The following is a 126,431-nucleotide window of genomic DNA, read 5'->3' as shown; positions in this document are numbered from 1 at the left end:
TTCTCTTACAGTTCTGGAGGCCAGAAGTCTGAAATCAAGGTCTTGGCAAGGCCTTGCTATAAAGGCTCCAGGAAAGAATCTTTCTTTTTCTCTTCTGGCTTCTGGTGGCTCCCAGCAATCCTTGAGGTTCCTTGGGTCATAGCTGCATCTGTCCAATCTTTGCCTGAGTCTTCACATGACTGTCTTCCCCCTCTGTGTCTTTGCCCCTATATCCCCTTAAGGACGATAGTCATCAGACTAGGACCCATCTTCATCCAATATGACATCGTCTTAAAAAATTATATCTCTAAAGACCTTATTTTCAAATAAGGTCACATTCCAAGACTGTGGGTGGGCATGACTTCTGGGGGAACATGAGTCTGCTGAATATAAACTGTCTACAGGAGGCATTGGTGGAGATTCCTGCAAGATGTCCCCAAAGTGGTTAGTAGGTTCAGCTGGGCCACAGGTAATACTGTCTTAACTGGTGGATGCAGGTGGCTGAGAAAGTTTGTCAGCATTCATGGAAATTCAGGGCATGGACCCCAGGGTGCTGTCTCCCAATACATTGAAGGCACATTAGACAGGAGGCCTGAAGTCTGGCTTTGAGGCCTGAATCTCCCACTCACCTCTTCTCCCTGTGACCTTGGGCAGGCCTCTGTCCCTCTCTGGGCCTCAAATTGACTGTTTGGATCACAAGGGTGATGGCTTGGAGGCTGGCCAAGGTGGCTGCCAGCTCCAACTGGACATGAGAAGGTGATGGGCCAAGTCATGCTCATGGGCTGGCTGGGTTCGCCAAGAGGGACATCACTGTGAGTGCTAAGTGGTGAGCCCCCCGCAAGGGGATACTGAATCAGAGAAAAAAGACATCTAATTCTTAAGCTCAAAAGCTTTGGTTAAGATGAAAGCCTGAAAAGGTCTGGAAAGATGTGCAATGTGGCAGAACAAATTCTCCCTCCCCCAACACCATCCCTCAGATTCTTAGGGATCTTGAGAGCTGAGAAGGGAAGAAACTTCAAAAAGGAAGCCAGACCATGAGTGGGGCTCAGAGAGGAGCTCCCTAGGGTACAATTCCTGAGCAGTAAGAAGGGAAGAAGTTAGTAGGGCCTGAGGCTTCCCAAGAAAGTGACAAGGCCCTAGAGTATGCAGCACAGGCCACAGAGGAGGAGATGGTCCCAGGGCACCAGAACCAAGAGGGCCTGGGCGGCCCCCCTCAGTGCAGCAGTGGAGCAAGGGTCCACATGAGCAGAGGGCAGGGTCGGCGCGCTGGCCACAGAGGCTGATGGGAGAATGGGTATTCACTGGGCCCGGTAGGAAGAGTTGACCCCACCTGAGGCCCAGGACCACAGATCTCATACAGAAGGGGCGGGACATGGAGCAGCAAAGTCTAATTTCGCTGAGCTTTAAAAACAGTTACCTAACTTCATTTGAAAAAGCGTCTATAACCACGTGCTGGTTAGTCGGCCTTTGTGACCGGATTCCCTCTCCATGGGCTCGGTCCCCTGGGAGCTGACCTGTATGGGCATCTCCGAGGCCCCTGGCCTCTGGTCAAGTTAGGCCAATACAGACGGCAGCGGAACGGAGGGCCGATAGAAAGAGGTTGGGAATTTGATTCCTCGTGCTGTCTCCCTGCTGGCTGCAGTTTTGGCAGCAGCTTCCTCCTGGTCCTGGCAGCTGAAGGTCCTGTCTGACCTCCTGCCCAGACGGCTTGGGACCTCAGGAGTGGTCCAACTCCCTGCTGTGGCTTTCCCATCCTTTGCGGCCCCCTTTACCCTGCCCTCCCCTCTCTAACTGCCCCTCTGAGTGGGCCATCTCTTTCTTATGGGGACCCTCACTGATAAAGCAGGAACATAAATGTACAAAGGGAGTTGATTGTTTAACGGGCACAAAGTTTCCTTTTTGAGGTGATGGAATGTTTTAGAAGTAGATAGAGGTGTTGGCTACACAAAATGGTGAATGCACACCATGGTGAATGCACAATATGACACAGAATTGTGCACTTTAAAATGGTAACGTTACGTGAATTTTTTCTCAATAAATTTTTTTCTTAAAAGAGTCACAGAGAATTTCAGTGAAAAGTGTCAAGTTTCCTTCCATCCTTCTCCCTCCTTTGCTCACCCATTTCTTCTCCCAGAGCCACCACTGTTAAAACTTGCTTTTGCATCATTCTAGAAGTATTCTAGGGGCTTCATCTGGGGCTCAGAGGTAAAGAATCTGTCTGAAATGCAGGAGACGCGGGTTCAGTCTCTGGGTTGGGAAGATCCCTTGGAGGAGGGCATGGCAACCCACTCCAGTAGTCTTGCCTGGAGAATCCTATAAACAGAGAAGCCTGGCGGGCTGCAGTCCATGGGGTCACAAAGAGTCATGACTGAAGCAACTGAGCACACACCCATGCAGAAGTATTCTCAGTTCAGTTCAGTCGCTCAGTCGTGTCCGACTCTTTGTGACCCCATGAATCGCAGCACACCAGGCCTCCCTGTCCATCACCAACTCCTGGAGTTCACTCAAACTCATGTCCATCGAGTCGGTGATGCCATCCAGCCATCTCATCCTCTGTCGTCCCCTCCTCCTCCTGCCCCCAATCCCTCCCAGCATCAGGGTCTTTCTAGACATACACAAATGGTAACACGGTATGCAGTTTTGTATCTTGTTTCTCACACTTGACAATGTTCTCTGGAGAACCTTTCCTATTGTACTGAGGGCTTCCTAGTGCTTCTGTTGGGATGTACAGCGTTCCATGGATGGTCTGGCAGGGATGCATTTAATCTGTCCTGTGCAATGAACAGGTTGTTTTCAGTCTTTTGCTGAAACAAACAACCTTATTTCTGCACCATGTGCACTCGAGTTGGTGTAGCTCTAAGATAAATCCCTAGAAGTGGAACCGCTGGGACTCGACTTAGTTTAAACTGGAAAATGACATTTTTTGTGTGTGAAATGGATACATTAATTATTTTGTCATAGGAGGAAGGGGGAAGAGATTTTAAAAAATTCATGGAGTTACAGAAAAATAAAGTTTCGATTTTGCCTACATGAGTTTGTTGACTGGGAATATCTGTTCCTTCCATGTGTGTGTGTGTGTGTGTGTGTGAGAGAGAGAGAGAGAGAGAGAGAGAGGCTAAAATGTTTTCTGCATCAGTTGGAGGGCTCTCCTCTTGCTCTGGCTGCGTGGGGGGCAGGGGGATGTGGTTGTTGGCTAGGAACTCTAGGGATCTCTAGGATGCTCTGGGGGCCAAGGGCATTGCATTGCAAGGAGGGCCCAGCCCACTGAGTGCCTTTCAGAGAGACAGCCCAAGGATGGTATGGGTGTTCTTAACTAGACTCTAGGAATCCCCTGAAGTCACAGGCAATGAGAGGTGTGTGTGTGTGTGTGTGCCTTTTTTTGGGGAAAAGGCTCCTAGCTCTTTGTAGACCCTCAGAATCTGTATCTGACAGTGAGGAACCACAGGATGTGGGAAACCCCAAACTTTGCATTTAAACAGATCTGGGTTCAAATTCTTCATCTTCTGCTTATGACCTGCGTGACTTTGGGCTAGGGCCCCACCTCTCTGAGCCTGTGTGCGTGCTAAGTCACTTCAGTCATGTCCAACTCTGTGCCAACCCTACTGCAGCCTGCCAGGCTCTTCAGTCATGTCCAACTCTGTGCCAACCCTACTGCAGCCTGCCAGGCTCCTCTAACCAAGGGATTCTCCAGGCAAAAATATTGGAGTGGGTTGCCATGCCTTTCTCCAGGGGATCTTCCCAACCCAGGGATCAAACCTCTCTGAGCCTGAGCTTTGTCATAGTGATGAGGGTCAGTAATCAATGCTTCTTGGAGTTGTGGGTAAGGAGGACTAGAAGACGGGAGACAGGGTGAGTCGGGGCTTTCTTGAGGCACTGCTGTATCTCTGATGATAATCTGGTGCCTACCTCTCTGCCTCCTTCCTTCTCCTGGGGCCCGGTGAACACCACATTCCCTCCGCTGGTCCACACTAAGGCAGAAACAGAGGTTCCCAGAAACATCTGACCTAGAACATGTTGATGCAAAGGAGTGCACAGAACCAGTTGTTCCTCCCCCTGAGATTAGATAAGAAAAGAGAGGAGGTGGAGTGAGAGTTGAGGGGATACACGGGAAGGGAGAAGCTAGAGGGATTCAGGACAGGGTGTGCTGATGGGGGAGCCCCGACCCCATCAGATGCGGATGACCAGCCTTTGGGTCCTGGGCCCCTGTGAGCCTTCCTGAGCAGTGGGTCTCAGATCACACACCTCCCCCGCCCCAGCCAGGGCTGAGGCCTCAAAGGCCTTGCTCTGACAAGCATACTGCAAGCAGTCTGCAAGCATACTGCACTCTGCCAGAACTGTCTAAGGCTTCTCTTAACAGAACAGAAGCCAAAGTCCTCACGCTGGGCCATGGGGCTCTCTGATCTGGCCCTGACCCCCTCTCTGAGCTCTCCTCCCACAACACCTCCCGCCTGCCTCGCTTCCCTTCCCTGCTGCCCATGTTCTACCTCCTGCCACAGATTTTGGACAGGTTGTTCCCTCAGCCTGGGACACAGTGTCCCCATGTATCATCCAACTCCCTCTTTATCCCTTCAGCATTCACTCAGATAATCACCTTCTCAGTGAGGCCTTCCCCAACCGCTGCAGCTAAACCCATACCCCCACCCAGCACCCCGCTCTCTTTCTGTTTATTTTTTCTCTATGCCTTCACCATCACCTCACTTCAGGATACTCTGTGCGTCAACATCTGTCCACTAGGATGCTGGCTCCTACAAGGTAGCAATTCTGTCTCTTTAGTTCCTTTCTTAAAAACAATGCCTAGTATTACTATCTATAAAATGGACAACATTTTATAATAAGAACCTCCTGCATAGCATGGGGAACTCTACTCAATACTCTCTAATCACCTATATGGGAATAGAATCTAAAAACGAGTGGATAAATGTACCCTGATCCACTTTGCTATGCACAGAAGCTAACGGGGCTTTGTAAATTAGCTATTCTCCAATAAAAATTAACTGAAAAAATAATTATACAACTGCTTAAAACTGCGTTTCTAAAAAGAAGGCCTGTGACGGCATTTTGGAAAATAAAATGTAACCTTTCCACTTCAAAAAAAGAAAACAAAACAGTGCCTGGTAGAGGGTAAGTGCTAAATAAATGTTGGTCAAGTGAATGACTTTTCAAAAAAAGTTCGGAACATAGTTGCTTTGCAATGTTGTGTGAGTTTCTGCTGTACAGCAAAGTGAATCAACTATATGTATATATGAACGTGATAAGTGTTAGTTGCTCAGTCGTGTCTGACTCTTTGCGACCCCATGGACTGTAGCCTGCCAGGGTCCTCTGTCAATTTGCCTCTGTCAAATCCCTAGTCAATTGCCTTATTTGCAAATATTTTCTCCCATACTGAAGGTTGTCTTTTTGTCTTGCTTATGGTTTCTTTTGCTATGCAAAAGGTTGTAAGTTTAATTAGGCCCCATTTATTTATTTTTGTTTTTATTTTCACTATTCTATCAGTGGGCCAAAAAAGATCTTGCTGCAATTTATGTCAAAGAGCATTCTACCTATGTTTTCCTTTAAGGGCTTCCCTGGTGGAGACCTGGGTTCAATACCTGGGTTGGAAAGATCCCCTGCAGAAGGGAACAGCTACCCACTCCAGTATTCTGGCCTGGAGAATTCCATGGAATGTATAGTCCATGGGGTCACAATTAGTCAGACACGACTGAATGACTTTCACTTTTCGAGAGTTTTATAGTGTTCAGCCTATTTAGTTCTTTAATCCATTTTGAGCTTATTTTGTGTATGGTGTTGGTGTTAGGGAGTGTTCTAATTTCATTCTTCTTCTTCTTTTTCTTTGCTCATCTGGGTCTTGGTTGCAGCATGCAGGGTCTAGTTTCCTGACTAGGGAATCTAACCCAGGCCCCCTGCTCTGGGCAGAGTCTTAACCACTGGACCACCAAGGAAGTCCCTCTAATTTTATTCTTTTACCTGTAATTCTCCAGTTTTCCCAGGACCATTTACTAAAAACTGTCTTTTCTCCATTGTATATTCCTGCCTCTTTATCATAGATTAGGTGACGGTAGGTGCATGGGTTTATCTTTGGGCTTTCTACTCTGTTCCGTTGATCTATATGTCTGTTTTTGTGCCAGTAACATACTGTCTTGATTACTGAAGCTTTATAGTATAGTTTGAAGTTTGGGAGCCGAATTCCTCCAGTTCTGTTTTTATTTCTCAAAATTGCTTTGACTGTTCAGGGTCTTTTGGGTTTCCACACATACTGTAAAATTCTTTATCCTAATTCTATGAAGAATGCCATTAGTGATTTGATAGGAATTGCATTAAATCTGTAGATTGTTTTGGGAAGTATAGTTATTTTCACAATATTGATGCTTCTAATCCAAGAAAATGGTATATCTCTCCATCTGTGTAGTCTTTATTTCTTTCATCTGCATCTTATGGTTTTCTGAGTACAGGTCTTTTGTCTTCTTAGGTAAATTTACTCCTGGGCATTTATTCTTTTTGTTAAATGATAAATGGGATTGTCTTCTTAATTTCTCTTTCTGATCTCTTGTTGTTGGTGTATAAGAATGTAAGAGATTTATTTGTATTAATATTGTATTCTGCAACTATTGGTAGCTTTCTGGTGGCATTTTCAGGATTTTTCTATATACAGGATCATGTCATCTGCAAACAGTGGCAGTTCTACTTCTTTTCCAATTTGGATTCCTTTTATTCCCCTTTCTTCTCTGATTGCCATGGCCAGGAATGCCAAAACTCTGTTGAATAATAGTAGTGACAGTGGACTTTCTTCTTTTGTTACTTAGAAGAAATGCTTTCAATTTTTTACCATTGAGAATGATGCTTGTCATATATGACTTTTATTATCCTGAGGTGGGTTCTCTCTATGCCCACTTTCTAGAGTTTTGTCTTTTTTTTTTTATCATAAATCGGTGTAGAATTTTGTCAAAAGCTTTTTCTGCATCTATTGAGATAGTTTTTATTCTCCAATTTGTTAATATGATGTACCACATTGATTTGCACATATTAAAGAATCCTTGTATCTCTGGGATAAATCCCACTTGATCACGGTATATGATCATTTTCATATGTTGTTGGATTCTGTTTGTTAGTATTTTGTGTCTATGTTCATCAGTAATATTGGTCTATAATTTTCTCTTTTTGTGATATCTTTGTCTGGTTTTGGTATTAGGGTAATGGTGGCCTTGTAGAATGAGCTTGGGAATGTTCCTTCGTTCACAATTTTTGCAAGAGTTTGATAAGGATGGATGTTAGTTCTTCTCTAAATGTTTGATAGAATTCATCTGTGAAGCCATCTGGTCCTGGACTTCTGTTTGTTGGAAGACTTTTTAATCACATATCCTGGAGAATGTTTCAACTACATTACTTGTGTTTGGTCTGTTTATATTACTATTTATCCCTCGTTCAGTCTTGGAAGGTTGTACTTTTCTAAGAATTTGTCCATTTATTCCAGGTTGCCTATTTTCTTGGCATATAGTTGCTTGTAGTAATCTCTTAAGATCCTTTGTATTTCTGCAGTGTCAGTTGTAATTTCTCCTTTTTTATTTCTAATTTTATTGATTTGCATCCTCTCCTTTTTTTCTTGATTAGTCTAGCTAAAATTTTATCAATTTTGTTCATCTTCTCAAAGAACCAGCTTCTAGTTTTATTAATCTTTGCTGTTGTTTTCTTTGTTCCTCTTTCATTTACTTCTGCTCTGCTTTTTGTGATTTCTTTCCTTCTACTAACTTTGAGTTTTGTTTGTTCTTATTTAGGGGTAAGGTTAGGTTGTTTATTTGAGATTTTTCCTGTTTTTTTTTTTTTTTTTGAGGTAGAACTGTATTGATGTAAACTTACTTCTTAGAACTGCTTTTGCTGCACCCCATAAGTCTGGGGTCACCATGCTTTCATTGTCATTGGTTTGGATGTATTATTTCCTCTTTGATTTCTTTAGTGATCTCTTGATTATTTACTAGCTTATTGTTTAGTTTCTATGCATTTGTGGGTTTTGTTTTTTTTTTTTTTTACAGTTTTCTTCCTATAATTGATTTCTAACCCCATAGCATTGTGGTCAAAAAAGATGCTTGATACGATTTCAGTTTTCTTAAATCTACTGAGGCTTGATTTGTGACCCAAGATGTGATCTATCCTGGAGAATATTCTATGTGCACTTGAGAAGAAAGTGTGTTCTGCTGCTTTCGGATGGAACTTCCTATACATATCCATTAAGTATACCTGGTCTAATGTGTCATTTAAAGCTCGTGTTTCCTTATTACTTTTCTGACTGGATGATCTGCCTATGGATATGAGTGGGGTTTTAAACTTCCTCGCTATTATTGTGTTACTGTCAATTTCCCCTTTAATGGTCATTAACATTTTCCTTATGGGTTGAGATGCTTCTACGCTGGGTGAATAAATATTTACAATTGTTATATCTTCTTCTTGGAATGATTCCTTGATCATTATGTAGTATCTTTCCTTGTCTCTTCTGACAGTCTTTATTTTAAAGTCTATGCTGTCTGATATGAGCGTTGCTACTCCAGCTTCCTTTTGATCTCCATTTGCATGGAATATCTTTTTCCATCTCCTCACTTTCAGTCTGTATGTGTCCCTAAGTCTGAAGTGGATCTCTTATAGACAACTTATATATGGTCTTATTTTGTATCCATTCAGCCAATCTGTGTCTTTTGGTTGGAGCATTTAATCCATTTACATTCAAGGTAATTATCGATATGTATGTCCCTGTTGGCTCTAGGTCAGTAATCACACCATCGTGATTATCTGGGTCGTGAAGATCTTTTTTGTACAGTTCTTCTGTGTATTCTTGCCACCTCTTCTTAATATCTTCTGCTTCTGTTAGGTCCATACCATTTCTGTCCTTTATTGAGCCCATCTTTGCATGAAATTTTCCCTTGGTATCTCTAGTTTTCTTGAAGAGATCTCTACTCTTTCCCATTCTGTTGTTTTCCTCTATTTCTTTGCACTGATCACTGAGGAAGGCTTTCTTATCTCTCCTTGCTATTCTTTGGAACTCTGCATTCAAATGGGTATATCTTTCCTTTTCTCCTTTGCTTTTCGCTTCTCTTCTATTCACAGCTATTTGTAAGGCCTCCTCAGACAGCCATTTAGTGTTTTTGCATTTCTTTTTCTTGGGGATGGTCTTGATCACTGCCTCCTGTACAATGTCATGAACTTCTGTCCATAGTTCATCAGGCACTCTGTCTATCAGATCTAGTCCCTTAAATCTATTTCTCACTTCCACTGTATAATCGTAAGGGATTTGATTTAGGCCATACCTGAATGGTCTAGTGGTTTTCCCCACTTTCTTCAATTTGTCTGAATTTGGCAATAAGGAGTTCATGATTTGAGCCACAGTCAGCTCCTGGTCTTGTTTTTGCTGACTGTATAGAGCTTCTCCATCTTTGGCTGCAAAGAATATAATCAGTCTGATTTCAGTGTTGACCATCTGGTGATGTCCATGTGTAGAGTCTTCTCTTGTGTTGTTGGAAGAGGGTGTTGCTATGACCAGTGCGTTTTCTTGGCAAAACTCTATTAGCCTTTGCCCTGCTTCATTTTGTACTCCAAGGCCAAATTTGCCTGTTACCCCAGGTGTTTCTTGACTTCCGACTTTTGCATTCCAGTCCCCTATAGTGAAAAGGTCATCTTTTTGGGGTGTTAGTTCTAAAAGGTCTTGTAGGTCTTCATAGAACCATTCAACTTCAGCTTCTTCAGCATTACTGGTCAGGGCATAGACTTGGATTATCATGATATTGAATGGTTTGCCTTGGAAATGAACAGAGATCATTCTGTCGTTTTTGAGATTGCATCCAAGTACTGCATTTTGGACTCTTGTTGACTATGAGGGCTACTCCATTTCTTCTAAGGGATTCTTGACCACTGTAGTAGATATAATGGTCATCTGAGTTAAATTTACCCATTCCAGTCCATTTTACTTCGCTGTTTCCTAAAATGTCGATGTTCACTCTTGTCATCTCCTGTTTGACCACTTCCAATTTGCCCTGATTCATGGACCTAACATTCCAGGTTCCTCTACAATATTGCTCTTTACAGTATCGGACCTTGTTTCCATCACCAGTCACATCCACAACTGGGTGTTGTTTTTGCTTCGGCTCCACCTCTTCACTCTTTGTGGAGTTATTTCTCCACTGATCTCCAGTAGCATATTGGGCACCTACCGACCTGGGGAGTTCATCTTTCAGTGTCCTAACTTTTTGCCTTTTCATACTGTTCATGGGGTTCTCAAGGCAAGAATACTGAAGTGGTTTGCCATTCCCTTCTCCAGTGGACCATGTTTTGTCAGACCTCTCCACCATGACCTGCCAGTCTTGGGTGGCCCCACACAGCATGGCTTACAGTTTTATGTGATTAGATTGGTTAGTTTTTTGTGATTGTCTGTCTGCCCTCTGATGGAGAGGGATAAGAGGCTTATGGAAGCTTCCTGATGGGAGAGACTGACTGAGGGGGAAACTGGGTCTGTCTTGTTCTGATGGGTGGGGCCATGCTCAGTAAATCTTTAATCCAATTTTCTGTTGATGGGTGGAGCTGTGTTCCCTTCCTGCTATTTACCTGGGGCGAAACTATGGTGGAGGTAATGAAGATAATGGCGACCTCCTTCAAAACATCCCATGCATGTACTGCTACACTCAGTGCCCCCAACCCTGCCGCAGGCCACCACCAATCCACGCCTCCGCCAGAGACTCCTGGACACTCATGGGCAAGTCTGGGTCAGTCTCTTGTGGGGTCACTGCTCCTTTTTCCTGGGTCCTGGTGCACACAAGGTTTCTTTGTGCCCTCCCAGAGTCTATTTCCCATTCCTGTGTAAGTTCTGGCAGCTCTACGGTGGGGTTAATGGCGACCTCCTCCAAGAGAACGTATGCCATACCCAAGTCTGCTGCACCCAGAGCCCCTGTCCCTGCGACAGTCCACTGCTGAGCCGTACCTCAATAGAAGATGCTCAGACACTGTTCTGTCTCAGTCTCTGTGGGGTCCCTGGATCCTGGTGTGCACAAGGTTTGTTTGAGCCCTCTTAGTGTCTCGGGCAGGAATGGGGTTTGTGTCTAAACACAAATTCGCCCCTCCTACTGTCTTGCTGGGACTTCTCCTTTGCCCTTGGATGTGGAGTATCTCCTCTCGGCCACTCCAGTGCTGCGCAGATGCCGCTCTCCACTCCAGTGCCACGCAGGATGTGAAAAATCCTGGAATGTGAAGTCAAGCGGGCCTTAGGAAGTGTCACTACGAACAGAGCTAGTGGAGGTGATGGACTTCCAGTTGACCTATTTCAAATCCTAAAAGATGATGCTGTGAAAGTACCTCACTCAATATGCCAGCAAATTTGGAAAACTCAGCAGTGGCCACAGGACTGGAAAAGGTCAGTTTTTATTCCAATCCCTAAGAAAGACAATGCCAAAGAATGCTCAAACTGCCGCACAATTGCACTCATCTCACACGCTAGTAAAGTAATGCTCAAAATGCTCCAAATTCTCCAAGCCAGGCTTCTATGTGAACCATGAACTACCGGATGCTCCAGCTGGTTTTAGAAAAGTCAGAAGAACCAGAGATCAAATTACCAACATCCACTGGATCATCGAAAAAGCAAGAGAGTTCCCGAAAACATCTATTTCTGCTTTATTGACTATGCCAAAGCCTTTGACTGTGTGGATCACAATTAACTGTGGAAAATTCTGAAAGAGATGGGAATACCAGACCACCTGACCTGCCTCTTGAGAAACCTGTATGCAGGTCAGGAAGGAACAGTTAGAACTGGACATGGAACAACAGACTGGTTCCAAATAGGAAAAGGAGTACGTCAGGGCTGTATATTGTCACCCTGCTTATTTAACTTATATGCAGAGTACATCATGAGAAACCCTGGGCTGGATGAAGCACAAGCTGGAATCAAGACTGCCAGGAGAAATATCAATAACCTCAGATATGCAGACGACACCACCCTTACGGCAGAAAGTGAAGAACTGAAGAGCCTCTTGATGAAAGTGAAAGAGGAGAGTGAAAAAGTTGGCTTAAACCTCAACATTCAGAAAACTAAGATCATGGCATCAGGTCCCATCACTTCATGGCAGATAGATGGGGAAACAGTGAGTGGAAACAGTGGCAGACTTTATTTTGGGGGGCTCCAAAATCACTGCAGATGGCGATTGCAGCCATGAAATTAAAAGACGCTTACTCCTTGGAAGGAAAGTTATGACCAACCTAGATAGCATATTAAAAAGCAGAGACATTACTTTGCCAACAAAGGTCCGTCTGGTCAGGGGTATGATTTTTCCAGTGGTCATGTATGGATGTGAGAGTTGAACTATAAAGACAGCTGAGTGCCAAAGAATTGATGCTTTTGAACTGTGGTGTTGGAGAAGACTCTAGAGAGTCCCTTGGATTTCAAGGAGATCCAACCAGTCCATCATAAGGGAGATCAGTCCTGAGTGTTCATTGGAAGAACTGATGTTGAAGCTGAAACTCCAATATTTTGGCCACCTGATGCGAAGAACTGACTCATTTGAAAAGACCCTGATGCTGGGAAAGACTGAAGGCGGGAGGAGAAGGGGATGACAGAGGATGAGATGGTTGGATGGCATCACCAGCTCAATGGATATGAGTTTGGGTAAACTCTGGGATGTGGTGATGGACAGGGAGGCCTGGTGTGCTGCAGTCCATGGGTTGCAAAGAGTCAGATACGACTGAACAACTGAACTGAACTGATGTCCCTGTTACCATTTTCCTGATTGTTTTGGGTTTGTTTTTGTAGGTCTTTTTTCTTCTCTTGTGTTTCCTGCCTAGAGAAATTCCTTTATTATTTATTGTAAAGCTGGATTGGTGGTGCTGAATTCTGTTCAATTTTGCTTGTCTATAAAGCTTTTGATTTTTCCACTGAATCGGAATGAGATCCTCGCTGGGTAGAGTAATTTTGGTTTTAGGATTTTCCCTTTTATCACTTTAAATGTATCCTGCTACTCCCTTCTGGACTACAGAGTTTCTGCTGAAAAGTCAGCTCATAACCTTATGGGATTCCATTATATGTTATTTGTTGCTTTCCCTTGCTGCTTTTAATATTTTTTCTTTATATTTAATTTTTATTAATTTCCTTAATATGTGCCTGGTATGTTTCTTCTTGGGTTTATTTTATATGAGACTCTGCACTTCATCGACTTGGGTGGCTATTTCCTTTCCCATGTTTGGGAAGTTTTCAATTATAATCTCTTCAAATATTTTCTCAGATTCTTTCTCTTTCTTCTTCTAGGACCCCTATCATTTGAATGTTGGTACATTTAATGTTGTCTCAGAGGTTTCTGAGACTGTCTTCATTTTTTTTTTTTTCATTCTTTTTCCTTTATGCTGTTCCACATTTCTACCATTCGATCTTCCAGCGCACTTACCCACTCTGTCTCAGTTTTTCTGCTGTTAATTCCTTCTAGTATATATTTTTTATTTTAGTTATGGTGTTGTTCATCACTATTTGTTTGTTCTTTACTTCTTCTAGGTCCCTGTTAAACACTGTTTTCTCAGCCCATACTCTTCATTCTATTTCTAAGATTTTGGATCATCTTTACTTTTATTTCTCTGAATTCTTTTTCAGGTAGGTTGCTTATTTCCTCTTCGTTTACTTGGCCTAGTAAGTTTTTACTTTACTTCTTCATCTGTGACATATTTTTCTGTTGTTTCATTTTTTGCGGATGGATGGGGCTGTTTTCCTGTCTTGCTGATTGCTAGGTCTGAGGTGTCCAGCACTGGATCCTGTAGGCAGCTGGGTGGAACCTGGTCTTGGTGCTGAGATGAGGACCTTCAGGAGAGCTCACACTGATTACTATTCCTTGGGGTCTGAAGTTCTCTGGTGGTCCAGTGGCTTGGACTTGGCACTATCATGGGGACTCAGGCCTGACCCCTGCCCTGGGAACCAAGACCCTCCAAGTCATGGGTTTTTGCACTGTGGCAAAAAAACAAACAAAACCGCCCAAAACAAATGATAAAAATAAAACAGAACAAAAAATAAAAACAGACACACAAACAAAAAAGAAAGCAAACAGACAAATACAATCCTAGACAAATAGCAAAAGCAAATCCAAGCAACCAAAAAACAAACCAACAAGCAAAAAAAAGGAAAGCAAAAACAAGTAACCCAAAGAAACATGAGCTCCCAAATCAAAACCAGTAACTAACCTAAACAGAAAATAAAAGTTAAAAAACTGAAAGAAAAGCTAAGAGGACAAAAGAAAAAAAAAAAAAAAAGACATGAAAATGACAAGAACAAAAATAAAAAATAAATAAAAGCAAGATTAAACAACACAAAAATATCAAATGGACAGATAACAACAAAAAACAAAAACAGACAACACACAGAAAAGAGCAGAATAACAGAATAAAAGATAAAATAAAATTAGAAAAATAAAAATAGAAAAAAGGAAACATCAAAGCAAAACACAACAGCAAAAAAAAAAAAATACAAGAAAACAAAAGAAAATTAAAAATAAGATTTTGTATATATAAGAAAATTCAAAGTTCCCTGATGCCTCCGCTCTTGGTGTCCTTATCCCCATGGAGGGCTGCATCTAACCCCTGCCTCCCTAGGAGGCCCTCCAAGACCCTGAGGTAGGTGCCTGGACCCACTGTGTCTGCTCCACCTCTGCAAGTGTTCCATCCTGAAGCACACATGCCCACACGGGCCAGCTGGGGCACAGGCTTCTACAAGCTGGAGGAGGCTTGTGGCAGGGGGTGTGGGGGTGGCAGATCAACTGAATGACTTCTGACCTGTGAGTATAGATATGGACTCTAACCTCTGCAACATAATCAACAGTTCTTGGGTGATTAACAGTTCTCCAGGTAAAAGGGCCCCTCCATGTAACCAGTGGGATGACTGAGACAATGATTAAACCTGAAGATGTGCTGTTTGATTGAAACAAAAAAAAAGAAGAAGGGTGATTAGGGACACCAAGAGAAACAACTTGCAGAAATGAATGGTGGTGCAACAACGAAAGTGAAACACTTGGAAACAATTAAGTGGAAGAAGACAGAGTTGATACGTGGGTTGGGCTGCATCCTGCAGGTCTGCAAGACGGGTAGTTGCTCAGCCTTGAGACTGAAGAAAGCCTGAAGACTGGGGCAGAGACATCGATGGTCTATTAGGCAAGGGATCCTATGTGTCTCAAAGAGTCCTGGGACAACTTCACTCTGTGGGCGGCACCTGGCAAGCAGGAAGTGGCAGCCATCTTTGTTACACTGGGGAGAAGAGGCTACCATTTATAGGGGGAACAGACATCAGCTGGGCTCATTAGTTACCAGGGACTAAGTAAGGCCTATAATTAGAGGATTGAATAGTCACGTGAATGAAGCAGAGACGAGTCTAGCAGGGGATGTACAGAGAGCTAGAGAACAGCCATCTTGAATGGCCTGAGCATACAGTGTTCTCAGTGCTGGCAGGTTGCTTTTTGAGAAACCTAGGCTCTGGGACACCCGATTACAGACGGAAACATCATTGCAGTTTGCTGCTGGGCTCAGCAGAGGAGGAGTACTGTCATAGCAAAGCAATTGCTGTGCTTGCTATTAATAGTTTTTGAATTTGAGAATTAAAACCAGTTTTCCAATCAATCTCTTAGCCCTTTCATGATTTTTCCTACATCTGCATGCCTTGGGTGTTTACCATCATTTAATATTTTTCTTCGCCTTAACTCAGTTTTAACATTTAGGAATTGACTCTAGCTTCATCCTAAGCAATTAGATTTGTGAAAACACATACTGAAGGACTCATTATATACATGCATACATAATACATATTAAAATAAATATAAAACCATTTTGTACAGTATTTGTCTGTGTACCACCGTGCTCACAATGCAGGGAGCACAGGTTCGATTATTTATACTATTTGATATATAGGATATATATATAATATTATATATACATATATAATATTTGATCATAGGATACTTTTGGGAACTGCTATAGAAAAAGCTTGGAAATTTGAATTTTGTTTTCATTAAAGAATGTAAATGTTATTTATCTGAACAAAGTCAGAGTTAAGGGCCAGTTGACAGAAGTCATAGGATAGATGGGAGTAGGGTTCTCTCAGACTTTCATCTTACACTGAGGGTTTTGAGATACTGTGCCAAGTGGATGGAACAAGAGATAGATAAGATGCTGTTTAGAGCTACAGAAATGAATAGTAGAACCAGAAATTGGAGTAAGTGATCAAGCACTGGAAGGAAATGTGGAGGGGAGCTAAGTATATGAGCGCAATCATTGTTCACAGGTGTCCTTTGCGGTAACAAATCACACTCTAGAGAGAGAAGCACATGCTTGAAACCAGTAGAGCCCTCGAAAGAGATAGGTTATAGATAAACATAGAAATGAGGTTATAGATAAACATAGAAGTGAGTGAGTGAGTGTCACTGTCAGGTCCAGCTTTTTGCGACACCATGGACTGTAGTCTGCCAGGTTCCTCTGTCCATGGAATTCTCCAGGCAAGAATACTGGAGTGAGTTCCCATTCCCTTCTCCAGGGGATCTTTCCAACCCAGGGATCAAACTCAGGTCTTCTGCATTGCAAGCTGATTCTTTACCATCCGAACCACCAGGAAGCCCTAAACCTAGAAATCTTTATAGGTAAGCAACAAGGATTTACTGTATAGTACAGGGTTATTTCGGAGAAGGCGATGGCACCCCACTCCGGTACTCTTGCCTGGAAAATCCCATGGATGGAGGAGCCTGGTAGGCTGCGGTCCATGGGGTCGAGAAGAGTCGGACACAACTGAGCGACTTCACTTTCACTTTTCACTTTCATGCATTGGAGAAGGAAATGGCAACCCACTCCAGTGTTCTTGCCTGGAGAATTCCAGGGACGGCAGAGCCTGGTGGGCTGCTGTCTGTATTTTGTATTTATAGCTATATTTAATAACTTGTAATAACATATAATGGAAAAGAATCTGAAAAAGAATTTTATATAACTGAATCATTATGCCATATACCTCAAAGAACTAACACAACATTGTAAATCAACTACAATTCAACTTTTTAAAAAGCTTAAAAAAAATTTAAAGAAACAGCTAAAAAAAAAGAATAAAAACAGTTTTAAAAAACCCCAAATGGTTTGTCTCTGCTAATCCCATGCCTCTAACTTGTTTCTCCTCACTCCCAATCTCCTTTGGCAAACATAAATTTGTTTGTGAGTCTGTTACCATTTTGTGTACGTATTCATTTGTATTATTTTTTAGATTCCACATATGAGAGATATCATACAGTATCTGCTGCTGCTGCTAAGTCGCTTCAGTCATGTCCGACTCTGTGCGACCCCATAGACGGCAGCCCACCAGGCTCCCCCGTCCCTGGGATTCTCCAGGCAAGAACACTGGAGTGGGTTGCCATTTCCTTCTCCAGTGCATGAAAGTGAAAAGTGAAAGTGAAGTCGCTCAAGTCCTGCCCAACCCTCAGCGACCCCATGGACTGCAGCCTACCAGGCTCCTCCATCCACAGGATTTTCCAGGCACGAGTACTGGAGTGGGGTGCCATTGCCTTAATCAACATACTTCAATAAAAATAAATGAATGAATTCCCTGGTGGCTCAGACGGTAAAGTGTCTGCCTACAATGTGGGAGAATCGGGTTTGATCCCGGGGTGGGGATGATCCTCTGGAGAAGGAAATGGCACCCCACTCCAGTACTCTTGCCTGGGAAATTCCACTGGAGGAGCCTGGTAAGGCTACAGTCCACGGGGTCGCAAAGAGCCCAACACGACTGATCGACTGATCGACTTGACTTCACTTCACTTCAATACAAAACAAACACCTCCCACACCCACCCTGCCAGGTGCCTCTGGGCTTGGGCAGGGGGAGCATGCTGTATATTTTCTGTATCAGTTCCTCTGGGCTACTTTTTTGTTACCATGTATATGTGTCACATCGGAGAAGGCAATGGCACCCCACTCCAGTACTCTTGCCTGGAAAATCCCATGGATGGAGGAGCCTGGTAGGCTGCGGTCCATGGGGTCGAGAAGAGTCGGACACAACTGAGCGATTTCCCTTTCACTTTTCACTTTCATGCACTGGAGAAGGAAATGGCAACCCACTTCAGTGTTCTTGCCTGGAGAATCCCAGGGACAGGGGAGCCTGGTGGGCTGCCGCCTATGGGGTCGCACAGAGTCGGACACAACTGAAGCGACTTAGCAGCAGCAGCAGCAGCATATGTGTTACATATGTAATATATTTTTTTTAAATGCTGCATCCTGGGGCTCTGGCTTGAGGCTTCCTGGGCCCAGGGCTTGGAAGGGCAGGAGCACTTTGGGCCTCTGCTGACCCCTGCTGGCCACAGTGCCTCCCACCGTCTCTTTTCTCAAGATACATGGATCTTGCCACCCACCCCCACCCACAGAAACTGTCTTCCTCCATCCCCCACAGGATACCTGTGTCAGCTGCCGCAGTGTGCCCTGGACATCGGGCTCCAAGGCCTCAGCTGTGAGACCCCTGCACACTGGAGAGCGCTGTGGCCCCGGGCTGCAGCCGCATCCTCTGTGGGGGGGGGGGGGGGGGGGGTGGTCCCTGTCTGTGATGAATGGGGGCGGTGGGGGGTAGGCGCGGTGGTGGGTTCGGTGCAGAGTTCGGTCCTGGAATCAGAGCTGAGTTTTCTCCAGCTGCAGATAGAAGACAGGGATTTCTGAGGTTCAGTCTCCTCTCCAGGGACGCAGCTTCTCAGAGACTCAGGCCACCAGGGTAGAAGTTTCCTGAGAGCAGGGGCAGAGGAACGTGGGAGCACAGACGACTCTACAGATAACTAGTGGGGGAAGACTGGAAAGGGTGACAGGGCCACCTAGGACCAAGTCCTTTGTTGGAAGAAGTTAGGGCAGAAAGGAAGGAAGGGAGCAGACCTAGACGCCTGCCCCACGTCTGCAGAGGACACACCTTCTCCCCTTACCCTGATCTTCCCTCACCTAGAGAGGCCTGGATGGCGGGCTGCGTGACCCTCACGCTCAGGGTCTGGATGGGACAGGCTGAGTTTGAGCACACTGGCTTCTGGATTAGCTATGTGACCCAGGCCGAGTCACCTTACTACTCAGAGTCTCAGTCTGCTCATCTGTAAAATGGGGACTCTTGGTTGCCAGGGGCCAGAAACCCTAAATGAAATCAGCTGAAGCAAAAAGGGCAGCAAAATGACCCACACAATCCAAGACAAGGCGAGCAATTGAACACGGGGGGACGCAGGGTGCCGGCTGGGACCCGGATCCGGTCTGCCACATGGATGGCTGGCTCTCACCTCTCCCGTCCTTTCTCCTTCCTGGTCACCACACTCCTCACTCTGCATGGGCTCCTTCTTGTGGACACACAGGAGAAAGTTTGCAGTGAGTCAAAGTGTTGCCAGGAGCAGAGCACAGGGCCTGTCCAGATGTCCTCCACGATGTAGCAAAGAGCTGTGTTCTCCCTTGGGATGGTGTCCAGCTCAGAAATGCCCTTACTATCTTGTATTTGCTTTCCTCCCTTTTCTTTCTTCCTTCTTTCCCCTCTCCTTACTTTTGTGCCCTACGATGCACTCCCAGCAAAGCCGTAGAGCATAAGCTTTGCCTTAGGCTCTGTTCTCTAGGGAACATGGGGATGCTTACAAGCTGTGTGACTCAGGCACATTACTTAACCTCTCTGTGCTTCAGTGTGAATGCACGCCAAGTCGCTTCAGTTGTGTGCGACTCTTTGTGACCCTCCAAGCCTGCATAACCCTCCAGGCTTCTCTGTCCATGGAATTCTTCAGGCAAGAATACGGGAGTGGGTTGCCATGCCCTCCTCCAGGGGACCTTCCCTATCCAGGGATCAAATCCAGGTATTTTACGTTTCCTAGCATTGGCAGGCAGATTCTTTACCACTAGTGCCACCTGGGAAGCCCATGGTTCAGTGTTCTTATCTGTAAAATGGAGTCACAATAATTCCTAACTCTTAGGGTCATACTGTGGAGAAGGCAATGGCACCCCACTCCAGTACTCTTGCCTGGAAAATCCTATGGATGGAGGAGCCTGGTGGGCTACAGTCCATGGGGTCACTAAAAGTCGGACACGACTGAGAGACTTCACTTTCACTTTTCACTTTCCTGCATTGGAGAAGGAAATGGCAACCCACTCCAGTGTTCCTGCCTGGAGAATCCCAGGGACGGGGGAGCCTGGTGGGCTGCCGTCTATGGGGTCGCACAGAGTCGGACACGACTGAAGTGACTTAGCAGCAGCAGCAGCAGCAGGGTCATACTGAGTTAGTACACAGAAAGCACCTACAACAGAGTGGAAGCTTTCAGTAAGAACGAATGTTTATTTTTTTTGTTACCCTAAAGCCCAGGGAAACTCTGTAAATTGGGACGGAGGCAGGCCATCATGAGAAAAACAGAGGTTTGAACAGCTTTCTTCAGGGTCTCTCATCAGTTACAACCTCAGGGCTGAGGGTGCTTGTTGCTGCCTAGGCTGGTGCCCCTGAGGGTGGGAGAGTGGGCAGCGATGGGCAAGGGACTGAGAGCCAGCATGACTTGATTTCAGCCTGTGTGACCCTGGACATGGCCGTCACGTCTCAGAACGTCCATTTCCTCACCTGACAGTGACTATAATGTATACACAACTGTTTCTGAGGCTCCTCCCCTGGGCAGGAGCCAAGGGTGCTCCAAAAGTTCAACCCAGAAACCCAGTGAGCACTCGGGTGAGGTCCGTAACTTCAGACCTGAAAGGCCAGGAGTCAACGTCTTCCAGCCTTCTGCCTCCATTTTGCAGATGAGGAAATTGAGGTCCAGAGAGGAGAAATAACCTGGCTGACATAAGGGAGAGGGGCTGTGGTGCTGGACAGGGACAGAGGGGTTCCCTGGGGGGAGGGGCACACAGGTCCTCCTCTCTGAGCCTGAGTGCTGGCCTGGGAAGACCCTCCTCCGAGACACACCCCAACATCAGGGAGCTGGCAGTGGGGTCTCCTCTGAGCTTGGGGCCTCGCCAGCGTCTGCCTGGGCTGGCTGTGTCTGTGACCTCCCCAGGGGATGGCCAGGAGTGGGAACAACAGACAAGCGGCCAAGGCCTCAGCATCCTGGCGAGTGGCCTGGGCAGCCAGGAGTCAGGCCCAGGCAGGCTGGGACAGGTCGGCGCTGCTCCCCAGGAGGGCTGAACACCCGAGCATGGAGAATCTGCTCTCAGCTCAGACCCAGTGTCCTGCTTAACAACAAACCTCCAAGGCTAGGCTGCGGGGGGTGAAGAGCCCTTTGTGGAGGATGAAGAGTCTTTGACTGAGCCAGGGAAGTCCCCTTTCCTGTCAGGGTTAGGGTGACCCTTTTCTCTCCCAGGACCTGCTCCTTGATGTCCAGAGGGCCCGAGCTGTGCCCAGAGAAGTTCACAGTCAGGTGTGAGTGATGGCTTTCTAATGATGCTGGGAGCCCCAGCCTTCTGAAACAAGGGCAGAAGGCAGGTTACCCTGGTGCTGCATGTACCCAGAGCCATGCCAAGCATCCTCATCCAAGGGTCATGCGTGCCTCATGACAGCCTTGCCAGGAGGCATTATTACCCATCCTCCAGAGAGGGATACTCTGAGGGGTGGAACATGTTGAGGCCCCAAAGCTAGCTCTCACGGACGTGGGAGCAGAACCCAGGCAGTGTGGCCTTCAATCCAGGCCTTGGTCTCCAGTGCCGAGGGCCGGCCGGGCTGTGGTGGGAGCCCAGAGGAGGCCTCTGCGGCCACAGCATGGTGAGCAGGTGCGGTGACCCAGGAACGGGGTCTTCCCTGCTTGTTCTCTGGAAGCCCAGAGGCACTCACAGTGCAGGGCACAGTCTCAGGTGAGTGAACGGGGCCTCTTTTCTGTAATGTTGCCCAAGTGTCTAGAAAATGATTTTTTTTTTTCTTTTCCCAAATAGGAATCTGGTCACCCCAATAGACCACTCTTGCCCTGGTAGAATTTTCGGAGCTCTTTTCTTTATGGGGGTCTTTCTGAGGCAGAGCCCTGACAAACCTTGGCTCTCCCCACTGCCACCAAGTAGGCCTGGAGGAAACAGCCCCCAAACCTGGCTGAGCGGAAACAGCCTTAATCAGCCTTCTGTAGACCCCTAGTCACAAAAAAGCCATCTCAACCCCAGGGACCCTCTCAGCACCTATAAACCGACTTCTCTTGGGCTTTGCCACTGTTTGAAAGAACATTCGCACTGCAGGCCTGGGAGGCTGGAGAAGGTGCTATAAAACGGCAGACAGATGGGGAGGGCCCAGGGAGAGAAGCCAGCTGGCCCCTTGCCTCGCTTCACTCCAAGCTTCCCACACTCACCTTCTCTGGGAAGCTTTCCAGATACCCCTACATTCTCCAGCTTTCTTTGATACATTCCATGGAGACGCCCGTCTGCCACTCACAGCTAAACTGCCACTTCTGCTCAGCCTGGGGCCATAGAAGCCTACTTCTCCTGCTGGCTCCAAGGCTCTGATCACACACTCAGCTAGATAATGGCAAATAAATGCAGCCACGCATCCATCCCACCATCCCTCTCATGCAGATCAGCCAGCATTCGTGACTGTGCCAGGGGGCCCCTTGGGGTCACAGGGATGAGTAACACTGGTCTACTTTTGAGTTACAGCCTTGCACACCAGTAACAATGGAAATAGGACTTCCTTTTTTCCTTTTAAATAATGCAAGTTTTTTTTTTAATTAATTTTTATTATATTTTGGCTGCACTGTGCAGTATGCAGGATCTTCATTCCCCAACCAGGGAATGAACCCACATCTCCTGCAGTGCAAGTGGAGAGTCTTAACCACTGGACAGCCAGGGAAGTCCCCAGGACTATTTTTTAAATCAAGTTTTTATTACATACCAGGATCTGTGCTGAAGCATCTTATGTACATTGTCTCATTTAACCCTTATACAATCTTATAAAAGCACCACTATTATTCATTTAATTTTTTTCTAAATTATAGATGTTATAGATGAAGAAACACTAAGACACACGGACGTTAACTTGCCTGAGGTCACACAGGCAGCAAATGAGAGAGCCAGGCTTTGAACCTGAGCAATGCCACCTGTCAGAGCCATCGCCCGTGTGTGACCCAGGAGAGGAGGCCACTCTCATCTGGGGGATCAGGAATGGCTTCCTGGGAAGCTGAATTTTCAGCAGGGGCTTGAAGGAGAGACTGGATGAGAGGCACTGGGCTTTGGGGTGTGAGAATTCTAGGAACAAAAGTGTGGGAGGTAGAAAAGTGCCACGTGTGTAGAGTGACCAAGGAGGAGCATGTGGGCCAGGAGAAGAGGGTGTGGGTGTGGACTGACCAGAAGGAAATGCAAGTTCATAGGTTTGCAGCCCTGACTGGCAGGCTAAGGGTTTGGGGCTTGTGGCTGGCAGTATCATGGCTGTTGAAGATGTCCATGTCCTAATACCCCAAACCTGAAAATATGTTACATGTTAAAGGCACTTTGCAGATGTGAGTAAGTGAAGGGTTTTGTGACAGGAAGTTTATCCTGGATTATGCAGGAAAGCCCATTCTAATCACAAGGGTCCTTATAAGAGGGAGACAGGAAGGCCAGAATGAGAGGAGGGGATGTGATGATGGAAGAAGACGGAGAGAGATTTGAAGACGCTGTGCTGCTGCCTTTGAAGATGGAGGAGTGGGTCATGAGCCAATGCAGGCGGTTTCTAGAAACTGGAAAAGACGAAGAAATGGATCCTTCCCCTAGAGCCTCTAGGAGGATGCAGTCCTGCCAATATCTCGATTTAGTTCAGCAAAACTGGAGGTTTCTGACCTCCATAAATGGAAGAGAATAAATACCTGTTGTTTGAAGTCACTCAATCTGTGGAAATTTGTTACAGCAGCTGTACCAAGCAGACACAGAGCTGAGGCTGAGCACAGCACAGGTCACCAGGACTTTCAGCAGCATCACCCCACTGTCATTTTAGAAAGCTGGATCCAATCCCACAAAAGTTTATGAGCACCTCCCACGTACCATGATGAGCCGTAGGGAGATAGTGGCAAGAGGAACTCTGCAGTCCCTGCCCTTGGAGGAGCTACAGTTGCTCCGGCCCCCATATCAGGGTAGAGGCTGCTGTAAGATGAGCTGTACTTATCACTAACTGGCAGGCTGAACAGGACTGGTTCCCGACTGGCAATTGCAGGGCCTTTGTTTAAAAGGAGTTATCTGAAGAGCTCTGAGGAGAGCACTTCTCAGCAGAGCCAGCCAGGGGGTTGGGGGTGTGAAAATTCTAGGAACAAAGGTGTGAGAGATAGAAAAAGTACGGCTGCATTGCAGCAAATTTGTGCCCAAGTCTCCACAGTGCAGCCTGAGGATCTCATGGGCAACGGGGGATGTGTGTGGGCAGGGCCCACAGGGGATTTCTCAAAGCAACAAGTAGGAGTCTCTATTGTGTGTGTGGGGGGGCAGGGCGGGGTGGGGGGGGGCGATGTGCAGGGGGAAGGCAAGAGGAGCAAGCCACCCCCAGCCCGCTAGCAATTTCACTCCTAGGGGTGTACCTAACACAAGCATGAACATACATGCACCAAAACATATACACCAGAATGCTCATGGCAGTATGGCAATGATCTCTGGTGCCCCCAAATGTCCACGTGGCTACTATGGTAGAATGGACCACACACTGGATGGCAGTGAGAATGAATAAACTACTGTTAAACCCAGCAACACTGATAATTCTCACCACCTTAATATTGAGCAAAAGAAGCAAGGCACAGAAGAATACCTATTACCTGACTCTGTTGATACAGGGCTTACAAAGAGGCAAAATGGATCTGTTTTAGAAGTCTAAATAGTGGTTCATTCCCCTGGGGGTTGGGGGAGTGGGAATGCATTGTGATTGAGAGGCACCACAGGGTGCTTCTGGAGAGCTGGCAATGTTCCAATTCTAGATAGGGGTAAAAAAACAAGTGCTCACTTTGTGATAATTCACTGGACTGCACACTTGTGACTTTAGTATTTTCTATCGGTATATTATGGGGTTTCCCAGGTGCTCACAGTGGTAAAGAATCTGCTTGCCAAGCAGGAGATGGGAGTTCAATCCCTGGGTTGGGAAGATCCTCTGGAGAAGGAAATGGCAACCCACTCCAGTATTCTTGCCTGGGAAATCCCATGGACAGAGGAGCCTGGTGGGCTACAGTCCATGGGTTTGCAAAGAGTCGGACACGACTGAGCAATAAATAGCAGCAGCAGGGATGTATTATATTGCAATGAGAAGTTTGTTTTTTAAATTATTCATGAGCATACTATAGTAATTAGGGTATTTTGGTGGCTGGGAATTACAAGGCTCAGGTTCTAGACTTTGCCTTCCTGAACGAAGATGGTGTGTGACCCTGCAGGCTATGGCCTCCTTTCAGGTCTCAGCTCCTTATTCCAAAATTAGGAATGTATGTGAATTATACAATTTTTCCAGAAACTCAGCAAAATGCTTGAACTGTGATTAACCTGACTCCTTATTAAAAAGAAAGAAAGAAAAGAATCTAAGATTTGGTCAGAGCTGGAGCTGTTTTTCTGTTCCCTTGTTAGAGTGGTCATGTGAAGATTTGGCTCTGTTACTTACGGCCCAGCTATCTGACCTTGGCCACAGAAGCAGGTGTGAGGTGGCCTGGAAAGAACATGGTGGGCTTTGGGATCATTTAGTCTGGGTTAGAGTTCTGGCAATGTTCCTGTCTTAGTTGTGTGTGAGCTTGGACAAGCTACTGAACCTCTCTGAGTCTCAGTTTCCTCACTGGTGAAATGAAGTGAGTGTCCCCTCTCTTCTGGGCAGGTACAAAGGTTAAGTAAAAAGTGCCCGGAGACTTCCCTGGTGGTCTGGTGGTTAGGCCCACACTTCCACTGCATGGGACACGAGTTCAATCCCTGGTTGGGGAACTAAAATTCCATATGCCCTATGGTACAGCCAAAAAAAATAAAAATAAAAAAGTACCCAGCCCTTAGTAGGCGTATCTGCTTTTCCTGTACCCCATGAAGTCCCTGGGTTAGCTAGGTGTCCTGCTGGGACCAGGCCAAAGAAGATGTCTATCTGACCATTCAGACACTTTGCTGATCCATACTAAACACAGCATATGTAAAGTGGACAGGGAGCCGTTGGAGAGCAGAGCCCTCCTTTACGGGTGGTGCAGAGACTGTGTCCTGGGGTCCTTCTACCCAGGGGCCTGCCCATGAGGCCTTGGGAGGCTAGGGCTTGGACAGGGATCAGAGCAGAGGGAGGGGCACAGGCCAGTGTCCTGGGGCCTGCGTTTGTGGACTTCCCAGTGCCTCGTAGATGTGCTAACCACAGGTGCCAGGAGGGCCAGCCTTTCACAATGTGTTCAGCTCTGGGCCCTGCTCTGAGTGGCTGTTGATAAACAGAACTCTGAGGAAGGGTCCTGCAGGGCAGGGAAGGATCTTGACACATGAGGGACAGCCAAAGGAACTGCTGGGGTGGGGGCAGCGTAGCTCAGGGGAGACTCTAGAGCCTAGTGTCATGACTTCTGCTAATCCAATGGGCTCTCTGAAGTTCCTGGCCAGATATGTTTTATCAGTCAGAGTTTTTGATGGCAGGCAACAAAAATTGGCTCTGGTGGTCTCTATCAGTTAGGATATAGTTAGCTGCTGTATTAGGAAAATCCCCAAATTTCAATCGTCTTACATAGCATAGATTTACTTATTGTACATATAAAGCCCCAAATGGCTGTTCCTGAGAGGTATGGGTATGTGTGTCGGGGTGGAGGTGGGGAACACTGCTTCATACAGCCGTATATATGTCCAGGCCTAAGGTAGCTCCACCATTCCACACGTGGCTTCCGAGGAGGTCAGCAGTCAATAAGCAGCCTTCAGACAGAGAAAGAGAGTGGGGGATTACGCAAGAGGATTTTGTGGGCCTGAAGTTGTGTCTGTACCTTCCCTTCACTTTCCATTAGCCAGGAATCAGTAATGTTGCCCCAACCAACAGGAAGGCTATAGAAGGACTTACAGAACTGACAGGATGGGAGGCCCCAGCCTTGAGAAGGAGGTTTTTCAAGGTGCTCCAGGGAGCAAAGAAGCAGGGAGCAATAGATATGCTGACTACTTCACAGCCAGGCAGGCTGCCCACTGTCACCCCTACCATGGCTGCCCAGAATTGCCTCCAGTTCTCCCTTGGTTCCTGGGATCACTGCATAGAAGCAAAAGGGATAGAAAAGAAAATCCACTCTTCAATTTGGAGGTGTTTTGCCCTCAGGGGATCTCACTCCATTATTTTCTGGGTCCTTGTTCCACCCCAGTAAATTTTGAAACAATAAGTACATAAAAAGTTGCTCAGCATTTTTGGTTCACAGGGAAATGAAGATTAAAACCGTGATGTATGACTACACATTCACCAAAAAGGATTAAAGTTAAAAACATTGACAAAACCTAGTGTTGCCAAAGACACAGGCAATTGGAACTCATACACTTTGCTGGTGGGCATATATAACAGGGGTTGCTGTTGTTTACTCACTCAGTCGTGTACAACTCTTTGCAACCCCATGGACTGTATAGCCCACCAGGCTCCTTTGTCCAAAGGACTTCCCAGGCAAGAATACTGGAGTGGATTGCCATTTCCTTCTCCAAGGGAATCTTCCCAACCCAGGAACTGAACCCTTGTCTCCTGTATTGGCAGAATTCTTTATTGCTGAGACAACAGAGAAGCCCCACAAAGGAGTAACTAGGAAAAACTGTTTAGCAATTAAACATACACCTATGCTATGACCGAGTAAGCCCACTCCTGGGTATTTGCTGATCAGAAATGAAGCCATGTGCATGTGTGTGTGCACGCTAAGTCACTTCAGTCATGTCTGACTCTTTGTGATGCTATGGACGGTAGCCTGCCACGCTCCTCTGTCCACAGGGATTCTCCAGGCAAGAATACTGGAGCACTTAGTGAAAGTGAAAAAGGCATGAAATTTGTACAGTAAGAGATTTTAAGAGAGATGACATTCACATAAATTTTACTACAGTGTGTTGTGGCCATTCCCTCCTCCAGGGAATCTTCGCGACCCAGGGATTGAACCTGTGTCTATGTCTCCTGCATTGGCAGTTGGGTTCTTTACTACTAGCGCTACCTGGGAGGCCCTGAAATGAAGACATATGTTTAAACAAAGATTTGTACAGCAGCTGTATTCATGACAGACTACAATAGGAAACAGTGCAAAAGTCCACCATCAGGATAATGGATAAACAAATTGTGTTCTATCCAAACAACAGAATACTTCTCATCAGTGCAGATGAACTACTGAAATATATATATAGCCATGGATAAATCTCAAAGAAATATACAATGAGCAAAAGTAATCAGACCAAAAAATATACATACTATATGGCCCCATGGATGTGGAGTTCAACAGTAAGCTGACTCAATCTGCGGTGACAGCTCAGGATCCAGTGGTTGCCTCTTACCTGCAGGTATGTTCGTTCTAAGATCCCCAGTGGATGCCTGAGACCATAGACAATACTGAGCCACACATATACTGTTTTTTCCCATGCATATATAACTGTGATACTTTAATTTATAAACTAGGCACATGAAGAAATTGATAAAAATAATAATAAAATAATGGTGGAAAGTGAAACCATGGGTAAGGCATGACTACTGTAATGAGGAAACCTTCTAGGGTGATGAAAATTTTCTCTCTCCATCTCGGTGGTGGTCACATGGTATACACGTGTAAAGTCACTGATCAGTCGACTGTCAATTTTACTATGTATAATGTATATTTTAATAAAGTACACAAAACTCTTTATATGATAGAAGTTTGGCCTTTAGGAGGGTTACGATGGTCCCTCTCAGGTTAACGGGGGGATTTTCTGAGCTCTGCCCCCGGCTCTGGGTGTGCAGCGGGATGTGCTTCTTGTGAATGCTGCGAGTGGGACGTGGACCCAAGTTCGGGACTTCTGTCACCTGGCCTCATGGCACTTTCTCTCTCCACTGCACAGCGACCAGAGGTTTCTGCAGAGATTCAGCCTCTCCTGGCCCTTGTTGGCAAACAATATGCCTTGCTGCTGGTTAAACTTCCATTTCTTTGATGAGCGGTGAGGCTGAACTTCTGAAGGATGGTTACCGGCCATTTTCGTTTCTTTGTTCAGAGCCTCATGTTTTCTAGGGCCCTCTTCCACAAACCACTTGTCAGCTAACCAGAAAAGAAAAATATATTTCTGACAAGCAAAGCATTTCTCTTTTTGCAGCAAAATTCTGTTTTTTTCTTCTGTGTTTCTCCCAGGAGGTTTTTAGAGGGTATTTTTTTTGGTAATGACAAAAATAACAATTATAAATGAAACTAAATGATCATTAAAGCAGGTAAAATAGGTTCAAATCCCCCAAACTGGACAGCCTGTAGCATTCTAGAGCTCTCCCGAAAATTTTTATGCTTCCCAGAGGCTAAGTAAGGGTCCCTGTATAATATGCTCAACCCCTTCTTCCAGATCTACCCTACACACACACACACACACACACACACACCCTTGCACACATGCATGCATGTATACTCACTCACAACCCCTCCCCCTCCAAAGTTTGAGAGTTTAGCAGACTAAAGATGGGTGAGTGAGGAGGAGGTGAGGAGACAGAGGTGCTGACAGCCCCCATCATTCAAGCCACTCTTGATCTTATCAGCTCTCTGCCCTCTTCTCTTCTCCACACTCCTTCCTCAGGATGTAAAAAGTCTTCCTGGGTGTCATGCCAGGTGATTTCCCATTGTCTTTTAAGGCCCTGCCCAGAAAATCTCAAACTCCTCTCTAATGTGTTTCCTAACATATTTTTTTCAGATGGTTTCCATTCTGAGAACAGCTCAAAGCCAGGTACTGAGATGTTCATGTTTCTTTAAATGTTATGTCCCCGTCATCATAATAGAACTGCAGCGTCTCTCTGCTTCTGAACAAATTCCAGGCTTGTTCTCCCAAGTCCTGAGCTGGGGAACAGCACTGCGCTGTTCTGACAGTACAAATAAGGGCTCTGAGTGGGACATGGAGCCAAGAAGGGTGAGCCGGGTTAAGACCATGGAGAAACTTCAATGCCAAGGGAAAGGATTTGGATTTGATTATCCTGTTCAGGGATCCATCAGACGCTTTAGAGCTGGGCTGTGACTGGAACAGAACTGAGCTTCTGGAATTTCATCATTTTTAAGTAGCTGGCAAGGAAGGAGAATGCTTAGAGGGGGCAAGGCAAGGAGGACAGGGCTTGCCTTAAGCCAGAGGACAGACCTGGGAGACTTCTCTGAGCAGCAGCCACAGCCTCTGGTAATGGGGAAGGAGAGAGAGAGAGAGGAATTGATGACAGCCTGAGTGTCTAAGGGAGACGCCAGCGCCTCCCTCCTGGTCTGGGAGAGTCTGTAATTTGCTAGGAACCATACTTAACATGAGATGGGACCAGCCCAGGACATGCACAGATCTGAAGAAACTATTAAGAGTGGCATGAACTAGACACACAGGGTGTCCGACAACAGCATCATCATTTGGTGAGTGTCTCAGTTCAATTCCCATTGAGAAGGGAGAGAGATTTCAGCTTTCCATCCTACTAGGCTTTCTGTATTCCCCAACGTGATACTTCTAAGCAAATGCATTTACACAGCTCTCTGCATCAAACAGCAAGGGCCAATATTTATTGCATTCTGTGCCAAGTACTGTCTTAAGGGCTTTTCATTTGGATAATTTATATATGTGCATGTATCATCATATATATAATCTTATATATGCCTCACAGACCATCTTTCACAGATGAGAAACTGAGGCAGTCAAGTAACTTGCCCAAGGTCACACAGCTAGAGAATGGCAGAGCGAGCATCACACCCAAGGGTGCTAATGGGTTTATTTTCTGAAAAGAACAAAATTAGGACACAGCAGAATAGGCTTCTGGGCCCAGCTCAGCAGCTGACTAGTGCAAGGTGGGGCACGTCGTCTTTTAAGTGTATGCCCTCGGGACGGTGGACACTGATGAATGTTCAAGACCTTGAGGTTGATAGTTTCATAGATATATACATATATCAAACCTTACAAATGGTACACTTTACTATGCGCCAGTCATTGTATGTCAATTACACCTCAATAAAGCTGCTTTAAAAAACTGATAACTGTATGATGAAATTAAAATATTTGTAATTTCTACAGGAACTCTTGTGACCCCACTGCAATGTTTGAGTATGATGCATAAAATTTGTGATTCACTTCTGAATCTAAGTGCTGCTTTGCTCAGAAGAGCAAAGTGTCTCCAAATTAAAACTTGGAGCCACAATGACTCGAGATGTTTTGTCATCTGGCATACCTGAAAATAGAACACAGAGAATGCAGTGAGGCTGTTTATAACAATATAGCAATTTTGTTGAAGTAAAGGAAAACAATAAATATGATGGAATAAATATACAACAGTTTCTTAAAGTGCACCACTTAAAGCCCTGTGGGGGCTTTAACTCTGAAAATCCAACTCTGCCCACTGGTCCACACCCCACTCCATCTCTGTTCCAGAAATACCGATTATTTAAAACGGTCAAATTCTTACACACTTTGAAGCCTTCACCTGGGCCGTTGTCTATGCCTGGAACTCTTTACCACTGGCACTGCAGGGCAGTCTCCTTCTCAACCTCTAGGTCTCAACATGAACATCACCACACACACACACACACACACACACACACACACACACACACACACCCTCCATGATCACTCAGTAAGAGAATACTCCTCCTTCATGGCTCTCATCACAACTCGGACGTGGAGGTTTACCTCCGCGCTGGCCCTTGTGGGCTCTGAGTCTCTTCTTGGATTTTCTCGCACTCCTCCCCAGTGCTGGGAGGCAGAATGTACTGTCCTGACACATGATAGCATGGATACATCTCCTCTCTGGGCTCTGCGACCACACGAGATGGGGCGCCCTGGTGGGAACACTGGAAAGTATAAATACAGGGCAGGCTGACCACTCCCTCACTTTCTTAGTTCTTTCTCCCCCACGATGGGAGGCACCCCTGACCTCTGAGGGCAGTCGCTCTGTGTGCAGGCTGAGTTCCAGGAGGAAGTGGGCTCTCGGAGACCATGCCCTCAAACACAAACATCACAGGCGCTTGGATTTTGTTTGTTAAAGCACGATGGCAGCAGATACCTATCTCAATATGAGTTCTTAGAAAAACTCTCTAGGAGTGCTGGCGAAACGGGCCCATGCTGGGGGTTACCCAGAGTGCTTGGGTTCAGGTGCTCAGGCCTGGCCAGTCTGTGAGCTCCTCCAGGACAGACCCGGCCTGTGTCCAGCGCTGTACTACTGGTGCCCAGCACACAGCTAGGCACACAGCGCGTGCACATCACCCATCTGTTTTGGTGCAACCAAGAAATTCCATCTTGAGAGCACTGGCTCTCTGCCAGGAACACATTAAGTACTTCATATATACTTGTCCCTATGACTCTTTACAATAAACCCATGAAGTCGGTGTTCTTACCCTCATTTTACAGAGGAGGGAATTGAGGTTCAGAGAGAGGTAATTTGCCCAAAGGCACACACCCAGTGAGAGGCAGAGCCTCTCCAAGCTAAGTCCCTAGGGATAGTCAAACAATGGCCTGGAGTGACAACTGCTAGTTTCAGTTCAGTTCAGTTGCTCAGTCACGTCCGACTCTTTGCGACCCCATGAACCACAGCACACCAGGCCTCCCTGTCCATCACCAACTCCTGGAGTTCACTCAAACTCATGTCCATCGAGTCGGTGAGGCCATCCAGCCATCTCATCCTCTGTCGTCCCCTTCTCTTCCTGCCCCCAATCCCTCCCAGCATCAGGGTCTTTCCCAATGAGTCAACTCTTCGCATGAGGTGGCCAAAGTATTGGAGTTTCAGTTTCAGCATCAGTCCTTCCAATGAACACCCAGAACTGATCTCCTTTAGGATGGACTGGTTGGATCTCCTTGCAGTCCAAGGGACTCTCAAGGGTCTTCTCCAACACCACAGTTCAAAAGCATCAATTCTATGGCGCTCAGCTTTCTTCACAGTCCAACTCTCCCATCCATACATGACCACTGGAAAAACCATAGCCTTGACTAGACGAACCTTTCTTGGCAAAGTAATGTCTCTGCTTTTCAATATACTATCTAGGTTGGTCATAACTTTCCTTCCAAGGAGTAAGCGTCTTTTAATTTCATGGCTGCAATCACCATCTGTGGTTATTTTGGAGCCCCCCAAAATAAAATCTGACACTGTTTAGGGGCCAAAAAATTAACATCCTCCCATTGGAGAAACCCTGTGACCCCCTGCCCCTCTCCCCACGCCAAGCACCAGCTTCATGGTTCCTGGCCTGGGTGCCACCTGGGCAGTGGCCCTCTGCTCCTTTCATCACTCTGGCTCTCATGGCTTCAGCTCTGTTCCACACTCAGGTTTCTCCTTTTGCTCTCTGATGGCTATTCTTCCTCCTCCCACTTCCTAAAGGCAGGTATTCCTCACAGCTTCCCCTTGACACTATCTTTCTCCCTCTACACATTCTCTCTCTAGGCCAGCCTTTGTCAACTCCGTAAAGGGGACTCTCGATCTGCATGTCCAACTCAGACCTCTCCAGCCCCTGGTGGCAGCTACTGCTTATTCCTCCCAGAAGGCTGCTCCTGCTCCGAAGCCTTCAGTGGCTCCCAGGAGTTATCAGAAGAGGAACAAACTCACAAACTGCTCCCCAAGGCACTCAGGGCTCGACGGCACCCGTCTCCACTTCTCTCCCAAATCAGAAGCCTTCATCTGGGTCAGCACTGTGTTCTCTGCCTTGATTCTACTGTCCCTTCAGCACGAACCCCTCCCTCCCACCTCTGTGCCGGGCAGCTCTCAGTCCCTGGTCTAAGGCTCAGACCCTCCCCCAGAAGTCCTTCCAGACCCCTTCCCCATTCATGGGTGACTTTCCCACTTCAGCTGACTCTATGGAGAACCTGTTCCAGGCAGCTTTGGTGAGAGCTACTTCTCTGCCTGCTTTGACTCTCCTTCCACCCTGGGTCACAAGGGGACTCTGACACTGGAAGTCAGGGAAAATGCCCAATCTATGCCTTTTAGTTTTGCCTCTTCATCAAGAAGTCTCCTCAGCTGCAAAGTGACGGGGGTGGAATTGGATCAGCATTTCCCTAGTTTCCAAGTACCACAATTCTTGCTTTCTTCTTGTGCCACCTGCACTATCATATACTTCAGTTCAGTTCAGTCGCTCAGTCGTGTCTGACTCTTTGTGACCCCATGAATAACTCCCGGAGTTCACCCAGACTCACATCCATCGAGTCAGTGATGCCATCAATATTACTTACCTTACATATTTATCTACATTTTTAACCTAAATAAAAAAACAAATTAAAAGGAAACTTTACATTGCTTTCTGTGACTCAAAAACCAATGTCATTTTCAATAAAGGTTGCAATGAAGAAAAAGTGAACTCTGAAAACAAACAGAACCAAGAGAGTAAGAAATGTCTATGCACAGCCTCAAATCCTCCCATGCATAATTCAAGGAAACAAATGTCCTAGAACTTCAAAGGCATGGTCAAAGGTAAACAAACCTGGATGCTAGCTGAAGTGGTAAAGAGAGATTTTAATCAGTAGTAACTATTGCAATAAGGAAAAGAGATCAGCATGAACTGAACTCGGCTTTAATCTGCACAGAAACAGCTGGGTATTTTAAAGTGAAAATGAAGGAGAAGGGAGGGAGGCAAGGGTGGGGGTGCTCAGGAGAGTCAGAGAAGTGAAAAATTACCAAAGGTCAAGTGTAAATTCAACTAGGCCAATAGCGTCTGCTAGCTGATATTACTGAAGTTAGAATTCAATTGTCCCACGGAGATCGGAAGACAGAGGCCCTGTCCTCACGACAGACAATAAAAATCTTTGGCAGCCTTGAGCTTTCTCAGGCAAGCAGTCTGGGGCAGTGTTGGTGTCATCTTAGGGAGGCAGTTTTGAGCAGTTAGAAACTATGTTAGTACTTGTCTTTACAGGTCAAGGTTGAGGCCAAAGTTGAGAAAGGGCTCTGAGGAGCCTGGCTAGAGTTTCATAAAGGAAAGAATCTTTGTCAGCTTCTTCAGCTTAGATAGGTCTTCCCTGGTGGCTCAGTCGGTAAAGCGTCTGCCTTCAATGTGGGAGATTCAGGTTCAACCCCTGGATCAGGAAGATCCCCTGGAGAAGGAAATGGCAACCCACTCCAGTATTCCTGCTTGGAGAATTCCATAGACAGTGAAGCCTGGTGGGTTACAGTCCATGGGGTCACAAAGAGTCGGACGTGACTGAATGACTAACACTTTTCAGCTTAGATAAAAGCAAAAAGAACAAAATGCATCATGGTGTGATGAGACTATGTGCCAGGTGCTTCAGGAGGTCGTGAGGCAGATACTGTTAATATTATCCCTATTAAAAGGCTGAGGAATCTAAGGCTCAGTTAAATCACCTGCCCAAGGGCAGGCAGCCTGATGTAGCAACTGGAACCTAGGTCTCACTGGTCCCAGAGTTCACAGTCCCATTCTATGCATCTAGGCTCTGACCACTCACAGAGGCTCTTCCTGCCACGGCCACTGGTTCAGACTACTGAATCTGGGTGAATGTGTGGTGCAGGGCAGTGGTTCTCGGCTCTGGCTGCACACTGGAATCACCTGGAGAACTTGAAAAGGACTGACACTTGGGTTCCACGAAGAGAAGTTTGGATGCGATTAGTCTGGGGTGCAGCCTGGACACAGGGATTTTTAGATGCGCCCAAGTGATCCCCATGAACAGCCAGGTTTGAGATCCACTGTCTTAGAAGCCTTCACAGTCATCATCCCATTTGATCCCTGCAAGAGCCCCGTGGGGGTGGCAGGCAAGTGGCAATGACCATGTCCTGCTGACGAAGAAACAAGTTCAGAGAGGCTAAGGCTTATCTAGTTAATAACATCTGGATATACAGTCAAGCTTGTTGACTTCCAGCTCTGAGTTCTCTGCTCTCCAGTGGTCTAATTGAGAGGGGAAAGGCAATGTTTCCAAGAACAGAAACGAGCAGCTTAACTTCTCTTGTAAGTTAAAAGTCGTTTCTCACCCCCACAGACTACCTGGAGGAGGGTATGGTGCTCGCCTCAGCCACAGGACCCAAAAGGAGGCCAAGGGATCCCAGGCAGGTGAGCAGCGGCCTCCCCTCCCTGACAGCGTTCCATCCGCAGAAGCCAAGGCCTGCAATTCTCTGATAGTGCTGCCTGCCACGCCCACGTCACTGCAGCGAGTAGCCATCCTGGCTCCCAGGCACCCTCTGGGAGCTGGGCACAGAGGAAAGAAGTCAGGGTCTTGTTACCGCACCAGGCAGGGAGGGTCCTGCTGCAGCCTCCAGAACCACTCTCCTACCCGACTCCCCATGCCCATTGCGCCCACCAGCCCGGATCAACCTCGATGGTTCGGAGGGGAGGGGTCTCTGCCCACCTTTGGGAGACATGGGGGACGTCACTGCTCCTACCTAACGGGCGTCATCTGGGGGACGTCACTGCTTATTCTTGGGAGACTTCAGGGGTTCCCAATTGTAGGTAGTTGAGAGACCACCATCCACAGCTGGGGCCAGCAAAGCACCACTGTACGCATCTGGAAGGGCCTCCGCTCACCTCAGCCTTGAAGATGCCCCGCGGGGTGCCAGCAGCTGCAGGGCCTCGGGAAATGCGGCCCCAGCACCGTAGAGAGCCCCCACCCACTCAAAACCCCTCAAAAATGCAACAATACGAGGCAGGCCTCAGGGCGCATCCCAGCCATGACCAAACAGAGGACGGCCACACCCCCAGGGAGAGGCCGGGTGGGGAACGCGGGGTGCAGCCCTCCCAGTCCAACCCCTTGGGGCAGGGTTCCCGCCGACGCTGCCCTCCAGGCCACCCGATCCTCGAGCCGGCCAGATCCACGGACCCGCGGAAGGGAAAGGGGACGGCCTCGGTCGGCGGGACGGCCGTCGGAAGGCGCCCTCCACGCCGAAGCCGTCTTCCAAACACCCCAACATGGCCCGGGGCGGCAGTCAGCACTGGAGCTCCGGAGAGTCAGACGGGCGGCCGGAGGAGCAGACGACCGAGGATACTGGGTAAGCCGGAGTGGGGGGGGGGGGGGGGGGGTGTCGTGCCGGGCCGGGGCGTCGGGAGTCCCGGCCGAGAACCTGCAGCCGCGCCCCAGCCCACCAGGTCCAGGCGCCACCGGAACCTCCGCGAAGGTTCTGGGCCTTTGTGGCGTCACTGTCTCCTTGCGGAACCTTCCGCCGGGGCCGAATAAAACCCGCCGCGGAGGAGCCGGCTGCTCGAGTGCGGCGGTGCCGGGCGCGGAGGTCGGCCCGGCGCGGGCGGACGGGAGGGCGGGGACGGCGGCTGCGGGTGCGGCCGTGACCGTGACGCGCGGGCGGGCGGCGGGGGCGCGGGCCAGGGGCCCGGCGGGGGCGTCCGCGGCGCGCTGACCGTCCTGCCCGCCCCACCCCGCAGAGACAAGATGGTGAAGGAGACCCAGTACTATGACATCCTGGGGGTGAAGCCCAGCGCCTCCCCGGAGGAGATCAAGAAGGCCTATCGGAAGCTGGCGCTCAAGTACCACCCAGACAAGAACCCGGATGAGGGCGAGAAGGTGCTGGCCGGGCTCGGGGCGGCGCGGGCCGGGCTCGCGTGGGGCCCGCCGTCAGTTATTCAGCCCGCAGCTCGTGGGCTGTGAATTATTGAAGGCGGCGGGGAACCCGAGCCACGCTTGTTGATGAGGCGGTCACCAGGTGCCGCGCGCACCCCGCCGCGGGGCCGGGCTGGGGCCTGAGGTGGCCCGAGGCCGAGGGGGCGCGGCGCGGTCAGATGGAGGGCACTTCGCCTAGCCCCAGGCTCGCCGGGCGGAGTATCGGGACTGGTGACCCCTGGCGACTCCCCGCTCGGCCCATTCATTCCTCTGTTCGCTCCACAAGTGTTTAGGGGGCGCCTCCGAATGCCGGGGAGGGCTGGGACGGAAACGTGGGGGGCCCGTTTTCCTAGGGTTTCGGATATTCCTCTAGGAAAGGCTGCCAGCACGCAGGGAAACTGAGGCACACGCGATTAGAAGTTGTGTTCCTGCTGGGAACGACTGGATTTGAATTAGTCTTGTTCTGGTTTTCCCTGTTGATGCACAAGCCTTGGAGATGAATTTCTTTAATCTGAACTAGTACCTTGGACATCCCGGTGTCCCTCTGGAGAATGGCGGACTGAGTTTGTCCTGTGTGCCTATCTCTTGCCTGACCAAGGTTGTCAGACACTGAATAATCACCTTTTCTTTATTAAACAGGGACACGGAGATCTTTAACCTGACACATAATTTTATATGAACATTCCAGGTTTTCTGTGACTGATGACCCGCAGTTGACCCTAAGGACCAATAATAGGCTGAAAAATGCTCTGCACACATAAATGAAAGGCCTAAATGAAACTTTTTCATCCTGTTCATAGAAGAATCAACCTGCTTTTTATGCCCAAGGAGGCTCATTACCCACCAGAGTAGGTGATTAGAAGGATGAGGCATTTATCCTTGGGAAAGCTTATTGGCCTTCTCACTCCTCCTCTGACTTCTTGCTGTTGTCTTATAAAACTTGGGATGTCCTGGATGGTTGTTGGGAGCTGGGGTTTTGTAGTAGGTGATAGCGATGACACTTGGGCCACTTCTGAGGCCGTAGTTCACTCGTCTAGCACTTAGACTTGCCCGAAACAGCGCTAGTATCAAAATACCTGTCTGTGGGAGTGTTTGCAAGCTGGAGAAAGCTGCCTAAGAAGGTTGGCTGGGTGGCAACAGTGATAGAATGTTTATATTTAGCCACATGTGCCGAGTGTGGCTGTCACAAGTTTAAAATGCTTTCCTGTAAGACCATTTGTCTGTTACTTGTGTTCTTTCTCATCTATATTTAGGTGGCTTACTGTAGCTTTGAAAGTCACTGGCTTTTTATGTAGTGTTGGTGATTCATGGATTTGCTCCCTATGTTCATTGTAGGCTGTTAGTGAGAACATCCTTTAAGGAGAGCACAGCCAGGCTTCTAATTTCACGTTTCAGGGGCAGCGTGTGGGACAGTCTCTGACCCCGGTTCAGGTCAGATCTCAGAGCGCTGTCCAAGCGTAAGTCATGGCTGTGTGCCTGCAGTTGGAGTGAGTTGGCTGCTGGTGTTCTGAAGCTTTTTTTAAAATTAGACTTGACCGGTAATACATTTCTGTAGGTGTTGCCTTGCATATATGTATACCTGTCTGAGCAGAGGTGGTTGATTTGTTTTAAACTAATATTTATAACCAGATATTGAATTAGTGTCATGTAAATGAGGCTCTTGAAGGGTCTGGCAGGTCCCTTTCAGCTTAGGGGGGATGGGGGAGGGGTTCTGTGATGTTTCAGGAATACAGTACTTCTCTGTCCCCACCATCCATGAAGGGGATAAAGCCCTTTAATTTAGTTCTCAGCTAAAACTTCTTCCAGGGGACTGCCTCTGACCATAGTGTGAACCACTTGTGCTCAACCTTCTTTAATTATGCTGCCCATATTCCCCAGCAACGAAAGGGGTTGAGGAGACTGGGGACACAGTTTATAGAAACTCTACTATAGGTTGCCTAGAGAGGACTCATGCGTTTGTTCACCAGACACCTCCTTTCTGAGCCTTCTATGTACCGGGCACAGCGTGTAGGCCTTTGCTTTTGTGTGCAAGTCTATTCAGTTCTTGTCTACTTTATCTGCCATAGGCGGAACCTTTTTTGTTTTTTTCCTGCTAAGTTAGTCACTGTATTAACATCTCTTCCAAAATAGACTAAGCCAGTCCCTTCTCCTTGCCCCGGGCCACTGAGGAGGCTGCTGGGTGTTGGTCTTTGTTTTGTGCCCTGTTGTCCTGTGTTGCTAAGCACTGGGTGCCTGTGTTTGATGTCAGGTGCCCTGTGTGGAGTCTCTACTTTTCTGCAGCTGGTTTTCTGAAAGACACACAGGCAGTGTGTCGGTCAGCGAGTCCCTTTCGGGGGCTGTGACTCGGGGTAAAGTCGTTGCTGTTAACCCCAGCCAGCTTTAGAGATGAGTTTGCTCTTTTGGCCAATTTCATCGTAACTTTTAGTTTGAATGACAGACATGCAAATTCAAAAATATTAAGAGGGCAGCACTGTACAGGAAATGTCAGGATATTGAGGAAAACCGACCAAGTACACATGAGCCTAACTGCTGTTGCTGTGCTTCCTTCCAGCCTTTTTCCAGAGTGATTGTTTACGGGCATCCGGGCACAGAGGTGCTTTTCCCTCACCAGTTAATATTTTACCATCAATGCTTTCCCAAGTTGCTGCATAGTCTCTAAAGCCCTTTTTTCAGCTGCATAATAATCTTATTAAAAGTCCTGTGGTAGGGACTTCCCTGGTGGCCCAGTAGTTAAGAATCTGCCTTCCAATGCAGGGCATGAAGGTTGTTGGATCCTTGGTCGGGGGACTAAGAACCCACATGCCACAAGGCTGTGAAGCCCACATGCTGCAACAGAAACCAAAGAAAAAAAACCAAAACAGTCCTATGGCAAATTATTACTGTCTGAAAGGTGAGCTGGACAGAGTACTAATCTCCTGCTGTGAGAACGGGGTCAGGCACGGACCTGAATTAGAATGGAGTGCTGAGACCCCCAGGGTTGTAGGAGCCCCACGCCCACATGAGATCTGGCTTCTGGTTGAATGCCACAAGGAAAAGGGCATTCCTTTTCCTTTGTAGATTAATCATCTGTTCTGTTAAGTCCAAGTGTCTTTTCAAGTATCCATAATATCTGGTGAGCGTTTCTAGTGGACATGAAGTATATTTACCTAGTGAATATTTACCTCGTGAATATACTTACCTAGTATATTTAGCTAGTGAATATACTTCATGAAGTATATTTACCTAGTGAATATTTACCTCGTGAATATACTTACCTAGTACATTTAGCTAGTGAATATACTTCATGAAGTATATTTACCTAGTGCAGACCCCAGGAACTCTCTCGGGGCAGCCTGGCCTGATTGCTTTCTGATCTTCCGTGCCTTGCACCTCATCCCTAAACCTTCTTTTTCTGCTGTGGAAAGGAGTAGTAGTAAGTGCTACCTCTTTCTTTACAGAAATGGTGTGCGAGAATCAATATATCAAAAGACCCAACTACCTGGAGTATGACTCTGATGTCTCTGAGACAGTTTTTTAAATTACCCAGTTGTTAGCTATTACTTTTTAGCTATCATCTGTTATTTATTATTACTTATTAGATCTCCATCCGGGACCTGCAGTACAGGAGAAAACCTAGCGTCTCTGTCATTTCCATATTTGTATATTCAGAGCACTTTTTTTCCTGCATGCTTTCTGGAGCCAGCTGCATTATAGGATGTTTATATAGACATCTGTCTCACAGACTAAACCATACCTCTGAAGAACCAAGACTCTGTCTCATTTACTCATTTCTCAATCCCCAGAATCGAGCCATTCATGTAACAAGTATTTCCCAAGTGCCTTCTACATGCTCAGCAGTGTTTTAGGCTTGGGGATATGCTAGTGGACACAGCTGACCTAACTCCCTGTCCTCAGGGAACTGACATTGCAGTGGGGGACACAACCCCAACAGTAAGTGCTCAGGTGTTGGGGAACAGTGAGGAGGCTGGTAAAACCCAAGCAGAATTTCAGGGAGCTGGAGGCAGTGGTGCCAAGTTGAGCTTGCAGATGAGAATAAGAATTAGGTTTTACTCCAAGTGAGATGGGCCTCTTGAAAGGCTCAAGGCAGAGGGTTGACATGATTAGCTGGCAAGTTCTGGCTGCTGTGTGCAGAAGACGGAAAGCCGGGGTGAGGGTGGAAGGTGGGAATCCACTAGGAAGTCACTGCTGTTATCCAGGCCAAGAGGGTGCCTGTGCCTGGGCAGGCATAGTGGTGGTGAGAAGGGATGGATTTTGGATATTTTATAGTGATTTATGTTAAAAACTTCTCTGTATCTACAGAGAAGACAAGGATGGTGCAACAAACGTGTGTCTCTTTCACCCACTTTCACTGATTATAAATATGTTGCCACATTTGCTTTCCCCATCTCTATTACTATTTGCTAAAGCTTTGGAAAGTAAGTTGCACACATCATAACCTGTCAGCCCTAAGTGTTTCTCCTGGGAAAACAATATCTTTTATATAACCATAGTTATGTAAACCACAGCCGGATTCCTCTATCCATGGGATTTTCTAGGCAAGAATACTGGAGTGGGTTGCCATTTACTCCTCCAGGGGATTTTCCCAACCCAGGGGTCGAACCGGCATCTCCTGCATCAGCAGACGGATTCTTTACTACTAGCACCAACTGAGAAGCCCCGCATAACCATAGTACAGTTATCAAATTAACATTGAGAAATTACCAATTAACATTGAGAAAAAAATTCCTGTTTTTCCAGTTGTTCCAATGTCCTTTGTAGCCATTTTTTTTCCCAGTGTAAGGTTCAATACAGGATCCAATTTTGGGTCACACAGGTTACATTTCGTTTTCCTGTCTTTTAGTTTTGCAATGTGTGCATGCATGCATGCTAAGTCACTTCAGTCGTGTCTGATTCTTAGCGACCCCATGGATTGTAGCCTGCCAGGCTCCTCTGTCCATGGGATTCTCCAGGCAAGAATACTGGAGTGGGTTGCCATGCCCTCCTCCAGGGGATCTTCCCAACCCAGGGATTGAAACCGGGTCTCTTAAGTCTTTGCATTAGCAGACAAGTTCCTTACCCCTAGTGCCACCTGGAGTTTTGCTACTTCAGTTTGGGTTCTCTGATTCTTTTCTTACAATTGGATTACAAGATACAGTTTTGACAGACTTGGGTGTTTTGTCTGTCTTAGGGCACTGGAAATAGACTTTTGAAGGTAGCATCAGCATTGACAGATGAGATGTGACGGAGAGGAAATGAGGTCTTGGCATTGCCAATAAGTGAGATATGGGGGAGACTGCAAGAGGGGAGGGACTTTGAGGGGCAGTCAGGACAGTTTTATGCACGCTGTCTGCAGCCTGAATGCGGAGTGTTGCTCACAAAATGTTTGTAGTCAAATATCATGCTAGTGAACTAGGAAAGCAGCCCTCCTGAGCTGGAAAGCCAGCAGTATGCTGGGAGCTCTGGGCCTCTTGTGGTTGTAGGTTAAGCCCTGGCCTGGTCTCATGGCATCTTAATTCTGCTCCACTTCTTCCTGTCTGGTGCAGCCCGAGGAGGCAGAAAGTCCTTCCTACCGCTCTGTATCCTTACCCTCTGCAGAGAGGCAGTGGTCCTGCCTCTCATCCTATAGTAACGCTTGCCCTATGTATCCCACGCTACAAGGGGATTGAATGGAAAAGTCAGGTTCCAAATAACCTATAGACCCACCAGTTTGGGGGGTTGGATGCAGAATCCCTTTGTTATTGCATTTGTATGTTGAGTTTGCTTCATAAACAACTCAAACCTTCTCTCTCTCTCTAATCTTTTTTCTTTTTTTCTTTTAAAGTTTAAGCTCATATCCCAGGCATATGAAGTGCTTTCAGATCCAAAGAAAAGGGAGATTTATGACCAGGGTGGCGAACAGGCCATTAAGGAAGGAGGCTCAGGCAGCCCCAGCTTCTCTTCCCCCATGGACATCTTTGACATGTTCTTTGGTGGCGGAGGACGGATGGCTCGAGAGAGAAGAGGTAAATAAAGACGTTAAGCAAGTTTTCGTTTCCAAATTGTATGTGTTACTGGAATCATGAGGGATCTTGCCTTAAAAGGGTGTAGTTACCGTGTTTGGGAAATCATTAACTTTAAGTAGTTCATCACTTGCCTAGTATCCAGGCTACCCAGAGTCTCTTAGTACAGCTACTAGTTAATTGCCTGACACTCTCCAAACCCCACATATAAAGGAGCAGATGGTGAATTCCCTGGTGGTCCAGTGCTAAGGATTCTGCCCTTGTACTTTCGGGGCCTGGGTTCAATTCCTAGTTGGGGAACTAAGGTCCCCCAAGTGGTGTGCTCCACCCCCCGCCCTGCCCCCACAAAGGAGCAAATGGTGGTGAGGAGGAAGGAGGAAGGTCAAGATTACCTTGCCCTCCTTTTCTCTTCTGTTGGGGTCAGACTCCCAGTGTCCTAAGAGCCGTGATGGCAGCTCCTGTGGTCAGTGCTGACGACGCGGCTGCGCGCCTCCTCCCTGAGTCTCCTGAGCCGGTGGGGCCGGCGGGCTGTGTTTCTGGCTGGCGTTCTGCCGTGCAGAGTGCAACCTCATTTCCTCAGCCTCCTCAGGAGATTCTCTGGTAACAAAATTCACCCCTTGATGTTTGAACATCTTTGTAAAAGAAACTACCTTGCCCATCTCTTCAGAATGCCTTAGGACTAGCAGCTTCATCCCCAGAGGTGAATGAGGAACTTAACTCTTGGTGGAATGGTCCCAGGGCTCTGTTTTTTAATTCTGGGGTTTGTTCTTCCTAATTTTTCTATCTCTTACCTCCTGACAGGCTCTAGCTGTCACCTCTGACTATTACCAGTGGTCTCTTATAGCCCCCTTCCCCTGTCCAGCTTACAGTTGGTACTCTGCTTTAGATCTCAAAACCAGATAGATAGCCAAGCTTATTTCAATCCTGAATGAAATAAAAATAAACAAGCTCTGCATTGAGGTTTAAGAAGGGTGGTTTGGTGTCAACAAGAGGCCCCTGGATGAATAAGGCTATACCAATTCTCACATTATAATTGACTTTGGGCTTTGAAAACCTTGGCTGTCAATTCTGTGAATATAGTGTGCTAAAAATCACCAAGTGTTTATTAGGCAAAAATCTTTACCCTGTTGTCTGGGTGCATTGCCTGCTCGTATAATTGACAGTGTGAATGTGATTAAAACCTTTGGGTGTCCTCTTGCCCAGCTCTCTCACTGTCTTGAGATGAACAACTTCACACCCTTAATTAGTCATCTCTCAAGGTTGACAGCCAATAACCAAAGACAGCATCTCAGTCCTTGATATGAGGACTCGTCTCAGTCCATCTCTCAGACCTCGAGAGCCCTGTGGGCAGCAGAGGGGGACCTGATGCTATGGATCCTGAGAGGCTGAGATGGCACCAGAGCAGACAGATGCCCTCCCTGAAGATAAAAGGCCCACTGTCCTGCGTGAACAGACAAGATTTCCACAGATGAAAGAGTTTGCAGTCAGTCACAAGTCACAGAAGGGCTCAAAAAGTAAAGGGCATTATGTTCAAGAAAGAGTTTCAGTAGAAGGTCCAGAGTCTGACTTCGTGTCTTCATGAGGAACCTGCTTCACCAGTCTCACTGGTTAACATAATGGGCTTCCTCATTGATCTCTCATTCTCAGATTTGTTCTTAGAAAATAAAGATGGAAAGTCTTTGTTGACATCTATAAATGATTGAATAATTAACTCATAGCTAGAAAAGATATTAGTTCTCATATTGGCAGAGGGCCAGAAGGATGGGCCAGGTGTAACTGAAGCTTTGCCTCCCCTAGGGAAGGGAATGAATGAATGACAACAGGCACAGTCTGAGTCTCTGGAGACTTCATACAACTAAAGGTCATATAGGTGGTGTTTAATACAGTGGTACATCTGATACAGTATTGCTAATTGGTTTCTTTCTCCTCCGTAAGGCAAGAATGTGGTACATCAGTTGTCTGTAACTCTTGAAGATTTATATAATGGAGTCACAAAGAAATTGGCTCTCCAGAAAAATGTAATTTGTGAGAAATGTGAAGGTAAGTATTCATTTCTGAATGAGTCTCATAGTTCTGGTTCCTCTGATCTGGAAACAATTCTTATTGTTTTACAATTCAGAGAAAAACAATTGATCTTTTCAAATATGAAGGTCAGAAATTACAAACAGGTGGCCTGAAGGCCAAACCCATTTTATTTGGCCCTGTACATCTTTTCTTTGGCTTGCACATTTATTTAATGTGTTGTCAATTATTTTAAAAATATAAAAATGAAGATAGTTCACCCAGCCCTAGGGGTCAGCACACTTTTGCTGTAAAGGGCCAGATGGTAGATGTTTTGGGCTCTGTGAGCCATACCGTGTCTGTCGTAACTAGTGAACTCTTAGTGCAGAAGCAGCCATAGACAGGAAATAAACAGATAAACAAATAGATGATGCACCTGTCTTCTAATAAAGATTTATTTACAAAACCACGTAGCTGGCCATAGTTTACTGTCCTTGACTTAAACATAAATGTAATTAGCATGGGTTTTTTAAATCTAATTTTTCAAGAAAAGTCAGATCCAGTGACTTCGTCACACGGTGTCCCACAGAGAAGTGGCTGGGCTGTGTAGCCGCTCCTATGGGCAGGGATGTGTTCTCCAGCCTCCACGGTCACGTGTAGGCATGGGTGTTTTTCCACCCTGGGGTGGAAGAAAATAGTTGGTGACGTTAAAGTGATGAATTTGACTTGGCACAGCTAAAACCACAAATATTTGCGATCACATGTTAATATCTGGATATTGTCTGCTTGGCTAGAATCATCCAGACTCTCCCACATGGCTTTTTATGATTGTGAATAGAATTCAAACCACAGTGTCCAGTTTCATGGCTCATCACCCTTCTGTGGTGGCGTCCAGCAGAGCCTCTTTTAAGGGAAGAATACAGCCTCGTTCCTGTCTCCCTGCAGGCGTTGGTGGGAAGAAGGGGTCTGTGGAGAAGTGCCCGGTGTGCAAGGGGCGAGGGATGCAGATTCACATCCAGCAAATTGGGCCGGGCATGGTGCAGCAGATCCAGACCATGTGCATCGAGTGCAAGGGCCAGGGCGAGCGCATCAACCCCAAGGACCGCTGCGAAAGCTGCAACGGTGCCAAGGTCATCCGAGAGAAGAAGATTATCGAGGTACACGTGGAGAAAGGTGAGGCAGTGCAGCACGAGCACCCCAGGCTGGCAGAAGTGCCCCTCAGGTGCTGAGTATGGAGCACGCAGGTTAGGTATCAGGGAGAGGAGCCACAGCACAGCTGGAGTTTAGATACCCTTAGTGTGGGCCATCAATTCTTCCAATCCAAAGCAATTTCTTGTTAAGGTTTTCCAATGCTCCAGAAGTCACTTGACCTTGATTTTGGTTAATTGCCCTCGCTTGCAATTCTCAAGCCATCCTTTAGAGTCATTTGGAGTGCTCTTGCTAGTGGCTTTTATCATGCATTGGCTGTGAGAGCTCATGTACATCTTCACAGCTGTGCGTCCCTTTCCTCCACAAATTTCCCCTCTGTTGCAGCAGATTCTCCCAAATCCAGCACCTTCCCCCTGCTATTCATTTTGCCTAGGGGCATCATTTTAAGGGCTTTTCCCCTCTTAGCTATTCCCCTGATTATTTTGTATCTTTCTAATCCAGAGAATATATTTTAGGTGAGAGATGAGACCAAAGTACACAGTTCAGTACGCAAACCAGCACAAAGGTTGAGGGACTTGGCCCTGTGCGCGGGTGCACAGAGACTTGTTAGAGCACTGCTTGTGCACCAGCAAGGGGACGTGTGTTCACAGCACGCTGTCAGCTGTGGTGTCGGGGCCTGGCAGACAGTGCACGGTCGCATGGTGCTCGAGGCGGAGCCTTGTTTCCCATTCTCCCTGCTGTACGTTTGGCTGAGGACCCGGGATATGTGGAGGGGAGTAGGCCTCTTTGTCAGTGGTATTCCTAGCCACCTCTCCCAGCCCCAGGCCTGCACAAAGTTGGGGGGTTTGATGAGTAAAGAACCCCCCAAAGGGCTCTGTGAGCCTTCTTCAAAAACTTTGTTGAAAGTATGGTTTTTAAGAGAAATGGCTAATCAGAAAGGGATGATGTTTCATAGGTATGAAAGATGGGCAAAAGATACTATTTCATGGAGAAGGAGATCAGGAGCCCGAGCTGGAGCCTGGTGATGTCATAATTGTGCTTGATCAGAAGGATCATAGTGTCTTTCAGAGACGAGGCCATGACTTGATCATGAAAATGAAAATTCAGCTTTCTGAAGCCCTTTGTGGCTTCAAGAAGACGATAAAAACACTGGATGATCGAGTCCTTGTTATTACATCTAAATCAGGTAATGTTTCAAATGTGTGTTTCGTTGTAGTTCTTCTGTGTGTTTGGCCTGATGATCCTGGCAACTTAACCTTGGTTTCACATTCAAGTTAGCGTGACTTGATTTTTTGTAAATTTAAAGTCATCAGTAGAGACTCGAGAATTTTGTCAATTTCTTTTATAGTCTGCTTGAAAAAAAATTCAGTTGGAATCTATGGGGATCTAAAATTTTACCTGGAACCTGCCAATCTGACCTAAAATTTTTAAAAAATTAACTTTTGTGTAATAAAACACAGCTGATAATAGGTGGTTTTTTTCCCTATCACATGGTGATCTGTGCTGATTCATCCACATTCCTCTAGCCTCTGTGTTGTCGATTACATATGAGACGTTTTAAAATAGAATATTCCTGAAAAAAGGCATCGCCTGCCAGCTTACCCTTGGTGGCATCTAGAGAACTGCTTATCTGCACGCGTGCACAGGAGCTGGAGGGAGCTGCCTGTGAACCAGAAGGATTCTCACGGGCTTGAGAGTTCAGCCTGCCAGCACGTGTCTAGATGCCGGGCTCCCAGCTCCCAGGAGGGCTAATGCTCACTGCAGCTAGGGCCTCAGAGCACCTGCCTGGAAGGGGCCATGGGGAGAGGGGAGAGAGACCAGGCTGGGACGCTCAACTTGAAGCTGCCTGTGAATAGCACTTCAGGTCAGTTGTCCATGTCAAAGAGTGTCCAGATGGGTGCAGTGGTGGCTGAGCCACCCAGATGTTCTTGACCCCCATCACTGGCCATGAGCAGTGCTGTTCTGGTCCCCTCGCTGGGCACAGAGTTATTGGGAAGTCTGACTTTTCACGTGGGCATCTGAGATTTAAAGCTAGATGGGATGGGTTCAGGGCTGGGCTTGGAGGTAACCAGCGAGTGAGCCTATCCAGCAGCAGTGGAAATAATCAAGACCCTGCAGTCCAGTGGGGTGAGCCACCTGGTCTCCCCAACCACCTTCCGGGCCTTTCTTCCTCTGTATCCATTTCTCTCTTCCCTTTTCTGGCCTGTTCTCTTTCTCTGCCACTTTCCTCTTTGGCTTTTTCTGTTTCTTCCTTTTCTGAGTATAAATGAAATGGAATTATATATCCCAGTCTTGATCAGAGGTTTTCTTTTGTCTTTTACATTTTGAAACAATTTCAAATTTAAGAAAAAGTTGTGAAAATAAAAGTAGCACGAGGACCACCGATACATGGTTTGCCTGTTGTTAAAATCTTAGCATTTGATTTTTTGTTCTGTTTGCATATAGATATACTTAAGGATTGAGGAAAAGCACTGCCCTATAATACAAATATCCATGAAAAACTTAAATACAACATCTTCCTTTAGATTCCATTTGTAAGCCTCCCAAGGTACCCAATTCCTCCTCTCACTTGTGTAGGAAAGTTTGAGGTTGTAACAAAGCCCTAGGTTGTGAGTGGGTGTGTGCCCAAGACCCCTGGTATCATGTCCAGTGTCCCCTAACATTACCTCAACCCTTATTCCAGCCCTTCTGGAAATAGGAGCTGGGTGGCATCTTTGGGATGCTGTGTGACTTCTTTGGGAAAGCTCATCCTTGGCCGAGCTCCCTGGAGCTGGGGCCTGTGCCATGGGATGGGAGCCCAGGGCTCCTTGCTGTCTCCCAACTAATCCCAGCCACAAGGACAGGAGAGAGGAGGCGAGCCCCAGAGGGAGAAAGTGGTGAACCCTGAGAAACCCATTTCTTTGCTTAGTTACAAGGAGGGCAGGGTGTCCGGGAAACCTCCTGCTGGAGATTTCGCTTGTTTTTTCTTTTTGCCCATTTATCTTTTTTTTTTTTTTTTTTTTTTGAGTCCTCTCCTTTTCTTTTCAGCTCTTCTTCTGTTGTTTTGGCTTATTTCTCTTTCCTTCATTTCCTCTTCCTTCTTTTCCTATTGTACTGCCTTCCTCGCTAGAGCCCCTTAGGCTGTCTTGAAAATGGCTGAGAATGAGGAGATGAGAGAAAAAAGTGCCTTAAGAGCTTCAGCAGGTTGTGATCCCCCTGACTGAAGGTGGAGCTGTACCTCACAGAAGAGTCAAAAGTCATCCTCTTTTCCCTGTCTTACATGTGGTTGTCCATATTTGGTCCCAGGGTTTCCTTGCCCTCAGAGAGTTAAAGCAGAAGCCTGAGGAGCTGTGCTGAGAGCAATAACAAGTGACACCTGATAGGAACAGAGAGACAGAAAGCCATTTAAAAACAAAATGAAAACCATGACAAGCCCAGTAGCATGGGGCTGTTTGGCTAAGGCTGCCATCAGCAGCTCTAAGGGCCCTGTGTAAGCCACACAGCCCTGTGCTGAATGACCCTCAAGAAGAGAGTCCTCCACCTGCTTTATTTTGAAAAATTCCCATGAGATACTTCAAAAGATCTCCTCTGGAGAGCATTCATCCAGGAGAGTGGGATGCTGAATAAATAAGTGTTTGCCCCCACCCCCCGTTCATATTTTTCCTGGGTATTTATTTCTTTACCCATTTTCATTACTGAGCTGAAAGGCATACTTAAAAAAAAAAAACCCTTTTATCTCTCTTCATATTTGGAAGGAAAAAATATTTTAAAATTTGGGATGAACCAAGTGCTCTGGTGGAGAAGGAAATGGCACCCCACTCTAGTACTCTTGCTTGGAGAATCCCAGGGACAGGGGAGCCTGGTGGGCTGCCGTCTATGGGGTTGCACAGTCGGACATGACTGAAGTGACTTAGCAGCAGCAGCAAGTGCTCTGTGGGTGCTGAACTCCCATGATACCTTCTGAAAAAGTGTAGAAACGTAAGACCCAGCGAGTGCAAGCCGGGCCAGCTCCGGCCCATGGGTGTGTGAGGAGACCTCTGTGCCTTTTGAGCTCCCTACCAAGGAGGCTAGCTCTCCTGCTGGGCTCCTTCGAGGCCGATTCCTGCTCCAAGCTCTGCTGGAGTCTGAGGAGGAGAATCTCCTCCCACTCATGGGAAAGTCATTTTGTAATATCTGAAGAGGCAGGCTAACATAATAGCACTGTTTTCCCAAACTGAGTGTTGATTCCTAGTTCACGTTTTTAAACCTGCTTTATGATGGAGGCTCCAGCCCCTTCTCCTTGGATACACTGCAGGAGCCCAGCACATGGATCAGAGAGTGTTCCACTTCCACCCTCCTCTCATCCCCTTTGCCCAGCCAGTTCCTCTGACAGGGATCATTCTGGCTGGGACCAGCTTTCTAGTCAGATGCTCCATGACCCCTGCCTTAGCCTGCTGCCGTGAGGGTGCTCGGGCCTGCCCCAGGCTCCAGGCCATTGTCCATCTTCCTATTTCATAAGTAAACCTTTTTTGTGTGTGTGTGTGACAGGTGAGGTGATAAAGCATGGGGACCTGAAATGTGTACGTAATGAAGGAATGCCGATCTACAAATCACCTCTGGAGAAAGGGATTCTGATCATACAGTTTTTAGTAAGTACGTGTGTGTGTGTGTGTGTGTGTGTGTGTGTGTGTGTGTGTGAAAGGGATTCTGATCATACAGTTTTTAGTAAGTACGTGTGTGTGTGTGTGTGTGTGCGTGTGTGTGTGTGTGTGTGTGTGTGTGTGTGTGTGTGTGTGTGTGTGTGTGTGTGTGTGTGTGTGTTATTCCCATGGGACATAAAATCAAATGCCTTAATTGGGAAGGGAAGAAACAACTTTTTCCCACCTCACTCTTTACAGGTTATTTTTCCTGAAAAACACTGGCTTCCCCAAGACAAGCTTTCCCAGCTGGAAGCTCTGCTCCCACCTCGACAGAAAGTCAGGATTACAGAGGACATGGATCAGGTGGAGCTGAAGGAATTTAATCCCAACGAGCAGAACTGGCGCCAGCACAGGGAGGCCTATGAAGAGGACGATGACGGGCCTCGGGCTGGAGTGCAGTGCCAGACGGCATGACGCGGCCCCGTACAGCGTGGCCTGGCGGGACTAGCACATCATGAATGTAAAGTTGGCACAATGAAAAATGGCATCGCTTTAATGGCCTCGTGTTTGGGGAGTCCTGTGTATGTGTTCAGCATTCTCAACTGCTGAGTGTCTTTTGGTTTTTCTTTTGTTTTTCTTTTGGTTGTAACTTAAGTTATAGCTTAATTTATATTTAAATGTTTTAAGTGTAAATCACTAGTCTGCATATGGAATCTGTTTATTTACATTTTCAGGATGTTTTTGAGATGCCAGTGAACGCACTGACACTTTGTGCTTCTAGTGGCTTTGCCATAATTCAGTTCCACCAATAAAGCACAGCCCAGACAGGAGCACTCAGCCCCCGAGCAAACCTCCAGGCGCGAAGTGGGTGACCTGGCCCATGTCCAGCTCTGCAGTTTCTTCCCCTCCGCACCTGCCTCCCAAGGCAAAGTTACGGAGGGCATGATCTCAGGGCTGCTAATGTGACATTTCCAAATCTAGATTCTAGATGGTTCTCCTCAAGAATAAAAGCACATCTGTGGGCTGGATTTGGCTGCAGTGCCTGGCTCACACTGAGTGGGCTGCAGGGCCAACTTGGTTCCTACTGTTTTATGCCCTTGAGTGTTTGGCGTGGGGTGGGTCTGATCATCTCTCTTGGAAGCTTCCTGAGCCTTCCAGGCCTTGTGCTGAGGACAAACAAGTGTTTTAAATGAAACACTGATGATACTTTTGCCTGCGACCCCTGCACCTTGCCTTTTGTTTTCTGTTGACAGCGTTTGCAGTGCTGTTCCACCAAAGTGCTTACTTGTAAAGAAAATGAAACCATCCACATCCCCAGCAGCCTTAGTGCAGCAACAGAAGCCGTGGGAGATGCTGGTGACTCAGCCCCGTGGCACAGCCAGTTTTCCTGCCTGCCCAGTTATCCTGGATGACTTGAGGCTCTGGAAAGGCAGGGGACATCTCAGTGTTTTCCACCTCTTTCTCCCAGATTCAGCTCCCTTCCAAAGGATGGATGGTTCATCTCCTTGCACAGCCATATCACAAAGGGCTTCCTGCTCAAGGGATAAAGTTTCAGCGAGAACTTAAAAGTTCTACTCTGGACCGCAGTCTGTATGGGCTACCACTGTAAATGATAACTTGTTTGGAAAGATATTATTTACTTGTTTACTCCTGGCAGGTAGACTACAATATAAATTTAGATTCCTCAACCTTCAGCTATTACTGCTCCTTTCCTTTGCATAACAGTCACAAAGAAAAACTGCTGCCTTCTCAGCTGCTGGGTTAAAGCAGAGGCCACTTTTCAGATCCACCCTTACTTAGTCATACAGTACCTGCAAGTCTGACTCAGACCAGGGACCTCCCCAGGAGGGCCAAAGGGCAGATCAGACCCACGGCAGGTAGGTTCAGCGGATGGACCCCACTCTAGCAGAACACTGCTGGCTGGTGGGTGGACATAATTTACTCAAGAAAGGTACAGAAGGAGCCTGCCTGTCCCACTGTGACCATTAGTCAGGAAAGAAAGAAAATCTACTCTTCCAGCTAAGCCTGTAAGAAAATCAGTTTACAAATGGACCACAACTCCAGGGTGTTCTGTTTCTGTGCTATGACTTCCTAAATTATTGCCAGAAAACTACTGTAGTTGATGATAAGGCAAAATTGCATTCAGCTCCTTGTCATGTAAATGGGATCTGGAGGGTGTTGCTTAAAATTTATTCCACCTGTACATTTGTCACTTTAAAATTAAAACTGAGCTGGTATGAGACAGCTGGTTTTGTTTTTATTTATTTACTTTTATTTCCAATGACTAGGGCTAAGGTGCAAGTTTGCCTCCTTTGGTTGATAAACTGGAATGAAGTTTCTGCTCTCATGGAGCTTATATTTGGGGTGGGGGTAAATTCATCAGGCAGTGATGACTGCAGTGACGAATGAGAATAACGGGAAAGGGGCGAGGGGAAGGCCTCTTACTGGGAGCGGATACCTGAGAACAACCTGAGACCAGCGAGACCTGTGGAAGTCTGAGGAAGGCAGAGGAAATGGCCAGGGCTGTGTGGATATGATCTCGGGTGTTCTCAGGCTGCAGCATCTTGAAGTGGGGCTTGGGTTCTCAGAGATTGAGGTCAGGTCACGCAGGGAGAGCACCAAATCCTAACCACTGGACCAGAGGTCAATGCAAGGGGCCCTGGCCCTTTGGCTTTGCAGAAAAGAATTTCCACAAAGGCAAAAAACAGTAAGGCAAGTAAAAAGGTGGTGGTGGGGGGAGAAGTACAGTACGTGTAGATAGATAGATACATGGGCAGACTCAGAGAAGAGTCCCTGAGTCACACTCTCCGGACGGTCTGAATGCCTTTTAAGGGGCATTTTTCTGGGTTTCCTTTGGCCAGTCATTTGGAGTTGCCCGGTTCACAGTCCATATTTGGTGTATCTCAGGATCTTCCTCTATGTGTGTGCACACATCTCTTAGCCAAGATGGATTCTACTGAAGAGGCCTATGGGTACAACATCCCTTGACATCCCTCCCCTTTGACCTCCAAGGAGCCTTTCTGTGCATGTGTGGTCAGGGAGGTCGCCTGACTTGGAGAATGAGAAATATGTGGTATGACCAGGGCCCAGATTCCTCCCTTAATTATCCTGCTCTTCTTGTCTTGGGAGTTTCAGTCCACAGGGAATGAACCTCCAATTGCTTTACTCTGGTTGGGGGCCTGTCTACTTCTTGCTTCAGTTATAGGAAGGTGAACAAGGCAGAGGCAGGAGAGAGAAGAGAGGACGGGCTTGATTTAAGGGTTGTGGGGAGTCTGGAGGGAAAGCACGGGACCTGACATGAAGCATATGAAGTTACCATCAGTAAAAAGCAACAAACTTCGGAGTGTTAGCTACTTACACCTTTCCTGTTACGCGCAGACCATGTCTCAAGTGGGCCACTGAGAAAACTGAGGTATAGGAGCTCTGGGATAACTGAAGCAGGGCTGGAGGTCAACCAGAGTAGGTACAGGCTTGAGCCTGTAAACACTATTAAGGCAGCAATACCCACCAGCAGGTTACAGGCTTCTCTAAAATTAACAGGGTGAAAAAGAGTGTGGCACAGGGCATTTTTAATCTACCAAATAGAAGAATGCTCAGACAGGACTAAAGAATGTTCCCACCCAGTCAAATAACCTGTTTCTTTCGGGATCACATTCTAAAATAGATTAGCTTCCTATCACAGCCTCTGCATGGCTCATCCCCTGGAAGGGTGAGCCTAAATTTCTATCCTGGCAGGTTTAGTACATGCCTGGATGTCCTCTTTCCTGAGGCAATACTCACTGTCACAGAATGACGGCAACTCCTCTTACTGCTCTATTAGTAACAGGGCAAATGAGACAGAAGCTTGTTGAAGAACATAAGTGTTTGTACTAAGAACACTTTATGTTAAACTATGAATGACATTTCCAATAAAACATGAAAAGATTTATATATCTACAAAATTTGTTTTTGATAAACTTTTTAATAAATGCTATATTAACAAGCTAGAAAGGTAAGGAATGTCATAATCAATCTATACGTTCTCTCTGCAGCATTAGCCTGGAAAATGTTGATGTTTAAATGGGACAATCATAGATGTGAATTTCCTGGTCATCTCCAACAGACACAATTTTTGAGCCATTTCCATTGTATTTTACTCCCCAGACCTGTAAATAAAAAGAGAAAAAGTTCTACTAACACCTTTATTCTTTAGGAACAAATACCCTTACCCTACTCTCATTATACTGAATCCAGAAAAACAAGAGGATGAGGATGTTCTCATGCTTTCTCAACAGTGAGAATGGGCTTTTCCTTTAATCAGGCAGCTTCTATTACTACTGTTTAATTATCATCACACTCACCTCCCAACTCCAGATAATTCATTTCTAAACATAAATCAAGGTATTCACAAACCTTTCAAAGATTCACAATTGAGGAAGTGACCTAATGTTGTGAAGATGGAACCCACGAGGGACCAGCACGGGTTCTCAGGTCTCCAGGAAGGAAAAGGCCCCACAGCTACCCTGAGGTCACTGCCTACAGGGATAATTGCAAACTGTGCTCCTCGTCCACCTCCTTGTGCCCACAACCTACCTCAGTAATTCTCACTCTCTTATTAGAGGCCTATGAAACCTGCCTGTCCCCAGGAGCTAGATAACCTGATGTTGCAAGTCATTGATTTCATTTGCTACATGTTGAATTAACACATTCACACCTCCTTCCCAGACAGAACTGATGTGGTAGGAGTTTCATCAGGTCAAGCCTGTCACTCTATCCCTGAGGTGGGTGTTCTAGCCCTCACTTCAGCGCTGTGAGCGGGCCAGGTGATGGCTTTATATCCACTCCAAATGTCTTCCTCTGAGGACCGTACCACACACTGACTCTCTCACAGAAAGCAACACAGCCAGCCAGGACTTCCTTCCTAAGTACAATGTTTAAATCCAGGAGGGAAATGTCAAGGTTAAATCCTCTCAACCTCATTGGCAACAATGTTAAAGATTAAGTGTAAAAAAGCATGAACATTTGTTAACTTTAAAATGCATTCCAAAGAGATTCTATGAGACCATCCTAAGAACATACAAAATACATAATTAATAAAAGATGACTTTATACTGCCATGGTATTTTGTTTTTTATACTGCTTCCCCAAGACCCTTCTCTTCAAAAGTGGTTGGAACTAGCAGTGCTAGTCGCACCTGAAGCTTGGGACAGAAACTCAGGCGCAGGCCAGACCTACTGAATCTGTATTGTTACCAGATCCCCAGGGTACATTAAAGACTCAGAAGCCCTGCCCTAGAATGCCTTAACATGTCACATTCTCACAGGAAGACTCCTGTGAGAAGACAGCCTCTTTTTCCTAATTTAAAGGCTGAAATAAAACTTACCAATATCCTTAAAGTCAAACAACCTATTAAGAATTTCTGGCTTCAAATATATTCAAAGGAAAAAAAAAATCACATCACTTCTTTGGGCAGCTCCAGAAGAGAAAGTGACAGCTGTGGGATGGAATGGAAACTCCTGAGGAAGCAGGTCCTTCCCGAGACAGCCACGGCCCAGCTGTACCCAGAAAAAGGCCCAGGCATGCCCTAGGCATTGCTGCAACATGTTTCAAAGAAGTCATTCAAAGGCTGTGCAGCTAGTGCAAGTTTTTCGGTCTACCCATATCATGGGTACATATCATGCCTTGTGGGTTTCCAGGCTGACAACACATCCCCAGCCTCTGCACCACAGAGTGTCCACTGGAACACGGGCTGGATGGACATCCAAGCAATCAGAGCGGCTCAGCTCTGAGGGTCATCCAATCTTGACAACCTCAGCAGGGAGGTTAGGAAAATGAGTGAGTTTTGGCTTAGCAGTCAGACAATGCTAGCAATTCAAAGACAAAGGAATTTAAATGTTAATTATGCCATACCTGATCCTGGTGATCAAAGAAGGTGTGAACACAAGTCCTCGTTCCAACATCCCAAACTTTAACACTTTTGTCAGATGAACTATTTTAAAAAAGGAAACATCAGTAGCAGAAAACTTTTCAGACCGGTGTGAAGTTGGAAAGAATCTGACCAAAAATTCCACACTCCTTGACTCAACCTACCTAGAGGCCCCCTTGGTGCGTGTGTGCACAAGCGGCTGACCTGGTCCCCAAAAGGTGGTCAAGAATGTTGGCACAACTGGCTGGCATTCCCCACTCACAGAGCAGCTATTTCCCCAAACTTCTGATCTGCTTGGCCCTCATATTAAACATCCTTGTCAGGAGTCTCGGATGAGAGGCTCCCTCTGGACGGGAGGGAGACTGGTTAAAGCTTCAAAATAAAGGTTCTCAGAGTCTTCTATAAGCCTCTGTGCAGTGCTATTAAGCCATCCACCTCCTGTTTTTCAACTATCTTGGCCATCCTGGGCCTAAACAACATTGGGGTCTCAAAGCATAACATTTTACAGATGTTCATATCTATAATTACTATCGGAACACAGGTATCCTTATAAGGGATACCTACCTACTGTAGGTAGAGGCCCAGATTTATAAGGAAGAAATAAGAACTGAGTTGCTCAAAAGCATCCATCTTTGTTCCAGCTAAGAACAATTAACTTGACAATTTAAAAAACACTGCAGGAAACAAAGGCTACCTGAATGAGAAAAGGGTCACACCATCTTCAAATTTTAAGGCAATTCATACAAGAGGACCATCTTCATCTTCCTAACATTTTAGGAACTGATAAGAGTCATAAGTACCTGGAAACAAAGTGTGTGTCATCAGGACAAAATGCAACATTCAGCACCCAGGATGCGTGGCCACTCAATGTGCCAGCCAAGTTGGCATGTTGTCTGAAATGGGAAAGTTTCAAATAAAATGGAGACATTAACTTTTGGAATATAATCACTGAAACGGAAGGTGTACTGTGCCCATTTAATTGGACCAAATCTGCTATCCTTGAAATGACAGTATTAACATAGACATTCTCTTTTCACTAAAGTAGCATCACATACTGAAGAAACAAAATCTTCAATAGCATTAACCCCAAATATGTCAAGCCTACAAGAGCCAAAAACAGGATCCTAAACAAGCAGAGTTTAGTAGTTCAAAATAAAGAAGGCTCAGCAAGCCAATTCCTAAGGTGAGGAAACAGAACCAGCAGGCAAATAGCCATCTCAAGAGCAGCTGCAGGTTCTGACCCCTGCCCACCTAGCGTCCTTTCCATGCGGAGCCAGTGCCTGTGTCTATGGAAGGTATCAAAACGTGTTCTTTTACAACAGGTGTGACTTGGACAGACCATTTTTAACTTAACCAAGAATAAGACAGGTCTAATGACTATAGTCATTTTCACTTTTTAAAAAAGTGAAATCAAATCACCTATGGCAGGAGAACAATCCTAAGACCTGACTAAGGTCAGCAGTTTCACCCCTGAATCCAGTGGAGTAGAGCAGACCCCAGTTAAGCGGAGAGGTGGCCTCAGTAGAAAGCTGGGGGACCATGAGAAGGTAGAAGTCCCAGGTGTTCATTCAGTAACAGCACCTTGGCCAAACCACCACCTCAGCTTGGGTTCCTCATCTGCAATATGACTGGGACCTTAACCTGTGCTACCTCACCGGTAGTTGGGAAGATCATGAAACTGTAACAGTGAAAGCCTTATTAAAGAGAGCTGAACACTTAAGAAACTGCTAGTATTTATACTGGCCCTGCTGTTGACAAGCAAGCACAACTTGAGACAGGCATCTTCTCTTGGCCCCTAACAGCTCGTTCAGCTCTAACTCCAGAAACTACATTTCTAATTCCATGTCTATTTGACAACTTTCTCTTGTCCAAAATCTCCCAAGTTTAAACTCCTGCAAAACTCTCGTAGGCCCACAAAGTAACATGCACGTGGATGGTCATGGTGTGGCACCCATCGCTGGGGCACAGAGAAGGGTAAGGGATGCACCCAGTGGATCAGAATGCCACATTTGGAAGCCAGAAGCCAGGCACAGATTGCAGTACTGAGTCAAAGAATCAGGGACACACATCACACACCTTATAGGGGAGACCTCAGTGGGGAACAGGGTGGGGACTGAGAAATAAAGGAGAAAAGGAAAAGAGAAAGGGCCCGTGCACAGGCTTACAATGGAAGTGAGCTGTCAACTGAAGATTAGATAACTCACCTTTATACCTGCAGTCAAAAACCACCAACAAAAAAGCTCCCTTATCTAGACCTGCTGTAAGCTGGCTTATAAACAGACAACTCCCCAACTAGGGCAGAAGAATGACTTCTAGAACATCACACCCTCAGAAAACAAATATTCTAATTTTTTCATCATTACTTCAAGCTAGCTACAGCCCATGGCTCCATCTGTTCATCTGTACACTACTCACCTGTCTAAAAAAATTTAAAACCAGCGTGCCCCACAAGAGACAGGATGCTGGAAAAGAAGTAGCAAGTAGCTGATTCTAGTTGGTAATCCACGCACGTCTTCCTCTGTTAACATCCTAAGCTCAAAGCAGGGACAGGACCTGAACACATGTCTTTCCTAGACATAAAGAGGGAGCAGCTCACTTGCTAGGGCTCCTCCTAGTGATAAGAGACAAAACAGGCCTTGACATTAAGAGAGAAGTGTTGAATCCCAACAGGTAACTTACACATCATAGATCTTGATGTAGCCATCATCTGAAGCAGTGACAAGGAGCTGTGAATCCGGGGAAAAAGTCAAGGATCGAATGGGCATAGCATGGCCTGAAATTAACAAAGACCCTTGTTAAGCTGGAGAATCACTGTCTCCTATCTCCTCATATAGGTTTCCATGAACTATGTCATCTTTAATGGCTGTTAAGTCACTGAGTTGCACTGCTCAGTGCTTCAGTCAGAGGCGAGCTACAGACTGGACCCTTCTTCCTAATGCTCTAGAAACATGTACAAAACGCAAGCCCCTCCTCCTGGGAGTCACTACTCCTCAGATCCCTTCCCTGACCAACTGGACCTCAGGATACATTGCTTAGACAAAACTCCTCTGCCCCTACAGATATGGCCAAACATGGAAATATGCATTGTTTCTGATTTGTATGTTGAACAAACAGGATGCTAGTTCCCTACCAAATCCTTGTTGTAGGGTAAAGGATGCACTGAAGAGGCCTCCCTCCAGCCCTTCCCCTGTCCTAGTACCCCATCCCCCTGCCCAGCGGTCACCAGCACACAGTGGGCACAGAACTTTCATTTACCTTCAAACTATTGACAAAAAGGGGCTATTTTCCAATCATAAAGTTCTTTAGAGCCAAACATAACAGAAATATGACACTCATGTAGCTAGGATATATTAACACATAAATAAAAAGTAAGCCTGTTCACCAAAATAAGCATTTAAAACACTGGTACAAAAACTAATATGTCTAGGTTATAACTACAGTGACAAATGGAAAAGGCAATGGCACCCCACTCCAGTACTCTTGCCTGGAAAATCCCATGGACTGAGGAGCCTGGTGGGCTGCAGTCCATGGGGTCGCTAGGAGTCGGACACGACTGAGTGACTTCACTTTCACTTTTCACTTTCATGCACTGGAGAAGGAAATGGCAACCCACTCCAGTGTTCTTGCCTGGAGAATCCCAGGGACGGAGGAGCCTGGTGGGCTGCCATCTATGGGGTCACACAGAGTCGGACACGACTGAAGTGACTTAGCAGCAGCAGCAGCACAGTGACAAAAGTGAACCTTACAGGCATTTCAGATTTCCAACTGACAGTGATGTTCTGCAAATCTAAGGCTCATTTGCCATTTAGTAGCATTTTAATAAAAGAGTAAGTCTTCCTTTGTGATCTGATAACCCAGTTTGCACAAAATGATGAACCACACCTTCCAGCGTATGCAGAAGTTTCCCAGTTGCAATATCAAAAATATTGATGATTCCGTCTATGGCTCCACTGGCCAGGTATTTCCCATCAGGACTCTGTAGAGAACATATGAAAATCATTTGAAACTCCATGTTGTTAAGCCATCCCCTCTCAAACACAAGTAATCTGCTGGTTCCAGGTCTAACTGGCTGACTGGCAAACAAAGCCAGCAGCTTCCTAGTGAGACTAATGCAGAATGTTTATCAAGGAATACAACAGGCTAGAAGAGGAAACTGAAAGAATCAGATAGAAACAAAGCAATATTTCCTTACATATGCAATACTAAGAATGAATTTTCCTCTTGTGTCCAAAGAATACTCCTTTTTCCCACTTTCCACACCAAAAATGTTCACTTTTCCCACGTGAGTTCCTGTGGCCAGATACTGAGAATCAGGAGAAAAGGCCAAAGTCCAGGCATCCACTGAACAGAAAAAAAGGAAAAACTATAGTGAGAAAAGATCTGACCTTAATTTTAAAAACTTTAAAGCTTTAGCAAAAGATACATGTTTTAAAATTGGAGGAATAGTGTCCTGATTCATAACAGGACATTGTAAAGATATTAATTGTATTAATATGGACATAACATGGCCTGAAATTCACAGAGACCCTTGTCAAGCTGGAGAATCACTGTCTCTTATCTCCTTATACAGGTTTCCATGAACTATGTCATCTTTAATGGCTGTTAAGTCACTGAATTGCACTGCTCAGGTGCTTCAGTCAGAAGCCCAACATTAATATGCCCAACATTAATATGCTGTAAAGATATTAATTCTATACCAATTTAATGTAAGGGTTTCTTAACTTTTCACTAAAAATGTAGACAGACAGAACAATACAAAATGTTAGCAAGGGTGTCAGTTCAGTTCAGTCACTCAGTCGTGTCTGCCTCTTTGCGACTCCATGTACCGCAGCACGCTAGGCCTCCCTGTCCATCACCAACTCCCGGAGTCCACCCAAACCCATGTCCATTGAGTCGATGATGCCATCCAACCATCTCATCCTCTGTCGTCCCCTTCTCCTGCCCTCAATCTTTCCCAGCATCAGGGTCTTTTCCAATGAGTCAGCTCTTCGCATCAGGCGGCCAAAGTATTGGAGTTTCAGCCTCAACATCAGTCCCTCCAATGAACACTCAGAACTGACTTCCTTTAGGATGGACTGGTTGGATCTCCTTGCAGTCCAAGGGACTCTCAAGAGTCTTCTCCAACACCACAGTTCAAAAGCATCAATTCTTCGGCACTCAGCTTTCTTTATAGTCCAACTTTCACATCCATACATGACCACTGGAAAAATCATAGCCTTGACTAGATGGACCTTTGTTGGCAAAGTAATGTCTCTGCTTTTGAATATGCTATCTAGGTTGGTCATAACTTTCCTTCCAAGGAGTAAGCGTCTTTTAATTTCATTGCTGCAATCGCCATCTGCAGTGATTTTGGAGCCCAGAAAAATAAAGTCAGCCACTGTTTTCCCATCTATCTGCCATGAAGTGATGGGACTGGATGCCATGATCTTTGTTTTCTGATGTTGAGCTTTAAGCCAACTTTTTCACTCTCCTCTTTCACTTTCATCAAGAAGCTCTTTAGTTCTTCTTCACTTTCTGCCATAAGGGTGGTGTCATCTGCATATCTGAGGTTATTGATATTTCTCCTGGCAATCTTGATTTTAGCTCGAGCTACCCTGCATCCAAGGTAAGGAGCAGCGGCTGAGCTTTCTAGAGCAGCCGTGAAGACAGACCCTGCGTCCAAGGTAAGAGAAACCCAGCTAAGATGGTAGGCACTGAGAGAGAGGATCAGGGGGCAGACAGACTGAAACTACAGTCACGGACAACTAGCCAATCTGATCACATGGACCACAGACTTGTCTAACTCAGTGAAACTAAACCATGCCGTATGGGGCCACCCAAGATGGATGGGTCATGGTGGAGCGGTCTGACAGAATGTGGTCCACTGGAGAAGGGAATGGCAAACCACTTCAGTATTCTTGCCTTGAGAACCCCATGAACAGTATGAAAAGACAGAAAGATAGGACACTGAAAGATGAACTCCCCAGGTCAGTAGGTGCCCAATATGCTACTGGAGATCAGTGGAGAAATAACTCCAGAAAGAATGAAGGGATGGAGCCAAACAAAAACAACACCCAGTTGTGAATGGGACTGGTGATAGAAGCAAGATTCAATGCTGTAAAGAGCAATATTGCATAAGAACCTGGAATGTTAGGTCCATGAATCAAGGCAAATTGGAAGTGGTCAAATAGGAGATGACAAGAGTGAACATCGACATTCTAGGAATCAGTGAACTAAGATGGGCTGGAATGGGTGAATTGAACTCAGATGACCATTATATCTACTACTCTGGGCAGGAATCCCTTAGGAGAAATGGAGTAGCCATCATGGTCAACAAAAGAGTCTGAAATGCAGTACTTGAATGCAATCTCAAAAATGACAGAATGATCTCTGTTCGTTTCCAAGGCAAACCATTCACTATCACGGTAATTCAAGTCTATGCCCTGACCAGTAATGCCGAAGAAGCTGAAGTTGAACAGTTCTATGAAGACCTACAAGACCTTCTAGAACTAACACCCAAAAAAGATGTCCTTTTCATTATAGGGGACTGGAATGCAAAAGTAGGAAGTCAAGAAACACGTGGAGTAACAGGCAAATTTGGCCTTGGAGTACAGAATGAAGCAGGGCAAAGGCTAATAGAGTTCTGCCAAGAGAACGCACTGGTCATAGCAAACACCCTCTTCCAACAACACAAGAGAAGACTCTACACATGGACATCACCAGATGGTCAACACTGAAATCAGACTGATTATATTCTTTGCAGCCAAAGATGGATAAGCTCTATAGAGTCAGCAAAAACAAGACCGGGAGCTGACTGTTGCTTGCATCATGAACTCCTTATTGCCAAATTCAGACTGAAATTGAAGAAAGCGGAGAAAACCACTAGACCATTCAGGTTATGACCTAAATCAAATCCCTTATGACTATACAGTGGAAGTGAGAAATAGATTTAAGAGACTAGATCTGATAGACAGAGTGCCTGATGAACTATGGATGGAGGTTCATGACATTGTACAGGAGACAGGAATCAAGACCACCCCCAAGAAAAAGAAATGCAAAAAAAAAAAGCAAGGGTGTAGTGAAACCAAAATCCTCATACACTGGTGGGAATATAATAAAATGGTATAGCTACTTTGAAGAAGTGAAAACACACACCATAATACCTAGCAATTCCACTTCTAGAGAAATGGAAACACATCTTCATGAACAGAACTGAACCTGGATGCTCACAGCAGCATTATTAAGAATACTCAAAAACTGGAGAGAATCCAAATATCCATCAATTGATGAATGAATGAACAAAATGTGGAACAGCCCTATAACGGAATCCTTACTACTAAGCAATAAAAAGGAACAGACTACTGATACATACTACAACGTACATAAACCTCAAAAACATTATGCTAAAGAAAGATATGTAAGACAATACAATTTCACTTATGTGAAATCTTTCAAAAAAGCAAAACTATAGAGACAGAAAGCTGATCAGTGGTTGTCTGAGGCTGAGGGTGGGAGCACAGGTTAACTATAAATGGGCATGAGGGAACATTTGGGGGACATGGAAGTGTTCTAAAACTGAATCGGAGTGATGGCTACACAACTGTGGAAATTTACTAAAACTTGTTAAACTGTATAATGGGTTAATTTCAGAGTGTAATTATAGAGGTGAAAGTCTACCTCAATAAGCTGCAAATAAATGAAGAGGTACCAGAAATATTCTTATATAAAACTATAATATGACAAAGTATCACAAATTAGCAAGAGAATAAGGACTGGGAAGAGGCATTGTTATTGTTTTTTTAATCAACTGGTTTTTAAGTTATATCACACAATCTGATTTGAAAAGTTCTATTCAGATGCTATTTCTGTATTACAGTGCTTCTGTGTAAAGGTCTCCAGACTTCTGGACAGCCTGGGTAAGCACATGTGCTTTATACTTCCATCTGGACCACTGATGATATTTCAGCATTTCTCTTTTCAGTTATGTGGGAAACTCTTCATGGGCAATCTCAAAGAGCTTTAGGAGCCTCTGGGGTCAGAGCCTAGAGAGCAAGGAACAAACCAGTTGTCCAGTGCTGGTCGAGGTCCCTTTGCCCACGGCCAGTCTTATACGGGAATGTTCCCTAAGTCCTGCCCTTCCTGTACCTGCCCAGTGCTTGTAAGATCAAAGGGAGAGGAAAGGCTCCTTCCCCAGTCACGTTCCTTACTCCTAGGGCAGGGCTCAAAGAGGTCAAGCCCTTCTCAGCCCACAGGAGAGAGGTCTCCCTGAACTTGACTCATGGCAGATAGGGGCTCCCAGCACAGATGGGTCAGTACCATATACCAGAGTGAGTTTTAAAATAAAATTCTCTTGCAAATCTTAACACACATACTCAAAGTAGTAATTAATTTACCTCTACCACTTAGGAAATACTTGTTTCAAAAAGGAAATTAACTTCAAAAGTGCTCAACCAACCAAGAAGATCTAAAAAAGCTTTTATTATAATCAATCTCTCACAAGGCTGCTTTTTAGTATCTATCTAATGACTATACCATTTATTCCAACAGGACTGTGTTCTCTTATTCCTATTATAATTAGTTGTTTACAGGAATAGTGGTTATTAGAAAATCGGATTATGATTCCTTGAAGTTTAGTAAAATCACTTTGAATTACTTTTACATTTCCCTTATTAGCTGTTTGATAATACAAAACTTTTAGTGGTGAAGGTCCTTTTCCTCAAAATGGAAGGAATTTTTATTCCTCAATTTAACCTTGCACTCTAAAATTTACTTTAACATTTGCATAATATTTATTTTAATCACTAAGTTCCACCTCATCAGTGAAGAGAGTAACTCTTCTTTACACCGGGACATCCTGAACCACCTGATGTTGAGAGGCCCCTAAGCTTGCACTTTCTTCTTCGACATCTTTGACATCAGTTTGCTGCAGCCACAGCCTGGGTGAGGCATCAGATGAAGGATCTTCCCCGTCATCTTCCCTTTCTTCTACTTCTTCCCTTTCTTCTTCAGGATCTGAGATCTTTCTCTTTCCTCCTCCTCTGTTCCTCCTCCTCTGTTCCTCCTCTCACATTCTCCAGGCATATTTTCAAGGCTGGTATAATGTAAATGTCCATTTGCCTAAATTCATTAGACCTAGACTTACTAGTTTTACCTTTAGGTGAATTCAACTGAGCTGCTCCTCAGTTGTCAGTAGCAATGCTTCATTTTATTATTTACTCAAATAACTGTTGTTTAATGGTCTGGTATAGTTTTATGAAGATTCCTATCCAAAAAAGAAAATAAATCCAATCTTATAGTCATCTCAGTATCTTTTTTCTTTCCTAACAGTAATCTTTCAATGATTACTTGCCACAACTGGAACCAACATGTAGCTTAAGATACTATTTGTCAGGAAAGGCGAGCTGGGTACAGACTTCATCCTTCTCCTTAGAACCAATCCAGCACTCATTTCTTCAACTGTGGTGTGCCCAGGGCTACAAAGCCACACAGTGTCCTTAGTGTCATGGGAGGGCTTAGGTGCCCAAGATGAAGAGGCAGCAATAGATCCACCTCTTCCTCCTCGTCTCAGCTTAACAGACTTTGTGCACTAGTTTGGGGACCCAGGTCCTCCGTAAAAGAAAACAATAGGGCAAGGACAAATGCGAAAACAATTATATGGGGAGTCAGAATGCTTGGGTGAGTTTTTTCAAATACATATCCTGGCCCACACACCCCAAAACTGATTCAGTGGATCCAAAATAGGAACTGGACATATGTATTCAATGGACATCAGTCTGAGCAAACTCCGGGAGATAGTGAAGGACACGGAAGCCTGGCATGCTAGTCCACGAGGTCACAAAGAGTCAGACATGACCGAGCAACTGAACAACAACAACATATGTATTCCTTAAAAAGCTCCAACAATTAAGACTCAGAGATGTCAAATACTGGCACTGAGGGGAAATGAACTCAGTTTTCAGACAACACAGAGTCCTTAAAACCCTGGGAACATCATTCTTTCCAAAATAAGTACAACCTATAGAATGCTACTGAACATAGCTGGTGGGAAGCAAATCTGCTGGGGCTCTAATCCAGGGAATTACATTAAGTAAAGCGCTGAGCAGTTCTGTAATCACTCCATGGAGGGGTGTGCCAGAGAGGCACCAGGCTCTCTGTACTCCTTCCAGTCATCACCCATTCTGGCAGAACAGGCTCTGCTCATGAAAGCTATATGGTCATATACAAGTAAATACAGGGCCACAAGGAATCTGAAATGTCATGTGGCTTGTCCCATTGAAATGATTAATTCCCATTACTTCAGATGTTTATTAAGGCTAATGGACAAGACTATGCTGTCCTTCAGAACTTTAAAAAAATCGATTTGTTTCTTTAGAAGTTTCATGTATCAAGCATATACTAGAAATAGGCACTTTAATCATAATTAGTTGAGATTACCATGACATAGATCTAGGAGGACACAGTGCTTTACATTCTAGACCTCTACAAGGCAACGAGTGGATCAATTCCGAATATGGCAAACAGAGAACCTGTGGACCATTCAAACACAAGTCCACAATCCCAAGTCAGCAATTTGAAACCCAAGGGTGATAAAAACTATGAGTTTTTAGAAATAATTTTAGTACCCAAATTCACTTGGCAATAAAACTAGAACTGATATAAGGCTATTTATAGCTTATTTTTATCTCCTAGTATAAATACTCATGTTTAGTTGCTAAGATACTAGTATTTGATTAGAGTGCTGTCCCAGTCCCACTGAAGGTATTACAGAACATGCAGTTCATACACCCATATCACCAATCTCAAATCCAAAAACTTCTAAACACTAAAATACATCTCTCCCTAAAGATATCAAAAAGGGATCGTAAACCTCTAATATCCTCTCTAAGAGTAAAACTCTTACCAGGTCCTGCATCTATAGACTTTATCTGTTTGCCGTTTTCCAAGTCCCAGAGACGAATATGAGCATCAAGAGAACTGGATGCAGCAATGGGCAGGGTGTGGCTGATGTCCACAGACACCACACCCAGCTGATGGCCCTCCAGACTCCACTGTAGGTCCAGCTTCTCATCACGCCTTCAATGGGGGACAGAGAAATGGATTTCTTCACACACAACACATGGTACCTGGCATCTGAAATTCTGGGCTCCTGTAACTATGCATTATCAGAGGTCTGTGAAATGCAGAATCAAGAGAGGAAATGAAGAGCCACAGAACACCAAACGCAGCCAACTTTTAACCACAGCATTTTTTTCTTTCAACTGTAAGGCCTTAACAGTGAATAAGAGGAAAACAAGTGAGAAAAAAAGAGCCTGCCTTTTTATACCACCATATAGCCATTGCTTTCTTGCGTAGATAATAGTCAATACTTCTCTGATTGTAACTTGGGAGCCCAGAAGAAAAACCCCAACTTCCAAGGCTGTATTGTAGAGGAAAGAGCGCTCACCATTTCCAGACTTTCACCAGGTCATCCAGGGATCCCGTGACCACTGTCTCAGAGTTTTCTTTCTTGTTTGACCCCCAGGCAACTGACCAGATGGCATCATCATGGGCTGGAACAGAAAGTCATTCATATAAAGTCTTCATGCAACTTCTAAACTGAATGTGCTAAGATAAAGCGGAAATACTGAGATTTTTACACCAATTCTGAGATTTTTGAGGCGATATCCACCTGTGTCTGCTTTACTGTTTTGCAGATGGCTTTCCCACACAGCTTTTATTAGAACAGCGGAGGCAGATAAGAATACCAGAGGTTCTGAGGAAGTCGCTTGCCCCAAATCACAGGTTTACCAGGTCGGGGAGCAGTACTGGAATAGTCCAGGGTCCTTTCTACTTTAGTATGCTGTCTGACATGCATTAGATTGGAATGGCTCTCACTTGGCTAAAGTGAAATCCACCCCCCAAAAGAGATCAAACTTGTTAAGAGTAATTTCTTAAGAGATCTTTGGAAACCAGTAAGCAGGTCAACTGTAAACAGTACAGGTCCGAAAATGCACAGAGTAGGACACGACTGAGCGACTTCCCTTTCACTTTTCACTTTCATGCATTGGAGAAGGAAACGGCAACACACTCATGGACGGCGGAGCCCGGCGGGCTGCCGTCTATGGGGTCGCACTGAGTTGGACACAACTGAAGCGACTTAACAGCAGCAGCAGCAGCTACAGATAAAAATCAGAGGCTTAGAAAAGCCTAGTAGCTCACTCAAAGTCAAAAGCTACGAAGAGGCAGAGCTGGTATTCTAACCTAGAAACCTAAACTTCCTACTAACTAAAGTCCACTTTAAGTTCTAAGTCTGTAAGCTGTATATCTGGTGGGCCATACTGGTGAGTCTGCAGACCTGGTATACGAATACAAATGTAACAAGTGAACAAGAAGGCTTTCTTTACACCTGGCAGCAATTCTTCAGGGACACCTTTCCAAGACATGAATACAAGGACATTCAACTTAAACAGCTGTGAGTTACATATAGCATCTTGGCTTCCATTACAATCCCCACCTGACCCAAGTCTGCCAGCTTGCCATCAGATGGCATTAGGTGCATACAAGGTAGCTGACTGACAAGCTGACTAGCTGCTACATACCTATGCTCGCTAACTTGAAAGAATGCTTTGGGTTTAAACTTCAGACTACCTAAATGTCACTACTTGAAGTGGAAGAGCTTTATTAGGCATTCCACAAATTTCTCCAGGCTTTACATAACTTATCTAGGCTGTGGTGAAGAAATGAGACACACGTGAATAGTCCCTGCACACCCTCCTTTCCAGGTATGAAGTCCACTGTCACTGGCCAGCTACCTTTCCAGACTCTGACCTCCCTCCTTCTCCCATCCCCACCACTGCCACTGCCGCACAGCCCCTAGCCCACCCATATACTCAGTGGTCTTGACAAATTCACCTATTCTATCCTCCTCTATTACTGAGGGTCAAAGGCCCTCTGTGAGACTCGCTACACTTGTTTTAAGTGGAGGAGCATGAATAAAGGCTCCCAAGAGAACTTCTGTGTTCATGGCCAGGCTCAAGTTTACCTCCCCAGGTGAGCTGGTATTAACAGAGTCCTGAGACTCAGAGTTTCCTTCTTTCACTTTGATAGCCGGGAAGCTCAGTCACACCTTCCTCAAGTGGGAAAAATTTTCCTCAGCCCAGAGTTCTCCAGTCTATCATTTGCCTCTTGCTCTTTAAGTTAGTGGTTGGTTTTTTTTGTTGTTGGTTGTTTGTTCTGAAGTGTATTTGTTTTCAGCTGCCCCTGCCAATTCTTATGTAAAGTGAGTATGGTTGGAACTGCATGTCTGGTCAGCATGACAAAAACCTTAAGCCAGGGACAACAGCTTTTCACAGGTGAATTTGCTTGAACTGGAAAGCTGCTTACCTTGCTCTTGTTTGAAGAGAATACTGTACTAAAAAAGAACAGAAGACACATTAAACCAATGGTCAGATTTCAGATGTGTCCCATCCTTTCCCTAAAACACCCCCCAGCTCACCACCTTGTGCCCCAGCAGATATAATCACCAGAGTTAAGTACCTCCCTTGCTGCGGCCTGACCTCCTGTGAGCTCATGCAAGGTTTGTAATGTAAGAACTGTATAGTTCTTAAAGAAACTATAGTCTCTTAAAGAAAACAACTACTTCTTAAAGAAGCTAGAGTCTCTTCTAACTACTTCCACCCACCAAAAAAAGAGTAATAAATTATGTGCTTTTTCCTGCTCTGATCACCAGGAAGCTCAGAGTCCAGTTTGCAGCTTAATTTTTGTAGTTGTATAAAACCACACAGCCTGCATAATAACCTGTTAATTCTGTCCCTAATTTTATTACAAAGACATGTTTCTCCCTAATTTTTCTTTCTCGTTTTTGTGTACAAATTCTTTTAAGCTTCCTCAATCCCTTTGTAAACTGTGGTACAGACTGAAATAAAATTACCCTTCTCTCAGTGTTGTGCATTTTACTAATGCCACCTAACCCTCTGGTGATTAGGTACCCAGGATACCCTCCTCTTCAGAAGCAGAGCAGGAATCAGATGCTAGTTTTCTGACTACAAACCCAGATGATGTATTGGGCTCGAATCCCCAAAGAGACCAACTGGTACTCTCCCTCTCCCTAGGCCTTACCTGGTTGGTCATCTCCTTAACCAAGGATGAAGGGCTAAAGGCCAGACAGCTCTGTGGAAACAACACCAGGGCTTCAGTAAGAGGTGGCCATCAGGATAGAGCGCTATAGAAGCTTCCCTTGGATCAGCTTGCCTTGGTAAGGCAACTCTTGGCCAGAGTTGACCTGACACTTTTCTATAGATTGATCCCAGGGTCCCTGTTCACAAGCCCTACCAGGTGGCACAGTGTTCTTTCTCAACTAATACCTACCACCTCTCATATTTTCTTCTCAAGTTGACTACAGAGAGGATCCAGTCTCCCTCCTTGCTGCTTTTCCAAGAGATAAAACCACAGCATCTTTTAATTTAAAATATTATTTTATTAAAAACTCAACAAGCAAATATGGGGGAGCAAAGTTCTTATGGTCCAAGCAGGGATCGCAGCCAAAAACGCATATAAGAGCCAGCAGGAGTGTAAATGAGGGTGTGAGCGAGAGGGAGACTACGTGTCTCCCCAAAGCTATAATAAGGCTTCTTAACTTTTGTGTGTGTGCTATAGAATCCTCCATGCCCACCCCCGCCCCCACACCCCAGGTAGCTCTGTAAAGCCTATAAACCCCTTGTCAGGATGTTTTAAAATACATACAACACATAGGATTAGAAAGGAAACCAAGTATAGTCCATTCTTGTTATTCCAGGGAGTTAAGTTCCATAAAGTCACTGAATACTAAGTTAGTGAACACTGACCCACTGCTTCTGGGGGAGACACTATATTAGGTTCCTGCAAGACTCTGGTAAATTTGGGGCAACTGATCAGTAAGTAACTTTATTTTATGAGTGTTTCTGTTTAAAGACACCTTATTTTACATTGGCGATTCATTAATATTGAACTCACGGCTAACAGCGACGTAATTCATGCCTATATGAAGTTTATCCACAGATGTGTTTTCTCCGTAAGACACATCACAGTCTTCTTGTACTTAGGAACACTAAGAAAGCTTTACTACTGTGCTTGGAGGGCTATTTTAAACAGTGAAGTCACCAATAAAACCACAAAAATACAAAAATCCTAACACTAATAGACTGAAAAAAAAAAGACACTTGTTTACAGCATGATAACTGAAATAAGAAAGCAGAGTGCTTCCTTGTTCGACTGCAGCTAAGAATGTGTGTCAGCTGACTCAAAATTTTCACCACCTCACACACATCCAAGATCACAAAGTGCTGCAAATGATGCTTTGGGGGCTACAAATAAATTTTAGAATGTAGATGAATTTAGAAATACAGAGTGTGAGAATAGTAATACAACTATTATATGTTCAACTGTATACAGAAATAAAATTTTACCAAATACAAAAATTAGTTTTTGTGACAGCATATGTGATTCTTTATTTACACATTATATAACAAGATTTAGCAGCAAATCTAACAACTACCATAATTTCAAAGTTATGATGAACTTATACAATATCCTAAGATATGAAAATATGTGTGATTTCTATTGGTGACAATGTCACCCTATTAATACTTGGTTTGCTGACTACATTTATAATTGAAGGAAATGCTAAATTTCAGTTAGAAGTTTGAGAACATAAGGATGCAATTTTTCTTCTCATCCAAGTTCATGGCCCCCTCAATTCTATCCATGGACAGAGGACACCATACATCTAAGGCCTCCATGTCCAGGTTACTTGCTTTAAATTTGCAAACTCAAAAAGACTACTGTGAAGGTTTTCCAAGGATAACAGAAAAAACAAACAATTTCTAAATAACCTTTGCCTGTGAAGATCTCAGTCAAGGCAGTAGTGCTTAATTCATTTGTGACCCAAGAACAGTGTCTTGGCAAGGGTAGGAAAGACAGGCAGGAGGTCAAGCCAGTTTCGCTGGAGTAAACAGTATTCAAACTCTCTTGGGCACCAACCCTCTGCCCTTCCAAATCCTGCCTCACATCCCTGCAACAGAAACAATTCCCTGCAACAAGGAGAAACAAGAGTAGGAAGGTTTGCAAGAAGTCAACTTCCAAGAAGCCAGGCTCCTCAAATAAAGGTATGCTTCTATCAATGAATGCATGTTTGATGATGTACCATGAGTCAGGGTACCATGATGTACCCTGTTTTACATATTACATGTAGGTTAGCTCACTGAACCCTCTCATCTCATTTAATAGATAATCTTATTATAATCTCTACATTCCTCATAAGGAAAGTGAGACTTCAAGAGAGGTTAAGGGACCTCCCCCAAGGTTAGTTTGACAGGAGAAGGTGGATACAAGCTTATAGTATAGGTTACACTATCTTGTGGCTCAGCTGGTAAAGAATCCGCCTGTAATTCGGGAGACCTGGGTTTGATCCCTGGGTTGGGAAGATCCCCTGGAGAAGGGAAAGGCTACCCACTCCAGTATTCTGGCCTGAAGAATTCCATGGAGGCCATGGGGTCGCAGAGTCGGACACGACTGAGCGACTTGCACTTTCACACTACCTTTTACATCAGTTTCTTATCCTACAATAATTTCAGCGTTAAGAGGACGCCAAAAGCCTCTTTTGTCACCTTCCTTCTTTAGAGAACTCTCATTTCCCAGGCAGAATTCATTGCTTCCTCAATGTTTCCAAAGAACACTACACATGCCCCTATTAAAGTACTGAGGGAGGTCAATAACCCGCAATACTACGTGGTACTTGAAGTAAAGATAACTCAGCCTGTGCCTGTACCTGTCCAGCTCGCTACCGAAAAAGACAGAGTGGCCTACCACTGGAAGACTTCCGTTAAGACGGTTTTGTCTATCGACACTGAGACCAGCCCTAACCTCGAGACTTCACAGAACATCCACAGGTTGCAAAATGAGGCCACCTACCCTCTCCCCTCAGGCCCCACACCCCGAGAGGCAGCCAGAGTAAATGGAGTCACGGAAGCCACCACCATCAGGCACTGCGGCGTGGGGCATTCCTGAGAAAACCCTCCTAGAGGTAGCCTCGGGCCCACTCTCGCTCACCCGCCCTCCAGCCTGGACCGTTATCGGCACCGACAAGTGCCACCCCCAACGGCTTTGCGGACCAACTCACCGCCTCACTGTCCGGCTGCACTGCCCCACGGCTCCTCTGACGCCAGCTTCCGCGCGACCGCGACGCGGGGTGATGAGCTCACGAAGAGGCGGGACATCTCGCCGGTCCCCAAGGCGCAGGCGCACGCCGCAGCGCCCTCTGCCTAAACGCGCGCGGAGCGGGGAGGAGGATGGGCGGGGAGAAGGGGAAGAGGCCACGCCCCGGTCACCTTGGTTTCCCCCGGGGCGGGGCCACGGAAAACCGGCTTGCCGATGGGTTCCAATTTCTTTATTTGTACTTTGAGATAGACTACACTTGATGACCGCAAGAGTTCTATTGTTTCAAAATTTTTTCAGTGAAATAGAGCTTTATATTTCAACTGTAAAGTCACAACCGGTTGTTGTTCAGTCGCTCAGTCGTGTCTGATTCTTTGCGACCCCATGGACTGCAGCACGCCAGGTTTCCCTGTCCTCCCACTATCTGCCAGAGTTTGCTCAGACTTATATCCATTGAGTTTGTGATGCCAGCCAATCTTGTCGTCCCCTTCTCCTCCTGCCTTCAATCTTTCCCAGCATCAGGGTCTTTCCCAATGAGTTACCTCTTCCCATCAGGTGGCCAAAGTATTGGAGCTTCAGCTTCAGCATCAGTCCTTCCAATGAATATTCATGGTTGATTGCCTTTAGGATTGACTGGTTTGATCTCCTTGCTGTCCAAGGGACTCTCAAGAATCAGCTGTCAACTGTCAACACCACAGTTCAAAAGTATCAGTTCTTTGGTGCTCAGCCTTCTTTATGGTCCAAATCTCACATCCATACATGACTACTGGAAAAACCATAGCTTTGACTAGATGGGCTTCACTTTTGGCTCAGCTGGTAAAGAATCTGCCTGCAATGCGGGAGACCTGATCCTGGGTTGGGAAGATCCCCTGGAGAAGGGAAAGGCTACCGACTCCAGTATTCTGGCCTGGAGAATTCCATGGACTGTATAAAACATCGAGTTGCAAAGAGTTGGACAGGACTGAGCAACTTTCACTTTCACTTCACTTGACTAGACGGACCTTTGTCAGTAAAGTAATGTCTTTGCTTTTTAATAGGCTGTCTAATTTTATCACAGCTTTTCTTCCAAGGAGCAAGAATCTTTTAATTTCATGGCTGCAGTCAGCGCCCGTGGTGATTTTGGACACAACCGGTTAGGTTACTGTGATGCATATCAGTTTAGAAGCTCATGACCAGCATTTTAAAAGGAGATGGAAGGGTGAAGGCACTGCATCCCATCCTTGAAAAGCTGCCCGGCCCCTCCCTCCTGGCTGCTGGTCACTGTCTCAATCTCTCTGGGCAGTAGGGAGTGGAAATTCTGGGTGGTGGGGGCGGGGGGGGGGGGGGGCGCTCCCTGAAGGGTTAAGCTTTCTTTCAGCTTATCATGAGAGAGAGATCACAGTCTCTCCTGATTAAAACTGGTTTAGAAGTCCAAAAAGAGTCTAGAAGAAGGGGATGATGGTAAAGTATGGTCACAGTGAATGTAAACCCTTGAAATATCCATGTACCCTTACCCTACCCCGCCCACCCTCGAAAGTTAATTTCCCAGGATCTAGTTTATTAAAACATCTTGAGTTCTATGATGATTTCAGAAAACTGTTAGACCATACAACTCTTGTCCATACAACTAGATAAAATCTTTGAGGGCCTTATGAGGAGATTTTATGGCCCAGAAATTTGCTAAATACACTCACAAGTCTCCCAGTGCCTGTTCTCTGGTCCTCAGTAATTCCTTCAGTGACAGGTCTGTCAATGGAAACTTCATCCAGCCCCAGTGGATCCCCTACATGTCACAGGTTTAGAAAATTTGGGTCAAAATGAGCATGCTTCAGTTGTTAACCTTGAATTGTCAAAACTCTTACATGGCCTCTGTTAAAAGTCACATTATTCCTGTAACCATTCTGGATATACTTGACCAGAGTACATTTATCCCTGAAGCTAAAGAAGAGTGTACAAATTATACCCTCAGGCCAGGAAGCGTGTCTTCAAACTGGAGGCAATTCCCACCATAATGACCTAACTGCTGACTGGACCACAGCATTCAGGGAAATTCCACAGAACCCAACAAACAGAAATTGACACTGCAATGGCCAGGATCCAGGTTACTAGAGTGTGGAAAGGACCTAACACGAGTCCCCAATGCAGTGGCTTTTAACAGTGAAATGAGGGGTGATCTGCTGTCTTCCTGTAAAACTGGTTGCCAGTTTTGGCCAATCTTAGTTTTTGTCCCTTTAATTTTATTGGCAGAGTTTCTGGGTTTCTCTGGGTTTTGAAAATGGACTGGTTATTATATGGCTTCTCCTTAACCAGGGCAATTGGGTCATCTTTACTTTAGCTTATATAAAGAAATCTTTTTGAACACTCCTACTTTAAGAATGGTGAAATTTTGTCCAGAAAAGTGCTTACAACTATGTAATTAAGTGAATTTTAATTTGTGTGATTTGGGCTTATGTGTTTTTTTTTTCTTTTTTCTCTGCATTAACTGTAAATAGTCCACCTCTAGATTATTCTGAGAGCACACTGATCACTTTCATGCCTTTTATCTGTTGTCAGAATACCAAGGCTTTCACCTTTTTGTGCCTGCTTCCAAATCCACTACTATTAATTTCCAATTGAAGCAAATAGTTTTGGGATTAATTTAATTTTTGTCAGCCATTATAGTTGTTCTGAATAAAATTTTAATTACCATCTCTCAAAAAGAAATACAATAGATTGAGAAAAATAGGAGATATAGGAGCGTATCATGCATTTAAAGATATGTCATGCTTTATAAAGAAACTTGTTTCACATAGACAGGTAATGGATCACAAAGGAAAATGTTTTTCCTGCTGTGAGCTATGACCATGAAGTTTGAAATTCATTGCTCTCTAAAGACTTTCCAACTCTATAATTCTATAGTTGTGATAGAAACTCTATTATTCATTCAAAAAGGATGTATTGTGCACCTCCTTTTGCCCATAGAACACTGCTACAGCCTGAGGCGCATGACGTCGTTGGCCTTAGTATCAGGACTGTGGGGCTTCCTGGGTGGCTCAGTGGTAACGAATCCACCTGCAAGGCAGGAGGTGAGGGTTCAATCCCTGGGTTGGGAAGATGCCCTGGAGAAGGAAATGGCAACCCACAACAAAAACATCTGGACTGTGAAGCAAGGATAGCTGGCCTTTTTAAACTTTATTTTTAATTGGACGATAATTGTTTTATGATGTTGTGCTGCCTTCTGCCACACAACAACATGGATCAGCCACTTGTTGTTGTTCAGTTGTTAAGTCGTGTCTGACTCTTTACGACTCCATGGACCGTCATGCCAGGCTCTTCTGTTCTCCACTATCTCTGGAGTTTGCTCAAATCATGTCCATTGAGTCGGTGATGTTATCTAACCATCTCATCTTCTGCTGCCCCCTTCTCCTTTTACCTTCAATCTTTCCCAGCATCAGGGTCTTTCCCAATGAGTCAGTTCTTTACATCAAGTGGCCAAAGTATTCAAGCTTCAGCTTCAGCATCAGACCTTCCAGTGAATATTCAGGATTGATTTTCTCTAAGATCAACTTGTTTGATCTCTTTGCAGTCTAACGGACTCTCAAGAGTCTTCTCCAGCACAATTTGAAAGCATCAGTTCTTTGGTACTCAGCTTTCTTTATGGTCTAACTCTTACATCCATACATGACTACTTGAAAAACCATAGCTTGGACTATACGGACCTTTGTGGCAAAGTGGCTCTGCTTTTTAATACTGTGTCTAGGTTTGTCATAGCTCTCCTTCCAAGGAGCAAGCATCTTTTAATTTCATGGCTGCAGTCACCATCCACATTGATTTTGAAGCCCAAGAAAATCTGTCACTGCTTCCACTTTTTCCCCTTCTATTTGCCATGAACTGATGAGGCCAGATGCCATGATCTTAGTTTTTTGAATGTTGAGTTTCAAGCCAGCTTTTTCACTGTCCTCTTTTACCCTCATCAAGACGTTCTTTAGTTCCTTTTCACTTTCTACCATTAGAGTGGTATCATCTGCATATCTGTTGAATATCATCTGCATATCATAAGCTGTTGATATTTCTCCCAGCAATCTTGATTCCAGCTTGTGATTCACTCAGCTCAGTATTTCACCAGGGAAGCCTGGCATGCTGCAGTCCATACGACTGAACTGACTGACTCTGCATATAAGTTAAATAAGCAGAGTGACAATATACAACCTTATCGTACTCCTTTCCCAATTTGAGACCAATCAGTTATTCCATGTCTGGTTCTAACTATTGCTTCTTGACTCCCATACAGGTTTCTCAAGAGACAGGTAAGATGGTCTGTTACTCCTATCTCTTTAAGAATTTTCCACAGTTTGTTGTGATCCACACAGTCAAAGGCTTTAGTGTAGTCAATGAAGCAGATGTCTTTCTGGAATTCTCTTGTTTTCTCTATGATCCAACAAATGTTGGTAATTCGATCTCTGGTTCCTCTATCCTTTCTAAACCCAGCTTGTACATCTGGAAATTCTTGGTTGTTAAAGCTTAGCTTGAAAGATTTTGAAGATAACCTTGCTAGTATGTGACATGAGCACGATTGTGCAGTAGTTTGAACATTCCTTGGCATTGCTCTTCTTTGAGATTGGAATGAAAACATTTCCCAGTCCTGTGGCCACCACTGAGTTTTCAAATTTTGCTGACACAATGAGTGCAGCACTTGAACAGCACAATATTTTAGGACTTTAAATAGTTCAGCTGGAATTTCATCACCTCCGCTAGCTTTGTTTGTAGTGATGCTTCCTAAGCCCTGCTTAACTTCGCATTCCAGGATGTCTGGCTCCAGGTGAGTGACCACACCATCGTGGTTATTTAGGTTTTTAAGACCTTTCTTGTGTAGTTGTTCTGTGTATACTTGCCAGCTCTTCTTAATCTCTTCAGTTTCTATTGTGGCAAAGAGTCTTGTGTAACTCAATGACACTATGAACCATGCCATGCAGGACTACCCAAGAAGGATGGGTCATAGTGAAGAGTTCTGACAAAATATGGTCCACTGGAGAAGGAAATGGCAATCCACTCCAATATTCTTTCCTGAAGAACCCCATGGACAGTATGAAATGCCAAAAAGATATGAGCGCCCCGCCCTCATACCCGGTTGGAAGGTGCCCTATATGCTACTGGGAAAGAGCAGAGGGCAATTACAAATAGCTCCAGAAAGAATGAAGTGGCTGGGCCAAAGCAGAAAAAATGCTCAGTTGTGGATGTTTCTGGTGGTGAAAGTAAAGTCTGATGCTGTAAAGAACAATATTGCATAGAACCTGGAATGTTGGGTCCCTGAATCTAGGCAAATTGGATGTGGTCATGCAGGAGCTGGCAAGAGTGAACATCAACGTCTTAGCAATCAGTTAACTAAAATGGACGGGAACAGGCGAATTTAATTCAGATGACCATTATATCTACTATTGTGGACAAGAATCCCTTAGGAAAAATGGAGTAAACTTCATCGTCAACAAAAGAGTCCAAAGTGCAGTACTTGGGTGCAGTCCCCAAAATGACAGAATGATCTTGGTGTGTTTCCAAGGCTAACCACTCAACATCACAGTAATCCAAGTCTATGCCCAACCACTGAAGCCAAAGAAGCTGAAGTTGACCAGTTCTATGAAGACCTAAAACACCTTCTAGAACTAACATCAGAAAAAGATGTCCTTTTCATCAAAAAGGATTAGAATGCAAAAGTAGTAAATCAAGAGATACCCAGAAAAGCAGGCAAGTTTGGCCTTGGAGTACAAAATGAAGCAGGGCAAAGGCTAACAGAGTTCTGTCAAGAGAACATGCTGGTCATAGCAAAACCCTTTTTCCAACAACCCAAGAGACAACTCTATACATGGACATCGCCAGATGGTCAATACTGAAATCAGATTGATTATTTTCTTTGCAGCCAAAGATGGAGAAACTCTACAGTGAATCAGCCATCAGTTCAGTTCAGTCCCTCAGTTGTGTCCAACTCTTTGCGACCCCATGGACTGCAGCACCCCATGCCTCCCTGTTCATTACCAATTCCCGGAGTTTACTCAAACTCATGTCCATTGAGTCGGTGATGCCATAAGTATACATATATCCATTCCTCCTGAACCTTCCACCCCACCCCTCTTAAGTTATCACAGAGCACTGGGTTGAGCTCCCTGTTATATAGCAACTTCCCACTAGCTATCTATTTTACATATGGTAATATATATGTTTCAACGCTGCCCTTTCAATTCATTCCACCCTCTCCTTCCCCTACTGGGTCCACAAGTCTGTACTCTATGTCTGTATCTCTAGTCCTGCCCTGCAAATAGGTTAGCTGGCCTTTGTTGTGACATAAACATCTTTGGCATCTCATGAAGTCTTAGCATGATGTTTTTAAATGCATCAAAACAAAACACAGATTACAGAGGAAACCAATTATGTCAAAATAATTACCAAAATATTTGTGAAATAGTAGTATATGTGCTTCTTTATGAATGCAGCAGGTCTAATAACTTCTAAATTTCAAAGTGACGATATACATAAAAAATATTTCAAATGATCTGCAACAGCTATAATGTGATAGGAGAATATCTGTGATTTGTATTGATAACAAAGCCACAGGTACTACTAATACTTCTGGGCACTTATTACCTACATTTATAATGAATGGAAATATTAAGTCTGCTGCTGCTAAGTCACTTCAGTCATGTCCGACTCTGTGCGACCCCATAGACGGCAGCCCACCAGGCTCCACCGTCCCTGGGATTCTCCAGGCAAGAACACTGGAGTGGGTTGCCATTTCTTTCTCCAATGCATGAAAGTGAGAAGTGAAAGTGAAGTCGCTCAGTCGTGTCCGACCCTCAGCGACCCCATGGACTGCAGCCTTCCAGGCTCCTCCGTCCATGGGATTTTCCAGACAAGAGTACTGGAGTGGGGTGCCATTGCCTTCTCCAATATTAAGTCTAGTTAAAGGTTAAAGAAAATATATAATTATTTTCTACCAAAAATCACAGCTCCTTCAAAGGCCAGTAGCAGAGCAAATCGGGAGAGAACTGCTAATGCGATTGCCTGCCATTTAAATATCTATAAGTTGTGATCTTGTGGATCAGGAGGGATGGAAAGGATTTTAGAAAAAAATCAAGTGAAAATCCAAGCTAACTGTGAAATAAGTCAGATATACAGCCTGCCCTGAAAAACTCTGCAGAGCATAAGGGGGCCACCCTGAGAGGCAGCAACCCTGCAGAGAAAGAGCTGTTCCCGGAGAGTGGCTTGCTGCCTTTCCAGCCAGCCCCAGACCCAGCCAGAGGCTGAGGCTGAGGTAAGTAAAGTGCTACAAAGCCACCGTTCCCACTGTGACTTCCCGCTCGACTCCTCCCCTCTTCCCTTCACTCAGAGTCACAGGTCTGCGCATTTTAAAAGGGAAAGGAGCCTTGCAGGTCTACCCTACACCTCTCTCCCTCTACACAACCCCATTATGGAGTCAACAGGCCTCTGGTTGCACACCTCCAAGCACAGGGAGCTCACCACTTCCTTGAGAGGAAGAGCTGCCTCTGCTCCAGTTCCAGGAAGACTTTGTCAACTTCCTAGGAAACACCCGAGTCAGTGGGTGTGGAGTAGGGTACGGGTGTAAGTCTTGCTTGCGCTCAGCACAGGTAGAGGGAGGGGGGCATCTATGGGCTGTGTCTGTCCTGTGAGGGCTCTCAAGGAACTCCAAGTGGGCTTCCTGTGGTCCTTCCCTGAACCCCATCTGGCAAAGCCTGATGTCAGGAACCCCACGTCAGGCTGTGTGGGGTTCATCCTAGCCTCCCCCCACTGGTCCCCACAGCTGACCCCTCACTCTCCTCCTCGCTGTCCTCCCTTCTCCTGCCCAACCTCCAGTCTGGTCACATGGTGCCTTTCTCTTACGGCCAGACCCCTCACTCCACCCCCAAAGACTCTCCCACTCTCGGATCAGCTTGCCTTCCTTCTGTCCTCCTTGCCCCCACCGACAGGCCCCCAGGCCCCTCTCGTTTTCAGATTGGGTATATAAAGGTTAAACAGCTTGGGCTCTAGGGCCAGAATGCCTGGGTTCAATCTTGGATGCTCCACTCTGCAACTCTGGGTAAATAATATACATAAGAGGTTATGGTAAATAACATCTCTGGGTTAATAAGATAATTCCCTTATCTCTAAATTGGAGATAATCATGGTACCTTCCTTTTAGGTTGATATGAGGATTAAAAGAGTTAATACATATAATGTGCTTAGAATAGTGCCTCTCACATAGTAAATAATAAATGTTTGCTATTATTACTCTTACAATTATTTTCTGGGAAGTTGTAAACATACAGCACAGCCACAAATCACCTTTAGGAAAGTCTCAAAAGTCTCAAGGTCTTCTTCCCTCACTGGCTCCCTGGACACCTAAACATATTTGCATGTCTGAAGCTAATAGACAGGGGAACCCTTAGACATCATCCAGAAAGGATCTACTCTGTGCATTTCCTCACAAGGAAACTTCTAGAAAATTATGAGGACACTTCATCTTCTAAAGCAGTGATCTCACATACCCTCATTAAGAAATGCTTATTGTGCACCACCATATGGAGAAGGAAATGGCAACCCACTCCAGTATTCTTCCCTGGAGAATCCCATGGACAGAGGGCCCTGGCAATTCCTCTGAGCAACTCCATATGTGACTATTATTTATAAATGATGTGTACGTACTACTCTGCTAATAGATTTGTGTATCTTATAGAACAAATACAGAAACAGAATTTTAAAAAGATGAAATATGGCCTTGGTGGTCTGGTGGTCCAGCAGTTAAGAATCTGCCTTGCAATCCAGGGGACACTGGTTTGATCCCTGGTCCAGGAAGATCCCATATGCTGTGGAGCAACTAAGCCTGTGTGCCACAGCTCCCGAAACCCGTGTGCCCTGGAGCCCATGCTCTGCAGTAAAAGAAGCCACCTCAATGAGAAGCCCACGCATCACAACTAGAGAATGGCCTCTGCTCGCCGCAGCTAGAGAAAGCCCACACATCAGTGAAGACTCAGCACAGCCACAAATAAATACATGAACGAATTCTTTTTTAAAAGATGAAATAAAAATAAATATAATCAGGAGGTCTAACATTTTCTTTCCATATCCCAGTAGATGGTCTTGCTCACTTTCTGGTAAACACGAATCCCAGATCCTAACATCTCCAAATTTTTGTTTTGGTTTTAAACATCTGGAGAGATGCAGTGGTGAACGTATAAACTGGAGCCATGCACTGAGAAACACAACTGCGCAGAATACTTGTGATCATGCTGCAGAGGGATTAATGCTGTTTTACACAGAGAAGGAAACTGACCCTAAGAAAGGGAAAGTGACTTCTCCAGTGTCAGTCAGCAAATTGCAGAGTTGGGTTGAGGCCCAGGCTGAATTGGGAGATGGCTATATCTTTTGATTCCCAATTCCGTAGTTTTTAGGAGAGGGAAAGGTAGGGAATAGAAAGTCACAGGAAGGACAGGGGTGGCTGAGAGGGGTGGGGACAGAACTCTTACTGGGCCAGACGCAGGAGTTTGGGTTCATATCCAAACCCACAGGGATCCCACTGCTCCTTCTCCAGCTGGTCTGGGGAGGCTGAGTCAGGAAACTTCCTGGAAAATGGCTTCCTACAGAGCAGCCTGGGTCCCTGGGTAGTCCCCACCCAGTCTAGGCAGTCTCCACCCAAAACTCAGTCCAGAAGCGTGGAGCCACCAGCTTGGGGCTTTACTGCTGTTGACCAGAGGGTGGCAGTCACTGCCTGCCCTTGGTCACTCGGCCCATGCAAGCAGAAAGGGATGGAGTAGCTGAAATGGGCTGTCCTGGGCTCCTCCAGACCCCAGAGGCAGAAACTGCCTACTGCTCAGTCCCTGCTATGGGACCCCAAGCAAGGGCGTCTCAGGCCTCAAATTCCTTACCTTGAAAGTGGAGGTCATAATACCATGTCCTAAACCGCTAATGGTTTTCGAAATGTGGTTCCCAAATCAGTAGCATCAGCATCACCTGGAAAATTTTCAAAATACAAAATTCTCAGGCCCCATCACAGACCTGAGGCTGGCCCCAGCAGTCTGTGTTAAGAAGCCCTCCAGGGTGACAATGATACAGGTGAACATGTGCAAACCACTGATCTCAAGCAAATGAGAAGATGGAGGAGGAAGCCGGCTACCAAGGATTATTGTTATGCTCCTTGGAACAGGGTAGTGGTTCTCACAAAGCCTGGAGGGAGGAGGATAGAAACCCCATTTTCTTCAGGGGCCTTGGAGACCAAGCTATGGGATTCCCCTTGGTAATCCCTGTAGGCGTAGTCTAGGAAGATCCCCCAAGGAAGTGCGAGCAGATGGTAGAAGCAGGGAAAGAGCCTGGGGAGGTGCAGCTGAGGCCCTCACCCTCCGCACACACCTGACCTAAGGGCTGCAGCCTGTGGATCAGCCTGGGGAACTGATTGGCCTTGCACCCAAGCACCGGTTCTATTCTATTCAATTCACCCTCCGCACACACCTGACCTAAGGGCTGCAGCCTGCGGAACAGCCTGGGGAACTGATTGGCCTTGCACACAAGCACCGACCAGCATGGTTCTATTCTATTCGATTCACCAGCTGCTGGCCAGGGGTTGACTGTCACCTCCTGCCCAGGGCTATTGTGCCAATGTCCACCAGCTTGGCTTGTATGGGGTTAGGCTGGGAACACACAAAGGCATCCGATGGAAATGCTGCTGCTCCCAGTGATTCTCGCCAGGCTTCTAGACTATCCTCAAAGGAATCAGCCTTTGAATCAGAAAAGCCATAGCCTGTCTGCTTCTCCCTACCTCAGAAGTCTAGGAATGACAAGTCCCCATTTTATAGAAGAGGGCTTCCCAACTGGCTCTAGTGGTGAAGAATCCGCCTGGCAATGCAGGAGATACAAGAGACACAGGTTTGATCCCTGGGTTGGGAAGATCTCCTGGAGAAGGAAATGGAAACCCACTCCAGTATGCTTGCCTGGGAAATCCCCTGGAAAGAGGAGCCTAGTGGGCTGTGGGGTCACCAAGAGTCGGATATGACTGAGCACACAGCACACAATTTTATAGAAAAGTTGGCACAGAGAACAAGGTTAATACAGAACACCTAGTAAAGCCACGGAAAAATGGGAATGGGAACCCAGTTTCCCTGAGGCCCTGGGCAGGTGGTATCTCTGACCCTGAGGGCCAGAGTCCCTGCAGTGCCCACACCACTCAAGAATGGGCAGGAGCCAGGGGCGAACTCGCTGTAGACTAGAGGGCTGGGTCACACTCCTGGGGGAGTGCAGCTGTGCTGAGGGAGAGACAGGGGCTGGGCAAGCCCAGTAGGATCTAGAATTCTGCTGTAGCTGGGCACTTACCAAGTGACACAGGAAGCAGCAAAGTCAGGCTGCAGAAACAGGCTGCTGAAGAAACGGAGAGTGTCAGAGGATGAGCCAGGGAAGCCAGGATGGTGGGCTGTTAAGAGGAGGCTCTGTGTCCAATAATGTGGTGGGAATTGGGTAGGAAGCTGTAAGCCAGTCCCACAGTTTGCAGAGAATGAGACAGGACAGGTTGGTAGGTGAGGGTGATGAGGAAGGTAGAGGGTGGGGGGTCTACCTGGATGATGAGAGTCTCAGAGGAGCAGGAGGAGGAGGAGGAGCAGGGGTTCCAGCCATGCGCTGGTGAATGTTTAACAACAGGCTCTTCAGAGAAAGCATCAAAACCTGGTTCATAACATAGGCCAATTACTGTGGTGTAAATATAGCTCCCGTGGGTGATTTCAAGTTACTGACATGATGTCACTGATCAGTGCACAGAATCTGCTCTGGTAAGCTGATATGTGAGGCTCCAGCACACCACTGGTGATTTTTGATCCAGGGTATGACCGGGGTGTCCATACCCTGCAGTGTCCTCTCCAGAGGCTGCTCTGGGAAAAGCAGTGTCCGAGTAAGGGACTGTGAAATTTAGGAATGTTTACTTGCAAAGTTAGGGGGAGTAAGGATTAATAGCAGAGTGTGGAAGGCAGGATTGGAAGGAAATGCTGAGCAGAGGGGCCTGGACTTGGGAGGCAAGGGGGCAAACCGAGCCCTGGGAAGAGAACTCACTGCCAGGGGAACTGGGGGATCTCTTCCCCCCCACAGCTTAAGCCCAGAATCTCTTGCCAGGACAAACAGGTGCCAGCACCAAGCTGGAAAGCTTGGGAAAGCACCAGGTATTCTGTATTGAATGCACTTCTGAAGGACAAAGGGAATAAAACAAAACAAAACAAAACAAACAAACAAAAAAAAAACAACAACAAAGGGAGCTTTAAAACAGCCTCGACACAAAGCTCTCCACCTCCCACAGCCCTGACTCAGGGAGGGAGCTGAGGTCCAAGCCGCACACCAGACAGGAATTTCAAGTGCATTCCTGGGATGCTCCGTTCAGCTGAAAGTATCAACATTTTCCCTGTCTGCCACTGCACCAGAGTTAAGAGCAGAAGAAAGAAAGCACATAGAGAACCTGCTGGGCAGTTATATCAAAGATGCCCCAGGAAGCTGTGCAGTGTGGCAGCCAGGACAGGGAACTTCACATTGGGAACTGTTATCATTCTTGCCCTTGTTATTGATAAAATTCCTATTTCCTAGCACTTATTGTATGCCACGCGTGAAGCTGGCATTTCACCCAAATTGTCTCCTTTAGCCACTAGAGGATCTAGAAGGGAAGGTCTCTGGCTGGCCTCTGCCAGAGCCCTCTCTGGGCCTTAATTTCCTCATCTGTCTGTCCAGGGAGCCCATTGGCTCTGAGGCACCTTCCAGACTTGACCTTCAGATCCACCTCGGCTGTTCTGAATCGAGGTGTCCTGCCGGCTGGTTGGCCATGTCGGCTGTGAGCTCCCTGTGTTGCACATGAGGGGTACTTTCCGCTCAGCCCTGAGTATCCCTCAGCCTCGCCTCTCAGTCCAGCCACGCCCCCAGGCCCTGCTCAGCACAGGTTTCAGTCAGCTCAGCCCAAGTGGAAGCTGATGGCATCTCCCCTCTCCGTGACTCTCCACCTTCCTGCCTGGGGAGCTGCTCCACGTTCGCCAGGAAGGGTGGGGGAATCACGGCTGGTGGGGTGGCCCTGACCAATGTAGGGGGAAGCCACTGGGTAAGTGCTCCCCAGTTCTGAGTCACCTGTCGCATGACCCTTCAAAGGCCCCACCGGGTCAAACGCCAGCCGCAGGCTCTGGGGGCCAGCCCAGTAATGCCTCTTTGGTTTGGCCTTCCCTTCTACCCTGTTTCACCCCTGTCTCTCCATCCTGCTCTTGGGATCGCTTTTCTAATAAGCTCCCAGTTTGGCAGTCTTGGCCTCAGGCTCTGCTCTGAGGGGGAATCCAGGCTGAATTTCCAAGGGCCCATGGCTGAGGATAATCCACCATTTGACAAAGTGGGGGTGACTCCGTGTCCTAGTGAAGTTCTCATTCCCCTGCATTCAGATGACTTTTGGAGGAGTAAGAAGGCCCATGGAACCAGGGAATCTCTGAGGAGCCTTGCTCAGCCCTGGGGAAGGGGGAATAAGAGGAAGGTCTGGAGCCAGGGGAGATCAGTGAGGAGCCTGTGCTGGGTGGGTAGGAGTGTTGATGAAACGATGAAAACTCATTATGTTGGTGGGGAGAGGGGTGGGTCGTTGCTACTGAGGTGTCCTGTGCATGCAGAGCTGAGTTCTTCTCTGAACAAAAGCCTTGATGAAGAGGAACTGACCAGGTCCTCCGTAGACCTCAATTCCAGAACCGGGGAGAATGAGGCTGGGGTAGGGGGTGCCAGGCAGTAGATACCAGCTGTGGGCACTCAGTCATGAGACTGAAGATTCTGCCCTGCCAAGGTTTCCTGGAGGAGAGGCAGTATTCAGGTGCGGGGAGGAGGTTATACTCCCTGGAACAGCTAGCCATAAGACAATAGCGTTGTGAGGAAGGAATGGAGATGCAGATGTGGAGAATGGACTTGTGGCCCTGGTCGGGGAGGGAGAGAGTGGGACAAGTGGAGAAAGTGGCCTCATTTTATCTGCACTATCAGATATAAGATGGATGGCTGGTGAGAAGTTGCTGTGTAGCACAGGGAACCCAGTCTGGCGCGCTGCGATGACCTGGAGGACTGGGATGGGGGAGGGGGAGGCTAGGGAGGGAGAGGATATATGTCTGGCTGTAGCTGATTCACATTGTTGTATGGCAGAAACCAACACAACATTGTAAAAATTGAAAAACAAAAACAAGATAATAGCATCTTTGACCTGCAGAGACCTGGGGGTTTGGAGTGGGAGTGGAGGTGCCTAAGCCTCCTCCACAGACTTCTGCCAGGCAGTGCTGGTCAGAGGAGTGAATGCAGGCTCTGACCTCAAGGTGGGGCCACAGAGGGGTGTCTGAACTCCCAGCCAGAAGGTTCTTTGTCACAAGCACACCATTCCACAGGGCAGGGACTGCCTCCTAGGGCTGAGCCTCTTGTTCTGGGGAAGATGTACAAGGTGTAGCCTAACAGCCTGATGCGGGACTGGCAGAGCAGAGCCCAGGACAACCACAGTGTAGCCTCGGGGCTCTCCCTGCCCTGTAGGTACGGTCTCCTCCTCTGTAGTCACTTTGGATTTGCTCCTGTTACTGAGCTGCTGACGGCAGGGCTGCAAAAGGCTGAAGGGAGCTTAGGCTCAGGACAAACTCTCAGCCCAGCACTGCTCCATCCCCCCAAATCCACTGAATCCACACCAGGATCTCCCCCTGGGCAACCCCATACTCATAGCCCCCAAATCTTGGGGACTTCTGCTATGCAGAGCTGTAAGGTCCACTTAAAGTCCTCACCTATTGTGTGTGGGACCCTCAGTCTGGGGTGTGGCCCTGCCTCTTTGGCCTCAGTGGTTGCTTTTCCTACATGCAGACTCCTCTCCCCTCACTGTGGCTTCTCCTCTCACAGTCTCCAAGTCCAGCTGGTCATCAATGCCCTGTTCAAGCCATGCAGGAATCCTTCTCTGAGGCCCCTTCAGGGGCTCTTTTTGTTCAGGTCCAGGAGTGGAGACAAAGCCACTGTGACGGGAAGGTGGAGGGAGGGCAGTAATAGGATTAGATGTGCTCAGATGAGGGACCAGTGGGGTGTCTGGGTGCTGGAGGCTGTGCCCCACGAGGTGACCTCACTCCCTGACATAGCCTCAGAACATGGAACCAGAAAGACAGAGTGGGGGAAGCAAGGCTAAGGGTTTGGGGCTGTTGAAATCTCCATGACAACCAGGCTGAGGCTACCAGGATGTGGCTAACCCTGTTGTTGTTCAGTCACTAAGTCAAGTCCGACTCTACGACCCTATGGATTGCAACACACCAGGCTTCCCTGTCCTTCACCATCTCCTGGAGTCTGCTCAAACTCACGTCCGTTGAATCAGTGATGCCATCCAACCATCTCATCCTCTGTCACCCTTTTTTCCTCCTGTCTTCAATCTTTCCCAGCACCAGGGTCTTTCCCAACAAGTCGACTTTTTGCATCAAGTGGCCCAAGTATTGGAGCTCCAGCTTCAGCATCAGTCCTTCCAATGAATATTCAGGGTTGATCTCCTTTAGAATTGATTTCTTTGATCTCCTTGTAGTTCAAGGGACTCTCAAGAGCCTTCTCCAGCACAATTTGAAAGTATCAATTCTTTGGTGCTGAGCTTTCTTTATGGTGCACCTCTCACATCCATACATGACTACTAGAAAAACCATAGCTTTGACTATATGGACCTTTGTTGGCAAAGTGATGTCTCTGTTTTTCAATATGCTGCCTAGGTTTCCCTATTGTGGGAAGGGGGCTGAGGCCGAGGTTCATGAGGAGAATGGAGGGCTTTCAGCAAGTCCTGCTGAGATGTGGGCTGGGCAGTTCAGAATGGTGAAGCCACACTGTCCTCTCTACCCTGCGCCTCTCCCCAGGGGCCCAGGGCCTCCCCACTCTAGAACCATGCTTCTTGCCCTCCTGGCGGGAGCTGGGCCTCTGGAAGTCTGTCCCTCCCTGTTTCCCGGCCCCGCTCTCTCTTTGTCCCCAAGCCAGAGGAGTGCCATAGGCAGACTGATGTCCTGAAACCCACTTCGTTGTCAGGCTGGGTTCTAACCTGGATTTGGCCACTACTGAGAGGAGTGCCTTCAGCTATTTATGTCTCAGTTTTCTCATCTGTAAGAGACGAGAACTTCTTGGGGTTGTTATGAAGAGTCAGCTAATGCGATGAGTATGCCACACTTAGCACGGGGCTCGGTTCCCAGCAAGTGCTCCATACGTAGGAGCCGTTAGGAATTGAGTCATCTTTCATTTTGTGTCATCTTTCATTTTGCTGAAAGGCACACTGAGGTCTAAAGAGAGGGCAGGTCTGACGGAGAATCTGAGACGGGCCAGTGGCAAAGCTGAGCCCTTGAAGCCCACTCTACCCAAAGCCCTTTTTGGCTTCACTGAGGGGCCAGCTATGACTTCAGGACTGCTGGCGCCTCCTCCATCCCGTCCCACCCTCCACATCTGCTCTGTATCTGCTTTTAAGAAGGGCCTGGCTTTCAGGGGTTTTGCCAAGGTGGGGGACCAGGCCCTGGGCTCCAGGGAAGGTCCAGGCTGTGCGCTGGCTCTGTGGGAGGATGGGCTGGAGTCACTGGCCTTGCCCTTCAGAGGATGGGAGGCCCCACTGTGCATCAGAGCCCTTCAAGGCCTCCCCTGGGACTTGTCCACAGAGTGAGGGGAAGGGTTTGGGAGGGCAGTTAGGAGACCTGGGCTCTGGCCTCAGCTCTGCCCCCAACCAGCCATGTGCTTGGAGCACATCGTGGCTCTCCCTGAGACCCCATTTTCTTAATCACACAAACACAGGCACTCTGCGGTGGCCAAGGTCTTCATCAGCCCAGAAGGCCTGGCAGGGGATGGTTCTGTCCTCACAGAAAGTGATGGCTCCTGGGGCCAGGCCTCTGGGCGTGGGGGTTCCTGCTCTGTAGTGGCTGCCTCAGCAGACCCCCTGTCACTTAATTTGGCAGCTCAGTGTCCAGGGGCAAGTGGTCTTTGAGAGGCATAACGTATCTGTGTCAGAAATGAGTTATGTGATTCGCCATGGGGCCACGATCATGCCTCCAGCTCTATGCCCTCCCCCAAGAGGCTTGCTTTGTCTTCTGGTCCCTGTATTTGCATGCGCCATTGCCCGGCCACCCCTTGGTCAGCTGGTGGCCACAGGGGACTCGTTGGAGGCCCATTATCGGCCATTGGTTGTAAGGGATGATGGAGGGCAGGCCCATCTGCACACACATTAGGCCTTTGTCTTGGAGGTGGTGGCGAAGATGAATGAGGCCTGTCGCTAGGCTTCTGCTGCCTGGGGGAACATCAGGGGTCTGAGACAGACCCTGGGCTGGATACTAGAGGAAAGTGGCCTGCACTCACCTCTGCAGACAGAACCAGATGAAAGAAGCTTGAACAGAGATAGCTGGAAGGAGGCAATACTGAAGAAGCACACCAGAAAAGACACACAAGTTGACTGGAGGCATTTCTGCTGGGCCTGTGCCAGAGCTTCTCCCATTCCAGCTGACTCTTGATAGAACTGGGTTCCATTTGCATTGAGTTAAGTCCAGGCTGACAAAATCCTCAGACCAGCTGATTCACACTCTTCAGTATATGGTGGGGAAACTGAGGCCTGAGAAAGCCACGGGCTTGCCCAAGGGGGCTTCAGGAATCAGCAGCAGAACCAGGACATGAACTATTGTGATGAACTTCCATAGATACCCCTGTTCCATTTGGTGCAGAGCCGGCTCAACACACCCCCAGTGACCCTGAAGTTCAGGTTCCAAAGAGCTGCAGGGGGCAGAATGTGGCTTTTGCTCATTTCTGGGCCTTTAAGAGTTGAGTCTGAGGCTGGGGTGGCCTCTAGATGTGGGAGGCTGCCTTGTTTCAGAGGTTGAGGCAGGGCCAGCAGCCCAGCAGAGATGGGAACAAAGGACCTGAAGCCAAGAGAGCTGCTTCCAGCCTGCCTCCGTCAGCTTGTTACAGCTCACCTGTCTCCCATGGACCTGGGGCACAGTCCTAACTCCTTGACCTGGTGCCCGAAGCCTTCTGCTCACTTCATGTGCCCATCTCAGGAAGGCAGCTGGTCTCAGTGCACTGGCCCTGGGGAATCTTCCTCTAGACTCTCAAAGTGCACTGTTCCAAGGGCTGACATTCTGCCTGGTTTTAAGCAGTATGTCGATAAAGATCATCATTTCCATGCCTCTCCTTTGACTGAATTACATACACTCTATGCCTGACCTGGTTCCCCAGTCCCAACACCAGCAGAGGAGCTCAATGAATGAAGGAAGGAAGGACACGACTTAAGGCCCAACCCTTCAGGAAAGTGTTTTGGGCATATGTGCCAAGAGCCCTGGCATGGCCCTACCCTCTGTCTCAGCAATCCCACTCCTGGAACAGTTTCTAAGGAAGTAATCCAAAAACAGAAGGGGAAAAACCTACAGAGACACAGATGCTCATTGCAATGCTCTTCATGGTGTTAAAGACATTTTTCTAAATGTCTAATAGAAGGGGACTGCTTGTTAAGTAAATTAGTGTACATCCACATGATGGAATTCTCCACGCTGGATATTCTGAAATTGGGAGGAAAAAGGAAGAGGAGGAGGGCATTTAATTCTGGAACATTTGAATATTATGTAAGTGCCACCTTTAAAAAAAATTTATTTATTTGGCTGCGTCGTCTTTGTTGTGGCTCACAGGATCTTTGATGCACCATGTGGGATCTTTCCTTGTGGTGGACCAACTCAGTAGTTGCAGCACATGGCATCTGGGATCCTAGTTCCCTGACCAGGGATCGAACCCACATCCTCTGCATTGCAAGGTGGATTCTTAACTACTGGATTGCCAGACGAGTCCTTGAAGTGTCACTTTTTGATCTACTGCTTTTCTACCTACACATTGATGATAATTTTCTGGATTCTCAATTTTGTCCTACTGATCTGTTTATGCCTATGCCAACGCCCAAGATTTTAAAATACTAAAGATTTCCAAAATATTGTATGTCTGGTGAGATGAGTTCCTCCTCTTTGCTTTTTCTTTCTAAAATTGTTTTGGTGATCTTTGTATATTTATTCTTCCACATAAATTTTAGAGCCAGCCTTCCAAATATAAAAAAAATCCTATTACTATTTTGATTAGACTTGAATTTATAGAGTATCTTGGGATAGAAAACTATATAATATTGAGTCATCCCATTGCATTATTTTTGAAAATTTAAAAAAAGTAAAGTGAACACCATACTGCAACATGGAAACTACTTATGCTATAAAAGTAAGAAAATAGATATAGTTCCTATTTGAGGGGAAAACTGGAAGGAAATGTAAAAATACAAACAGGGATTATTTTTTTCTATTTTCTAATTTTTCTGTAAAATACTTTAATCTTTAAAATATGTGTACATATTTTTAAAAAGAAGGACATTGACAAAGGAGAATGTATCTCCAAAATGAAGCCCAGGGTAAGGAAGAAACTCAAACGTGTTTCATCAGAAAAGACTGGGGGGGGTGCTGGGGACAGGAATCTTGGGGAGGAGATGGCACAGTTCAGTCACACCTTCTGGCTGAAAAGTCTGCATTGCTGCTGTGGCTGAGGCCAGAGCCCACAAAGGCAGAACCAGCTGATCGAGGAAAGGTGGATGAGCCAGGGCATCTCACAGGCTGTGCCGCTGATGCTCAGTAGCTTGGGCTTTCTGGGAGAGGGCACGCCTAGGAATTGCAGGCAGAATGCACAAACGGTGGAGAGGGTCTGGTCTAGGTGCCTGAGGCCCAGTACAGCCTGGGAATCTGGACGTCTCCACACATGAGCTGAAGAGCCCTTCTGCACCCACCCACACCACTTGATGCCTGGCAGTGGACTTGCCTCTTGGAGGGTCTCTGGTGAGCAGTGCTAAGGGCTGGCGTGGGTTGGGGAGAAGAGGCCCAGCACAAGTCAACTCAGAGAACAGCTCGACAGCCAAAAGCCACATCTACACAAGGATCAACAGAGCCCCATCTTGGTGACTGAACCACAGACAGCTGGGCAACGTGAAACAGCCCATCATTTACTGATCTCTTCCATCGTCCTCCAGAAAGTTGGCAATGCCTAGATGAGATTTCCAAAGGCTCTTCATAAGTTATGCATACGGGCTTGATGCCCAGGATGTGAAGCTGTCAGGTCAGGGTTTTCAAAGTGCGCATGTGAACAGCAAAACAGGGTTGTCATTTCCAGGTTAGCAATCCTGGCATGTAAAAAGTGGGCAGCACCGGTATCCCCATCCATTGTCTTACTTTAACTTTACACACACCCCATCCAGGGAGGGGTTGGACTCCATAGTTTATAGAGGAGGATGCTGAAGTTCCTTGAGAAGGGAACTGACTTGGCCCTAGCCCCATGGCAAGGGAGCGATACAGCCCACATCAAACCTGGGTCTGCCGCACAAGTGCACCAACAGGCTTCTTGGTGACCCCACAGCATTCTGCGGTTTTCTAGCGGTTAAAACAAATTTCCAAGCAGAGATTTTATTCTCCCACCCAACAATCCCACTCCCCATCCCCACACTGAGGGTGATGCCTCCAGGACAGTCATGTCAGCTGTCAGAGCGATGGATGTGTCAAGGCAGAGAAAGAAGATGGATGGGCCATGATTCATGAGTTAGTGAGTCTGATACCCCCTTTGTGGGCTGGGCAGATGGCTCTAATGACTGCAGGGCCTAGCCTCCCTGAAGGCCAGCAGCCCAGTCTCTACTATTCTTCATTTATGCCCCCCCGCAAATGACTTTTCAGGGAACCCCCACCTCCCCTTGTAAGATCCACTTTCCCCACCTCTGAAGCATCCATGCCAAATAGGAAGAGAGGTATCTGAGCTTTGTTAGGGACAAGGCAAAGGCGGCATCAATAATGGCCGCATTTCAAGGAGGGGGAAAGGGCAGGAGGTGGGTAAAGGCCTTCCCAGCCAAGGTGTGAGGTCACCTGGGCCCAGTAGAGCCTCCAACCCAGGTGAAGGCAGGAACTCCATCCCAAGGGTCTCACTCGCCTCGTGAAACAGGTGTTGCCCACTTCTTGGATCATATTTTTGCTTCTCTCTACCGTGGGGAAAATAGGACACAGAGAATGATGAAAGGCCTAGGACAAAAGCCCCTAACCACCATTACCACCTGCCCCACCCCCAGGGGAGGGGCACAGATTAGGAGCCTGATAAGCTCATCAGATCCTGGGGCTTCCCACTGGACTCCAGAGAAGCAGCATTGATTGGAACCGGGCCCCAGATGCAAGGGGCTCCAGCCTCCCCCTCTGCCTTTTCCTCCTCTGTCCTGTCCACCCCCATCTGCAGGGCCTCTTGGCTGTCGGCCCTGAGGAGCACAGCAGACAAAGGCCCGGGAAGATAGGGACGTGTACAGCCCCCAGAACAGCTGCTCTATGGACATGCATACTTGTGGAATCAGCCAAGAACCCACCTAGAGAAGTCCTCTTATTCAATCACCGACCTATCTACTCACTGGACATCACCAAAGTCTGCTCTGTACTCTGCCCTGGGCTGGGCACTCAACCAGAGCTTCTCTTAGGCTAGGCAGAACACAGAGGTATAAATATACAGGATGGTGATGCTCTGAGAGTGGTATGATGGGGGCTGCCGGGTGCCAGAGGCAAGGGCCTGGGAAGATTTCAGAACCGGGGACAGGTGAGCTGGGTTTTGGATTGTAAGAAAGGAGTCTTGTCAAGCAGACAGAAGGGGGAGCAGTGTAAAACAGAAGTGAAAAGTGGGGCAGATACAGGCAAATGAGGGGAGGTGGGGTGGAGGGACCCAGATCACGAAGGCACTTGAAGCTGGGGCGAGGACTCGATTCTGAAGCTGGGGGCCACATTAGAAGGGTTTCAGGCAGTGGAAGTCACAGTCAAATCTGTGAGCTGCTGAGTGAAGATTGATTTGAGAACTGGGAGACCCATGGAGGCTGCCCCTAAGAATCAGGACAAGGCCTGGCCTGGGCAGTGGCTGAGGGCGCACAGGGAGGTGTGAGGACAGAGAAGGCCATCCATGGTAGTGTCCCCAGGGCCTGTCCTCATCTGCTGGGTGGATACCCCACAAGGTCAGCCCTGCCTGGACTCTAAGAGAGCTGCAGGGGCAGCTTGAGATAGTCCTCCATGCCAGACCCCAAGACTGAGGATCTGCCCAGACATCCAGCTGCCTTTGGTCCCCTGCATGTGACCACCAGCCCCCAGGCTGCAGCATCCCACCCCACCCTGGGCGAACATACGGACATTCCCGGCCTGCACTGTGTCTCGGGGAGAAGTTCCCACCATTGGTCCCCTGGGGTGAGAACCTCTGAGCCAATCTGGGAACTGAGCTGAAAGAATGAAATGGTCCATTTCCAAACTCTGTTCCAGAAAAAACCTCTAGCTGAGAGTAAGCCGATCCACAGTCAGTCCCAGTTTTGACTGTGTTCTAGGCACGTCCCTTTTCCTCTCAGAGCCTCGATTTCCTCATCTGTATGGTGAGAGAGTTAGCCCTTCCAGCCTTGACTGTGTGTAAATGCACAGAATTTTTTATGGCTTCCCCAGCACTTGCAGCACCCCATGAGACTGATGGAATAGGTATTAATGTGTGCACGATGTAGATGCTAAAATTGAGGCCCGATGACCTACCCAAAGTCAGGAAGCACATGGCAGCAGAGCCCACAAAAGAACCCCGGGCTCCTACTCCTCCATCTGACGCCTTTCCCTCAGAGCAACGCCATCTGCCTTGCTCACGCTGGTGGGAAGATGTTTGGCAATTATGGTCCACTATTCTTGTATGTGTTTGTTTCTGAGTGGGGCTAGGGAGGAGACAGGCCTTCCCATGGGGTCGTCCCCTGCTCCCTAGAATAACTAGCCTGAGTCAGGCCTCTGCTCCCAGGGCGGGGGGCGGGCCTCCTCAAAGACCTGTTAATGAACTGTGGTCCAAACCCAACATGAAGCGTGGCCTCCGATTTCCACCCTGGGTTCCATGGAAGGGAAGGCGGGCTGTGTCCAGGCCTGGAGCCCTTACTGCTCCCAAATCCTGCAGGGGCACAGGGTGTGGACAGACCCACGAGGACAGGGGTGTTAAGCTGCCAGCTGGCTGACTCTGCCCGAGAGATGCTGCAGGCAGAGCAGAGCTCTGCTGAGGTAACAATGCGGCCATGAATCATATTTACAAACACTCCAGTGAGCAGGAGAAGGACATTAATTAAATATTCACATCCTGCAGGGCCTCGGGGAGCCGTGAGGATGAGGACATGATTGCAGCCCAGCGGGAAGCACCGTGCTGCCGGAATGCGGGCAGCCATCCGTCTCCTTCAGCAGCCGGCAGGTCTTATTATGATGATTAATTTTCAAGTTATCAGCAGTAATGCAATCATCCTCCTAGGCCAGGAAAACCCTCTTCATCACTCAAAGCCCAGGCTGGGGCAGCCTCAGGAGGCAGAGGGGGGCACTGAGCTTGTCACTGGGGTGACGAGAGAGAAGCAAACCAGCCCCTCAGCTCTCAGGATCAAAGGCCTGCCTGTGCAGAGCCATGTGGTCTGACCCCAAGGCCCGAGGCCCAAGGCCCCTCAGGTGGGGCTCCCAGGGCTCGCCCAGCTGCCTTTTGATGCTCCCAGGGCTGGCCCAGCTGCCTTGTTGATGGGGAGAAGAGAATAGATTCTCCCGGACATCTGGGAAGGCTGAGGCAGCTGTCCTGCCCATCAGCCCCGCAGAATGAGCCCGGGGGCTTCTATAGACCCACTCGCCCCACATCCGTCAACCTCGATCAAGGAGGGCAGCAGGGAGCTGGGGGCTGCTGGGGCCACTGCAGCATTGTCCTGGAGACGCCTGGTCTGGGGATGAGGGAGGAGGCGGGCGTTTCTCTCAACTGAAAAACCATTAATCCTGCAACAGTGATCGAGCACCCGTGACGAGCAGGCTTTGTGCTGCGCCCGCACGTGCCGAGCAAGGGGCGGCAAGAGGTAATTGATCAGGGATGAACGGGTGTCTCTTCCTTTGTGGACTTTCAAAGGCACCATTTGGTATCCCGAGCAGGGCGATCGATGAGAGGCAGCTGACCCCCCTGTGGCCACCTCCAGGCAGCAGGTGGACAGGCCCAAGCGGGGGACGGTCGGGGGCCAGCTCTGTATCACGTACTGTGCACTGTTGGCTGGGCCGGGGGCCCTTCCCAGTGCAGGGCTGTGGGCCATCAATTTACCTTCTCTTTGCACTGAAAGGGAAGCTGGAACAGTTGCCATGTTTTCTGATAAATTATAGCCAACCGTTCCCCAGGCTTGCAGTCCTGAGGATCCCAGCACTTGTATAAATCAGACTAATGAAAGCCGAGGTTGTCATCTTCGAGAGCAGCAGGCATTCACTCCGTAAACCTTATGGCATGCCCGCTGGGTGCCCGCTCCTGTGCTGAGCCCTGAGGCCATGGAGACATACTGGACTTAGTCTCAGCCTACAAAAGGCCCATGGGCCAGCGAGGCAGGCAGATTACCAAAGGCAGCAAAAAGGGGGCCTGGTGGGAGGAGTCTGTACTTTGGAACAGCTTTTCCTAGCTGTGTGGCCTTGAGCCAGTGCTTCAGCCTCTCTGAGCTTTGGTGGCTTCACCTGCAAAGCAGCTGTGATAACGCCTACCTCGCAGGATGGTCATAAGAATGAAATGAATAAAATGACAATACAGCACCGGGCCTAGCCCGGAGCCTGGCCCCTGGGGGTGGGCTCAGTAAAGGGTGAGTTCCTTCCCTTTCTCCTTGACTCCCTCCACCTGTAGGAAACCTCCCCTCCCCGGGGCTGCAGGAGGGCAGAGGAAGAAATGCTCAACTCCGCCTGGGGTTAGACAGGGAAGGAGTCACAGAGCAGGGGACCTCGAGGTAAGACTTCTAGAAGAGGGGTTGGGGGAAATTGGGGGTTTAGGGGCATGGAATATGGGGGAGAGACAGAGATATGAGCAAATAGCTAATGCAGGATGGAGGGTGCTGAGAAGGGGGAGGTGGGACATAGGCAGGAGACCGAGGGGTGCCTGAGAGCACAGCAGTGTCAGAGAGGAGCCTCCGAGGTTGCACTGAACTGGCAAATGTTCAAATTCAACATTTATGCCTTGAACCTCATAGGATGGATTGGGACAGTGAATTGTCTGTTGAGATGGTTCTGGGCTGGGCCCAGGCCTGAGGATGGAGAGAAGGTGACTGAGAAAGAGCTTCATTGGGGAATGGGGAGGAGAAAAAAGGGCGACTGAGCCACAGAAGGGGCTAGCTTGGCAACAAGTCCACAGCAGGGACACGATGTCTACTCCGGAGAACATATACCCTCCAGACACGGGCTCCCAGGCAGGGAGATTCACAGACGCAAGGCAGAGACCAACCCACACAGAGAACGCCTCGCAGAGCACGCAGATACAAACTAGCAGAGACTGGACATGTGGGCACGCAGAGATGTGCCACAGTTTGCACACACACAGAGGAAGCTTGCACATGAAGCACAGTCACGGAGCATGTATACCCAGATGGTCAGACTAGGGTGGTCAACTCATCCCGGTCTGCCCAGGACTTCTCCATTTCACTGTTTCTCCATGTTCCCCATGTCCTGGAAAACCCCTCAGTCCCAGGCAAACTAGGACGAGAGTTGGTCACCATAACACGGAGACATGCATGACGCACAGGTGTCTGCACACATGGAGACATAGACACACCTGGGCAGATACACTGAGTTACACACAGAGCAGAGGGACACAAGGCACCCAGACATGCCCCAGCCCACCCCAGAGACCAAGTACACACAAACACACCCAGATACAGACACACAAGGGCTGACTCACATGCATGTACACACACACACACACACACACACACACACACACCCCCCTACTGAACAAGAGAAATACCAAAACCTAAACCACTGAATATGCACTGGAAGGACTGATGCTGAAGCTGAAGCTCCAATACTTTGGCCATGTGATGCAAAGAGCCAACTCATTAGAAAAGACCCTGATGCTGGGAAAGATTGTGGGCAAGAGCAAAAAGGGGTGAAAGAGGATGAGATGGTTGGATGGCATCATCAATTCAATGGAAATGAGTTTGAGCAAACTCCAGGAGATAGTGAAGGACAGAGAAGCCTGACATGCTCCAGTCCATGGGGTAGCAAAGACTCAGACACAACTGAACAATAATAAAACCAATAAAACAAAGGCCAAGCAACTTTCAGAAAGAACAAAATCAACCATTGAATCAGTAGACTAATGGGAGGTGGGCCTTGCTTTAATGTTAAAGAAATGCTCCTGGGAAGTGAAGAATAGGAGTGAGCAGACCACAGCCGGGGCCCACACCAGAATCCTCCTAGCAAGGGAAGCTTCTCCAACCCGACTCAGCTAGCCAAGTCCACAGGGGAGTGTCCTGCACCCAGTCCATGAATTGGACACCACCTTCCATCCTCACAGGATGTGGGCAGGATTAAGTGAGCAAACATGTGTGAAGCACCAGGAATAGTGCCAGGCACATAGAGGGTTATGTTCAATACATCCCAACTGTTATGGTACAGATCCTTGGTCCCTGTTTTGAATTTCTGAAACCCCAAACTTACTGAAAACAGAACATCTCTTCCTAACTGGTTAGGAGGCACAACCTTATCCAAACTGACATAACGTTGTTTATCCAATTTCATGTGACTATGCATGTGTCTCTGTGAGAATGTTAAGGTGCTTGATTATGGGAAATCATATTAGTTTTGAAAATGTGCACAGTTCAGAATCTGAAACATATTGGTCCCAAAGGATTCAAATAAGGGACCATGGACTGTTCACCTTTGAATTCGGATAGATGGTGTATCGTTACGTGTGTGTTTGCATGCACTGCCTAACACAGGCATCACCCTTAACAGCATGCAAAGCATAGGTGTCTGTCCAACAGGCATTGCCCTTAACGATACATGTTCACATACATTATCTCATGTGACCCTCCCAGAACCAGGGAGCTCTACGAGTATCAATGTTACCTCTAGTTCACAGACCCACAGCCAAGGCTCAGAGAGTCTGAGTGACTAGCCCAAGTTCACACAGCTAGTTAATGAGGAACTGGGTCTCAAACCTTGGATCCCAGGACTCCAGAGCCCACGTTCTTTCCTTTACACTCCCTTAGCCCCTACTGTCTCGGCTACTTGGTGAAAAACATTCATGGGCATCAATGGAAGCAAATGGAAAGTAATTTCAACCTCAAGTTCAACATTTACAAGCTGAAGGCCCCAGCTGCCTATCACATGGACTAATGTCCAGAGTGCAGGGGTTGGACTGGGAACCCCTGCAGATTTGGGAGCAGGGTCCTGCCTCCACTCCTTCTACTGGTCCCTTGCTGGTTTCAGAGAAGAAATGTTTTTTTCCCTTCTACCTTCATTATAACCATCTGGTCCTCAGAGTCAGTAGCAGCCTGTTTGCCTTTCCTCAAGTTCTCAGTGTTGAACATAGCTTGGGTTTCACAACAGGAGCCCAGAGTTGGCTCAGTGCTTCAGGACATGAACCTTTTATGACAGTACACAGGACAGTGGTTTCTGGGCCCCAGGGGACAGACTATAACCTTGACTTTGAGCAGCAAAGTGTTCCTACAAGGACCCAGACACCCACCCTCAGGTCCCAGCCCTGCCAAGAATAGTCATGAGCTCTTGGGTAAATTACTTAACACACTTGGGCTTTAAGCAATATTTCCAAGTCCCTCCCAGGACTTAAATGCCACATAGTCCAAGAGCCTTCTCAACTCACTTGAACAGCTCCCCGACCATGCCTTCACTGGTCAGGGACCATCTGCAGTGGCCCCTCCCCAGACTGCCAGGGTCATTTGCGGGTTCTCTACCTGGACTTCCCAGCTCTGGTTTTGTTATTTGCTGTAAAAGTTTTCTGATGGGAAAGGGAGTTAGTGTAAAGACCTACAATAGAACAGCAGTTCCCATATTTGGCTGCACATTACAATAAACCCGGGAGGCTTTTAAGAATCAAATGTTCAAGCCACACCCTAGAGTAATTACATCAGAGCCTCTGTGGGAGGCACTCAGGCATTTGTAGTCACTTGGTGTCCCCAGCAATTGCAGTGTATAGTCAAGTTTTATTCATTCACTTAATACATTTTCATTTAATTCTTACAAACTGTTTGTGGTTCAACTGATTCTTTCCCCATTTCTCTTCCATTGCTGCTGCTGCTGCTGCTAAGTCGTTTCAGTCGTGTCCGACTCTGTGGGACCCCATAGACTGCAGCCTACCAGGCTTCTCCGTCCATGGGATTCTCCAGGCAAGAACACTGGAGTGGGTTGCCATTTCCTTCTCCATTCTCTTCCTTTACAGGTCCTTTTCAATTTGCTTTAAGTAAGAAGCCCTCTATTCGACTGTTTTTCTTTTGATTTTCTTTTCTTTTCTTTATTTTTTAATAAAGAAGCATTTATTTAAGGTTTGTTAGTACTGAAGCCTGGGAGATACAGGTGAAAGAAACACTTAAATTGTGTTCCATCAAAATGGGGGAGACTCATAAAGGCAAATTTTCTATTGTTATTTAATCTTTTCCATCCTAGCTAAGCTAGTTTATTTACTGTACTTTAAAAGTGGCTCTAGACAAACACATGATGAAGTTATCCCTCAGTATGTGTCCAGAAGGGCACTAAAGGTAATATTTACATAGAATCCCAGGACAGCTATGACAGTGGAGGGGAAGGCATCCAGATCAGGAAGAGCATCCTCTGGATGTTAGACAATAATGAGGATGGGGGACGTTTAATTCTTTTTTATTTTATTAAAATTTTTTTTGTTATTTATTTACTTATTTTGGCTGGTACCACAGGCATGTGGGATCTTAGTTCTCCAGCCAGGGGTCAGACTTGTGCCTGCTGCTTTGGAAGGGCTGAGTCCTAACTGCTGAACCTCCAGGGAAATCCATTGATTTTATTTTTTGGCCACTTGTGCAGCATGTGGGATCTTAATTCCTCAACCAGGGACTGAACCCACACAGTCTGAGGTAGAATCACGGATTCTTAACTACTGGATCATCGTGGGAGTTCCTGAAATTTATTTCTGATGCTAGTGATTTTGGTGAATTGAGAGCTAACAGTGAGAATTCAATATTTGTACTCAGTTCTCAGAACTTCAGTTATATGCACTAGTAATATTTTTACATGCCTTTATTTGTAGGCAATAAACAAACAAATAAATTTGCTGTGGTTTTTCAGTCTCTAAGTCATGTCTGACCCTTTGCAACCACATGAACTGCAGCTCGTCAGACTTCCATGTCCTACACTACCTCCCAGAGTTTGCTCAAACTCTTGTCCATTGAGTCAGTGATGCCATCCAGCCATCTCATCCTCTGTCCTCCCCTTTTCCTCTTTCAATCTTTCCCAGTATCAGGGTCTTTTCTAATGTGTCGGCTCTTCACACCAGATGGCCAAAATATTGGAGCTTCAGCTTCAGCATTGGTCCTTCCAATGAACATTCATGGTTGATTTCCTTTAGGGTTGACTGGTTTGATCTCCTTGCAGTCCAAGGGACTCTCAAGAGTCTTTTCCAGCATCACAGTTCAAAAGCATCAATTCTTCAGCACTCAGCCTTCTTTATGGTCCAACTCTCACATCCATGCATGACTACTGGAAAAACCATAGCTTTGACTATACTGATGATTGTTGCCAAAGTGCTGTCTTTGCTTTTAAATATGCTGTCTAGGTTTGTCATACTTTTCCTTCCAAGGAGCAAGCATCTTTTAATTTCATGGCTGTAGTCACCATCTGCAGTGATTTTGGAGCCCAAGAAAAGAAAATCTGTCACTGCTTCCACTTTTCCCCCTTGTATTTGCTGTGAAACAATGGGACCAGATGCCATGATCTTAATATTTTGAATGTTGAGTTTCAAGCTAGCTTTTTTACTTTCCCCTTTCACCCTTATCAAGAGGCTCTTTAGTTCCTCTTCACTTTCTGCCATTAGAATGGTATCATCTGCATATCTGAGGCTGTCAATACTTCTCCCCCAATCTTGATTCCAGCTTGTGATTCATCCAACCCACCATTTCGCATGATGCACTCTGCATAGAAGTTAAATAAGCAGGGTGACAATACACAGCCTTGTTGTGCCCCTTTCCCAATTTACAACCAGTCAGTTCTTTCATGTCCAGTTGTAACTGTTGCTTCTTGACCCACATAGTTTTCTCAGGAGACAGGTAAGGTGGTCCGGTAGTCTCATCTCTTGAAGAATTTTCCACAGTTTACTGTGATCAACACAATCAAGGTCTTCAGCATAGTCAATGAAGCAGAAGTAGATGTTTTTCTGAAATTCTCTTGCTTTCTCCATGATCCAGTGAATGTTGGTAATTTGATCTCTGGTTCGTCTGTCCTTTCTAAATCCAGCTTGTACATCTGGAAGTTCTTGGTTCATGTACTGCTGAAGCCTAGCTTGAAGGAATTTGAGCATAACCCAGCTAGCAGGTGAAGTGAACACAATTATATGATAGTTTGAACATTCTTTGGCATTGTCCTTCTTTGGGATTGGAATGCAAACAGATCTTTTCCGGTCCTGTGACTACTGCTGAGTTTTTCAAATTTGCTGACGTATTGAGTGTAGCACTTTAACAGCATCATCTTTTTAGGATTTTAAATAGCTCATCTATTTTAAATAGATCGCCTCCACTAGCTTCATTCATAGTAATGGTTCCTAAGGCCCACTTGACGTCACACTCCAGGATGTCTGGCTCTAGGTGAGTGAGCACATCATCATGATTATCTGGGTCATTAAGACATTTTTTGTATAGTTCTCCTGTGTATTCTTGCCACTTTTTCTTAATCTCTTCTGCTTCTGTTAGGTCCTTATTGTTTCTGTCCTTTATCATGCCCAAGCTTGCATGAAATATTTCCTTGATATCTCCAGTTTTATTGAACAGATCTTTAGTCTTTCCCATTCTATTGTTTTCCTCTATTTCTTTACCTTCTTGAATGGGTAAAGAAGGTGTGGTATATATACACAATGGAATATTACTTAGCCGTAAAAAGGAACATATTTGAGTCAGTTCTAATGAGGTGGATGAACCTAGAACCTATTATACAGAGTGATGTGAGTCAGAAAGAGAAAGATTCTAACCCATATATACGGAATCTAGAAAAATGGTACTGAAGAATGTATTTACAGGGCAACAATGGAGAAACAGACATGGAGAATAGACTTACGGACATGGGAAGAGGGGAGGAGAGGGTGAGATGTATGGAAAGAGTAACATGGAAACTTATATTACCATATTTAAAATAGATAGCCAACAGGAATTTGCTGTATGGCTCAGGAAACTCAAACAGGGGCTTTGTATCAACCTAGAGGGGTGGGATGGGGAAGGAGATGGGAGGGAGTTTCAAAAGGGAGGGGATATATGTGTACCTATGGCTGATTCATGTTGAAGTTTGACAGAAAACAGCAAAATTCTGTAAAGCAATTATCCTTCAATAAAAAATAAATTAATTTTTTTTAAAAAGAGAAGGCCTTCTTATCTCTCCTTGCTATTCCCTGTAACTTTGCATTCACTTGGGTATATCTTTCTTTCCCTTCTCCTTTGCTTCTCTTCTTTTCTGTTATTTTTAAGGCCTCCTCAGACAACCATTTTGCCTTCTTGAATTTCTTTTTCTTTGGGATGTGTTTGGTCACTGCCTCTTGTACAATATTAGGAACCTCGATCCATAGTTCTTCAGGCACTTTGTCTAACAGACTGAATCCCTTGAATCTATTTGTCACCTCCACTGTATAATCATAATGGATTTTATTTAGATCATAGCTAAATGGCCTAGTGGCTTTCCCTACTTTCTTCAATTTAAGACTGAATTTTGCAAAAAGTAGCTCACGATCTGAGTCACAGTCATCTCCAGGTCTCGTTTTGCTGACTGTATAGCGCTTCTAAATCTTCAGCTGCAAAGAACATAGTTTGATTTCAGTATTTACCATTTGGTGAAGTCCATGCATAAGGTCTTCTCTTGGATTGTTGGAAAAGGGTATTTGCTACAACCAGTTTGTTCTCTTGACAAAACTCTGTTAGCCTTTAAGGCCAAACTTGCCTGTTACTCTGAGTATCCCTTGACTACCTACTTTTGCATTCAAATCCCCTATAATGAAAAAGATATATATATATATATATATATAGGTGTTAATTCTACAAGGTGTTGTAGATCTTCATAGAACTGGTCAGTTTTAGCTTCTTCGGCATCAGTGGTTGGGGCATAGACTTGAATTACTGTGATGTTGAATGGTTAACCTTGGAAACAAACTGAGTTCATTTTGTCATTTTTGAGTCTGCACCCAAATACTGCATTTCGGACTCTTTTGTTGACTGTGAGATCTACTCCATTTCTTCTAAGGGATTCTTGCCCATAGTGCTAAGCTGCTGCTAAGTCACTTCAGGCGTGTCCGACTCTGTGCGACCCCATAGACAGCAGCCCACCAGGCTCCCCCGTCCTTGGAATTCTCCAGGCAAGAACACTGGAGTGGGTTGCCATTTCCCTCTCCAATGTATGAAACTGAAAAGTGAAAGTGAAGTCACTCAGTCGTGTCTGACCCTCAGCGACCCCACGGACTGCAGCCTTCCAGCCTCCTCCGTCCATGGGATTTTCCAGGCAAGAGTACTAGAGTGGGGTGCCATTGCCACCCCACTAATAGCTAATGCTCATCTAAATTAAATTCGCCCATTCTCATCCATTGTAGTTCACTGATTCCTAAGATATCGATGTTCACTCTTGCCATCTCCTGCTTGACCATCTCCAGTTTATCTTGATTCATGGATCTAACATTCCAGATTCCTATGCAATATTGTTCTTTACAGCATTGGACTTTACTTTAACAACCAAACACATCCATAACTGAGTGTTATTTCCGATTTGGCCCAGCACTTCAGTCTTTCTGGAGCTATTCGTAGATGCCTTCTGCTTTCCCAGTAGCATATTGGACACCTTCTGATGTTGGGGGCTCATCTCCTGATGTCATATCTCTTTGCCTTTTCATACTGTTCATAGGGTTCTCATGGCAAGAATACTTGGGTGGTTTTCCATTCCTTGCACCAGGGGACCACGTTTTGTCAGAACTTTTCCCTATGACTTGTCCGTCTTGGGTGGCCCTGCACAGCAGGGCTCATAGCTTCATTGAGTTATGCAAGTCCCTTCACCACGACAAGACTATGATCCATAAAAAATAAATGGATACAAATAAATAAAAACATTAAAATCTGATGTCCAAACCACATCCTAGAACAGTTTTATCAGCACCTCTGATGGAGGCACCCAGGCATTAGCATTCACTTGGAGTCCTAGATCTCAGTGCACAGCCAGATTAAGAACCAAGGCTTCTCAACCTTGAAAATGATGCCTGGGAATCTTGTTCAAATGCAGACTGTGATTCAGCAGGTTACACTGGGGCCTGGGATCTACATTTTCCAAAAAAGCTCCCGGGTGCTTCTGATGCTTCCTGTTCTCAGACCACAGGGCTCAGTCATTTAGGAAGTCCCTTCAGGCTCAGATGATCTAATGAGCTCATTCCCTTCCTTCTAAGGACTGACTGTGAAACCTCTCTCATGATGGGCCACCAGCCCACCAACCAGGCCCACCAGGTTTTTCCATCCCTCTGCACCTCCCCAGTGAAGTAGGTTATGCCAGAGTGTCCTCAGAGGCCCTGCATCACAGTGGGACAGACATGGGCTGAAAGGCCGAGTCTCCACCTCCCCCATGGCAGGGACCAGGCCAGGGCAGGGACCAGACAGGGCCAAGGGGAGGCTTGGCCAGCATTCATTCTCAGGCTGCTGTAATAATGTACTGCCACTGATGGGCTTCAACAATAGAAATTTGCTGTGCACAGTTCTGCAGATGAGAAGCCCAAAATCAGGTATTGGCAGGGCTGGTTCTTTCCGGGGACTGTGAAGGGAGAAATCTGCTCCAGGTCTCTCTCCGGGGCTGGCAAATGGCCGTCCTCCCTGTGTCTCATCACATCATCTTCCCTCTGTGTGTGTTTGTGTCCAAATTTTCCCCTTTTATAAGAACACCAGTCATCCTAGATAAGGGTCCCCCCTACTGACCTCATTTTGACTTCAACATATGATTTTAGGGGAACATGATGTAACCCACAACAGCTTGTTATATAAGAAGTGAGCGCCAAGTTACAAGATCATTTGAGTTTTCAAGAGGAGCCAGAAGTCTGGACTTACATGTGAAATCTTCTGATTTTTTAATGTAGGCAATGTCTTCGATTTTAGAGCAAACTGTGGGGACCTCATGCTCTACATCTATGCCTGGGCTGCTCACCTTCCCTCCCGTAGAAACGGTGCCCCAGAACAGGCTGCAGCACCCTCCAGCACCTCCCTGCTGCCCTTGCAGTCTGCCTCCCAGCTCTCAGCTTGCCCTGCTCCCCCACCACAGCTACAAGATTCCCTCCTCTTACCCTCCTCTCCCTTCTTTTCCTTCCCTTTGTTTCCCTGCCTTTTAAGCCACCAGATTTGTGCTTTTGCAGTTCCCTCTGTCTGAAATGCTCTCCCGGCAAACGAAGTTTTAAGCTTCAGCTCAGGGGGTCATCATTTCTCCGAAGCCTTCCTGGACTGCCCCTGACGCCATCCTTCCTTCCTGCTCCTGAACCTCTTAGAACTGCCCCCATGCCCCGCTTCTATCATTGTGCCAGCTTCAGGGCACTTAGACTTGCTTGCTGCTCTGTCTTCCCCTTTCCCCTCTATTCTGTGGCACCACGGGAGTTGGGAACCAGCCTCACTCATCAGCTCCTAGGAGGTTCAGGCAATCACAGATGCAATTTCTGGCTCTGCCTGGCTTCAGCGACCTGGAACAAGTCACCCAGCCTCTCACCCTCAGTTTTAAAATCTATAAAATGGGTATAACAAAACCCACAGCGTTATTTTGAGAATTTCAGAACCTGGTACATAACAGGCACTTTAATAAATATTTGATAAATGAGTGAAACAATCACTCTAAGGAGAAGCCCTCAGAGCTCCCACTGGGGCTGATGAAATGCTAGGAGTGAGTTGAGTATAGATTCTAGCGGCCAACAACTGTTCCATCTTTTGTTTTCACATAGTTTCATCTTTTGATTTTCATATTAATTCATTTTCCATTTTACAGCAGGCATGGTTGGTATTCTCACTGTCATTTTACGGAGGAAACTGAGGTTCATAGCGTTGTGTCACTCCGTGTTGCACAGCCACTCAGTGGCTAAAGCCCTGGTCGACAGACATACAGATCTACTGCACCTGTTTCTCCTGGTCCTGGTTTTAGGCAGAGTTGTTCTCATCAGCGGTCATGTGGTCAGACATCCCAGGCTGCAGAGAGTGCCACACGCCCAAGACCCCTGGGGCTGGTGGGCCAGGACAAGGGCTGCAGCCTGCTCCACTGCTTGACCTGGGCCCAGACACCCCTCTCTGGGCCTCTAGGTCCCCATCTGTGCAATAAACCAGCTAGCCCACCTGGGTTCACCTCTCAGATCTATCTTAGCTAGCTCATTGACCTTGAACATGGTGCTTCATTTCCTGTGCTTCAGTTCTCTCATCTATAAATCAGAACCTCTCACAGGACAGTGGCAAAAACATGAATGGCCATGAAGCACTTACTACAGTGCCTGGCCCATAGTAAACGCTCAGTAAATATTAGCTACTTGTCTTTGTTCTATTGTGGGTCTCCACGATCCCCAGCACCTCTTCAGCCCTGGCGCTGCCTGCTCTCTGACTCCCAGTCCACTGCTCCTTCCACTCCATTAACCTAGAAGAAACCCACCCAGCAGAGCAAGGCCAGCCCCACCCCCAGTCTTCCCCAAGAATCCAGCTCTTCTTTGTCCTGTTCTGCTGACTCCCAGATTGTCCTGGCTGAGCAGCCCCAGCCCCCACTAAGAACGCTGTCCTGAAGACCCCCACTGGGACCCTGTCAGAGTCCCCGGCTTTGGGGGGCTGAACTCTGACCTCCATTCTTCCAGCATGAATTCGGCCTGCCTAAGGGCATGAGGCTGGGCCAGCAGGGCCCCTGGGAGGCTAAGGCTCTGGCATGACTCCAGGCAAAAGTAGCAAAGCTCAGCAGAAATATCCCGACAGGGATGCAGGTCAGTGGCCTGGGAGGAGCTGGCAACAAGGGGTCTGCAAAGGCAAGGGCTGCCAGCCAGAGAACAAAAGGGTCTTGGAGAGAAGGCCCAGCCCCGGCCCCTGAGAAATCTACACCAGAGAGGAAAGGCCAGGAATTGGCCATAGAGCATAGCAAACTTCAGGCTGCTGATGACGCCTACTTTTAACTTGGACTCTGGGATCCCTGGATTCTAAAGTGAGGCCATCTGCCTCTGAGGGAGAGAGACCCGTTTCCTGTTGGAGCTGTAAGGGGCTCAGAGCGCTGCTTGGCTCCAGCCCTTTGCCTCTGCTGTTTCTGCTGTCTTTCCCCCTTGTCTGCCTGTCGAAATCCTCTTCACTCTTCAGAGCCCTGCTTCAGCTTAATGCCACCTTCTCAGGGAAGTTCAGATGCCCTAGAAGTGAGATGTCCTCACCTGGGCTCCCAAAGTGCCTCCCCTCCCTGCTTCAGAGCACTTCCCACATTGTCTCAAACTTTCTTGGGTGCTTTTATCTTCCCTACCAGGCTGTGAGTTCTGGAACCATGTCTCTTCACCTCTGAACCCTGTGCCTGGTCCACAGTACTCTCTCCAGAAAGGCTGAGTGAATGAATCTACCAATGGGTCTTATGTTCCAAAAGAGTCTTTTTGCTCCAGAGATTCGAAGATCAAAACAAAAAGAGGCCCCTGACTGTAAACACGTGTGTGTGAGCATGCAACATTTACACAGGAATTACCTGTGTATTCCCAGGAATTACCCTGGGAATTTGTTAGAATCGCATAAATGAAGAATTGACCAGCAGGGTGTAGCTGTGCTCAGCCAAGAAGTCACCTTTGTCTACCTGCCAGTGCCAGTTGAATCTCCTTCAACTAAGGAGTAAGGAGCCAGAGTTTGACCCCCTTTCTCGGCCACCCGGGCAGGGCACTGCCCTCTTCCCAGACCATTTGTCACCAGAATTCCATTTGGAATTCCAGGCCCCTGTCCCCTGGCCTCCCACTATCCCCAGCAGAGATGCACCCTGAAGCCTGAAATTCAAATATTGTGAGCCATCTTAACCCACACCTTCATCTCTTGCCAGGCTGTCTCTCTACCCCAGAGCCCTCACACTATGGCAAACTGAATTCTTCATCCTAGAGGCCTTCCCAAATGCTCCCTCTTGTTGCTTTATGGAATTCCACTTCCTAATGGTTCCATCTGCGCATCCCCATGAACCTCAAAGCTTTTATATCATCCAAGGTGGAGGTCAACATCCTTCCCATGAAAATCATCTACCACAGTCTGCGTTGGGGTTCTCACCTTCCATGCCACACAGATGTAAAAACCCCACACAGATGTGTCCTTCTTCAGTCACCTGACCCTACTGATTTACCTTCCTAAATATTTCTCAATTTCCTCCCTTCTCAGGCTTGAGCCCTCTTTATCTCCTGCCTGGATGGTTATAGTAAACTCCTCATTGGCTTCCACGCATTAGCTCTCAATCTCCGTCGACTCATCCTCCATACAGGTCACCAGTGGGATCTGTTTAAAATGCAATCTGATCAAGTCACTTTTTCCTTAAAAATCTTCCATGGCTCCCATTGCTTTCAGTGGAATTGATCACAGTGGGTTTAGCGCCACACCAGTCCTGCAGGATATTTCATAGACATAAGATTCAGGAAATGCTGTACACAATGCCCCTCTTTAAGATTCATAATGTACATTAGCATCTTATGGATAGCTTCAGGACTTCCCCGATGGTTAAGAATCCACCTGCCAATGCAGGGAACAAAGGTTCAATCCCTGTTCTGGGAAGATTCCACATGCCATGGAGCAACTAAGCCTGTGCACCACAGCTACTGAAGCCCTCGTGCCCTAGAGCCCATGCTTTGCAATAAGAGAGTAGCCCCCACTCACCACAACTAGAGAAAGCCCACAAGCAGCAACGAACACTCACTACAGCCAAAAATAAATAAAAATTTAAAAGATGGCTTCATCATCCTAAACTCCAGCATCTTGCTCTCTGACCATGCCCACCTTCTTGCTGTCCCCCAGTACACATGTTCTTCAGCTTCACAGGACATCCAGAACTCAAGCCCTTCCATTTCTCTCTGCCCCAGTCCTGTCAGACCTCACTGGAACCCTGCCTCATGCCCAGCATCACTTTTGTGCAGCCTGAGTCACCTCCCCCATTTTCAGTAGGGGCTCTTCTAAGTTTGCAGAAGACCATCTCCTACTTATGGGGCGAGGAGAGAACTTAGGAACTCCCTTCATGTCTGGCTCCCTTTCCTCCTGCCTCCCCCTGAAGGCAGCATCTCCACCTACATTCTGCATCTAGTCCTCTCTCCCCTTTACCACCTGTATCTATCTTCTTTCTCCTATATCTCCTACCTTTGCTTTAGTCTCTACCTTCAGCCTATAAATATCAAACTCCTCCATCCACATGCAAATGAACCCCCCAGTAGTCCTTTGAATGCCGCCTCCTCTCCTAACTGCTAAGCCCTCTCTCCCCTCCCCCGTACAGCCTTGCTTTTTTAAAGAAGAGTCTACCTTCTCCACTTCCATTTCACTCTTTCCATTCCAGACTCAACCCACTGCAGCCTTTCAGACTCCACCATCTTCTGAAACTGCTCTGGTCGCAGTCGCCTAGAGTTACCTGACTCATGGTGTTCACTGCCTTGCCTTCACGATCCTTCCTGGAGCAGCTGGCACTGATGGGCCATCCCTTCTTTTGTACACAGCTGTGTCCTAGCTGGTAGGACATGAGCCCCTGTTTTTCCTCCCGCTTGACTCTGCCCTGCTCACCTGCCCCCTGCACGCTGAGAGTCTCCAAGCTCCATCTTGGTCGTCTGCTCTTTTCTATGTGTGCCCTGTCCCTGGGCATCTCATCCACACTCATGTCTTCAACTGCCCCCCAGCATGCGACCACCCACACCCCTGTCCTCATCTCAGACCTCTCTCTGGAACTCTGGGACCACACTGCCCACTGTCTGCTGGGTCCTGGATGCGCCAGACAACTCACAACCAACACATCCTGAGAAGGACTCATCTCCTGCTGCTCCCCCAGCAGCAAATGAGACCATCCAGTGCACAACCCAGACACTAGGGTCACCCTGGTCCCTTCCTTCCACTTCTCCTTCCCTCCCAGGCATAGCCGGTCATACAGTATGGCAGAGCCAAACTGACCGTACAGAGGAGAAAACTTGCCAAACACAGTTCCAGCGGCCCTACCCTGACTTACTGAATCCAAAGCTCCCAGGCTGGGCCTGGGAATCTGAGTTCCTAGAAAGCCCCTCCAGCCTGCTGGGATGCTGGGTCAAGTCCCAGATTGGCATTTAGGAACCACTGTTCTCTGATTTGTCCCCTGCCAATCTCCACTGCCAAAAGCACCTCTGCTTGCCCCATCTGATCCATCTTCCACACTGAAGCTAAAATGCCATAGGACTATGGCTCACCTCTCCTAAAACCCTTCTATATGCCCCCTCCAAGAACCCTACTTCATAGCCATGCACATTTGGTGGAGTGACTTCTGCTCACCTCCTATATCACCTTTAGCCTCACTCCCCTCTCCTCAGATGATGCACTCCAGCTGCCCCAAAGGATAATTAGTCCTCAAACCCACAGCCCTGTTCTACAGCTCCTGGCTTTGCACACATTGCTTTTTCTAATCAGACCTCCTCACTCCCTCAGCCCCTCTGGATTGACTCTATAGGCTCAACACACACTGGGCTAAAAGCCTGCCCCTTAGGCACTGTTAGCCCACACGGGACAACAGATTTCCTAGGATTTTCCCCCTGGGTAAATGGTGGGCCCTTAAGACAGAGCCTGGACTTTGATTGGTCACCATCCCCAGAGCTGAACTCAGCAAGATTAATGGATGGAAGAGTAAAATAAGAGAAGGAATGGGGGAGAGCAGAGAGGCCCAGAGAAGTCGGGGTGATTCTGCCTATCTGTCCTTCGGCCCAGGCCACCAACTGACCTCTCCTTAGCAGGGACTCTGCTCTGGATTCTCAGGCTGGGTTCTCAGAAATACCACCCTCGTGGGGTTTGTGCTGCCCCCCAGGCTCTGACATTCCCCTAGTAGCCAGGTCAGAGAGGGAGCTGCATTCCCCCCTCTATGTGCCCTCTGATAAGGTTTGGGGCATCTAAGAAGTCTTAGCTCCTCCTGTCTGCCCTGGCCACCTCTGAACTTCATTAACAAGGACAGTGGGTTCACAGGACCCCAGGACCAGCTTGCACTCTGAACTAGAGGTCCCCTCCTCTTCCTGGACCCTCTCCCACCCTCGCTAAGTGCCTGGGCAATGCACCACGACTCCCCATCCTGTCTCTTTTCCTTTCCCCCTCTTTGCCCACTCAGTGCCTTTGCTGCAATAACTGCCAGTCACTTCAAGGCTTTCCCTTGGCTTTGACTCCCAACTTTACTTCCCTCCACTGTCCTGCTTCAACCCCTCCCCAGCCTGGTCTGAAGATGGCGGAGGCCATGTTGGAGAGGAGAGCTGGATGGGGGCAGAGGTCTGCGTTAGTTGGATGGCACCTCCACTTTGCCCCCTCACTGTGCAGACACCAGACCCTCCATAAAGTGGGCTTGATTCTGTGGCAGCCCTAGCCTCTGCCTCCCACACTCAGGATCAGGTACATAATTTGTGGATCCGGTGCAACATGAAAATACAGGACCCCTTGCCCAAAAGTGGTTAATAATTTCAAGATGGCAGTAGGAGAGCACTGAACCAAACGCCAGGCCCTCCTAAATGCATGGCTCTGTGGACTACACAGAGGCCCTTCCCACACCCTTTCCCAGCTGGGGACAACCCCTCTCCCCTCTCCTGTCCTCAGCTGCTTTCTAGGGCAGCTCCTCAGGGCCTGAGAGCAGGATCCCAGCCCCAGGCACCCGCAGAGGTCCAGAGCCCTGTTCAGCAGGCACTCAATTCCTGCAGTCCCTCTGGGGATCTTCACCCCCACACTACCTCTGGGCTGCAGGGTACATACACCCTCCTCAGATCAATGCTTATTGACTGAGCCCCACCTGGCTAAGCCTGTGGAAGAGAGGACAAGTTGACAAAGGCTCAATCACTGCCCTCCAGGAGTTCAGTTTAATAGCAGGATTAAACCTTAAACAAGAGCAGGACCAAACACAGAATTCAGTGGGTTCAGAGAAAAATCATCATATTTGATTAGGAAGCTGAATTTCAAGAGAGATGGCATAAAGGTGGACTTCCATGAGTGGGCAAGATTTTATTTACCCGAGGAGGAAAAGGGCTTTCCCCTACGGTTGCACAGCAGGCACGTTAGAGGTGGGAAGATGCCTGGCAGGTCCCAGAATCCTGGGTTGTGCAGTTTGCCGAGGCATTCTGAGGGCAGAAGTGTGGGAAGAGACTGGAAGGGAATTATAGGGTCTGCGTGCAAAGCTCTAAGAGCTGTGGTGAAATGTTTGTACTTTCGTAGCGGAGGCACTGAGGGGGCGTTAGGTTTGGGCCATATTTCGGATTAAAGGGAGAAAAGAGGCGATTTCCTCCACTTGGCCCTCCCAGCCTGCCGGCAAGTGCAAAGTCTCACTTTTCTGCAAGACAGGCCGCTGATATCCAGGGTTCTGGAGTTTATTCAGTCCACCCTTCTCTGAGCTACCCACAGGGTGCAGCGGCCTGGGCTCCCTCCCGCCACACCAACGCGGAGGACCCACAATCTCGCGCGATTCTGGGTTCCGCGCAGCAGTGCGGGGCGGTTGTTGGAGTGGTTTGAGGCTTTTCCGCCACTTCCTTCCGTGGTCCTGCTCATGGTGGTGGTGGTGGTGCTGAAGTTAGGTGGGTTGGTGGTGGTTGCGGAATAGGATCCAGGACTGGGAGTGGAGGCGACCTACTGGGCGCATCCAGAAGGCATGCCTGGGAGTGGGGACAGGGTGGCTGTCATCCCCTGGTGGACCTGCTGCTGCTGCTGCTAAGTCGCTTCAGTCGTGTCCGACTCTGTGCGACCCCATAGACGGCAGCCCACCAGGCTCCACCGTCCCTGGGATTCTCCAGGCAAGAACACTGGAGTGGGTTGCCATTTCCTTCTCCAATGCAGGAAAGTGAAAAGTGAAAGGGAAGTCGCTCAGTCGTGTCCGACTCTTGGCGACCCCATGGACTGCAGCCCACCAGGCTCCTCCGTCCATGGGATTTTCCAGGCAAGAGTGCTGGAGTGGGGTGCCATTGCCTTCTCCGCCTGGTGGACCTACTACCCACTTATTTTAACTTTCTATTATGTATATTCTCAAACATATACGAAAGTAGCGAGAGTGGTATAATGATTTCGCCAAGCCCAACCGCCAAGCTTCAACGATTTTCTCCTCTTGGCCAATTTTGTTACATCTAACCCTCTCCCACCACCCACTTTAAAGAAGGATGTGGGTGGCCTGGGGGTGGCAGAGACGCCCCCCACCCAGAGTTGTAGGAGAGCTGGTACCAAGCTTGCACCCCCGGCGAATGGACCGCCGAGAGGCAGAGCGCGGGCACAGTAGGGCTGGGAGAGGGGCTCACGCTGGGTAGGGGCCGCGGGGGGTGGGGGCGGGGCTAGCGGGGCGGGGCTTGGAGCGGCGAGGGGGTTGGGGGCGCTCTCCCGGTGACTCAAGGCGCGTGGGGCTGGGCGCAGAGCTGCAGTCTCCGCCTTTGCAGCTTGGAGTGTGCCCGCTGCGCCGCAGCTGTCCGTGCCTGCCGCCGCCTTCCCGCCGCCGCCACCGCTGCCACCATGCCCAACTTCGCCGGCACCTGGAAGATGCGCAGCAGCGAGAATTTCGACGAGCTGCTCAAGGCGCTGGGTAAGCTGGCCCGGGCAGCGCGCCCCGACGGAGAGTAGCGGCCGAAGGTGCCCCGGGGCCAGCGGGGAGTCGGCTTTAGGGACCAACACCAGGCAGGAGGGAGTCCTGGGTGCCTTAGATCGGGGCGAATTCCAAGGAGCATCTCATCTAGAAGTGGCGAGGAGAGCCCGGGATCCACTCATTCAGCGAACATTTGCTGGATCCTTGGCGCTTTCCCCGACGGCTCGGTCTTTATCTCGCGCTAGATCGTCGCGAGGAGAGATTATTACTGAAATCCTGGGAGAGTCAGGGACTAAATTTGGGGACTCATTTTCAGACCAGGCCCTACCACGTGCTACCAAAGGAAAGCCATTTACCCTCTCTGAGCCTCAGTTTCTCATCTTGAAAATCAGGGCGAGAGCCAGGGGAGGAATGGTTCATTTGTAAGTCCCCCTTCTATAGTCAGAGGGTTTGGGAAATGCCGGGCCAGTTCTGGGACAATGGGCGGGTGACGAGACCCCGTGACCTGAACCCGGGTCTTCCCCGTTCTTCCCGGGGCAGGTGTGAACGCCATGCTGAGGAAAGTGGCCGTGGCGGCTGCGTCCAAGCCGCACGTGGAGATCCGCCAGGACGGGGACCAATTCTACATCAAGACGTCCACCACGGTGCGCACTACCGAGATCAACTTCAAGGTCGGAGAAGGCTTTGAGGAGGAGACCGTGGACGGACGCAAGTGCAGGGTGAGGTCCCAGAGTCTGGGCAGCCTTCCCGGATCCCTGCTCCCTACCCAGGAACCGTTGCAGCCAGATGAGACCCCCGTCTCCTTTTGCAGCCTGTGGCGCGCCTTCCTTGCAGGGCGTGTGCACCGGCTGTTTGCTCAGAAAATCTGTGCAACTCGTTGCCCTGGGCTCAGGAGAAAGTCCCACCCCAGCCCCTCCCAACCTCCTCCCTAAACTGCCTCCCGGGGTGCTAACCGCCGCGCTTAAAGCGCGGGCTTTGGGTTACACCGCGTTCCCTGCAGGCGTTTCTGCGGCATTTTGCAGCGATCCTCGAGCCAGTGCAGGCGGCTGGGGAGGAGGAGGAGGTGGCTGGGCTGCGTTGCCTGGCCGTGCGGCTGCCACGTTTCCTGTCGCAGGTGGAGCCGCAGCTCTTGCGTCCCGCCCTCCCAGGTCCCTGGGCCCTTGGGAATGCTCTGGATCCAGTTTCAGCAGTCTTGATGGCCCCGGTACCTCTCCTGCCCTCCCTCAGTTAGGTTCCTTAAAGGAAAAGACGAAACCTTTCCAAAAGCAAGGCAGATTCTGCCCGGAAAATGGACTGAGTGCCCTCTTTTAGTCCGCAGGGGCAAGAATTCTGTTTCTCTCCGTTTGTCGGTCCCAGGGATGAATCGGTGGACTGAAGCAAGAGGTTGTAAATCCCTTTTTTAGATGGGCAAAGTCGCATTCGGTTGGTCTCTGGAATAGAATGGAAGGTTGGCTACCCATGTATTTTGAGGACAGATGGAAAAACAATCGCTGATGCTACCACTTATTTTAAAAGTGACAAAATGTCTCCCTCCTCTCCCCTAAGGTTTGAAAAAAGAAAAACTCATAGCATTCCAGAGAGTGAGAAATTGTTTTTCACCTTTCCGGAGCCGTGCCTGTCTGATCTAGAGTGAGACTCTCTGGGCACTGGGTTTGGGAGGACATAGAGACACAGTCCCCCAGAAGCAATATTTGACCCCCAGAGTTGACACAGCCTGAAAATGATATCTGGGCTTGGAGCTGGCAAGATCCAAGCCCTCAGCCACTGCTCTGTTTGCAAAAACAAAAGAGCAGGACATCTCTTCAGCGTAGAGGGAAGGTCCGGGAGTCTAAGGTAAAAGGCCTGGCAATAGGCAGAACTCAGTTTGGGTACATCCAACAGTGAGTACTGCTGGAGACAGTAATTCTGATCAGAAATCAAAGGTTCACAGGACAGCCTGGGGAGCGGGGCTTTATCCATCCCCACCCTGCCTAGGGAACGTGTCCCATGTGTTAGCTAAAAAGCCAGTATGTGCGCATTCAGTACAGCCGCCTCGCCCAACTGTATAGCAATTTGCTTCATGCAGACGCCAGGGAAAACTACAGGGGAATCCCTTCTTTGCCTCCTACCTCCGACAACATGAAGACCCTTCAGATCTTAAAAAAAAATTTATTTTTTTTTCTAGAGACATGTAACCTGGGAAGTGGCAGTGTTTTTATTCTCAGAGTCAGAGAAACTCAGGATTATCAGAGCAGGCTGTGTACTGCATCTGCTGAGTGCAAACAGAAAGCGAGGCATTATCCCCAAATCCGTGCAAGGAACAGGTCCTGATTTGCTCACTAGATGTGGTCTCAAATATGGTGTCTTAACCGTTCTGAAATTTTGTATTTCTGTTGTGAAGCTTTTTGCCCTCAACAGCCAAATTGCTTGAAGGGGGAGCCCATTTTGACATAAATGAATCATTTTATGCTCTCAATTTTATTCCTGAAGATGTAAGGCATGCCTGAGGCTTTGCTGCTTCTCTATGTGTGTGTGTGTGTGTGTGTGTGTGTGTGTGTGTGTAATATAAGGTATATTTATACTCCCATAAAATCTGTGGTCAGCCCTCTGAATTTGGGCTTGATAAGGCACAGCAGAGAAGGTTCTGTGCGCTGCTGACAGGGACCATGTGTTGCTTCTCTGCACAGCAATTATTCTCCCGTGCTCATTGTTGTCTCTGCTCCCCGCTGCCAAGACTGTAATTAATGTCACTAATGGTTTTCCTGCCCGCAGAGCTTACCCACTTGGGAGAATGAGAACAAGATCCACTGCACACAAACTCTTCTGGAGGGGGACGGCCCCAAAACCTATTGGACCCGCGAGCTGGCCAACGACGAACTCATCCTGGTGAGTGAGACACCCCCCCAACACCCCCCAACCCTGAAAGGAGCTCGCAGGTTTCCAGCTGCTGCTCACAGCGGGGCCCCACCAACATCGTCCTTACTCGCCCATTCAGGGAGAGACACTCTATGCCCTGGCTTAAAATGTAAGTAGAAAAGCTCGAGATGATAGTTTAGGCCAAAGGAAATCACTGTTAGATGGTTGGCAGGAGAGCAGAGTGGCTCAGAGGGCAGAGTAGGGGCTAGAGACATGCTGCGCTGCCGGCCACTATCCAAACCCACACATCCCGCGGTGACCAGCTGACTTGCTTAAGCCAACCTCCCCTCCAGCTGGGCTCAGCGTGCGTGGGCTCTGCGAGGTCCCAGAGTTCACTCTGCAGAAGGGGTTTTCCTCACCTCACCATTCTCCACTTTGCTGCCTAGGAAAAATTTCAGAAATTTCAGTAGGCCTGCACTGGAAGTCTTTTTACCGCCACTCCCCCACCCCCCCACCCCCGGCCCCGGACTTACAGACTCCAATGGCTTTCCGGGAGACAGACAAGAAATGCTAATTTAAGACAGCCTGAGGGTTAACTGGAGAGGGTAATCAGGGAATCAGATTGAAGTATTTTAAACATCCCTGACCATGCAAAATATACCTGCTGAGGCCAAGTTAGAAACCTCTGTAGTTAAATCACACACCTCCTTCCCCTTTATTTAGGGGAGCAAAGGAAGTGGGGGGGGGGCAGGAGTGAAGGACAGCTCCCTGTTATGCTCCCTTTGTGTTTCAGAACAGACCAAGCTTTCCTGACAACAGCCTTCCCGCCCGCCTCTTCACTCTCCCCAACCACCCCCACCCCACCCCCACCCCCACACTAGAAAAGGGGAAAGCTGTTGTGGGTAACCAGGAAATGATATCCTTTGTTCTCCATCAGGCCTGCTGTTAACATCTCCCCTCTAAGACTGCCTGCTTGCCCCATCTTATTGAGCGCCACCCTGAAAAGTCGGGGAAGGAGGTGGCAAGGAACGCTAGGACAGGACTCACTGTGACCCGGGCCTGGCCCTTCCCTCCCCAAGCTGTAAAATGAGGGTTTGGACTGAAGCCTGGTTCCCCCCCACTCAGGTCCCTCTCAGCCCTGAAATTACATGTTTATTCTGTAGGAAGACCCTCAATTGAGCTGTTTCTGTTACTTCAGCGGAGGCTGCTTGATCTCACTCTTGCCTTCTTGTCCTTCCCTGAGATGATTTCCCAGACTTCCTCCTTTCACACAGAAAGGACTGGCTTCATTTGCAACCTGGTTAATGTTGTTTCCAGGGCAGGAATACATTGATGGGGTTGGGGGAGCAATTTGAGGCCGAGAGATGGAAATTTAAGAGAAAAAGGGACATATTCCTTGGGACCAGGGATAGCAAAGAGGGAGATGATTTTTAGAGTTCTTGAGGGTAGCTGAGGGTTAAGTAGGCTCAGTGTGCTCGGTGAGAAAGTGTGATTTTATTAATCTCTGTAGTATCTGAGCAGCCCGCACACTGGCTCGATTTCCCCCACTTCCAACTCCCCCACTACATCTCCACCCATGCTTCTCTCCCTGGCTCAGCAGATATATACATACATACGAGCCGAGGAACATTAATTCTTGGCATTTGGGATCTAAAATATGGGCTTTTGTTCCAAGGGTTATTATCATTAATAAATCCAAATGTAGGGAGATGCCGTCTCTATAAACAAGAGGCAATTTATTCTGGTTAACTTGAAATAAGCTCTCCCAGCAACCCTGGGCTGTAACTTGCCTTCTTTTGAAAACTGAGCGAAGTCCCTTAAACCACTCTGGAACACTATACGGAGAGTTTCTTTCAGAAACCTCTCATAGTAGTTTGTGGGCTGAGAAGGACATTTCAAACGTGGTTGGAAATGTAGCCATTTCTTCTTGTTTCGTGAAGCCATTTGATGGCCTGGGTGAGGTGTTGATCATTGCAGCACAGGTAGAGAGTCCAATCCCCAAACTTTGGCCTGCCATGGGACACTCCATGGCTTGAGAGCTGGAAGAGTTTTGGAAAACTGACATGGTTCTGAGAGGTCTGGACATTTGAGAGGTGAATTTCTACGGGAACCCCTACCTCACCCTCCCCCAGCACCCAGCATCGTCTGCTAATTCCTCACTAATGAGGAGAGGGAGGAAGACCGAGAAGGTGTCCAGAGCAGGCACAGCTGTGCCGGTACGATCATTTTTTAGCTCCCTATTTAGGCTGGTGATGAGCATTTGATTCCTTCATAATCACAAATGACTGGTATTTCCCTGAAACACACGTTAGAATAATGTCCCAGCTCATGTTCTCTGAGAGCATCTCATGAACAACTGAGTGACGCAGGGGAAGCTACAAGTATGTTCAAGCTCTTGTGTGCATGTGTGCTAAGTTGCTTCAGTCACGTCCAACCCTTTGTGACCCCATGGACTGTGTAGCCTGCCAGGCTCCTCTGTTGATGGGATTCTCCAGGCAAGAATACTGGAGTGGGTTGCCATGCCCTCCTCCAGGGGATCTTCCCAACCCAGGGATGGAACCTATGTCTCCAGTACTTCACTGCAAGAGGATTTTTTTTACCACTGAGCCACCGGGGAAGCCCATTCACGCTCTTAGTTCAGGGTTTTTAACCTAAGGCCCTTTTGACAATTTGAAACAATTTCAATTTTGACAAATTGAAAGATAGGGACTCTCCCACAGAAAAATGTATGTCTGCAAACAAACATATCTATGTCAGTCGACAGACTGGGGACATAACTGTTTGTTTGTCTTAAATTTTTTTTTTTAATATACATATTGCTTTTTCTGTCCCAGTTATCTGTGAGAGACCCAGGAGAGCAGGCCTGTGTGTAATTGCCAGTTTTTGGAAGAGTGGAGACAGCTTACTTACAGGGAAATCTGCCGGGGACCAGCCCCGGCTGATCCAGGGTATTCGAAGGAGAGACGGCTAGGCGAGGGTCAGGGAATAACTGCTTAATTACACTTTAATTAAGGATACAAAGAGTAATAGAATAAGGATAGCTCAGTGAGGAAATTCAGTGGAGAAAAGCGGCTGAAATAAGGATAGCTCAGTAGGAAAATTCAGTGGAGAAAAGAAGCTGAGTGGCTTGGTTTACGCGGAAAATCAATATAACCCGTGACACCAGGTTAGCTCTGACCACGGAGGCCGCAGGCGCCCTCTCGAATAGCGGAAGGTGCCCCACCTTAGACACCTTCTCGAGTGGGTCTTAGAAGCCCAGGCAAATAAATGGTCGCAGAGGACATCCGCGCTCCAGATGGACGCTCAGCTGGAATTTGGGAGAGAGAGTGACACGGGGAGACCAAGTTTCAGTGAACAAGGCCCGCACTTTATTTTCCAAAGTAGTTTTTATACCTTAAGTTATGCATAGAGGATAATGGGGGAAGGGGTAGAGTCATGCAGCAAGCCAGGCTTTTTTCCTGTAAACTTATCATATGCAAAAGTTCAGGTGATAGACATCATCTTCTGGCCCGGAGGCCTGTTAACATTTAAGAAACTTATCTTTCTCTAAAGGTGATTATTCCAAAGTCAGGCGCCAGCCTTTCAAAAAGCATTGAACAAAGCTGCATTTTACATTTCTATACACCCATTATATCAATCAATACACTGCCAAGGACACAGTAGGTAAGGAGTATGGAGACTTAGCAGCAAACATTGGCCCAACAAGTGAAAAACCCTTCACCAATACAATTTCTAATCAATCTTTTAACTACTCAAAGGAATCTGTGTTTAGGCAGTTTAGAACATCTCCTGCCTCTCACAATTGGGAGGCTCTGAACAATCACATGTGGCCGGAAAAACCCATTCAGGCAGGCTAGAGGATTTTCAAAGGAGTTTGTAGGTTGAAACACTGTCACATCCAAGAATTATTAACTGGAGCTGTAAGCTAACTCTCTTTTCAGAGAGAGGTAGTGGGGGACAGCCCCCCGTAAAGTCAGAGGTGTAGGTGAAAGCACAAAGCAGAAAGTAGGCAGACTCTGGTTTTGGGGGTAGATGCTCGAGAATTTCCAGGGGGACTCCTGAGGCTCGATCCCGCCTTTGCGTATGCCGAGCCTCCTTCCTCATGACCTTTGTCATGGGCGGAGTTCCTCGCGCTGGCTCCAGGCAGTGATAGAATTCCAGTTGAGCTATTACAGATCCTCACTCAATATGCAATATGCCGGCTCCCAGCAGATATCTTTTCAGAAGCCAGAAGAAAATAGTCCTCCATTTGTGAAATGATTTGTGCCCTCTCCACAGCAAACAAACAAACAAAGGGTCATAAAATTGTAGCTGAAAGAACCGGGATCATCTTGTTCAATTGCTCTCCTGCCCTCAACTCCCTGCCGCTCCATCTCTGAATTGTCCAAGAGACCAGAGCGGTGCCCCAGCTCACCTGGCTGTGAATTGCAGGCCTAGCTGTGGAGGCCTATGCCATGCTCTTGCAGCCAAGACCACGTTTCTAGCTCACAGGTTCCTTGAGTATCACTGACACCTGAGTATGTCAGCTGTCTCTCAGGATGGACAGCCACTTCCTAGAAGGCACTTATATACCCTTTCCAAGGATATCCCACCTGACTGTTCATTATTGGATCCCAGGGCTCAGTGGCCGGGGCCCATTGCTCTCTTGAAATCACTTGAAAAGAGACGGAACCACTTCAGAAATGTTCAGTATGACATACCACCACCCCCACTTCAGTTTAATTTAAAAAACCAAAGCCAGGAAACTTGCATTTTTTATGTCAGCACTCCCAGGTTCCAGAAGCAAAGGAAAACTGCACACAATATAATTCTATACCCGAGTTGCCTCTCTGCCAGTGCAGAACTCAAGGGAGGGGAAAAAAAAATCCTTGGCTCTGAGCATGAACACACAGCACAGGAAATTGAATGTCTGTTACAAAGAGTTTTTACCAGGGCAGTAAGTGGCCTTATTAGCGATATGCTTTAAACATTTTTGCACAGGCATCTGCACTGATTGGTTTTCCTTCCCTGCAGACGTTCGGCGCCGATGACGTGGTCTGCACGAGGATTTATGTTCGGGAATGAAGGCGGCCAGCTTGCTCCAGCTTTGGGGGTGGGATGCATGTTCCCCCAAGGAATGTCATAGCTCTGAGCCGCCAGTGGACCTCCTCTTCCCCGGTATTAACATTAGGTGATCCCGATGTCCCCCCAGTAATGCTGTAGTGTTTTCCCCCAAGGCTTTGTGCCTCTGTCTCCCTGGCGCTCCATAGTCTGGCATCTGTATGGTTTCATCAGTCATTAAACTGGGTGTACACACCTCAAGGCTTTCTCCTTGTTTGGACTGCCTCTTCAGTTTCCACAAAGGTCTTAGTGATCCTGCTGACCCGAGCTCTGCACTGGTCTGCGTAGGGGCTTTCGGCTTCCACCTGCTGCCCTGGTGCAGAGCTTGGAGCATACAGCAAGGGTGGCAAGCTGGGCTCCCTCTGAAAGGATTCACACTGAAGATCCAGGTGTGCTTAGACCTCACTATGCTGGTGTTTTGATTGAATTAGTTGATATATTAGTGGTTCCCAGCAGGAAAGGGAGGGCACATTCGAAAGGGTTAATTGAGGAGAGCTCAGAATGAAGGGACTATTTACACAGGCCTTTACATGGACGGGGTGAAGAGAACCAAGAAGGATGATAAGGTACTCAGAGACCAGCAGTAGGGAGCTGGTATACTCCCCTAGAGAGACGGACAGAGGGGTCATCAGACCACAAGAGCCTGGAAGAGAAACCACTACGTACAAGAGTTGTGGAGTACACAGAAGAATGTGGTCACTGCCAAAGCCCCAGTATGTGGGTAGAGGAGGGTTCAGAGGGTGGGGGAGAATCTCTGGCTTGGAACAAGGGGGTTAAATATACTGACTACCCAACTTTCAATCTCTGATCTAGTTATTCTGTCCACTGGCCAAACCCATCTGGAGTCTGGAGGGCAAAAGAGTGGGCAGGTGGTGGGGGCGGAGGAGGGTACTGCCCACAAGAGTTACCCTCCTAGGACATAGCCAAGAGGAGAATGGATCCCAACATGCAAAAGGACAATAATCCACAGTCACCAACTCTAACATTCGAAAAATCAAGAGAATTCATATGAAAATCTGCATTTCTATTTCCTTAGAAAAATGGGAAAAATCTGGCATCTCTTACAGGGCAACAGTTGGCTTAGCAACTTTCCCCCTTAAGTGGAACTTACAGTCTCTGCCTTCCCATGGGCTCCACCATTGCCTCTGCCCTCATTTGCATTGCTTGCCTGGCTTCTTGGGCATCTCTTCCTGACATCCTAGGCACAGGGGTTCTTGGCAAAGCCAGGCCAGAGTTGGCTGGGTGGGCATGGGTGAGGCCCAATTTAGATGACTGGTTTAAGGTGACCCTAAAGAGCTCACCCTGGGTGGCTCAGATGGGAAAGAATCTGCCGGCAATGCAGGAGACCCTGGGTTTGATCCCTGGGTGGAGAAGATACCCTGGAGAAGGAAATGACAACCCACTCCAGTATTCTTGCCTGGAGAATTCCATGGAAAGAGGAGTCTGATAGGTTACAGTCCACGGGATTGCAAAGAGTCGGACAGGACTGAACGACTTACTACTTTCACTTTCAAAGAGTTCACACCCCGACGGGCAGACACCTAAGG

The 126,431-nt window shown here is 47.2% G+C and overlaps 3 protein-coding genes and 1 long non-coding RNA gene across 6 annotated transcripts; 3 read left to right on the top strand and 1 right to left on the bottom strand.

Moving 5' to 3' along the window:
- The first annotated feature begins 36,688 nt into the window (after positions 1-36,688).
- Positions 36,689-53,446, top strand: DNAJA4 (DnaJ heat shock protein family (Hsp40) member A4). 2 transcript variants are annotated; one of them, XM_025271644.3, is made up of 8 exons: positions 36,689-36,915; positions 37,304-37,442; positions 43,279-43,459; positions 45,392-45,496; positions 46,403-46,630; positions 47,562-47,792; positions 51,113-51,213; positions 51,463-53,446. In XM_025271644.3, exons 1-8 carry the CDS (start codon positions 36,836-36,838, stop codon positions 51,676-51,678), a joined length of 1,281 nt encoding a protein of 426 aa, XP_025127429.2. In that variant the 5' UTR covers positions 36,689-36,835; the 3' UTR covers positions 51,679-53,446. The 2 variants fall into 2 exon arrangements, with proteins under 2 accessions (XP_025127429.2, XP_025127430.2); XM_025271645.3 differs by lacking the exon at positions 36,689-36,915 and adding an exon at positions 36,994-37,152.
- A 1,699-nt stretch (positions 53,447-55,145) lies between these two features.
- On the bottom strand, positions 55,146-74,323 carry WDR61 (WD repeat domain 61). Its single transcript, XM_006044381.3, has 11 exons — positions 74,223-74,323; positions 71,186-71,236; positions 70,451-70,478; positions 68,532-68,637; positions 67,989-68,161; positions 61,302-61,450; positions 60,992-61,085; positions 59,789-59,882; positions 57,910-58,002; positions 57,094-57,172; positions 55,146-55,349 (listed from the first exon to the last, which is right to left on the bottom strand). Exons 2-11 carry the CDS (start codon positions 71,195-71,197, stop codon positions 55,260-55,262), a joined length of 918 nt encoding a protein of 305 aa, XP_006044443.1. The 5' UTR covers positions 71,198-71,236; positions 74,223-74,323; the 3' UTR covers positions 55,146-55,259.
- A 22,375-nt stretch (positions 74,324-96,698) lies between these two features.
- Positions 96,699-102,553, top strand: LOC123465226. Of its 2 annotated transcripts, XR_006640366.1 has the most exons (5): positions 96,699-97,287; positions 97,370-97,471; positions 98,038-98,105; positions 98,903-99,002; positions 102,330-102,553. It is a non-coding gene; the product is annotated as an uncharacterized LOC123465226 (long non-coding RNA). The 2 variants fall into 2 exon arrangements; XR_006640365.1 differs by having other exon boundaries at positions 96,699-97,471.
- A 14,202-nt stretch (positions 102,554-116,755) lies between these two features.
- CRABP1 (cellular retinoic acid binding protein 1) lies at positions 116,756-125,085 on the top strand. Its single transcript, XM_006044382.3, has 4 exons — positions 116,756-116,949; positions 117,490-117,668; positions 119,701-119,814; positions 124,798-125,085. Exons 1-4 carry the CDS (start codon positions 116,880-116,882, stop codon positions 124,846-124,848), a joined length of 414 nt encoding a protein of 137 aa, XP_006044444.1. The 5' UTR covers positions 116,756-116,879; the 3' UTR covers positions 124,849-125,085.
- The last annotated feature ends 1,346 nt before the right edge of the window (positions 125,086-126,431 follow it).

The sequence above is a fragment of the Bubalus bubalis genome, chromosome 20 (assembly GCF_019923935.1).
Source record: "Bubalus bubalis isolate 160015118507 breed Murrah chromosome 20, NDDB_SH_1, whole genome shotgun sequence".
NCBI classification, from domain to species: Eukaryota; Metazoa; Chordata; class Mammalia; order Artiodactyla; family Bovidae; genus Bubalus; species Bubalus bubalis.
Note: the sequence above shows the minus strand (reverse complement) of the source record. Positions and strands in the feature narration are given on the sequence as shown.

Excerpts from the sequence above, each read along its gene's own strand:
- DNAJA4 (XM_025271644.3), top strand. The coding sequence starts at position 36,836 with ATGGCCCGGGGCGGCAGTCAGCACTGGAGCTCCGGAGAGTCAGACGGG. Across the intron at positions 47,793-51,112 it reads TGTTATTACATCTAAATCAG|GTGAGGTGATAAAGCATGGG; the intron begins GTAATGTTTCAA and ends TGTGTGTGACAG. Across the intron at positions 51,214-51,462 it reads TTCTGATCATACAGTTTTTA|GTTATTTTTCCTGAAAAACA; the intron begins GTAAGTACGTGT and ends CACTCTTTACAG.
- WDR61 (XM_006044381.3), bottom strand. Across the intron at positions 59,883-60,991 it reads ACTTCTGCATACGCTGGAAG|GCCATGCTATGCCCATTCGA; the intron begins GTGTGGTTCATC and ends TGTTAATTTCAG. Across the intron at positions 55,350-57,093 it reads TCTTTGATCACCAGGATCAG|GTCTGGGGAGTAAAATACAA; the intron begins GTATGGCATAAT and ends TTTTATTTACAG.
- CRABP1 (XM_006044382.3), top strand. The coding sequence starts at position 116,880 with ATGCCCAACTTCGCCGGCACCTGGAAGATGCGCAGCAGCGAGAATTTC. Across the intron at positions 116,950-117,489 it reads CGAGCTGCTCAAGGCGCTGG|GTGTGAACGCCATGCTGAGG; the intron begins GTAAGCTGGCCC and ends TTCCCGGGGCAG. Across the intron at positions 117,669-119,700 it reads TGGACGGACGCAAGTGCAGG|AGCTTACCCACTTGGGAGAA; the intron begins GTGAGGTCCCAG and ends TCCTGCCCGCAG.